The sequence below is a fragment of the Coregonus clupeaformis genome, chromosome 33 (genome assembly GCF_020615455.1).
Source record: "Coregonus clupeaformis isolate EN_2021a chromosome 33, ASM2061545v1, whole genome shotgun sequence".
In the NCBI taxonomy this organism is placed as follows: Eukaryota; Metazoa; Chordata; class Actinopteri; order Salmoniformes; family Salmonidae; genus Coregonus; species Coregonus clupeaformis.
In genome coordinates, this window is record NC_059224.1 from 35,885,657 (window position 1) to 36,029,835 (window position 144,179).

Here is a 144,179-nt window from a genome sequence, read left to right on the forward strand (position 1 = left end):
AAGGACAGACAGGGAACTGGACAGTCAGACTGGCGCCTGAGAGGAAGCCACAGTTCTTTTTCTACTTTAACCAAACACTGAAATACTGGTGGAAGTGTGTCCCAAATGGCACCCCTTTCCCTATGTAGCACACTACTCTTAAACAGGGCCCATAGGGCACTACTTAAGGAAATAGGGTGCCATTTGGGACACAAGCACTGAAATACTGGGCAATCCATGAGCACCAGATGGAGGCGTCCTGTGTCGGAGTAATAAGTAACATCCTGACAACCTCTAAGTACAACGTGGGAATAGATCTACACTTGCTATAATGATGCTAGCTGGCGCCTGCTTTTCCTTAAAGACAATTATCTACAGACCAGTAGTATTCAGAACCTACACAACCACTGACTGGAGTAGCCATCCAGTCTATTATGTAGCCAGAGCCTATGATATCATGATACAGGTAGGTTATTCAGTGGTGTCATATTATGTCAGTCAAGTCAACAATATAACAGTCCATGGACTACCCTTTTTAAAGCGTAACTGATACCAAGTCTCTATGTCCTTATAGTTTTGACCCATTTGAGCGCACCTTCTCTTTTACCTCTCAACAAAATGACTTTTCCAAATGGAAATGATGGATGCAATAATGGCAGTATGAAAGGAAACACTTACCCAGTCAGTGAAGGAGAGTTTAGCTGTCATCAGTCTCTTTGGGGAGCTGGTCACTTGACTGTAAAAACACACAAGACAACCACTGTTCAATATCACTATTTACAGATCGAGGCTACTGGCATTGCTGAGTTAGTACAGTGGCAATGGTCTGGTCTCTATTAGGCTGCTATTCATTCACCACCAAGCTGTAACTTGTACAATAACCAACAGTGGCACAATCAATTGCGAAATATATATGTTTTACATTTTTACAGATTTATGCGAAGCAGAATATAAGGCTGCTTTGGAAAGAATGTAATAAACATTTGAATATAAGCCTGTAAGCCTTTAACCAAAGTAAGCATATATAACATATATTACATAGGCTACATGAATACTGTACATGTCATAGGAGTTAGGCTACATTAAAATATAGGAACTCCAATTGAACAAGCTAGTTTCTGTGTAGCCTACTATGTTTATGTTAGGCTATTTCTTTTTCTGAACCACTCCAAAACAGTAGTTCCTTCGTGGGAAAAAAATGAAGTTATTCTATTCTATTCGTAATCTTACCTGAAAGGTGAGGAGGCTGATGTCGGAGTTGATGGTTGCTAGGGGGTTCCTGGCTGATGCTGCCTGTCCCGGTCGCTGCTGCTGATGTTGGCAGCTGGAGATGATTGAGCTAGAGTCCAGTGCAATCTGAAGGTCTAAGATATAGTCTATAACATGCTGCAATATCTCAATTTTACTAACGTTCTTGTTCTGCGGGAGGCTGGGCACGAGTTCTTTCAGCTTGGTGTAGCAGTCGTTCATATTGTACAGCAGACTCAGAGGATCATCCATCGGGCTTTTGCTCCGGGAGATGCCGAGGGTATGTTCCGACGAGTTGGAGATGTTGTTTCTCATAGACCGTACTGGACTTATTGCTTTCATGATGACAGTTGAGTGCGACAAGATATTACGCGTGAAAGAAGCAGGTATCCTAGACCAGTCTTCGCAACATAGAGTCATAGAGTCAGTGCAGTGCGCACGCTGTCAATTCGTTTTATAAGCCTCGTGGACCCGGCTGATCGCGCCTCGGGTCGAACTGCTCGTAGATTGGCTACCTGGAAGTGTCAATCACTATCCCAAGCAACGGCATTGGTTCAAATGGGCCACATCTTTTTTTACCCCTCCTATGTTTCCCGCATTCTTGAGCAAGTTATGTGAAGACGCGCACTGAAGTGATGTTCTTCTCTGTTCATGTGAGATGAGGTTGAGGAGCCCATGTGAAAGTCTATTTTGAAGTCATCGGAGTCTGTAGGCTACTTCTGACTGTAGGCCTACAGGTGATCTAAAGGCACATCAGTGTGCCAAATGTAGACTAGCCTACCTCCTATTACAATTAGGCTAAGTGAGATGTTTTACTCACCAGAGATTTTCACCCCAAGAACCATGTATTAGCCTACAGTTCCACGTTCCAGCTATTGATAGCCTACATTGGCCTATTGTCCATAGAGGGAAATTGCACAGTGTTTCGTTTCGTGGCCCTAGCTCATCTGGAGTGAGTTTATTTTACCATGCGTTAAAGCTGTGCGCAGTTTTCCCTATTTCTTACCCACTGGACCAAGTTGGACCCAATCGAATGATTGCTTGTCACCATAGAGCTCAACGCACTCACTGCAGTAGCTGTAGCGAGTTGCCTGGCTTCGCCGCAAGCTCCCACTTCTACCGACTGCCTGGCGCCAGCTCTGTGACGACATCCCATTCACAGCAGCACTCGAAGCCAGGCGGGCGCCGCTATGGCGGCTGCTATGACGACGGGAGCTGTCAGTCAGCGCGCGGGCTCTCAGCTGACTTGAGATGGAGCGTCTCACAGTGCCTGGAGTGCCCGGAGCCACACACCTGCACTGGTGGTTTGCGTTTCTCAACACAACTGATCTACTGTTTTCTATCTGTTTACTGTCTGAATTCACTAGCTGTACTAGGGCTTGTTGTGAGAAAATAGTATTAGCATCCCAACTGGCACCCTATAAGTACTTCAATGACTTTGACACATAGGCCTATACAGTAGCACATAAATATGTAGCTGAAAACTACTGGATGCATGAGATATAAGATCTGTCCCAAAAGGCACCCTATACCCTACATAGTGCACTTCTTTTGACCAGATCCCTAAGGGCACTGGTCAGAAGGGGTGCGCTATAGGGAATAGGTTGCCTTTTGGGACAGATCTTATATCTCATGCATCCAGTAGTTTTCAGCTACATATTTATGTGCTACTGTATAGGGCTTTGTGTCAAAGTCATTGAAGTACTTTTCAGGGACATTTAAGACAATGGAAAATGGTCATTCGAAACCTAGAGATAAACAGTGTAAAACACAGTCATTGATCAGAAATAGTTAAGATCAATATGAAAATGGGTTACTGACTCCAAGCATACTGTACTTCTGGCCAGAAGTAGTGCATTATACAGGCATAGAGTGCCATTTGAGACATACAGAATCCTCATTATGCATTTTCCATGGTCACTTTTCTCTTCCCAAGCTGCTGGATGCAGCAGCATGTACGCACATTCCCCTCTGTTTCATATGGATGATGCAAACAAACTGCACAAATAAACCGTAGACTCTTAATAAGGTAAGGGGGAAAAGAGCACACTGATGTTTTCATGATATTCAACTGGGGAGGAAGAAGAGACCTGGAGCAGTTGTGAAAATATTACATCTTTCCAGCATTCATAAGAGAGTGAATGTGTTCATTTTGACACTCTCAGTCAACGTTTGGGTACCGGCACATTTGACAGAAAGACAGAAAAGTATGTATTTAAACAGCTGTGTCATATTTACTGAAAGTCTCACTTTGTGGTAGTTTCCTCCCGCTCATCAATGTTGCACATTATCCAACAAGGGTAGCATTACAGGGCTTATGTTCTATCATAGACTATTTTCTCTGGACAACGTGCTTGTTGAAGCTGGGACAGCATTTACCTCGCATCTCAGAGCAACTGTTACTCCTCCATCAGAAATAACTCAGCGCCCTGTAGCGCCTTAAAGGAAATAGGGTGCCATTTGTGATGCACACTGTCACAATGGTAAGGGCTGTTGAGTCCTTATTCTCAGCACTTCCTTCTCTGGGCCCCTTTTCAAACGTACATAGTAATGTAGCAGCTCTTTTGAGGACATGTTTTATAAGAAGGGTTAAGTGGCCAAAGTGAAATTTGGTTGTTTAGAAAAGTTTTTTTCCTCATAGGCGTCATTGGATATCCCTATAATTTGGTGAGCCATTCTTCACAATGGCACTGGCTGTCTGCGTCTCTGCTTACACACAGCCTTGACCAGGGTGGAGCCCTTTACATTCGCATTGTTCCTCTGTCCCTGGAAGTCAATCATTATCCTATACCCATTATGTTGACGTTCCTGATGAGAGGTCAGGTGATGGATACCCTTACCTGAGACTTGAAGCTCCCCGAGCTTATATCTAGGCTTTAGCTCAGTGAGTTAAAGCAGTCTTGTGGTGCACAGGGCTCCGTTTTTCAAAAGTTCTCTATCTGGATTTCGCCTATCGGATAGGATTAAATGCATAGAAATAGATGGTATAGAACGGACAAATCATTGACTTGAATGGGGACTCCCGTTCTATTCATTCCATTTCTATGCATTTAATCGGATCCGATAGGTGAAATCCGGATAGATAACTTTTCAAAAACTGGGCCCAGGAGACCCGGATTCGATCCCAGTTGGTCTCACAAGAACAGCTCAGTACAGACTCAAAACAGACTGTAGTCCTCATCGGTACAATCTGATCAGGGTAGACAATGTCTGCTTCCCAAGTAGCAACCTATTCCCTATGTAGTGCACTACATAGGGAATAGGGTGACATTTTGGATGCACAGAATCTGACTTATTTTGTTATCTGGGTTGCAGTAATTTAGTCTTGAATAATGTATCTGTAATCTGTGCTTTTGTTCGCAGATATCAGTTCACTCCTGTTGGTTCAATGCGTTCACGCAATCATGTCAGGATTTTTCCTGGGGAGAACTTTCAGGACTTGCACTTTCTAGGGATCCACTTTTATATGACTATTAAGTCTTCTTATTGCTCACAGTGCTGCCTCAGGGGCTTTTTCTCTCTGTCTCTCTGTCTCTCTTTCTATCTCTCTCTGTCTCTGTCTCTCACTCTCTCTGTGTGTCTCTCTGTCTCTCTGTCTCTCTGTCTCTCTCTCTCTCTCTCTCTCTCTCTCTCTCTCTCTCTCGCTCTCTCGCTCTCTCTCTCTCTCTCTCTCTCTCTCTCTCTCTCTCTCTCTCTCTCTCTCTCTCTCTCTCTCTCTGTCTCTCTTTCTCTCTCTCTCTCTCTGTCTCTCTCTCTCTCGCTCTCTCTCTCTCTGTCTGTCTGTCTCTATCTCTCAATTCAATTCAAATCAATTCAAAGGGGCTTTATTGGTATGGTAAACATATGTTTACATTGCCAAAGCAAGTGAAATGAACAATAAACAAAAGTGAGAAGAAACAAATGTAACAACATCAACAAAAAGAAATGAACGGTAAACATTGCACTCAAAAAGGTTCCAAAAAGATAAAGACATTTCTAGTGTTATATTATCAGCTGTTTTAGCAATGCGCAAATAGTTGTAGTATGAATAGTGCTGGAAGATAAACAGATAGGTATTGGTGGTATTTACAATGTTGTTTGTGCTCCACTGGTTGCCCTTTTCTCATGGCAACAGGCCACAAATATTGCTGGTGTGATTACACATTGTGGTATTTCGCCTACCAGATATGGGAGTTTATCAACATTTGTGGGTCTGTGTGATCTGTGTGAAATATGTGTATCTAATGTGGTTATACATTTGTCAGGAGGTTAGGAAGTGCAGCTCAGTTTCACCTCATTTTGTGGACGGTGGGCACATATCCTGTCTTCTCTTGAGAGCCAGGACTGCCTATGGCGACCTCTCTCAATAGCTCTCTCTTTGTCTCTGACTCTGAGTTGAGGATAGGAGATGCCTCGGGCATGACTTCATAGGACAGGTGTTATTTGCTCTGCTGTCTCAAGGTTGTGCTGTTGAAACTTCAAAGGGGGAGATGGGAAAGATTACCGACATAAAAGGTTAGACTTGGCGTCTCTTTCTGTTTGGTCTGGACCTCCTCTCGCCTGGCTGCTGAGCTCTGGTGAGCAAATGACTACTTCTGACCAGAGGCCTATGGGCCCTGGTCAAAAGTAGTGCACTATAAAGGGAATAGGGTGCCATTTGTGACGTATGTGATGTCTGTGTGATGAGCTAGAGGCCCCGTTTGCTCACATGGTCCTGGTGGAAATACACACCCTCGTGTAAGAGATTGGTCACACACCTCGCTGTGTACAGTGAAGATTATTATTAGGAAGGAAGGCGGTTGGGGTGGAGCATCTGGGAAGGAAGGTGTCCAGGTTATAGTGGTTTAGGATTTTGTTGGTTGATTGAACTGTCCCCTAAATATTTTCAATAATAACTCAAATCTATCAAATTACCATTGAATGTTTCTTAAGGTGGTAGAACTTTGTTCCCTTCTAACTCAACCCCTAATCAGACCTAATTTTGATAGAGCGTAAACTCATACATGCATGCACATATGCAGACATACACACGTTCACACACATTTGCATTTAAGGAAGTACAAGTCCGGAGGACACGGCAGGTAAATGCTAGACTTTTTTCGCTGCCCGTTTTACCTTTGGCTAAGTAGAGTGAATTCTCTGCCTATCTCAAATAACTACAGTGAACAGAGCCATAGATTGCATCCCAAATGGCACCCTATTCCCTATTTAGTACACTAATTTTGACCAGGGCCATGGGGGGCTCTGGTAAAAGGTAATGCACTCTACAGGGAATAAGTTGCCATTTAGGACACATCATTACAGTCAGCAGAGAGAGAGAGAGAAAATCCTCTACCAGAAAACTGATATCGTAGAGAATCCTGTCAGACTACTCTTCCTTTCTGTCATTGTTCCCTTTCCACTTCATCATTCATTCCCCTCTTTCACTTTTCCTGTCCTTTGCAATAGATTGTGATTTCTTCTTTCTCTACCTCCATGTTGTTGCGTTCCTTTCCTCAACAATGACAGTGATGTGTAGCTGTACCTCTGTGCGCTGGTCCCTATCTGTTGTGTGTGTATACAAGTCAGTGGAGCGTGGCTGCATGGTGGGGGCCAGGCTATGGGACCAGACTACAGGGGCCAGGCCAGGTGAGGAGTGTCTTTGCCCAGGTCAATGAGCACCGTGCTGGGGGAGAGACCCAGAGAGAAAACAGCTGCCTGGTGGTTCCGCTCCTCTCTCTCTCTCTCTCTCTCTCTCTCTCTCTCTCTCTCTCTCTCTCTCTCTCTCTCTCTCTCTCTCTCTCTCTCTCTCTCTCTCTCTCTCTCTCTCTCTCTCTCTCTCTCTCTCTCTCTCTCTCTCTCTCTCTCTCTCTCTCTCTCTCTCTCTACCCCCACTCTCCCTTTCACCCCTCTCCTCTTCTCCCCTCTCCTCTTCTCCCCTCTTCCTTTCCTTTCCTCTCCTCCTCTCCTCTCCTCCTCACCTCGGCCCCCTCTACGCTCCCCTCACCTCCCCTTCTCCTCCCCTCCCCTCCCCTCCCTCCTCTCCCGTCCTCCCCTCCCGCTCCACCAGCCTCAGCTGCTAACACCGTCAGGCGCCAGGAGGACATCTGCCCACCTCTGGGTAATGGAGCTGTCACTAATGTAGTCCGTTTACGCTTAGCCCAGCTTTGCCATTTATGTCTCTCTCTCTCTCTCTCTCCCTCCTTCTCTCTTCCCCTCATACTTCACTCCTTCCCTCTGAGCGCTGCCTGCTGCTCAAGAACTGTAGAGCTGCTGTAACTATGTCAAGCTTTTCTCACCCTCCTCTCACTGCTCATGCCACTGTGCAGTGCAGTATGTGTCGCTTAGGTTAGGTCTAATTTAGGCACTGTGAACTCCTTGAGATATTATCTTCAGTTTTATGTTATATTTTATGTTATGCTATCGTTTTTTGATTCAATACTGATGATAAACAAAGACTTTCAATTAATGTGACAGCCAAGGGAAATCCAAGTGCACAAAAGGGGAATAGGGTGCCATTTGGGACGTGGCCTGGGTCAGCAGCAGGCCAGAGACTGGGTGTATTCATCCTCTCCTCTGGTTCTCCTGTGTTAAAGTAGCTGCCCTGTCCTCTTGTGAACCTGAGTGTTCCTCCCTATAAATTAAAAAATGACATCTACTCAGCCTTTATATACAGTGAGGGAAAAAAGTATTTGATCCCCTGATGATTTTGTACGTTTGCCCACTGACAAAGAAATGATCAGTCTATAATTTTAATGGTAGGTTTATTTGAACAGTGAGAGACAGAATAACAACAAAAAAATCCAGAAAAACGCATGTCAAAAATGTTATAAATTGATTTGCATTTTATTGAGGGAAATAAGTATTTGAACCCCTCTCAATCAGAAAGATTTCTGGCTCCCAGGTGTCTTTTATACAGGTAACGAGCTGAGATTAGGAGCACACTCTAAAAGGGAGCTCTGGTAAAGCAATCAATCAATCAGATTCCAAACTCTCCACCATGGCCAAGACCAAAGAGCTCTCCAAGGATGTCAGGGACAAGATTGTAGACCTACACAAGGCTGAAATGGGCTACAAGACCATCGCCAAGCAGTTTAGTGAGATGGTGACAACAGTTGGTGCGATTATTCGCAAATGGAAGAAACACAAAAGAACTGTCAATCTCCCTCGGCCTGGGGCTCCATGCAAGATCTCACCTCGTGGAGTTGCAATGATCATGAGAAAGGTGAGGAATCAGCCCAGAACTACACGGGAGGATCTTGTCAATGATCTCAAGGCAGCTGGGACCATAGTCACCAAGAAAACAATTGGTAACACACTACGCCGTGAAGGACTGAAATCCTGCAGCGCCCGCAAGGTCCCCCTGCTCAAGAAAGCACATATACAGGCCCGTCTGAAGTTTGCCAATGAACATCTGAATGATTCAGAGGAGAACTGGGTGAAAGTGTTGTGGTCAGATGAGACCAAAATCGAGCTCTTTGGCATCAACTCAACTCGCCGTGTTTGGAGGAGGAGGAATGCTGCCTATGACCCCAAGAACACCATCCCCACCGTCAAACATGGAGGTGGAAACATTATGCTTTGGGGTGTTTTTCTGCTAAGGGGACAGGACAACTTCACCGCATCAAAGGGACGATGGACGGGGCCATGTACCATCAAATCTTGGGTGAGAACCTCCTTCCCTCAGCCAGGGCATTGAAAATGGGTCGTGGATGGGTATTCCAGCATGACAATGACCCAAAACACACGGCCAAGGCAACAAAGGAGTGGCTCAAGAAGAAGCACACTAAGGTCCTGGAGTGGCCTAGCCAGTCTCCAGACCTTAATCCCATAGAAAATCTGTGGAGAGAGCTGAAGGTTCGAGTTGCCAAACGTCAGCCTCGAAACCTTAATGACTTGGAGATCTGCAAAGAGGAGTGAGACAAAATCCCTCCTGAGATGTGTGCAAACCTGGTGGCCAACTACAAGAAACGTCTGACCTCTGTGATTGCCAAGGGTTTTGCCACCAAGTACTAAGTCATGTTTTGCAGAGGGGTCAAATACTTATTTCCCTCATTAAAATGCAAATCAATTCATAACATTTTTTACATGATTTTTTCTGGATTTTTATTTTTTTGTCAGTGGGCAAACGTACAAAATCAGCAGGGGATCAAATACTTTTTTCCATCACTTTATTTCTTATTTAAACTACACTGAACAAAAATATAAATATGCTGAGGAGTATTTCTGTCTGTAATAAAGCCTTTTGTAGGGAAAAACTCATTCTGATTGGTTGGGCCTGGCTCCCCAGTAATCCAGAGAAAGGCTTTCATTAGACTGGATGGCTCTTCAGAGTACCTAGCAGCCTCTCCTTCACACCAAGGCCATGTCAGCCATTGTCTGTATTCTCACATTTAGGCCTGGGAGACATTGAACCATTGTATCTCCTCTGCCATGGTTGTTTTTCTCAGTAAAGTGTCATATTATTATGAAAATTAAAGGGGAGAGCTTGTGGAATTAATTAAGTGTTGTGTTGTGATAAATATTGTGGTGATGCTGAGTGTTTCTGGCATGTCGTTGTGTGGTTTATAATTCAATAATAACCTTTATGCTATTCTGTCAGACAGCTCAGTACTGGACTTATCTGGAAAGTGGAGACACTTTAAAGTCAGTGTTGATGAAGGGAAATAACATCTACAATGCATGTGGAAGACTGTGTCTGATAAGATAAAGTAACACACGAGAAAAGGAATGCATTTCTGCAGAATGACAAGTCTCTAGCTGCCATCATTCGTTAACCTTCATATTTGTGGAAATGTCTGATTATAATGATGAGATACAGGAGGAGGAATGTTGCATGCATAAGGTTCTTTTTTAAAATGTTTTATGACATGTTTTATATAAGCAGCTAGAGACTGGGAGAGGAGCGGAGAGAGGAGCTCGTTGCTGGTAGAAAGATGCTCTGGTAATAAAAACGGGACTGCAAAGTTAATGAGTAAATTGCATGTTTCATGGGGGGCTGTATAATATGGTAATTGCTGCAGCAGATCGGGAGGGAAAAAACAGTAATCAAGCCAAGATGGTATGGAGGATGGAATGGGATGGGACCAGGCAAAGCTAGGAGGAAAGCCACAAGGCACCATCAAACTGTCTCTCACTGTGCTTTACAAGCTCACTCCGACTAACAAACAACACTTTTGTCATGCCTCCTCTATCCTCTGCTGTTTTGTTTTGTTTTGTTTTTCATTACTCCAACAGTGGCTGCCCAGCTAGCACATTTGGTTCCTTGGAAGTTTTGGGAATGTACACTACCGTTCAAAAGTTTGGGGTCACTTAGAAATGTCATTTTTTTCGAAAGAAAAGCAATTTTTTTGTCCATTAAAATAACATCACATTGATCAGAAATACAGTGTCGACATTGATAATGTTGTAAATGGCTATTGTAGCTGTAAACGGCAGATTTTTTAAGGAATATCTACATAGGCGTACAGAGGCCCATTATCAGCAATCATCAGTCCTGTGTTCCAATGGCACGTTGTGTTTGCTAATCCTAGTTTATCATTTAAAAAGGCTAATTGATCATTAGAAAACCCTTTTGCAATTAAGTTAGCACAGCTGCAAACTGTTGTGCTGATTAAAGAAGCAATCAAACTGGACTTCTTGAGACTAGTTGAGTATCTGGAGCATCAGCAATTGTGGGTTCGATTACAGGCTCAAAATGGCCAGAAACAAATAACTTTCTTCTGAAACTCGTCAGTCTATTCTTGTTTTGAGAAATGAAGGCCAGTTTTGACTCCAATGCTTCCCACAGTTGTGTCAAATTGGCTGGTAGTGGATCTCTACTCCGAATAGCTTGTTCCATCTCATCCCACAGATGCCCAATTGGATTGAGATCTGGTGACTGGGCCGGCCACTGCAGTACGCTGAATTCACTGTCATGTTCATACAAGGCACTACAGAGGGTAGTGCGTACGGCCCAGTACATCACTGGGGCCGAGCTTCCTGCCATCCAGGATCTCTATACCAGGCAGTGTCAAAGGAAGGCCCTAAAAATTGCCAAAGACTCCAGCCACCCTAATTATAGACTGTTCTCTCTGCTACCGCACGGCAAGCAGTAACGGAGCGCCAAGTCTAGGTCCAAAAAGGCTTCTTAACAGCTTCTACCCCCAAGCCATAAGACTCCTGAACAGCTAATCAAATGGCTACCCGGGCTATTTGCATTGTCCCCCCCTTTTTTTTACACTGCCGCTACTCTCTGTTTATTATCTATGCATAGTCACTTTAACTCTACCTACATGTACATATTACCTCAATTACCTCGACTATCCTGTGCCCCCACACATTTTACTTATCTATTTTTTACTTAACACTTATTTTTCTTAAAACTGCATTGTTGGTTAAGGGCTTGTAAGTATTTCACTGTAAGGTCTACACCTGTAAAATTTGATTGGATTTGAACCGTTCCTGGACAATCCTAGCCTTATCCTGCTGAAAAAATCAATTCACAGATGGATAGACTGCTGCCATGAAGAGATGCACCTGATTGGCAATGATTTTCAGGTATCCTGTGGCATTCAAACGTTGCTCCACTTTTATCAAGGGGCCCAATGTGTGCCATGAAAACACACCCCACACCATCACACCACCACCACCAGCCTGCAATGTTGACACGTGGCATGATGGATGCATCAACTCATGTGGGTTTCTCCATACCCTAGTCCTCCCATCAGTGTGAAACAGCAGGAACAGGGATTCATCAGACCAGGCAATGTTTTTCCAATTCTCCAGTGTTTTCGTTGCTTAGCTCACTGCAACGGCTTCTTGTTTTTTGCTGAAAGAAGTGGAACTCTGTAAGGTAGTTGGCTGCCTAACCCCATTCGTGTCAAGGTACGACGAGTTGTGCATTCTTTTATGGGTCTTTGGGCACCAATGTTGTACTGGACTGTCAGTTGACTAACTGTAGCCTGTCTGTTGCTCTGCACTATTCATGTCAGCCTCCTTTGTCCTCTTTCATTAATGACCTGTTTTCGACCCCTGGCCGTAGGGCTGGATGTCCTTTGGGTGGTGGATCATTCTTGATACACATAGGTAACTGTTGAGCGTGAAAAACCCAGCAGCATAGCAGTTCTTGACACACTCAAACCGGTGCGCCTGGCACCTACTACTATACCCTCTGAATGGCACACATACACAATCCATGTCTCAGTTGTCTCAAGGCTTAAAAATCCTTCTTTAACCTGTCTCCTCCCCTTCATCTACACTGATTGAAGTAGGTTTAACAGGTGACATCAATAAGGGATCATAGCTTTCACCTGGATTCACCTGGTCAGCCTGTCATGGAAAGAGCATGTTCCTAATGTTTTGTAAACTCACTCAAAAAGACAGCCAATGAATTTCCAATGTGTTATCACTATGCTTTCAACGACCCAAATGTCACCCAAATGTCTATCACTGCGCTTTCAACCATTTAAAAGCACAGCATCTGTAGATGCTCTATAGACTATCTACAGACTATCAGTAACATTTCAACTAACTATCTCCTAACCTTAACCCTTATCCTAACCCTAAACTTAACCCTAACCCTAGCCCTAACCCTAACCCTTAACCCTTAACCCTTAACCCTTAACCCTTAACCCTTAACCCTTACCCTTATTCCCAATAAGGAATCCCCTATTCCCTTCCCCAATACAAGTGTAAATAAATATTGGACTATAAATTGTGCCTTCCTGTATTATACTGATGCTAAAATGTTCATTCTATTCTACTGAGACATTTACTTTATGTTCTTATTCTTATCTTTCATTATTTCTTATTGTTGTTGCATTGTCGAGAAGGGACCTGCAAGTCAGCATTTCGTTGGATGACGTATACCATGCGTATCCCGTACAACAACAAAAAACTTGAAACTTGAACTTGAAACCTATTCTAAACCTAACCCTAACCGTAACCTTAGCAAGCAGTTGCTTATCAACAGATAGTTTGTTGATAGTATGACCATCTGTAGAGCATCTACAGATGGACTATCCAAACTATCCAAATAAAGTGTGAGTTATAAAAGTTATATTGAATTGTGTTTGGGTGGCAACTCAACCAAATATCAACATTCAAAGGAGATGTATCTACTGCTTGGATAGTTCCTTCTGAGCCACTGGCTTAATCCCATTCTTTAACTTTTTTTTTGGTTGAGTTGGAGACATGAATCCAACATGTCATTTGTTAACTTGTCGACAAGTTAATAGGCTATTTATGCTTTTTTTATGTATACTGCTTGGATAGTTCCATCTCTGCCACTGACTTAGTCTGTCTTTTATTCCAGTTTGTCTACAAATTAAGAATTTATATGTTGGATTCACGTCTACATCTCAACCAAAAATCTAAGTTAAAGAATAGGACTAAATCAAATCAAATCAAACTTTAAATGCACTTTAAATATAGTTTGATTTGATTTAGTATTACTCTTTATTGTGGTCCTCTGTAGCTCAATTGGTAGAGCATGGCGCTTGTAACACCAGGGTAGTGGGTTCGATCCCCGGGACCACCCATACGTAAAAATGTATGCACACATGACTGTAAGTCGCTTTGGATAAAAGCGTCTGCTAAATGGCATATTATTAATTTAGATTTTTGGTTGAGATGGAAACATGAATCCTACATATCAATTAGCCAGACTAAGTTCGTGGTACAGATGGAAATATCCAAGCAGAATAACTACTCCCTTCAAATGTTGATCTTTAGTTGCGTTAACAACCAAACACAAATTAATATCACTAAATATCATTACCTTTGAAATCAACTAGAGCTTGAAACCCTAGGCCTATTGTATTGTCTATTATAATTTTAATTCTGGATTGAATTTAAACAATAGTTGTTGATGACTTTGCAAATGCTATACAGGCCTAAATAGCATAATTGAAGATACAGTTGAAGTCGGAAGTTTACATACACTTAGGTTGGAGTCATTAAAACTTGTTTTTCAACCATTCCACAAATTTCTTGTTAACAAACTATAGTTTTGGCAAGACGGTTAGGACATCTACTTTGTGCATGACACAAGTAATTTTTCCAACAATTGTTTACAGACAGATTATTTAACTTATAATTCACTGTATCACAATTTCAGTGGGTTTACATACACTAAGTTGACTGTGCCTTTAAACAGCTTGGAAAATTCCAGAAAATGATGTCATGGCTTTAGAAGCTTCTGATAGGCTAATTGACATAATTTGAGTCAATTGGAGGTGTACCTGTGGATGTATTTCAAGGTCTACCTTCAAACTCAGTGCCTCTTTGCTTGACATCATGGGAAAATCAAAAGAAATCAGCCAAGACCTCAGAAAAAAATGTGTAGACCTCCACAAGTCTGGTTCATCCTTGGGAGCAATTTCCAAATGCCTGAAGGTACCACGTTCATCTGTACAAACAATAGTACGCAAGTATAAACACCATGGGACCACGCAGCCGTCATACCGCTCAGGAAGGAGATGCGTTCTGTCTTCTAGAGATGAACGTACTACGTACAAATCAATCCCAGAACAGCAGCAAAGGACCTTGTGAAGATGCTGGAGGAAACAGGTACAAAAGTATCTATATCCACAGTAAAACGAGTCCTATATTGACATAACCTGAAAGGCTGCTCAGCGAGGAAGAAGCCACTGCTCCAAATCCGCCATAAAAAAGCCAGACAACGTTTTGCAACTGCACATGGGGACAAAGATCGTACTTCTTGGAGAAATGTCCTCTGGTCTGATGAAACAAAAATAGAACTGTTTGGCCATAATGACCATCGTTATGTTTGGAGAACAAAGGGGGACGCTTGTAAGCCGAAGAACACCATCCCAACCGTGAAGCTAGGGGGTGGCAGCATCATGCTGTGGGGGTGCTTTGCTGCAGGAGGGACTGGTGCACTTCACAAAATAGATGGCATCATGAGGAAGGAAAATTATGTGGATATATTGAAGCAACATCTCAAGACATCAGTCAGGAAGTTAAAGCTTGGTCGCAAATGGGTCTTCCAAATGGAAAATGACCCCAAGCATACTAGTTGTGGCAAAATGGCTTAAGGACAACAAAGTCAAGGTATTGAAGTGGCCATCACAAAGCCCTGACCTCAATCCTATAGAACATTTGTGGGCATAACTGAAAAAGCGTGTGCGAGCAAGGAGGCCTACAAACATGACTCACAGCTCTGTCAGGAGGAATGGGCCAAAATTCACCCAACTTATTGTGGGAAGCTTGTGGAAGGCTACCTGAAACATTGACCCAAGTTAAACAATTTAAAGGCCATGCTAACAAATACTAATTGAGTGTATGTAAACTTCTGACCCACTGGGAATGTGATGAAAGAAATAAAAGCTGAAATAAATCATTCTCTCTACTATTATTCTGACATTTCACATTCTTAAAATAAAGTGGTGATCCTAACTGACCTAAGACAGGGAATTCTTACTAGGATTAAATGTCAGGAATTGTGAAAAACTGAGTTTAAATGTATTTGGCTAAGGTGTATGTAAACTTCCGACTTCAACTTTGTATGAGTTTAAAGGTTTTTGATTTGATTTATTAGGATCCCCATTAGCCGAAGCCAATGGCGATAGCTAGTCTTACTGGGGTCCGACACAACAAAAAAGACATTTCAGACATTACAGACAAAATACTTTACAATTTACATACATTTAAAAACATTAACATGTTGTGTGTGTGCATCTATCTATAAACTATGGTCGCATTTCATTTGCTCTGTTAAACCTTTGGAAGGACTTCGATAGCAACAGTGAATCTATTTCGTTTTTTAAGTGGAGAGCTCTCAAAAATCATTCTCACGATAGCACATTGGTAATAGTCATTGACAAATAGCATAGCTAAGCAGGTCTGGGCTTGGTTAAAAGTCTGGATGAGAGACCAAAAGGTAGCTGTAGATAAGATCAATGCTCCTGTAGGGGATGCTGTCCAGCTTATACAGTGGGGAGAACAAGTATTTGATACACTGCCGATTTTGCAGGCTTTCCTACTTACAAAGCATGTAGAGGTCTGTAATTTTTATCATAGGTACACTTCAACTGTGAGAGACAGAATCTAAAATCCAGAAAATCACATTGTATGATTTTTAAGTAATTAATTTGCATTTTATTGCATGACATAAGTATTTGATCACCTACCAACCAGTAAGAATTCCGGCTCTCACAGACCTGTTAGTTTTTCTTTAAGAAGCCCTCCTGTTCTCCACTCATTACCTGTATTAACTGCACCTGTTTGAACTCGTTACCTGTATAAAAGACACCTGTCCACACACTCAATCAAACAGACTCCAACCTCTCCACAATGGCCAAGACCAGAGAGCTGTGTAAGGACATCAGGGATAAAATTGTAGACCTGAACAAGGCTGGGATGGGCTACAGGACAATAGGCAAGCAGCTTGGTGAGAAGGCAACAACTGTTGGCGCAATTATTAGAAAATGGAAGAAGTTCAAGATGACGGTCAATCACCCTCGGTCTGGGGCTCCATGCAAGATCTCACCTCGTGGGGCATCAATAATCATGAGGAAGGTGAGGGATCAGCCCAGAACTACACGACAGGACCTGGTCAATGACCTGAAGAGAGCTGGGACCACAGTCTCAAAGAAAACCATTAGTAACACACTACGCCGTCATGGATTAAAATTCTGCAGCGCACGCAAGGTCCCCCTGCTCAAGCCAGCGCATGTCCAGGCCCGTCTGAAGTTTGCCAATGACCATCTGGATGATCCAGAGGAGGAATGGGAGAAGGTCATGTGGTCTGATAAGACAAAAATAGAGCTTTTTGGTCTAAACTCCACTCGTCGTGTTTGGAGGAAGAAGAAGGATGAGTACAACCCCAAGAACACCATTCCAAACGTGAAGCATGGAGGTGGAAACATCATTCTTTGGGGATGCTTTTCTGCAAAGGGGACAGGACGACTGCACCGTATTGAGGGGAGGATGGATGGGGCCATGTATTGCGAGATCTTGGCCAACAACCTCCTTCCCTCAGTAAGAGCATTGAAGATGGGTCGTGGCTGGGTCTTCCAGCATGACAACGACCGAAACACACAGCCAGGGCAACTAAGGAGTGGCTCCGTAAGAAGCATCTCAAGGTCCTGGAGTGGCCTAGCCAGTCTCCAAACCTGAACCCAATAGAAAATCTTTGGAGGGAGCTGAAAGTCCGTATTGCCCAGCGACAGCCCCCGAAACCTGAAGGATCTGGAGAAGGTCTGTATGGAGGAGTGGGCCAAAATCCCTGCTGCAGTGTGTGCAAACCTGGTCAAGACCTACAGGAAACGTATGATCTCTGTAATTGCAAACAAAGGTTTCTGTACCAAATATTAAGTTATGCTTTTCTGATGTATCAAATACTTATGTCATGCAATAAAATGCAAATTAATTACTTAAAAATCATACAATGTGATTTTCTAGATTTTTGTTTTAGATTCTGTCTCTCACAGTTGAAGTGTACCTATGATAAAAATTACAGACCTCTACATGCTTTGTAAGTAGGAAAACCTACAAAATCAGCAGTGTATCAAATACTTGTTCTCCCCACTGTATATATATTTTCTGATAGTGTATATAACGTTGTTTTAAAGGTACAAATTCAACATATTTTATACAAGGTTTGTCTATGTTGAAATTTGGTTAACATTATGACATAATCCTGAGGTTAAAAAAGTTAGGAACCAAGGTCTTCTAAAAATCCACCTTTCCAGAAATAAATCTCTCACTGTTGCCGCTTGCTACAGACCCCCCTCAGCCCCCAGCTGTGCCCTGGACACCATATGTGAATTGATTGCCCCCCATCTATCCTCAGAGTTCGTACTGCTTGGTGACCTAAATTGGGATATGCTTAACACCCCGGCCATCCTACAATCTAAACTAGATGCCCTCAATCTCACACAAATTATCAACGAACCTACCAGGTACAACCCTAAATCCGTAAACATGGGTACCCTCATAGATATCATCCTGACTAACTTACCCTCTAAATACACCTCTGCTGTCTTCAACCAGGATCTCAGCGATCACTGCCTTATTGCCTGCGTCCGTAACGGGTCCGCGGTCAAACGACCACCCCTCATCACTGTCAAACGCTCCCTAAAACACTTTAGCGAGCAGGCCTTCCTAATTGACCTGGCCCAGGTATCCTGGATGGATATAGATCTCATTCCGTCAGTAGAGGATGCCTGGTTGTTCTTTAAAAGTAATTTCCTCTCAATCTTAAATAGACATGCCCCATTCAAAAAATACAGAACTAAGAACAGATATAGCCCCTGGTTCTCCTCAGACTTGACTGCCCTTGACCAGCACAAAAACATCCTGTGGCGTACTGCATTAGCATCAAATAGCCCCGCGATATGCAACTTTTCAGGGAAGTTAGGAACCAATATACACAAGCAGTTAGGATAGCAAAGGCTAACTTTTTCAAACAGAAATTTGCATCCTGTAGCACTAACTCCAAAAAGTTTTGGGACACTGTAAAGTCCATGGAAAATAAGAGCACTTCCTCCCAGCTGCCCACTGCACTGAGGCTAGGAAACACTATCACCACCGATAAATCTACAATAATCGAGAATTTCAACAAGCATTTTGCTACGGCTGGCCATGCTTTCCACCTGGCTACCACTACCCCGGCCACCAGCTCTGCACCCTCCGCTGCAACTTGCCCATGCCCCCCGCTTCTCCTTCACACAAATCCAGACAGCTGATGTTCTAAAAGAGCTGCAAAATCTGGACCCCTACAAATCATCTGGGCTAGACAATCTGGACCCTTTCTTTCTAAAACTAGCCGACGAAATTGTCGCAACCCCTATTACTAGCCTGTTCAACCTCTCTTTCGTAACGTCTGAGATCCCCAGAGATTGGAAAGCTGCCGCGGTCATCCCCCTCTTCAAAGGGGGTGACACTCTAGATCCAAACTGTTACAGACCCATATCCATCCTGCCCTGCCTTTCAAAAGTTTTTGAAAGCCAAGTCAACAAACAGATCACCGACCATTTCGAATCCCACCGTACCTTCTCCGCTATGCAATCCGGTTTCGAGCTGGTCATGGGTGCACTTCAGCCACGCTCAAGGTCCTAAACGATATTATAACCGCGATCGATAATAGACAGTACTGTGCAGCCGTTTTCATTGACCTGGCCAAGGCTTTCGACTCTGTCAACCACCGCATTCTTATTGGCAGACTAAATAGCCTTGGTTTCTCAAATGACTGCCTCGCCTGGTTCACCAACTACTTCTCAGATAGAGTTCAATGTGTCAAATCGGAGGGCCTGTTGTCTGGACCTATGGCAGTCTCTATGGGGGTGCCACAGGGTTCAATTCTTGGGCCGACTCTTTTCTCTGTGTATATCAATGACGTCGCTCTTGCTGCTGGTGACTCTCAGATCCACCTCTACGCAGACGACACCATTTTGTATACATCTGGCCCTTCATTGGAAACTGTGTTAACAAACCTCCAAACGAGCTTCAATTCCATACAACACTCCTTCAGTAGCCTCCAACTGCTCTTAAACACTAGTAAAACTAAATGCATGCTCTTCAACCGAACGCTGCTTGCACCCGCCCACCCGACTAGAATCACTACTCTCGACGGGTCTGACCTAGAGTATGTGGACAACTACAAATATCTAGGTGTCTGGTTAGACTGTAAACTCTCCTTCCAGACTCACATTAAGAATCTCCAATCCAAAGTTAAATCTAGAATCGGTTTCCTATTTCGCAACAAAGCCTCCTTCACTCATGCTGCCAAACATGCCCTCGTAAACGGACTATCCTACCGATCCTTGACTTCGGCGATGTCATTTACAAAATAGCCTCCAACACTCTACTCAGCAAATTGGATGTAGTCTATCACAGTGCCATCCGTTTTGTCTCCAAAGCCCCATATAATACCCACCACTGTGACCTGTACGCTCTTGTTGGCTGGTCCTCACTACATATTCGTCGCCAAACCCACTGGCTCCAGGCCATCTATAAATCACTGCTAGGCAAATCCCGCCTTATCTTAGCTCATTGGTCACCATAGCAACACCCACCCGTAGTCTGCGCTCCAGCGGGTATATCTCACTGGTCATCCCCAAAGCCAACACCTCCTTTGGCCGCAATTCCTTCCAGTTCTCTGCTGCCAATGACTGGAACAAATTGCAAAAATCTCTGAAGCTGGAGACACTTATCTCCCTCACTAACTTTAAGCATCAGTTGTCAGAGCACCTTACTGATCACTGCACCTGTACACAGCCCATCTGAAATTAGCCCGCCCAACTACCTCATCCCTATATTGTTATTTATTTTGCTCATTTGTACCACAGTATCTCTATTTGCACATCATCTCTTGCACATCTATCATTCCAGTGTTAATACTAATTGTAATTATTTTGCACTCTAGCCTATTTTATTGCCTTACCTCCATAACTTGCTAAATTTGCACACTGTATATTATATGTATTTCTGTTGTATTTTTGACTTTGTTTTGTTTTACCCCATATGTAACTCTGTGTTGTTGTTTTTATCGCACTGCTTTGCTTTATCTTGGCCAGGTCGCAGTTGTAAATGAGAACTTGTTCTCAACTGGCTTACCTGGTTAAATAAAGGTGAAATAAAACATAAAATAAAAAGGTTGAAATGTCACCCTCAAAAAAGTTTACGTTGATTACTTTTTTCAAATCCAATGTATTTTCCATGTAGATTCTATTACAAATTACGTTGCAACAACGTTGATTCAAAGTTGTATGCAAGAGAACCATAGGACAACCACGCTCTCACCAAGCTTTAAGAAACATATGGTTCTCAGAACGTTATGTGCTATAGCTGGGTTAAAACAAGCTAGGGGATTATAGATTATTGCCTACTGTGAGCCAAAGCAGTTGCTACTGAGCGTCTCAATATTAGCTTTTATTGTTTCCAGCTGCTGGGATGATGAGTGAGTGTCAGAGGAGAGATGCTACATATCCTATGGAGTTTGACACTAATTGCATCTTCCACCCATAATCATTCCAGAGAACCCCCAACTGCTCCCATAGAGAGTCTATGGCTATGTCCCAAATTACATCCTGTTCCCTGCACTACTTTTGACCAGAGGCCTGGGGAATAGGGTGCCATTTGGAAGCAGTCTAATCTTTTACCACCTTTATTGGATTCCATTCCCCCCACAACATATTACAGTGGAAACAATGTTCTGTCTGTTGTAGTCTGAGCCACTGGGTGTCTTTATATCTCCACATCAATACTGCACAACTAGGCTTACATCTCAACTACTTCCATTGTGTTCACATTGTATTCAGCTCCGATCTACAATACTGTATGTTATTCAAAGGTATACATGACACTGGTGTGTGAAATCATCTTCCTCCCTTTACCAGTTTACAGACAGACAGACAGGCAGACAGACAGACAGACAGACAGGCAGGCAGGCAGGCAGGCAGGCAGGCAGGCAGGCAGACAGGCAGGCAGGCAGGCAGGCAGGCAGGCAGGCAGGCAGGCAGGCAGGTGATTATTCTCCTCCTCCTTCTCTTCCGCCAAGAGAAGGAACCATAATATAATGTATATTTAATGTCAGCTATCTACCAATACCACTATGTATGTATATACTGTATGTACTGTATGTACACTACATGACCAAAAGTATGTGGACACCTGCTCGTCGAACATGTCATTCCAAAATCATGAGCATTAATATGGAGTTGGTGCCCCCTTTGCTGCTATAACAACCTCCTCTCATCTGGGAAGGCTTTCCACTAGATGTTGGAACATTGCTGCGGGGACTTGCTTCCATTCAGCCACAAGAGCATTAGTGAGGTCGGGCACTGATGTTGGGAAATTAGGCCTGGCTCGCAGTCGGCGTTCCAATTCATCCCAAAGGTGTTCGATGGGGTTGAGGTCAGGACTCTGTGCAGGCCAGTCAAATTCTTCCACACCGATCTCAACAAACCATTTCGGTATGGACTTCGCATTGAGCACTGTGGCAATGTAATGCTGAAACAGGAAAAGGCCTTCCCCAAACTGTTGCCACAAAGTTGGAAGCACAGAACCGTCTAGAATGTCATTGTATGCTGTAGCGTTAAGATTTCACTTCACTGGAACTAAGGGGCTTAACCAGAACCACTCAGCTTGGAAAATTCCAGAAAATGATGTCATGGCTTTAGAAGCTTCTGATAGGCTAATTGACATCATTTGAGTCAATTGGAGGTGTACCTGTGGATGTATTTCAAGGCCTACCTTCAAACTCAGTGCCTCTTTGCTTGACATCATGGGAAAATCAAAAGAAATCAGCCAAGACCTCAGAAAAAGAATTGTAGACCTCCACAAGTCTGGTTCATCCTTGGGAGCAATTTCCAAATGCCTGAATGTACCACGTTCATCTGTACAAACAATAGTACGCAAGTATAAACACCATGGGACCATGCAGCCGTCATACCGCTCAGGAAGGAGACGCGTTCTGTCTCCTAGAGATGAACGTACTTTGGTGCGAAAAGTGCAAATCAATCCCAGAACAACAGCAAAGGACCTTCTGAAGATGCTGGAGGAAACAGGTACAAAAGTATCTATATCCACAGTAAAACGAGTCCTATATCAACATAACCTGAAAGGCCGCTCAGCAAGGAAGAAGCCACTGCACATGGGGACAAATATTGTACTTTTTGGAGAAATGTCCTCTGGTCTGATGAAACAAAAATAGAACTGTTTGGCCATAATGACCATCGTTATGTTTGGAGGAAAAAGGGGGCAGCTTGGCAAGCTGAAGAACACCATCCCAACCGTGAAGCACGGGGGTGGCAGCATCATGCTGTGGGGGTGCTTTGCTGCAGGAGGGACTGGTGCACTTCACAAAATAGATGGCATCATGAGGAAGGAAAATTATGTGGATGTATTGAAGCAACATCTCAAGACATCAGTCAGGAAGTTAAAGCTTGGTCGCAAATGGTTCTTCCAAATGGACAATGAACCCAAGCATACTTCCAAAGTTGTGGCAAAATGGCTTAAGGACAACAAAGTCAAGGTATTGGAGTGGCCATCACAAAGCCCTGACCTCAATCCTACAGAATTTGTGGACAGAACTTACAAAGCGTGTGCGAGCAAGGAGGCCTACAAACCTGACTCAGTTATACCAAAATGTATACAACTTATTGTGGGAAGCTTGTGGAAGGCTACCCAACACGTTTGACCCAAGTTAAACAATTTAAAGGCAATGCTACCAAATACTAATTGAGTGTATGTAAACTTCTGACCCACTGGGAATGTGATGAAAGAAATAAAAGCTGAAATAAATCATTCTCTCTACTATTATTCTGACATTTCACATTCTTAAAATAAAGTGGTGATCCTAACTGACCTAAGACAGGGAATTATTACTAGGATTAAATGTCAGGAATTGTGAAAAACTGAGTTTAAATGTATTTGGCTAAGGTGTATGTAAACTTCCGACTTCAACTGTATCACAGTCAAATATACAGGATACGAGCGTTCCATTCCAGCTAAACAATGGTTATATAGTGTTTTGCAACAAAACCCATTTTAATACACATCTAAAATCTATCTATAAAAAATCTAAGAAAGCAATATTTTACACACATGAAGCGATAAATTCTGAGAAAAAACATAAATATGAAACATTTGTGGATATAGTGTTTTGTAATGAAACTCTTCACTTCATTTCAATGGTAGGCTGCAGCAGTTCAGTGAGTGACTGTGGAATTTCTTCTTTGTTTTTATTTCCAAGATGGTCTCCTCCCAGCGGGACAGGCAGGCGAGGTCGGACCGGTGTCTATCCACTCCCATGGGTGAGGACATTCGTGTCCGTGCCACCACCTTAACTCGTCCCAAATGGCACCCTTTTCCCTACTTTTAAACAGGGCCCATAGGGAATAGGGTACCATTTGGGATTCAGCCTGGGGCATAAACTAATCTCTCTCTGTCTCAGTGAGGAGGATATCCCTACAGGATAAACTGAACACCATCACAAGGCCTTTTATCAGCACTCACTCTGTTCCACAGCAAGTAAATACTGCACCATATTCCCAATATAGTGCACTACTTTTGACAAGAGCCATTATCAAAAGTAGTACACTATATAGGGAATAGGGTGCCATTTGGGACATAGTCTGTTTTACGTTTTCCGTCGGAGCACAGAGCACAAAGGCTACTGTGCAGGACGGACTTCGATTACAACCCAGGAATAGTATGTTGACTACGTCACAAATGGCATCCTATTGCCTCTTTTGTGTGCTACTTTTGACTTGGGGCAATAGGGCTCTGGTCAAAAAGTAGTCAAATAAAATACAAATATAAAAAATTATTAACATGCATTCGTCACATGCTTCGTAAACAACAGTGAAATGCTTACTTACGGGCCCTTCCCAACAATGCAGAGAGAAAGAAAATAGAGAAATAATAGAAAAGTAATAACATGTAGTAAAGTAATAATAAATACACAATGAGTAACGATAACTTGGCTATATACACTGGGTACCAGTACCGACTCGATGTGCAGGGGTACGAGGTAATTGAGGTAATTGTACATATCACTAGGAATAAAGTGACTAGGCAACAGCATAGATAATAAACAGCAGCAAAAAAGTCAAACAGTTTGTGCAAAAAGGGTCAATGCAGATAGTTAAATAGTTAACCAAATAGCTATCCGGACTAACTATTTAGCAGTCTTATGGCTTGGGGGTGGAAGCTGTTCAGGGTCCTGTTGGTTCCAGACTTGGTGTATTGGTACAGTTTGCCGTACGATAGCAGAGAGAGCAGTGTATGACCTGGGTGGCTGGAGTGCACAATATAGTATAGGGAATAGGGTGCCATTTGGGACACTTCTCCCTGGCCCTTCCTCTATAGGCTGTTACACCACCAGATTATCTATGACAATGTTCAGACAGTTCCCTTTCCGCTGCAAAGCCTTATCGACCCAAACTCTCTGTCTCCAGTATCTTAGGCTGATAGTTGAGGTAGTTTCTTGCACTCTCCTGTGGCTCTAAAAAACTATGACTGAGAGGAGTTGTTAGCATGGAACTGATTTTACATGATGCTCAGTGGTTAAATTGAGCTAGCGCTGTGGACATGAAGTTAGGGTTAGAGTAATTTTTAGGGTTAGGGTTGAGCCGGGGTGTGGACATGAATCTAGGGTTAGGGTCGAGACTAGGGTTTGGGTTGAACCGATGTGTGGACATAGATTTAGGGTCAGGGTTAGTGTTGTGGCTAGGGTTAAGGTAGTCCTCTGTAGCTCAATTGGTAGAGCATGGCGCTTGTAACACCAGGGTAGTGGGTTTGATCCCCGGGACCACCCATATGTAAAAATGTATGCACACATGACTGTATGTCGCTTTGGATAAAGGAGTCTGCTAAATGGCATATTATATTTACATTTACATTTTACATTTTAGTCATTTAGCAGACGCTCTTATCCAGAGCGACTTACAGTTAGTGAATACATATATATATATATTTTTTTCATACTGGTCCCCCGTGGGAATTGAACCCACAACCCTGGCGTTGCAAACGCCATGCTCTATCAACTGAGCTACATCCCTGCCGGCCATTCCCTCCCCTACCCTGGACAACGCTAGGCCAATTGTGCGCTGCCCATGATGATTTATGTGGAAATGAAGCTAGGGTTAGGGTTCTCATCACTGAGCGTGCCACCTATCAGCTGTGTGTCACAGGGCGTTACAGAGTGAGGAAAAGGAAATGGAAGTGGATAGGATAAGACATGTCCTGTTGTGTTGAGATTTTACAGTAGGAGCCTGTCTCTTTAAGACTCTGGTGTCCTTTCTCCTCTCTGTGTGTGTCTCTGTGTGTGTCTCTGTGTGTCTCGCTCTCTCTTTTGCTCTCTCGCCTCTCTCTCTCTCTCTCTCTCTCTCTCTCTCTCTCTCTCTCTCTCTGGTAAGTGGCAGCTCAAAGATTGGCCTTGCTGCTGCATAAACATGGGGGAGTCCCAAATTTCACCTTATTCCCTATGTAGTGCACTACTTTTGACCCTTTTGACCAGGACCCATTGGGCATTATATAGGGAATAAGGTGCCATTTGGGACGCACTCCGGGCACCACTGTTGGTAATAGGCACCTGTATTAACTCCCTGAATGGTGTCTAGACACATAAAGGACTGATCTATAGGTCTGATCTTAAATCGCTGTCATTAAGGCTCTCTTGGGAGGACACAGTCGATGTATTGTAAGGTTATCTTGTCTCAGCTCTATTAGTTAGTAATAATAATAATAATAATAATAATAATAATAATAATAACAAAGGGTTAGTTAGCCTTTTGACTGTCAGACACAGCAAGTAAAAATGCTCTGTTTATCTGTTACTTCGCTGGCTTATTTTCTACCATTTTGGCAGAGAGGACACTGAGATTTCCCCACTCTTAATCAATCCTTTAATATTTTAGCGTATACTATATACAGTACATCAACAATATTGTGTTGGTGCCAACAATTGTTATATCTTGCCAACGTGTACCTTCTTGTGCCTCAATGTCACGATCGTCTGAGGAAACGGACCAATGCGCAGCGCGTGGAGTGAACATGATGACTTTATTTATAAAAGCAACCACGAAAACAACAAACAAATGACGATAGTGAAGTCCTACAGTGACTATGACTGAACCTGGAACAAAAACCCACAACTCCCACAAGAAAACATACAGATTAAATATGGCTCCCAATCAGAGATAACGAGCCGACAGCTGACACTCGTTACCTCCGATTGGGAGTCATAGACCAAACCTAGAAATGAAGCCAACAGAAAAGCAAACATAGAAATACACCCAAACCCAACATAACAAAATACACCCTGGCTCAAATACTAAAGTCCCGGAGCCAGAGTGTCACAGTACCCCCCCCTAAAGGTGCGAACTCCGGGCGCACCAGCATCCAGTCTAGGGGAGGGTCTGGGTGGGCGTCTGTCCACGGTGGCGGCTCTGGCCCCGGTCGTGATCCCCACCCCACCACAGTCACAACCTGCTTCAGTAGCCTCCTCCCAATGACCACCCTCCAACTAACCCCACCTGGACTAAGGGGCAACACCGGACTAAGGGGCAGCACCGGACTAAGGGGCAGCACCGGGATAAGGGGCAGCACCGGGATAAGGGGCAGCACCGGGCTAAGGGGCAGCACCGGACTAAGGGGCAGCACCGGACTAAGGGGCAGCACCGGGCTAAGGGACAGTACCTGACTAAGGGGCAGCACCGGACTGAGGGGCAGCTCCGGACTGAATGGCGGATCCTGGCTGGCTGGCTCTGGCGGATCCTGGCTGGCTGGCGGATCCGGGCTGGACGGCTCTGGCAGGTCCTGGCTGGACGGCTCTGGCGGATCCTGGCTGGACGGCTCTGGCGGATCCTGGCTGGACGGCTCATGGCTGGCTGACGGATCTGGCTGCTCATGGCTGGCTGACGGATCTGGCTGCTCATGGCTGGCTGACGGATCTGGCTGCTCATGGCTGGCTGACGGATCTGGCTGCTCATGGCTGGCGGAAGGCTCAGGCTGATCCTGTCTGGCGGAAGGCTCTGGCTGATCCTGTCTGGGAAGGCTCTGGCTGATCCTGTCTGGCGGAAGGCTCTGGCTGATCCTGTCTGGCGGAAGGCTCTGGCTGATCCTGTCTGGCGGAAGGCTCTAGCGGCTCCTGTCTGGCGGGGAAGGCTCCTAGCGGCTCCGGTCTGGCGGACGGCTCTGAAGGCTCATGGCAGACGGGCGGCTTTGCAGGTTCAGTACAGACGGGCGGCTTTAGCGCCGTTGGGCAGACGGGCAGTTCAAGCGCCGTAGGGCAGACGGGCAGTTCAGGCGCCGTTGGGCAGACGGGAAGTTCAGGCGCCGTTGGGCAGACGGGCAGTTCAGGCGCCGTTGGGCAGACGGCAGACTCTGGCCGTCTGAGGCGCACCTTAGGCCTGGCGCGTAGTGCCGGAACTGGAGGTACCGGGCTAAGGACACGCATCTCAGGGCTAGTGCGGGGAGAAGGAACAGGCCGGACCGGGCTGGCGACGCGCACCGTATCCCTGGTGCGAGTGGCCGGAACAGGCCGGGTCGGGCTGGCGACGCGCACCGTATCCCTGGTGCGAGTGGCCGGAACAGGCCGGGCCGGGCTGTCGACGCACACCGTATCCTTGGTGCGTGGAGCAGGAACAGGCCGGGCAGGGCTGTCGACGCACACCGTATCCTTGGTGCGTGGAGCAGGAACAGGCCGGGCTGGGCTGGCGACGCACACCGTAGGTTCTGTGCGTGGAGCAGGAACAGGCCGGGCTGGGCTGGCGACGCACACCGTAGGTTCTGTGCGTGGAGCAGGAACAGGCCGGGCTGGGCTGGCGACGCACACCGTGGGCTTGGTGCGTGGAGCAGGAACAGGCCGGGCAGGGCTGTCGACGCACACCGTATCCTTGGTGCGTGGAGCAGGAACAGGCCGGGCTGGGCTGGCGACGCACACCGTAGGTTCTGTGCGTGGAGCAGGAACAGGCCGGGCTGGGCTGGCGACGCACACCGTAGGTTCTGTGCGTGGAGCAGGAACAGGCCGGGCTGGGCTGGCGACGCACACCGTGGGCTTGGTGCGTGGAGCAGGAACAGGCCGGGCAGGGCTGTCGACGCACACCGTATCCTTGGTGCGTGGAGCAGGAACAGGCCGGGCAGGGCTGTCGACGCACACCGTATCCCTGGTGCGTGGAGCAGGAACAGGCCGGGCTGGGCTGGCGACGCACACCGTAGGTTCTGTGCGTGGAGCAGGAACAGGCCGGGCTGGGCTGGCGACGCACACCGTGGGCTTGATGCGTGGAGTAGGAACAGGCCGGTCCGTACTGGGAACACACACCACTGGCTTTAACTGGGGATCAGAACGGGCCGGACCGGACTGGTAACACACATCAGTCTCTCACGCCGTGCCGCAACAACTTCCCTTCCTCTACTCGCCAATGGCTCCCGTAATCCGATAGCCTTCTCTCCACGTCTCCCTGTAGCAGCCTCCTGCTGCCCAGCCGTAAGCCATGTGCCCCCCAAAAAACTTTTTTGGGGTTGCCTCTCGTCCTTCCAACGATGATGGCCCTGCTGACGCCCGTTGCTCCTCTCTCGCCAGGGCCTTGATCTTCCCCCAAGGTCCCTTGCCCCCGAGCATGTCCTCCCAGGACCACGATTTGCCCACCTGGGCCATCGCCAGCCTCTCGATCTCCTTACCAGGCGCTTCCTCCCATGTCCAGCTGTCTTGCTCCTGGACACGCTGCTTGGTCCTTCTATGGTGGGTTTTTCTGTCACGATCGTCTGAGGAAACGGACCAATACGCAGCGCGTGGAGTGAACATGATGACTTTATTTATAAAAGCAACCACGAAAACAACAAACAAATGACGATAGTGAAGTCCTACAGTGACTATGACTGAACCTGGAACAAAAACCCACAACTCCCACAAGAAAACATACAGATTAAATATGGCTCCCAATCAGAGATAACGAGCCGACAGCTGACACTCGTTACCTCCGATTGGGAGTCATAGACCAAACCTAGAAATGAAGCCAACAGAAAAGCAAACATAGAAATACACCCAAACCCAACATAACAAAATACACCCTGGCTCAAATACTAAAGTCCCGGAGCCAGAGTGTCACACTCAAGGGCATAGACATAAAGCTCAGGACAATTACAAACCAAATGACTCTCCAATGGAGAATCCCTACTTTATGTTTACAATCTGACTGAGAGAATAGGCCTATGTCATTTCCCTCTGACATCTACCCTGTACTGTATGTGCTGTGCTGACTTGAATATCCTCAGGCTTGGAAAAGCTGTAAAATATGTACATTTTGATCCCCTTGAGTAATGGCCACTTTCCACTGTCACTCATGTCAGCCTTTTCTATTACAGTGGACAGAATAGGTGAGGATTTGCAGAGGGTGCAATTCTATTCTGCAATTTCACTGTGGAAGTATATATTTTGTCAGTCCCCCTAGGGAGAGGTTGAGAAGCCACCTCAGTAATAACACCCCTGTACCTATGGCACTATAGCTTGAGCAGCTATGGTTGTGAGAGAGAGAGAGAGAGAGAGAGAGAGAGAGAGAGAGAGAGAGAGAGAGAGAGAGAGAGAGAGAGAGAGAGAGAGAGAGAGAGAGAGAGAGAGAGAGAGAGAGAGAGAGAGAGAGATGAGTGGTATGTAGTTGATGGCTGATGGGTTAGATGGGGTGATGGAGGGAATGGATGGAGGAGAGGGGGATGGGTCTGATGGGGTGATGCTCAGCTGGGGGATGTGATGAGGTGAAATGGGTGAGTCTCTCTTTCAGGCATCATGGGTCATACAGCCTCCAGTGAAATAGAGAGAGAGAGAGAGAGAGAGAGAGAGAGAGAGAGAGAGAGAGAGATGAGGAATTGTAATCTGATAGGAGGAAAGAAAGGTGGAGCGAAGGACGGAGATGCCTGGAGGGAACACACTCCAAAACAGGTATGTCACACTGTACGCATGTGTACGATGTGTACAGTTGTGTTGGGCTGTGTTTTTCTGTCTTCTCACCTTTCCTTTGGGTGTGGTCTGAAGAATGTTTTGAAGCCTGGTTGGCTTTTCCAAGTACCAGTAGGGGAGAGGGGGGTATGTTAAGCCATTTTTTACATTCAGCATCACTACGTCAAGTGAAATACAGTATTCCTTCTAACAAAGATATCTACATATATTTCAGGATGTTGTGTATCCTTGGAAATAATCAGAATTCATGTAACATAACAGTTTTGAAAAGATACTGTAGCTTGTCCAAAAAAAGTGGGTATGGGGTAGGTTAAGCATAGGGACAGGGTAAATTGAGCCGCCTTGGGGTAAGTGGGTGATGGTGTCCTGTGACAGTGGGTGATGGTGCTGGTAGGTCAAAGTTTAATTCATGGAATGGTGAGGTGGTATATTGTATATCTTAAATGTATGCCTACATTCAGATATAGATCTCTCTGTTCAATATCACTTACTCTTCCATTTCTTCACCAGTTGCCTGGACAGGGATGTTATTTCGATGTGCCAATTCGTAGGCAAGTTCTCTGCATTAGAGGCTACTAAGCCTCCGTGAGATTCTTGATCTGTTTAGCAAGCTCAGACTTCATGCCATCAGATAAGACCTTGTGTGCCTCTGCTACTCTATCAGAGCCTCTTTTTCACACAGGTACATGTTCATTAAATGTTTTGTCAATGTACCACTTCAGTGTCATTCAGTCAATTTTTTCATCCCTTGCTGCTGCTCCAATGGACTTATTCCCTTTGCTCACTGCCTTGGCCGCTCTCTCAAGTTCCTCAAGGGGGACTAGACCCCTGATTGTTTTGCGTTTGTATACAAGGGGCATGATGTTGTCTACTCTGTAACAATACAAATCTTGAGTTCACATGCATGACACATAGAAAAAAATACTATGCATATTGGGCCCGATTCAGACATTGGAAATGTATGCCTTTCCTGTGCACGCCTTTCCTACTCACTTCTCTGTAGCTGCTGTTCAGACTTACCTTATGCCGGTGTGACGGGCTTTCCAGGCGTGGTTCCCTTGCGCATGCTGAATACATTTAATTCAACTGCTGAAAACCCTCTCACTTGCTTGCCAACAGATTTTCTCCTGGAGTTTTCATTCAATAGGGTTTTCAGCACATTTATCTAAAGCCATCCCTTTAAATTTGGTGTACATTTAGTTAGAATTTTCTCGACTCACTAGAATATATGGAGAGAACGGTTCAGAATATTAGGTATCAATGAAAAAAGCCATGTAAATACATGTATATTCGTCTCCTTTTCAGCACCAATTGATCTTGTACATTATTTAGGGTTAGGAAAGTATTTATGAATAATAATAAAAAGTGTTTGGAGAGCCTTTACGGCCAAAATATCCCACTGGGCAAAAATTGGTTGAATCAATGTGGTTTCCACGTCATTTCAACCCCCAAAATAAATGTGATGATGTTCAATCAACGTGGAAAATTGATTGGATTTGCAAAAAGTAATTAACTGAAGGGTATTTTCGTATTTTTTTCACCAACTTTTAACCCAAATCCAATGACATGGTGACATTTGTTGTTGATTTCACGTTGAATTCATGTTAGTTAACAACTCAACCAAATGTAAATCAAAGCTGGATGTTGAACTGACGTCTGTGCCCTATGGGATATTGGTAAATAAAAAATGATGTGGTTTGATTCATCCTGAAAGTTGCCATTTTAAATTGTTCAATCCATTAAATATTGGAAAGCGAGAAAAGTGTACAATAGGGGTTGAACAGTAGTCCTATAAATATACCCTAATAATCCTCACTAATCATGGAACTGTGATGGCAACCGTCCAATCATCATGAACCATGCGCCAGGCTCCAGGTTTAAACTGCTACTATGGTATGCGTTCCATAACGTTTCAAATTATTACACAGCTTGTAATATGTTAGCCAAATATGATCCACTTTTGCTAGCAATCCTCAGGAACAACTTCACGATCGTGACAGAGGAAAGAAAGCATGGCTACAGAAGCCTATAGCTTGGGTCTCCAAATTTCATCCCTGCAAGTTATAAGGCCAGCATTTCATAAACTTCACAGTGGAAAAGGTGATATGGTGATATGTTTCATTATGCTGCCATATGACTGGTTTCACATTTGTCTCCAGCGATCATAAACAATTGTCATTTATATTTACAATCCCCTTATCCAAATGGCTTACTCATTTACCTAGCTCTTATCAATAGCTCTTATCAATATGTAAATTACAGTGCATGTAGAATGGTGTTATTTCTATTGGAAAAACAAAGTAAATGTTATTCCACTTGGAACCGACAGGTTGCTCGACATTATTCATCATTTCATTGCACATGAAGGTGGTGGAATTATGAGGGAATTAAGTCAAGGTCAGAATACGGCATATCTGTAGACACACCTCTGCCACACCTTAATTTCTTTGATCTCCACCCCAAACAAATAGCGGGTGAATAGCATGCTTTTCTCATGCTTAAGTTCAAGGTCAGAATACGCATAGAGAGAAAAGTGTATACAAAGGGAATTACGTTCAATTTACACTTGCTTAACTCGGGTCTGAATTACCCCCTTAATGCATAAAACTGACAAAATGTCATCATCATTTGTATGGTGTATGGTGGCCATTAGCTCAACTTACCTCAAGGCAAACAGTTTGACTATATTAGCCCACACAGCTACAGTTGAAGTCGGAAGTTTACATACACCTTAGCCAAATACATTTAAACTCAGTTTTTCACAATTCCTGACATTTAATCCTAGTCAAAATTCCCTGTCTTAGGTCAGTTAGGATCACCACTTTATTTTAAGAATGTGAAATGTCAGAATAATAGTAGAGAGAATGATTTCTTTCAGCTTTTGTTTCTTTCATCACATTCCCAGTGGGTCAGAAGTTTACATACACTCAATTAGTATTTGGTAGCATTGCCTTTAAATTGTTTAACTTGGGTCAAACGTTTCGGGTAGCCTTCCACAAGCTTCCCACTATAAATTGGGTGAATATTTGCCCATTCCTCCTGACAGAGCTGGTGTATCTAAGTTAGGTTAGTAGGCCCTGCACTGCGCTTCTATATTTATTTAAAAAAAATAGATTTTAAAGGCTGTGGATTTCAAAGTGTTTTTTCAACCACAATGAGAGAAGATATTGAGGGAGCGGGAAGACATGGCCTAGAAGTACTGGGGCTGGAGAGTGGTAGTGGATAGGTAGCTAAGGTAATTACCCAGCTATTGTTATTAAACCATTATTAGCAGCTATTGTTCTCTGAAATAATCAAATAGATATGTACAGTGTATATGACTTATGAGTTACAAACCTGGGTTTGTCACTTGCTGTTTGTTGTTCTCGTGTGTTTTGCAATGTTGCTATGTGTTATCATCCTCCACTGCAGCATGGGGAGTATAGGTTTTCCAGGGAGGTGTCTTCACTGACATTTTGGGGTGGCAGGTAGTTTAGTGGTTAAGAGCGTTGTGCCAGTAACCGAAAGGTCGCTGGTTCTAATCCCCGAGCCGACTTGGTAAAAAATCTGTCGATGTATTTAACAGTCTGATGGCCTTGAGATAGAAACTGTTTTTCAGTCTCTCGGTCCCAGCTTTGATGCATCTGTACTGACCTCGCCTTCTGGATGATAGCGTGGTGAACAGGCTGTGGCTCGGGTGGTTGATGTCCTTGATGATCTTTTTGGCCTTCCTGTGACATTGGGTGCTGTAGGTGTCCTGGAGGGCAGGCAGTGTGCGCCCGGTGATGTGTTGGGCAGACCGCACCACCCTCTGGAGAGCCCTGTGGTTGAGGGCGGTGCAGTTGCCGTACCAGGTGGTGATACAGCCCGACAGGATGCTCTCAATTGTGCATCTGTAAAAGTTTATGAGGCTCTTAGGGGCCAAGACAAATTTATTCAGCCTCCTGAGGTTGAAGAGGCGCTGTTGCGCCTTCTTCACCACACTGTCTGTGTTGGTGGACCATTTTCAGTTTTAATAGTCACAGTGGGAACAACATCCCCTATAAACTTCCTGATGAACTCAGTCACCGTGTCCGTGTATACGTCCATGTTATTCTCAGAGGCTACCCGGAACATATCCCAGTCCGCGTGATCCAAACAATCTTGAAGCATGGATTCCGATTGGTCAGACCAGCGTTGAATAGACCTTGGCACGGGTACTTCCTGTTTGAGTTTCTGCCTATAGGAAGGGAGAAGCAAAATGTAGTCGTGATCTGATTTGCCGAAGGGAGGACGGGGGAGGGCCTTGTAGGCATCCCGGAAGGGGGAGTAGCAGTGGTCGAGTAAATGATGTAAATGAGTACTACAGTCAATTTGTTGATAGAACTTCGTTAGCGTTTTCCTCACATTTGCTTTGTTAAAATCCACAGCTACAATAAATGCGGCCTCAGGATATGTGGTTTCCAGTTTGCATAAAGTCCAGTGTAGTTCCTTGCGGGCCGTCGTGGTATCGGCTTGAGGGGGAATATACACGGCTGTGACTATAACCGAAGAGAATTATCTTGGGAGGTAATACGGTCGGTATTTGATTGTGAGGTATTCTAGGTCGGGTGAAAAAAGGACTTGAGTTTCTGTATGTTATCACAATCACACCATGAGTAGTTAATCATGAAACATACACCACCGCCTTTCTTCTTCCCTGAGAGTTCTTTATTCCTGTCTGTGCGATGTACTGAGAACCCAGCTAGCTGTATGGACGGGGACATTATATCCCAAGAGAACCATGATTCCGTGAAACAGAGAATGTTACAGTCCCTGACGTCTCTCTGGAAGGAGATCATCGCCCTGACCTCATCTACTTTATTGTCCAGAGAGGTGGATGGTGTGCACGCCCCCTGAGTTGTTCTAGAAGTCCACTGAATACCGCTTCTTGGAGCAGCCTCTGGGATAAGTTCAATTGCCCTGGGGAGTACGAACAAAGGATCCAATTCGGGAAAGTCGTATTCCTGGTCGTAATGCTGGTGAGTTACCACTGCTCTGATATCGAAAAGTTATTTCCGGCTGTATGTAATAACACAATTTTTTTTATTGGCTAATAATGTAAAAAATAACACAAAAAAACAAAATACTGCAAAGTTGCTTAGGAGCTAGAAGCAGAGCTGCAATGTCTGTCGGCGCCATCTTGCAAGGTGCTACAGAAGGTAAGGCGTGCGGCGCCATCTTGCAAGGCGCTACAGAAGCTAATGCGTACTGCCCAATACATCACTGGGGCCGAGCTCCCTGCCATTCAGGACTTCTATACCAGGCAGTGTCAGAGGAAGTCCCTAAAAACTGTCATAGACTCCAGCCACCCAAGACATAGACTGTGTTCTCTGCTACTGCATGGCAAGCGTACCAATGCACAAAATCTGGAACCAACAGGACACTGCACAGCTTCTACCCCCAAGCCATAAGACTGCTAAATAGTTAACTAAATAGCTACCCGGATTATTCTACACCTATTGTTTACGAAGCATGTGACAAATAACATTAGATTTGATTTGACACACTATATGTACCAGCCATTAGTCCGGCTCCTAATATTATCTGTATATTCTCAATGGAGTAAATAATCTTATTCTATTGATTGTTTTATTTTGGGGTAAAACAATGCATACAGTTCATAAGAACCCCAGAAGATGGCACATAAAAGCATTAACAACACTTATGTGGTCCTCTGTGTGCAAACATTACATTCAGAATCCTATTTGTATCCTTGTTGAGGTTTCTTGGACCCATCTGTTCAAATATTGTCCTTTTTTATTTTGTCATGTAACGACAATATAAAATCCAATCACAAAGGAATGTTATGGTCTACAATCATTTCACAAAATATAAAATCTTGAAACTGATGAATAATTCCGTAACTGCAAGGTTGGAATTTTGATAGTGACGAGCATTCACCGGAAAACACAATTTATATTGATTTTAAAAAGCTGAGGGAAATAGCAGAAATAGCTGGAGGCAAATGAAGGACAAATGGATAATGAATAAGAAAAAATCCAATTCCATTCAAATCCCATTGCAGGGATGTAATTACGCTAAGACAGTGAGTGTTGAATGAGGTCAATCAGTGCGTTGGTTGGTATCTGACGTGGGTTGCTGCTCTGCTCTATGGTTACATTGATCAACAGAGGTAAATGGCAGTGGTAATATACTGTTCTGAGGAGAATGGGTTGTGTGAAAAGAAACAATGCTAAACATTTAAACATTGATTTGAAAAGAACATCATGTTTTAACCTTTAATATACAATAGTTTGTTTCACCATATGTAGACAGTAAAGATATTAAATAATTATATTTTGTTCATACACCGGTTTAAAAAATTTAAATTGGCAGAAAGAACAGTATTACATTCCAGAAAGCTTTTCTCTATTCATTCAACATGGAATTGTTTAATGGCATTACCATACACTAATATGGTGTTTTTTGAGTGACTAGTTAAATGCTTGATTCCTATTCATCTCCTGTGTAGCATGGGATCCATTTGCTCACTGTTGGGGAAAATGTTATGCATGTAAAAAGCATCTCTGCCAGAGCAAAGTACAATGTCATTATGATAACTGATGTTTTTTGAACACTCAATGACACATAAGTTCAGGCTTTTATCCATTGTTTTGGCACTGCTTGTTGTCAAGGCCTCTGGGAGATAATGCATTATGTTCTGATACGCAATTATGTTTCATTATAAAAACTCACTCTATAACCAAACCAATGACCAAAACAATTAACAAGAAAACAACAAAAACATAGAGTCTCAACAACATGATGGATAGCTAAGAAAGTGTCTGTATGAAAATGTCTAAATTGCCCCTGGGAAAGTGCCATCAGTCTTACAGTTGAGGCGTGACTGCTGAGAGGCCCTGAGGAGCTGTATTTTTCTTGCCATCAGCTTCAAAATATGACAAGACAAGTGGGGCCCATCATCGGGGTGGGTGTCTGTCTGTCTAAACACAGAAAGAGAGAGAGAGAGAGAGAGAGAGAGAGAGAGAGAGAGAGAGAGAGAGAGAGAGAGAGAGAGAGAGAGAGAGAGAGAGAGAGAGAGAGAGAGAGAGAGAGAGAGAGAGAGAGAGAGAGAGAGAGAGAGAGAGAGAGAGAGAGAGAGAGAGAGAAACAGAGATAGAGAGTGGAACAATATGTCTTTGTTTGTCTGTGTTGCTTACGATAAGTGGCACCAAATAGCATTTTGTTTTTTCATGGCTACATGCATGAACTAGAGCAACAAGACTTGTTTTCAGAGCATCTTTTTAACACAGCCCATGGTAGTATAAGTGGTGCATCTTCTCAAAGAATGTTGTGTTTCCCCTTTGAATCTGTCGCTCGGCATGGCGTTACTGTAAATTCCCTTTGTCACCCATAACAGTAAAATACCCCAGTTCACATTACAAACATTTTAATACACTCCGAACTGTGTGAGAATCCATAGAGCAGCTGAAGAACAGTGAGCTAGCTGTAGGCTAGTGATTTGTGTTTTGCATGCGTTGATATTGGATATCCATAGCAGTGCTGGCTAGCTGAAAGAACAGATAGATCGAGAGCCGGATAAGATGCAAAGTGTCTGAGTTGATCCCGCTGTGGCTATTGTTGTGCAGGTGCGGTAGATCGATGTAGGTAAATGTCACGCTCCTTTGTCATGGGAGCAGGGACACCTGTGAGTTAGGAAAAACCTGAGGTGACACACTCCCTGGACCCGGGGGACAAGACATTTAGAGGCAGTATCGTTAGTTAACATATAGTCACTTGAGAGCATGGCGGAAAGATGTTGTCATGAGCGTGGAAAATCTAAGAGAATAGTTAATTGTCTTCCGAGGACAAAATGTAATTATACAGTACAAAAGGTTAATGAAGCTCTATGTCTGTGTTGGTCATGTTATTCACTGTATCTCATTATAGGCATGATTTAGCTCTACTTAAGTCATAGTTCACCTTGCACTAAAACATTAACTAATGCTCCATTGTAGATAATAGCTAATTGATTAAAGAAAAAATGAAAGAGTCTGACTTTGAGGGTCTGAAAGGTTGTCTTGATTGTTTTTTGATTTATATGGATATCAATTAAACCCCATCTGTTGTGATAGTCTATTTTTTGTCCTCTACGGTAATAGCAGATCTCTCTTTTTAAAATGAATTTTTGTTAAGACAGATAGACTTGCATATTTAAAGTTTTTTAAGAAGAAAAATAAACTTCTAAGCAGCAGCAGTGTCTTGGAGTCTGAGAGCTGTAGAAAGGGCTGGTCCATTGATAGAGGCTGAGCTAGAAAAGTGAAGGTGTCTTATCATGCAGATGTAACAGAAGGGGTTCAGTGAACCATGCTCACATGACCTTGCCTTAGCTTTAGCTCAGAGAGCTAACACAGTTCTATGGCGCGTAGGAGTCCCGAGTTTGAACCCAGTTGATCACACATACAGGCTGTGGCAGCAGTCTCTCTATGTCCTCTATGTAGATCTCTTCCCCACCTGCCTGGCTAGTGGCAGGTCCTTTCTCAGAGCTAGGTCATATTAATTAGTGCGCACCATTTCAAAATGTTGCAAAACATTTTGCAATGGAAAAGGAAAACAATTATTTTTTACTGGACAAGTTCAGGTAGATGTTCAGTGTTTTCTTCCGTTTGGTGATTAATGAATACGACCCTGTTCAGGCTTGTGTCTAATGTCTATCTCCTGCCATTAACTGTCTGTGTTAAGGCTGTCTACTGGGACTCTGCTGTTTTTATCAGTCTAATTATGCCACATGTTAATAGGCAGGGACCCGTGAAGAGAATCTCTCTCTCTGCTGCAGACACAATTAAAAAATAATAATCAGATAGCAACCAATTGGGCTGAAGAATGGGGTCACTTGAGTTTTGCATCAGAGTGACTTTTATGAATCGGGAGGGCTCAAGTAGAATAAAGAGCACAGTGTTGAATTGAATCATGATCTTAGGGGTCAGTAAAGGAGCATGAACATGACAAATGTAACATTTCTGATGAACAATCATTGCTTAGGACGGAGGAGGGGTGGAAGGGAGGAGAGAGAGGGGAGTACGATGGCACCAGTGTGGCCTCGTCTCCTCTCCAGATTCTGGCTAGACTGAGTGGAGCCACTGCCTCTCCTCTGGCTCCGCTGGCACGGGGAGCTCCAGGTGTGAAGCCTCACATTGATCCCCAGTTGTTATTCATGTGATCTCTGGCAGCACGGTCGTAAAGCATTTCACACTTGTCATGTTTCGACTCCTGGGTTGGCTTTGGGTCAGTGCAGAGTGTTGCTAGATGAGAGTAGAGAGAGAAGGGTGCTGCGCGAGAAGGAACGGGAGCATAATTTGCTAAAGTGCCATTTCCTGCTGCTTTGCGTTGTCTGTTTCCATTAGCGTAATGAGAACATAAATATGTCTCTTCTTTTTCTCATAAAGAAAACAGTTGGCTGGCACAATGAGGCCCTGTTTTCAAAGTCAGCAGGATCTGCATATGACTGCGTTGTTCCATGGCACAACCAGAGGACTTTTTCGTTGAGGTGACAGTGGCTGTTTTGTGAGATGTTTTTCTGTCAGTTGTACAAGCAGTGCAGTAAATATCCAATGCTAAATGGGAGGAACACTTTTGGTTTATGTTATCAAGTCCATTGATACCAACATGTTAAACAAAGGAAACGATTTTAGATGGGCTTAACCCCATATCTCATTATAAAAACATATGCTGATGATGGTTGGCGTATCTTCATTAATCAAATGAAAATTAATACATTCTTGAATCTGAATCCTAAATCTGGATTTAATTTGGAATAAAGTTATGACATTCCTCTCTTGCTGGAATGACTCAGTTGTGGGTCAATAGAGTTGTGGTGCTGCAGCAACAGTGTTTGGTGCTGAGAAAACAAACTGTTAACATATTGTCACGCCCTGGCTCTGGGGACGCTTGTATGTTGAGCCAGGGTGTGAGTGTTCTTTGTGTTGTTCTAGTTTTGTGTTTCTAGGGTGTTCTAGTTATTGTGTTTCTATGTTGGCCAGAGTGGTTCTCAATCAGAGGCAACGAGTGTCAGCTGTTGCTGGTTGTCTCTGATTGGGAACCATATTTAAACAGTCTGTTTTTCCAAAGTATTTGTGGGATCTTGTTCCTGTGTAGGTTTGTGTTTTGCACCTTTGGGCGTCACGTATCGATTTTGTTATTTTGTTCGTGTAATCATAAATAAAAGCATGTTCGCAAATAACGCTGCGCATTGGTCCTCTGTTCCCGACGATCGTGACACATATCTAACAGAGAGAGACCATATCCCAGTAGGACTGATGACTCTGTTTGCTGGTACAATCTTGGCAATACACTGGATGTCACTACAATGTGGATTCTTATATGATGCATCCCAAATGGCACCCTATTCCCATAGGGCACTGGTCAAAAGTAGTGCACTACAAATAGGGCATAGGATGCCACTTCAGACACACATTGGTAATAAACTGGAATAAAACTATATATATATCACTGAAATGTGGATTCTTATGGACGTTCACCGCAGTTCTATGTGTTTATACAGCACTTATATAGAGAGAGGGAGTATAATGATGCTGATATATCACAATTTCCTGGAGTCAGGACTAAATTATTTCCAGCCGTAACCGCAACAAGATCGTCCATACAGTCAGTGGGAGCCAGCGTATTGCTACAATGAGTGGCCTGTGGCTTTAGGACTGCAGAGTTTGTAACCATTTCGCAGGAATGACATTGATTTAGTAGGAATTACACTGCAGAAAGTGAAATCTAAGCAAGCCTAAATATCTTATATTGAGTGATAATTCACTTTTAAAAAACACAAATGTTGTCTTTTTGTACCAAGCTAAATTATCTAATGTCATTAGCAGGATTTTTTCTTTTATTTTATCCTAAAAAAAGCTTAATACAAGTAATTTATCTTATTTCAAGATATTTTTCAAGATAGAGCCTTTTTTTTTGGTTCAAATAAGAAAAATGATCTGCCAATGACATGAGACAATTTAGCTTGGTACAAAAAAACAAGAAAAGGACTAATTTAAATTGAATTATCACTTAATATAAGATATTTAGGCTTGCTTAGATTTCACTTTTTGCAGTGAATACCATAGAGATACAGCACTGCACAAATCCTCCACCAACTATCAATTGAATAAAGTATCACAATCAAACCTTTCTTTGAAAATTTCAACCAGAATAGATATGCAATTATCAATATAATATTAGATGTTCTTGTCATCCAACAATGGACCTCGTAAAAGTTAAATAGCATGTGACTAATCCTGTCATTTATGTGACTTTATGAAACATCTGATGAATCTTCTGTTATTTTTTCTAACTGGAATTGATCTAATTACATTTTAAATAAATAATTGGCTACATTCTCCAGGTAACTAGTCTGTGACAATGCAATTGTACATCATGGACAGGGAAAATAAAATATAACCACATTTAGAGCAATATAAATCAGTTAGGCCTAATCCTCACAATAATACAGACCTAAACTGAAAATGGAGGCAGGCCGACAGGCAGGCAGGCTTATAGACAGACAGGCAGGGCAGACAGGTAGACAGACAGACAGGCAGACATGCAGTAGGCAGACTAGGCAGGCAGTCAGGGCCATGGGCTGCAGATCAAATGGGCCTGGGAGAGAGGGCAGATGTTGCATCTGGATGGCTGTGTGGCGGGCTGGGCAGGCCCCGGGCAAGAAGCAGCACCAGCTGGGGAGAGCAGAGCTGAGCAGAGCCGAGCAGAGCCCAGGACCTAGCTGGCTGGCTGCAGTAGTTAGTTCTCCTCTGACTGGGTTGTCTCCAGGGCCCCTGCCCTCACCTCACCCAGCCCAGGTACCCAGCCATCTCGCCTGGGGATGGATGGAAGGGGGGATGGAGGGTGGGATGAAAGGCAGCTCCACAGATGTCACCCCTGCTGGGGTTCACTGGCCCAGCCAGGAAATGTCATGTTCGGCATCTGGTGTGAAGAACCGACTGCATTGCACCTCCTCCTCCCTCCCCCCTCTACCCCCTCTCTGTGTCCTCTCCCAAAACACAGTCCAACAACTTATAAAGACACACATAGACACTGACTGACATACACTACCGGTTCAATGTTTTAGAGCACATACTCATTCAAGGGTTTTTCTTTATTTTGACTATTTTCTACATTGTAGAATAATAGTGAAGACATCAAAACTATGAAATAACACATATGGAATCATGTAGTAACCAAAAAAGTGTTAAACAAATCAAAATATATTTTATATTTGAGATTCTTCAAATAGCCACCCTTTGCCTTGAGCACAGCTTTGCACACTCTTGGCATTCTCTCAACCAGCTTCATGAGGTAGTCACCTGGAATGCATTTCAAGTAACAGGTGTGCATTCTTAAAAGTTAATTTGAGCCAATCAGTTGGTAGGGGGATATACAGAAGATAGCCCTATTTGGTAAAAGACCAAGTCCATATCATGGCAAGAACAGCTCAAGTAAGCAAAGAGAAACGAAAGTCCATCATTACTTTAAGAAATGAAGGTCAGTCAATTCGGAAAATGTAATGAACTTTGATCGTTTCTTCAAGTGCAGTCGCAAAAACCACCAAGCGCTATGATGAAACTGGCTCTCATGAGGACCGCCACAGGAATGGAAGACCCAGAGTTACCTCTGCTGCAGAGTTACCTCTGCTACCTCTGCTGCAAAGTTCATTAGAGTTACCAGCCTCAGAAATTGCAGCCCAAATAAATGCTTCACAGAGTTCAAGTAACAGACACATCTCAACATCAACTGTTCAGAGGAGACTGTGTGAATCAGGCCTTCGAATTGCTGCAAAGAAACCACTACTAAAGGACACCAATAATAATAAGAGAATTGTTTGGGCCAAGAAACACGAGCAATAGACATTAGACCAGTGGAAATGTGTCCTTTGGTCTGGAGTCTAAATTTGAGATTTTTGTAAAGTATGGAGGAGGAGGTGTTATGGTGTGGGGGTGTTTTGCTGGTGACACTGTCTGTGATTTATTTAGAATTCAAGGCACACTTAACCAGCATGGCTACCACAGCATTCTGCAGCGATGCGCCATCCCATCTGCTTTGGCTTAGTGGGACTATCATTTGATTTTCAACAGGACAATGACCCAACACACCTACAGGCTGGGTAAGGGCTATTTTACCAAGAAGGAGAGTGATGGAGTGCTGCATCAGATGACCTGGCCTCCACAATCCCCCGACCTCAACCAAATTGAGATGGTTTGGGATGAGTCGGACTGCAGAGTGAAGGAAAAGCAGCCAACAAGTGCTCAGCATATGTGGGATCTCCTTCATGACTGTTGGAAAAGCATTCCAGGTGAAGCTGGTTGAGAGAATTCCAAGAGTGTGCAAAGCTGTCATAAAGGCAAAGGGTGGCTATTTGAAGAATCTCAAATATAAAATATATTTTGATTTGTTTAACACTTTTTTGGTTACTACATGATTCTATATGTGTTATTTCATAGTTTTGATATCTTCACTATTATTCTACAATGTAGAAAACAGTAAAAATAAGAAAAGCCCTTGAATGAATAGGTGTTCTAAAACTTTTGACCGGTATTGTACATAACGAGCACATGGACCAACATACACAAATGGTTTGTTTTTCATTCACTTGAGTAAAAAAAACTACTTTACCCATGAACCCCGATGGCTGATCATGGCTTGCGTCGCTATCACGGGAGTCCCCCAGTGAGTGCATTGGATCGCCATATAGCACGGAGTGAAACTAAATCCTACTCCTGCATATGACCAAGATTTAGGACATAGAACCAGGACATGTCTAACACCTGAAATGGTATGACTTGTCACTGTACAACCAAAAACACTGCTTCGACATGGCATAGGGGGCTGTTGATGCGTGTGGCGTGTGTCTCAGGGAAGTTAGAGAGGAGTTTGCTGTGTAGTTTAGTGTAGAGTAGTATACTGAAGCGTAATATAGACAGTGTAGAGTAGTGTCATAGAGAGAAATCATGATTTATCTTTATCAGTAGCATAGCAAAGTGTAGCCAAAGTGTAGTGTAGTGTAGCATAGCATTGAGTAGTGTAGTGTAGTGTAGTGTAGTGTAGCATAGCATTGAGTAGTGTAGTGTAGTGTAGCATAGCATTGAGTAGTGTAGTGTAGTGTAGCATAGCATTGAGTAGTGTAGTGTAGGTCACAGAGGAGTAGCAGGGCTCATCATTAGGGTGCCAGCTGCTCAGGCCAGATTCTCCACCGTGTGTCTCACCCACAGGGAGAGAGAGAGAGACAGCATCTGTCTGCCTTTCCCCACAGACACAAACCTCCTGCTGCTGTACCAGCCATACCAGCAGGGCCAATTCAGCCTGAAATGGTAACAAGGTCACCTCTACAATCAATACCCCCCCCCTCCCCCCACCCACCTCCTCACCCTGTTCAGTCTATTGCTATTATCTGAATCTGAAATCGGTTGCTTTGTAGAGCAGCAAGGGTTATGGAGTAAATAGGTAATCTCAGTTAACCCAGTACTAAAATAGTTTTAAAAAAATACAAGTGCAAATCCAATAATCGTATCCTTTAAGAAAAACGTTACTTTTCATACAGTACTTTTATTGTACGCACATCACATTCTGTCGCTTCTCTCTCTGACAGACTGATGGGGTATGAGAGGATCTTTTGTCTTTGATACTCAGCTCTTAACTATGTGTCTGTGTTCTGTGCAGTTCTGCTACTCTAAAGCAGACAGCATCAGAGATGAGACGAGAAGTGCATCTCTCTCTCTCTGCTGAGTCTCCCCCGAGTCCCCATCTGTTAGTGCCACAGCGGCACCAGCCTGCATAGCATTCAGACAGAGGAGAAAGAGAGACAGCTGGACTCAGGAACTAAACTCTTTCATGTTAGCTTCTGTTTATGTAGAGGTAGAGTCATACAGATCTAAAACATTTCACATTTCCAACAGTGAACAATTGCTTCACAGAAAACTAAAAGAGACATCAGATGTTTTTTGAAGGAAAATCCAAGAGAATTATGCGGTGGATGTGAAATATTTAACCGACAACCTCAGAATGAGTATTAGTTGAGAGCCATATACTGTAGCCAGTGTGCTCAGAATCACACGGTGTGGGGGTTGGCAGCTCGTAGGCACAGTGAATCACAGAGGGGCCCGCCGTGGGCAGAGGGGATGAGGTGGGGAGGATGGAGAATGAAGGGACCAGTGAGGCTGCATGGCTCCATCTGGAGCCGGGGCTGGTAATTATGGGTAAGAGAAGCAGCCTCAGCCTGGTACCATCTGCCAGGGGGCCAACTGAGTCTGGGGGAGACTGGGGAAGGCTAGGTGGAGGCTGGGGGAGAATGGGGGAGACAGGATGGGGGAGGCTGGGGGAGGCAGAGGGCAGCTGGGGGAGGCACTGGAAGGCTGGGGGGAGGCAGGGGGAGACTGGGCTGCATCACTGGGGCTCAGAGGAGGCTGAGATCGGGGCTCTGACAGGAGGACCAGCACCTGCCTTAGGGCCACTGGGCCCTCTCTACACTGCCTCAGACCAGCCAGCGGGAAACACGGGCCACCACACCAGGCCACCACCAGCAGCTGGACTAGGGGCTGCCACACAGTGTGAAGGTAGGAGTGGGATTGACTGTGTAACACTATAGAGTCGTGGTCAAATGTTTTGAGAATGACACAAGTATTGGTCTTCACAAAGTTTGCTGCTTCAGTGTTTTTAGATATTTTTGTCAGATGTTACTATGGTATACTGAAGTATAATTACAAGCATTCCATAAGTATCAAAGGCTTTTATTGACAATTACATGAAGTTTATGCAAATAATCAATATTTACAGTGTTGACCCTTCTTTTTCAAGACCTCTACAATCTGCCCTGGCATGCTGTCAATTAACTTCTGGGCCACATCCTGACTGATGGCAGCCCATTCTTGCATAATCAATGCTTGGAGTTTGTCAGAATTTTTGGGTTTTTGTTTGTCCACCCACCTCTTGAGGATTGACCACAAGTTCTCAATGGGATTAAGGTCTGGGGAGTTTCCTGGCCATGGACCCAAAATGTCAATGTTTTGTTCCCCGAGCCACTTAGTTATCACTTTTGCCTTATGGCAAGGTGCTCCATCATGCTGGAAAAGGCATTGTTCGTCACCAAACTGTTCTTGGATGGTTGGGATAAATTGCTCTCAGAGGATGTGTTGGTACCATTCTTTATTCATGGCTGTGTTCTTAGGCAAAATTGTGAGTGAGCCCACTCCCTTGGCTGAGAAGCAACCCCACAAATGAATGTTCTCAGGATGCTTTACTGTTGGCATGACACAGGACTGATGATAGCGCTCACCTTGTCTTCTCTGGACAAGCTTTTTTCCGGATGCCCCAAACAATCGGAAAGGGGATTCATCAGAGAAAATTACTTTACCCCAGTCCTCAGCAGTCCAATCCCTGTACCTTTTCCAGAATATCAGTCTGTCCCTGATGTTTTTCCTGGAGAGAAGTGGCTTCCTCGCTGCCCTTCTTGACACCAGGCCATCCTCCAAAAGTCTTCGCCTCACTGTGCGTGCAGATGCACTCACACCTGCCTGCTGCCATTCCTGAGCAACCTCTGCACTGGTGGTGCCCCGATGCCGTAGCTGAATCAACTTTAGGAGACGGTCCTGGCGCTTGCTGGACTTTCTTGGGCGCCCTGAAGCCTTCTTCACAACAATTGAACATCTCTCCTTGAAGTTCTTGATGATCTGATAAATGGTTGATTTAGGTGCAATCTTACTAGCAGCAATATCCTTGCCTGTGAAGCACTTTTTGTGCAAAACAACGATGACGGCACATGTTTCCTTGCAGGTAACCATGGTTAACAGAGGAAGAACAATGATTTCAAGCACCACCCTCCTTTTAAAGCTTCCAGTCTGTTATTCTAACTCAATCAGCATGACAGAGTGATCTCCAGCCTTGTCCTCATCAACACTCTCACCTGTGTTAACGAGAGAATCACTGACATGATGTCAGCTGGTCCTTTTGTGGCAGGGCTGAAATGCAGTGGAAATGTTTTTTGGGGATTAAGTTCATTTTCATGGCAAATAGGGACTTTGCAATGAATTGCAATTCATCTGATCACCCTTCATAACATTCTGGAGTATATGCAAATTGCCATCATCAAAACTGAGGCAGCAGACTTTGTGAAAATTAATATTTGTGTCATTCTCAAAACTTTTGACCACAACTGTACCCTTTGACCTATTCACAATATTATTTTAGAAAATTGATGAATAGACATGAAAGACCTGCTTCCCAGAGAGCGCTTCACAGTCTGTTTGACCTGTCTGTTCAGGTCAAGGCGTACTTTGTTTGGTTACACATGATTGACAACAATGATACAGGCTATACATGTACTGTATGTGTTAAGCCTAATTTATACCTCACATGACTGATGCAAAATAGTGATCCTACACATATATATATTTTTTCCCATCGCTTTTCCCATCGCTGCAACTCCCGTACGGACTCGAGAGAGGCGAAGGTCGAGAGCCACGCATCCTCCGAAACACGACCCTCCCAAGCCGCACTGCTTCTTAACACACTGTTCGCTTAACCCGAAAGCCAGCCGGAGGAAATGCTGTATAACTGACGACCGAAGTCAGCGTGCATGGCCCACCACAAGGAGTCGCTAGAGCGCGATGGGACAAGGACACCAGGCCGGCCAAACCCTCCCCTAACCCGGACGACGCTGGGCCAATTGTGCGCTGCCTCATTGTTCTCCTGGTTGCGGCTGTCTGCGACACAGCCTGGGATCGAACCCGGGTCTGTAGTGACGCCTCTAGCACTGTGGTGCAGTGGTCCAAGCCACTTGGGAGGCCGATCCTACGAACTTACATCAAATTATAATTGAGCTATACATGTCGCAGGATAGCCATTTTGCGTAACTAATTGTAGTTCTTGCATTGCGTACTGCGTAGGGTATAACTCACGCTTTAAATAAACCAACAGTATGAATAAGGTAATTTAATTGACAACCTATATTCTCATCAGTACACGCTTAGAAAAAAGTGTTCCAAAAGAGTTCTTGGCTGTCCCCATAGGAGAACCCTTTTTGGTTCCAGATTGAACCTTTTTGGGTTCCATGTAGAACCCTCTATGGAAAGGGTTCTACCTGGAACTAAAAAAGGTTCTACCTGTAACCAAAAGGGCTCTACCTGGAACAGCCGAAGAACCATTTTAGGTTCTCGATAGCACCTTTTTTCTAAGAGTGTACTACATAACTACATTTTAAGGCCTAAATGAGGTTAGAGAACCACTTCCACATCAGTTGTCCAAGTCTTTACTTTTGTTAAAGTGTTGTTTAGTATGTGTTATTTGATTGCAGCTATTTGTTCTCTAAAACCAAATCCTGCCTCCATCTCTACCCACGCGGGTTTTCTAATCCGGCTGGTTCAACAGATTGGCAGAATACAAAATGCAGCGAGGGGCTCTGTAGTGGAGATAAAGTGCTCTGCTTTGATCCCTGCTCACTTTGTTACCCCCCATGTGCTTGTCAGAGTCTATGACAGTCAATGGCCCAGTTGTACCTCTGGCTGCTTGAACTCAGGCCAAGCCAGGGTTGTACTGGCAGGCTGTCCAGTAGCTCCCTCCAGCAGCTCACCTGGGGATATGAATGAAGTCCCTCAGGTCCAGCTCTCTGCTCTCTCCTGCTGTTCTGCTGTGAATGTTGTGATGGTTAAGTTGGAGGAGATTCTGCACATGAATGAAAGGATGAAAGCGAGAGATATTCTGAGAGTAGATTTTTAGTGAAAAATTAAAAGTAAACGGGCAAAACAGGCAAAACTGATACTCTTTATACTAAAGTTAGCGTCCATGTGAGCAATTGGTATTATATGCGGTGGTTTTACGAATCCTAGATTTAGAATGCCCCCTTGTGGCTGTAAAATAGTATTTCAGCTCCCTACTCCCAACTTCAATTCTCAAAATTCCAGTCAGTAGCCTACATTGAAATCAAGATGCAATAATCGCATCACTCCTTTGTACCTGCATTGTCTGCAACATCTCTAGTAAGATAACAACATGTGATCTAGCCTCTGATGGTGTGTTCTGTCGTTCTGTGTGCAACGGAGTGAACATGGCAGTGCTGCTGTGTTCCTGTGTGGTGTGTGGCCCAGGCCCGGACAGATGGCCGAGGTGGTCGGTGGAGAGGCACATGAATTGATTAAGCTTGGTGGTGAACTGTTGCCATGTGAGGCAGCTGCCCACCTGCCCCTGCGGGTTCCTGTGCCAGGCCATGCGTGGTCCAGGGCGGCAGCACCAGATGCTGCACCCTGTGCCCCCTGTGCCCATGCCCGGTTTGGACCACACGCACCAGATGTTGCCACTTCCTGACTTGGGCTGGGGGAGCCTGTTTGTATTAAGAGGTCCAGAGAGGGTTTGGTGTCCTCTCCAAATGACTGACTGTAGAGGGGCAGAGGATGGTGGCCTGTATGCATCATAATATCTATAGGGTACCAAAAGCAACGTTTGTGTAATATAGTCTTAATGTAAATTATTTGTAGTCCTCCTGTATATTGTGCTCCCCCACTCAATGAATAATAGCAGAGATAACTGCACTGAAAAATCATCTTATCTTACTTTCCCTCTGCATCTGTTATAATCTGAAGCCTGTACAGTGCAGATAGCTGATCTCACATTTCATTTTCTACCATGCCCTGTGGTCTCTCTATGTGAGACATGTATGGGAATGACTACATCGTGTCAAACGTTTAACTAAATGGTCTGTAAATAGAGTATATATCGCTACAAAAATACTCTACAACTAAAGCAATTGTTGAAGGTCAACAGGTGTCCATCATTATTGCAGGCCTACCGTTCGAAGAGGGAGAGGATGCGATGGAGAGAGCCAGGGTACTTCTGACGGTGGGGATCCAGGGTGACCCGATGCCTGTGCTAGTAGCAGCCGAGCAGATGCGGTCGAGGGGCCGGTGCCCAGGTGTGATCAAGCTGGAACTGCGCTCTGTCCAGGAGAAAGTGGCTGTCCTTCGGCAGAAACAAAAGCTAAAGAGTGACGAAAGGTTCAGCAGGGTCTATCTACAATCGGCAAAGTCACACACGGAGCGACTCATATCTGAACTTCCGACCTTGAATAACTTCTACATCACTGGGAGTGGGCGAGTGATGCAACGGCCTCATGATGGTAGCAGGAGTCGGGAAGGAGGGATAGCTAGTAAGTGCCGACCAGTTTACTCTTGTTCAGTGGAACGTTAATGGTTGGACGGCTTTGAACTGTGAGCTAAGACAATTGATGTTACTTTCACTGAATCCTGACATTATATCCCTGAATGAGACACATCTAACAGGCCCGCATTCAATTGAAATGGACGGGGACACTTGGTTTGGACATAACAGGAAAACGCACGTAAGAGCGTCTAAAGGATCTGGTGGAGTTGGACTTTTGGTTAGAAACAAGATACTTGAATCTTATAAAGTAAATGTGACTGACAAATCAATGGATTGCATAATGGGACTGAGATTTGATTATCGGAAAATATTGGTTTGTTATTTTATCCTCTTATCAGCCTCCTGAGGGCTCTACATGGGGACGGGATTTTCATTCTTTCTTTAGCCACCTGCTGGCTCAAATGCATACTTTTTCTGAGGTTGACGCTATTTACTGCTGTGGAGTTTTAAATAATCGTATTGCTGGTTTGGAAAACTGTATTAATGATGTTGATAATTACATTTACATTTTAGTCATTTAGCAGACGCTCTTATCCAGAGCGACTTACAGTTAGTGAATATACAGTGGGGAGAACAAGTATTTGATACACTGCCGATTTTGCAGGTTTTCCTACTTACAAAGCATGTAGAGGTCTGTAATTGTTATCATAGGTACACTTACATTTACATTTTAGTCATTTAGCAGACGCTCTTATCCAGAGCGACTTACAGTTAGTGAATACATATATATATATATATTTTTTTTATACTTGCCCCCCCGTGGGAAACGAACCCACAACCCTGGCGTTGCAAACGCCATGCTCTATCAACTGAGCTACATCCCTGCAGGCCATTCCCTCCCCTACCCTGGACGACGCTGGGCCAATTGTGCGCCGCCCCATGGGTCTCCCGGTCGCGGCCGGCTGCGACAGAGCCTGGATTCGAACCAGGATCTCTAGTGGCACAGTTTGCACTGCGATGCAGTGCCTTAGACCACTGCGCCACTCAGTCTTCAACTGTGAGAGACGAAATGTAAAACAAAAATCCAGAAAATCACATTGTATGATTTTAAAGTAATTATTTTGCATTTTATTGCATGACATAAGTATTTGATCACCTACCAACCAGTAAGAATTCCGGCTGTCACAGAACTGTTAGTTTTTCTTTAAGAAGCCCTCCTGTTCTCCACTCATTAACTGTATTAACTGCACCTGTTTGAACTCGTTACCTGTATAAAAGACACCTGTCCACACACTCAATCAAACAGACTCCAACCTCTCCACAATGGCCAAGACCAGAGAGCTGTGTAAGGACATCAGGGATAAAATTGTAGACATGCACAAGGCTGGGATGGGCTACAGGACAATGGGCAAGCAGCTTGGTGAGAAGGCAACAACTGTTGCCGCAATTATTAGAAAATGGAAGAAGTTCAAGATGACGGTCAATCACCCTCGGTCTGGGGCTCCATGCAAGATCTCACCTCGTGGGGCATCAATGATCATGAGGAATGTGAGGGATCAGCCCAGAACTACACGGCAGGACCTGGTCAATGACCTGAAGAGAGCTGGGACCACAGTCTCAAAGAAAACCATTAGTAACACACTACGCCGTCATGGATTAAAATCCTGCAGCGCACGCAAGGTCCCCCTGCTCAAGCCAGCGCATGTCCAGGCCCGTCTGAAGTTTGCCAATGACCATCTGGATGATCCAGAGGAGGATTTGGAGAAGGTCATGTGGTCTGATGAGACAAAAATATAGCTTTTTGGTCTAAACTCCACTCGCCGTGTTTGGAGGAAGAAGAAGGATGAGTACAACCCCAAGAACACCATCCCAACCGTGAAACATGGAGGTGGAAAAATCATTCTTTGGGGATGCTTTTCTGCAAAGTGGACAGGATGACTGCACCGTATTGAGGGGAGGATGGAAGGGGCCATGTATCGCGAGATCTTGGCCAACAACCTCCTTCCCTCAGTAAGAGCATTGAAGATTGGTCGTGGCTGGGTCTTCCAGCATGACAACGACCCGATACACACAGCCAGGGCAACTAAGGAGTGGCTCCGTAAGAAGCATCTCAAGGTCCTGGAGTGGCCTAGCCAGTCTCCAGACCTGAACCCAATAGAAAATCTTTGGAAGGAGCTGAAAGTCCGTATTGCCCAGCGACAGCCCCGAAACCTGAAGGATCTGGAGAAGGTCTGTATGGAGGAGTGGGCCAAAATCCCTGCTGCAGTGTGTGCAAACCTGGTCAAGACCTACAGGAAACGTATGATCTCTGTAATTGCAAACAAAGGTTTCTGTACCAAATATTAAGTTCTGCTTTTCTGATGTATCAAATACTTATGTCATGCAATAAAATGCAAATTAATTACTTAAAAATCATACAATGTGATTTTCTGGATTTCTGTTTTAGATTCCATCTCTCACAGTTGAAGTGTACCTATGATAAAAATTACAGATCTCTACATGCTTTGTAAGTAGGAAAACCTGCAAAATCGGCAGTGTATCAAATACTTGTTCTCCCCACTGTATATATATATTTTTTTATACTGGCCCCCCGTGGGAAACGAACCCACAAACATGCTCTATCAACTGAGCTACATCCCTGCCGGCCATTCCCTCCCCTACCCTGGACGACGCTGGGCCAATTGTGCGCCGCCCATGAGTCTCCCGGTCGCAGCCGGCTGCGACAGAGCCTGGATTCGAACCAGGATCTCTAGTGGCACAGTTAGCACTGCGATGCAGTGCCTTAGACCACTGCGCCACTCAGGAGTATAATGTTACACCCAGGTCCAATTTAGACACTGTGTTACATAAGCATGATGAAACCTTACTGGAATTCCTAAAGGATTCAAATGCTCTATTCTAAATGGAAGATTATCCCCTGAGAAAGATAATTTCATATCAATCTCTACAAAAGGGAAAGCAGTTGTTGATTACATCATTACCCCCCATGACTGTTTAAATACATGTTTTGAGTTTAATGTCTTTACTCCTAATGAGTTGGCGGAAAGTGTGGGAGTTGACTGTATCTCTTTAATTGGGGATCGCTGTAGAATACCTGACCATATTGTGTTGAGTCTGACACTTCAGGCTGGGGTTCAATCTCGTCTGTAATGATATATCTGAAGGCCAGACTAGTGTATGTATCAAGCGAAGACCCAGAAACCTACCCAATAATTTCCTTTCATCCAATATGTGTTGTAATGCTCTGCGGGAGCTTATTGATCAATTTGAAATACACCAGAAAACTCAAGATGGCATTGACTCGTGGTGTGACAGATTCTGTGATGTGCTATATAGTGAATTGGATGACTATCTCATAGTAACAAAGTGAAAAAAGGTTTTTAGAAATTTTTGCTTTACTATGAGACTCGAAATTGAGCTCAGGTGCATCCTGTTTCCATTGATCATCGTTGAGATGTTTCGACAACTTGATTGGAGTCCACTTGTGGTAAATTCAGTTGATTGGACATGATTTGGAAAGGCACACACCTGTCTATATAACGTCCCACAGTTGACAGTGCATGTCAGAGCAAAAACCAAGCCATGAGGTTGAAGGAATAGTCCATAGAGCTCCGAGACAGAATTGTGTTGAGTCACAGATCTGGGGAAGGGTACCAAAAAAATTCTGCAGCATTGAAGGTCCCCAAGAACACAGTGGCCTCCATCATTCTTAAATGGAAGAAGTTTGGAACCACCAAGACTCTTCCTAGAGCTGGCCGCCCGGCCAAACTGAGCAATCGGGGGAGAAGGGTCTTGGTCAGGGAGGTGACCAAGAACCCGATGGGTACTCTGACAGAGCTCCAGAGTTCATCTGTGGAGATGGGAGAACCTTCCAGAAGGACAACCATCTCTGCAGCACTCCACCAATCAGGCCTTTATGGTAGAGTGGCCAGACGGAAGCCACTCCTGAGTAAAAGGCACATGACAGCCCGCTTGGAGTTTGCCAAAAGGCACCTAAAGGACTCTCAGACCATGAGAAACAAGATTATCTGGTCTGATGAAACCAAGATTGAACGCTTTGGCCTGAATGCCAAGCGTCACATCTGGAGGAAACCTGGCACCATCCCTACGGTGAAGCATGGTGGTGGCAGCATCATGTTGTGAACCGTTACCTGCCTCTGATTTTCCTTTCATTTATTTCCACTCAAGCCATTCTCAAAGAACCTGTGTTGCCTATGGTAGATCTGTTATTCAGAACACCCTATCCTCTTGTTGTAAACCTAGGGTGGTTTAGTCAGATCTATGGTACTGAACTGAGTTTAGTCACAGCCCCTCTCGGCCAGGGTGTGTGACACGTGCGCCACTTTTGACCAGAGCCCTATTTTACATTTTTCACATTTTAGTCATTTAGCAGACGCTCTTATCCAGAGCGACTTACATGAGCAATTAGGGTTAAGTGCCTTGCTCAAGGGCACATCGACAGATATTTCACCTAGTCGGCTCGGGGATTAGAACCAGCGACCTTTCGGTTACTGGCATAACGCTCTTAACCACTAAGCTACCTGCCGCCCCTATGGGGTGCCATCTGGGAGAACTAACTTCATCAATCCCATCCTAACAGACTTTATAAACTACAAATTAGCTAGAAATGTGACTCCGGCATTGGATCGGAGACACATCCACAGTTTTCATTTTATTCACTCAAAGCACAACCAAGGATCCGATCCCTGCTACCAGAACAAGCAAAATGTGCTTTTTTATTCACAATATAAGTGGCATTACAAACAAATGTACAGTATGTAAACATCTGAACAGAAATCAAACTCATGTATTTGTATTTATTATGGATCCCTGTTAGCTGCTTCCTGGAGTCCAGCAAAATTAAGGCAGTTATACAATTTTAAATACATTACAATACATTCACAACAGATTTGGCTCTTTGTAGTACTGTGCGCCTCCCATAATCTGTTCTGGACTTGGGGACTGTGAAGAGACCTCTGGTGGCATGTCTTGTGGAGTATGGATGGGTATCCGAGCTGTGTGCCAGTAGTTCAAACAGACAGCTCGGTGCATTCAACATGTCAATACCTCTCACAAATACAAGTAGTGATGAAGTCAATGTCTCCTCCACTTTGAGCCAGGAGAGATTGACATGCACATTATTAATGTTAGCTCTCTGTGTACATTTAAGGGCCAGCCGTGCTGCCCTGTTCTGAACCAATTGCAATTTTCCTAAGTCCCTCTTTGTGGCACCTGACCACATGACTGGACAGTAGTCCAGGTGTGACAAAACTAGGGCCTGTAGGACCTGCCTTGTTGATAGTGCTGTTAAAAAGGCAGAGTATCACTTTATTATGGACAGACTTCTCCCCATCTTAGCTACTGTTGTATCAATATGTTTTGACCATGACAGTTTACAATCCAGGGTTACTCCAAGCAGTTTAGTCACCTCAACTTGCTCAATTTCCACATTATTCATTACAAGATTTAGTTGAGGTTTAGTGAATTTGTCCCAAATAAAATGCTTTTTGTTTTTGAAATATTTAGGACTAACTTATTCCTTGCCACCCATTCTGAAACTAACTGCAGCTCTTTGTTAAGTGTTGCAGTCATTTCAGTCACTGTAGTAGCTGACGTGTAAAGTGTTGAGTCATCTGCATACATAGACACACTGGCTTTACTCAAAGCCAGTGGCATGTCGTTAGTAAAGATTGAAAAAAGTAAGGGGCCTAGACAGCTGCCCTGGGGAATTCCTGATTCTACCTGGATTATGTTGGAGAGGCTTCCATTAAAGAACCCCCTCTGTGTTCTGTTAGACAGGTAACTCTTTAGCCACAATAGAGCAGGGGGAGTAAAGCCATAACACATATGTTTTTCCAGCAGCAGACTATGATCAATAATGTCACACTGAAGTCTAACAAAACAGCCCCACAATCTTTTTATCATCAATTCCTCTCAGCCAATCATCAATCATTTGTGTAAGTGCTGTGCTTGATGAATGCCCTTCCCTATAAGCGTGCTGAAAGTCTGTTGTCAATTTGTTTACTGTAAAATAGCATTTTATCTGGTCAAACACAATTCTTACCAAATGTTTACTAAGGGTTGGTAACTGGCTGATTGGTCGGCTATTTGAGCCAGTAAAGGGGGCTTTACTATTCTTAGGTAGCGGAATGACTTTTGCTTCCCTCCAGGCCTGAGGGCACACACTTTCTAGTAGGCTTAAATTGAAGATATGGCAAATAGGAGTGGAAATCTCGTCCGCTATTATACTCAGTAATTTTCCAAATACAAAAAAAATACAAAATACAAATACAAAAATATAAAGAAATGACATCAGTGAACACACTACAGGTGGTTCTGACCTAGACATCTTAAGGGATCATTTGGCTCAAATATTTGACCCACAATTATAAATAAGCCTATTAGCCCATTCTCCCCCAACACACACCTCCTTGCTGCTCAGATAAGTCTGCTAAGCTTTACTGAACCAATTGCTGCTTTAAAACTGGACCAGGATGTGTTGGGCCCATATTTGGAGTCTGACTCAATTGGTCAGGTTTTGTGAAGGAATACCATGAAATTACTGGAAAGAGTAGTACATTTCAAAATGAAACAAATCATGGCATGGAAGTACATCCATATTAATCTCGTCCACCTCTCTATGGTAGCAATTGAGCCTGTGGAAGAGGTTACCTCGGTATACACAAAACAGTATGATAGAATACCTTTAAACTTTTAAAACCCAATGTACACCATTGTCATGTCACATAATTATTTAAAGTAAAGCTACTATTCTATCCACAAAAATTCAACATGAAAGCAATTAAGTCTTTCTAATCATAATTGGTGTCAAGGGTAACAGAACAATGCTAGCACATACAGTGCATTCGGAAAGTATTCAGACCCCTTGACTTTTTCCACGTTTTGTTATGTTACAGCCTTATTCTAAAATTGATTAAATAGTTTTCCCCCCTCCAATCTACACACACTACTCCATTATGACAAAGCAAAAACATGTTTTTAGAAATGTTTGCAAATGTATAAAAAAATCACCTGAAATATCACATTTACATAACTATTCAGACCCTTTACTCAGTCCTTTGTTGAAGCACCTTTGGCAGTGACTACAGCCTCAAGTCTTCTTGGTTATGATGGTACAAGGAAGGCACACCTGTATTTGGGGAGTTTCTCCCATTCTTCTCTGTAGATCCGCTCAAGCTCTGTCAGGTTGGATGGGGAGCGTCGCTGCACAGCTATTTTCAGGTCTCTCCAGAGATGTTCGATCAGGTTCAAGTCCGGGCTCTGGCTGGGCCAATCAAAGACATTCAGAGACTTGTCCCTAAGCCACTCCTGCGTTGTCTTGGCTGTGTGCTTAGGGTCGTTGTCCTGTTGGAAGGTGAATTTTCACCCCAGTCGGAGATCCTGAGTGCTCTGGAGCAGGTTTTCATCAAGGATCTCTCTGTACTTTGCTCCGTTCATCTTTCCCTCGATCCTGACTAGTCTCCCAGTCCCTGCCGCTGAAAAACATCCCCACAGCATGATGCTGCCAACACCATGCTTCACCGTAGGGATGGTGCCAGGTTTCCTTTCAGATGTGACGCTTGGCATTCAGGCCAAAGTGTTCAATCTTGGTCCTTTAGGTGCCTTTTGACAAACTCCAAGCAGGTTGTCATGTGCCTTTTACTCAGGAGTGGCTTCCGTCTGGCCACTCTACCATAAAGGCCTGATTGGTGGAGTGCTGCAGAGATGGTTGTCCTTCTGGAAGGTTCTCCCATCTCCACAGAGGAACTCTGGAGCTCTGTCAGAGTGACCATCGGGTTCTTGGGGACTTCCTGACCAAGGCCCTTCTCTCCCGATTGCTCAGTTTGGCCGGGCGGCCAGATCTAGGAAGAGTGTTGGTGGTTCCAAACTTCTTCCATTTAAGAATGATGGAGGCCACTGTCTTCTTTGGGACCTTCAATGCTGCAAAAAAAATTTGGTACCCTTCCCCAGATCTGTGCTTCGACACAATCCTGTCTCGGAGCTCTGCAGACAATTCCTTCGACCTCATGGCTTGGTTTTTGCACTGACATGCACTGTCAACGGTGGGACCTTATATAGACAGGTGTGTGCCTTTCCAAATAATGTCCAATCAATTGGATTTACCACAGGTGGACTCCAATCAAGTTGTCGAAACATCTCAAGGATGATCAATGGAAAGAATGCACCTGAGCTCAATTTCTAGTCTCATAGGAAAGGGTCTGAATACTTATGTAAATAAGGTATTTCAGGTTTTTTATAAATTTGCAAAAAAAATTAAAACCCCTTTTTTAAAAATTCAATCCATTTTAGAATAAGGCTGTAACGTAACAGAATGTGGAAATAGTCAAGGGGTCTGAATACTTTCCGAATCCACTGTCTGTGACAAATTGTAGGTTATATAACAGAACATATTTGGAATGTACTATATCAAATAAGAGCATTTTGGTAAAAAAAAAAAGGGATTGTGAATCGATCACATCATATCAAAATAGATTTTAAAGGCATTTTATGGCACCTTGGCTACATCAACTCATGTACATTGTCTAATATAAGAAGGTAAGTTGAACTCATAAAGGGGTAAAGGGTTTCACTGCTAGTATAGATAATGGACGGAGGTTGAACTGCTACAGAATGGGTTATTTGGTGGACATTAGAGCTTGCTACCAGGGTTGGAGTCAATTCGTTTTCCATCTCAGTTCAATCCAGGAAGTAAACTGAAATTCCAGTTTCAAATGTTTCTCATAAAGAAGCATTGAGCAAAGTTGAAATTGGACATTTTTACTCCCTGAATTGATTGAAATGAAATGACCCCAACCCTGCTTGCTACATCTCGGCTGCCTGTATGCTGTTTTTTCTACTGTGTTTAATAGAAATACTGAAAGATCAATGTTGCACCACCCCCCCTGGATTTTAGCAAAGGATTCAATGGTAAATACTTTCAATGGAGGTTTACAAATAGTCTTCTTCTGGAGAACGAGAGTCAATTCTAAGTGGTGGCATGGTTGACAGAGTAGATTATACAACATCCTCAACCATACAGTAGACATTCAACTTGTAGGTTATGCTGAACAACATTCACATCTTTTATTTGACAATTACTTCCCAGCGAGTCTATAATACAAAACAAAACGCTCATAATATATTCTAGGGATGGTGTGAGTCCTCAGAGGTTTAGCTTACATGATACAAACTGAAAATCTAAAATCATTGTTTATGTTCTTATAGAAATAGAAACACTTAAAATCTATTAAAATACTTTATCTGTGCCTGTTTGAGCTTGCCTGGCTTAATGAACCAATAGAAAAGTCCCAAAACTGCAAACCAGGTAGACTCAAGCAAACGCTCAAAGTATTTGAATCGATTTTTCAAGTATTTGAAAACCAGGTCTGTATAGAAAACTGAAGAGCAAGGGGAGTGAGAAGGGGTTGGTAAATAAATAACCCCCAACCAAATCCTTATAAACCTGGAGGAGACTCTTCCACATACCATGACTGATAGCCAAGGCTGATCCCTCCAAATATACCAAACTTATATTTGCAGTCCCCCAAAACAAGCACCAAGATAGCTGTATAAGACAACAACAAAAAAATACTTCACCTTGAACCCGACACACACATAAATGATCCCATATTGAGAATATCTTCCAAGCCCTCTGAACCAACAACCAACATTGACTGGTGCTGTGTTCTGTTCTCTCCTCTGCAGGCCCTTCTTAACACATGGAACATCACAACAGAACCACAAAGTGAGTGCCCTCTCAACCAAACTTGCTGGCTGTGTTCCTCATCCACCTGCACTGCTCTGCCCCAGCGACCAATCCACCAATCCCTAAGAGCCCTCTTGGCAGGTGGGAGGGACTAAAACACCATAAGGAGTGGATAACTAACCAACCACCAAGTTCACCAACAGGCCTGGTGCCCCTGTCTGTCAGGTGAGCTGGCATGACTGTGCCCAGGGTGGAGTTGGTTAGGTTGGCAGAGGGTCGTCATCCCCTTTACTGCATTTACACTTGCAGCACAAAACGAAGGGTGAGGCTATGAGGAGAAAGGGAGACGCCAACAGCAGGAGCAGCCCGAAGCCAGCGAATATCCCCACCACCTGCAGAGAGAGGGAGGGGGAGAGAGGTGGAAGTGTGCTTTTACTATATACCCTCTTCAACCCCAACAAGCAAGCACATATATCTAAGCCCTTTTTACGTCACTAGTTGTAACATGGGATTCATGAGGTGCTTGTTTTAACCCAGACATCACAAGATACCAGAGATAAGTGATGTACAGTACAATGATGCACCAACACAAAATGTATTCAATCTCTAATTTGCCTGAGCAGTAGTACAGTAACAATCCACAAGGAGGCAGTAGTTCCCCAAACATATAATCTACATTGAGACAGGGCTGGCGTCCACTTAGTGTTTATGACACTGAGTCATCCTTTTTCATTTTCCTATTTGACCTTCACAAATACAGTGCCTTACAAAAGTATTCATCCCCCTTGGCATTTTTCTTATTTTGTTGCATTACAACCTGTAATTTAAATGGATTTTTATTTGGATTTCATGTAATGGACATACACAAAATAGTCCAAATTGGTGAAGTGAAATGAAAAAAATAACTTGTTACAAAAAATTCTAAAAAATAAATAACAGAAAGGGGGTGCGTGCATATGTATTCACCCCCTTTGCTATGAAGCCCCTAAATAAGATCTGGGGCAACCAATTACCTTCAGAAGTCATGTAATTAGTTAAATAAAGTCCACCTGTGTGCAATCTAAGTGTCACATGATCTGGCACATGATCTCAGTATATATACACCTGTTCTGAAAGGCCCCAGAGTCTTCAACACCACAAAGCAAGGGGTACCACCACACAAACGGCACCAAGAAGACCAAGGAGCTCTCCAAACAGGTCAAGGACAAAGTTGTGGAGAAGTACAGATCAGGGTTGGGTTATAAAAAAATATCCCACGGTGCACCATTAAATCCATTATTATAAAATGGAAAGAATATGGCACCACAACAAACCTGACAAGAGAGGGCTGCCCACCAAAACTCACGGACCAGGCAAGGAGGGCATTAATCAGAGAGGCAACAAAGAGACCAAAGATAACCCTGAAGGAGCTTCAACGCTCCACAGCGGAGATTGGAGTGTCTGCCCATAGGACCACTTTAAGCCGTACACGCCACAGAGCTGGCCAGAAAAAAGCCATTGCTTAAAGAAAAAATTAAGCAAACACGTTTGGTGTTCGCCAAAGGCCATGTGGGAGACTCTCCAAACATATGGAAGAAGGTACTCTGTTCAGATGAGACAAAAATTGAGCTTTTTGGCCATCAAGGAAAACGCTGTGTCTGGGGCAAACCCAACACCTCTCATCACCCCGAGAACACCATCCCCACAGTGAAGCATGGTGGTGGCAGCATCATGCTGTGGGGATGTTTTTCATCGGCAGGGACTGGGAATCTTGTCAGAATTTTATGAATGATGGATGGCGCTAAATACAGGGAAATTATTGAGGGAAACCTGTTTCAGTCTTCCAGAGATTTGAGACTGGGACGGAGGTTCACCTTCCAGCAGGACAATGACCCTAAGCATTCTGCTAAAGCAACACTCGAGTGGTATAAGGGGAAATATTTAAATGCCTTGGAATGGCCTAGTCAAATCCCAGACCTCAATCCAATTGAGAATCTGTGGTATGACTTAAAGAATGCTGAACACCAGCGAAACCCATCCAACTTGAAGGAGCTGGAGCAGTTTTGCCTTGAAGAATGGGCAAAAATCCCAGTGGCTAGATGTGCCAAGATTATAGAGACATACCCCAAGAGAAGAGGGGTGAATAGTTATGCACGCTCAAGTTTTCAGTTTTTTTGTCTTATTTCTTGTTTGTTTCACAAATGCCAAGGGGGGTGAATACTTTTGCAAGCCACTGTTTATACATCACTTAGTGTCCATGACAATAAACAACCATCAGGCAACATCATTGTGTTGAGTCTAATGGGAGCAGAGCTTTCAAGAACCCCTTTAAAATATTGATGAAGCAGTTAGGGCATCCTTATAGTGGTGTTAAACTTACATAAGACCTACAGAGGAACAAGTGTGTCCAGATATACACTACCGGTCAAAAGTTTTAGAACACCTACTCATTCAAGGGTTTTTCTTTATTTGTACTATTTTCTACATTGTAGAATAATAGTGAAGATATCAAAAATATGTTAATAACACATATGGAATCACGTAGTAACCAAAAAAGTGTTAAACAAGTCAAGTTTTATTTTATATTTGAGATTCTTCAAATAGCCACCCTTTGCCTTGATGACAGCTTTGCATACTCTTGGCATTCTCTCAACTAGCTTCATGAGGTAGTCACCTGGAATGCATTTCAATTAACAGGTGTGCCTTCTTAAAAGTTAATTTGTGAAATGTATTTCCTTCTTAATGCGTTTGAGCCAATCAGTTGTGTTGTGACAAGGTAGGGTGGCTATACAGAAGATAGCCCTATTTGGTAAAAGACCAAGTCCATATTATGGCAAGAACAGCTCAAATAAGCAAAGAGAAACAACAGTCCATCATTACTTTAAAACATGAAGGTCAGTCAATACGGAACATTTCAAGAACTTTGAAAGTCGCAAAAACCATCAAGTGCTATGAAACTGGCTCTCATGAGGCCCACCACAGGAATGGAAGACCCAGAGTTACCTCTGCTGCAGAGGATAAGTTCATTAGAGTTACCAGCCTCAGAAATTGCAGTCCAAATAAATGCTTCAGAGTTCAAGTAACAGACACATCTCAACATCAACTGTTCAGAGGAGACTGTGTGAATCAGGCCTTCATGGTCGAATTGCTGCAAAGAAACCACTACTAAAGGACACCAATAAGAAGAAGAGTCTTGCTTGGGCAAAAAAACACGAGCAATGGACATTAGACCGGTGGAAATGTGTCCTATGGTCTGGAGTTCAAAATTCAGATATTTGGTTCCAACCGCTGTGTCTTTGTGAGACGTGGTATGGGTGAACGGATGATCTCTGCATGTGTATTTCCCACCGTAAAGCATGGAGGAGGAGGTGTTATGGTGTGGGGGTTCTTTGCTGGTGACACTGTCTGTGATTTATTTAGAATTCAAGGCACACTTAACCAGTATGGCTACCACAGCATTTTGCAGCGATACGCCATCCCATCTGGTTTGGGCTTAGTGGGACTATCATTTGTTTTTTAACAGGACAATGATCCAACACACCTCCAGGCTGTGTAAGGGCTATTTTACCAATAAGGAGAGTGATGGAGTGCTGCATCAGATGACCTGGCCTCCACAATCCCCCGACCTCAACCAAATTGAGATGGTTTGGGATGAGTCGGACCACAGAGTGAAGGAAAAGCAGCCAACAAGTGCTCAGCATATATGGGAACTCCTTCAAGACAGTTGGAAAAGCATTCCAGGTGAAGCTGGTTGAGAGAATGCCAAGAGTGTGCAAAGCTGTCATCAAGGCAAAGGTTGGCTATTTGAAGAATCTCAAATATAAAATATATTTTGATTTATTTAACACTTTTTTGGTTACTACATGATTCCATATGTGTTATTTCATAGTTTTGACGTCTTCACTATTATTCTACAATGTAGAAAATAGTACAAATAAAGAAAAACCCTTGAATGAGTAGGTGTTCTAAAACTATTGACCGGTAGTGTATATCTGGACACACTTGTTCCTCTGTAGGTCTTATGTAAGTTTAACGCCACTATAAGGATGCCCTAACTGCTTCATCAATATTTTAAAGGGGTTCTTGAAAGCTCTGCTCCCATTAGACTCAACACAATGATGTTGCCTGATGGTTGTTTATTGTCATGGACACTAAGTGATGTATAAACAGTGGCTTGCGAAAGTATTCACCCCCCTTTATTTTCTTTAAAAATAAAGAAAAATCCTTGAATGAGTAGGTGTTCTAAAACTTTTCACCGGTAGTGTATTCACACACTTATCAATCCTATTTTTTTTAAAATGTTTGTTCTCATGCTGTCTGAGACCTTCTCCTATACCTGCTTCTAAAGTGACATACATAACTTTAAACTTCAAACCTACACAAGTGGCAGAATTTTTCTATGCCACTTAGTACCCATTTGTGGTAATAATTTTTCCTTTTTCTTTTCAATGACATACAGATACTTTGAAAATGAGGACTTGTAACTGTAATATAGGACATATACACTGCTCAAAAAAATAAAGGGAACACTTAAACAACACAATGTAACTCCAAGTCAATCACACTTCTGTGAAATCAAACTGTCCACTTAGGAAGCAACACTGATTGACAATAAATTTCACATGCTGTTGTGCAAATGGAATAGACAACAGGTGAAAATTATAGGCAATTAGCAAGACACCCCCAATAAAGGACTGGTTTCGCAGGTGGTGACCACAGACCACTTCTCAGTTCCTATGCTTCCTGGCTGATGTTTTGGTCACTTTTGAATGCTGGCGGTGCTTTCACTCTAGTGGTAGCATGAGACGGAGTCTACAACCCACACAAGTGGCTCAGGTAGTGCAGCTCATCCAGGATGGCACATCAATGCGAGCTGTGGCAAGAAGGTTTGCTGTGTCTGTCAGCGTAGTGTCCAGAGCATGGAGGCGCTACCAGGAGACAGGCCAGTACTTCAGGAGATGTGGAGGAGGCCGTAGGAGGGCAACAACCCAGCAGCAGGACTGCTACCTCCGCCTTTGTGCAAGGAGGAGCAGGAGGAGCACTGCCAGAGCCCTGCAAAATGACCTCCAGCAGGCCACAAATGTGCATGTGTCTGCTCAAACGGTCAGAAACAGACTCCATGAGGGTGGTATGAGGGGCCCGACGTCCACAGGTGGGGGTTGTGCTTACAGCCCAACACCGTGCAGGACGTTTGGCATTTGCCAGAGAACACCAAGATTGGCAAATTCGCCACTGGCGCACTGTGCTCTTCACAGATGAAAGCAGGTTCACACTGAGCAAATGTGACAGACGTGACAGAGTCTGGAGACGCTGTGGAGAACGTTCTGCTGCCTGCAACATCCTTCAGCATGACCGGTTTGGCGGTGGGTCAGTCATGGTGTGGGGTGGCATTTCTTTGGGGGGCTGCACAGCCCTCAATGTGCTCGCCAGAGGTAGCCTGACTGCCATTAGGTACCGAGATGAGATCCTCAGACCCCTTGTGAGACCATATGCTGGTGCGGTTGGCCCTGGGTTCCTCCTAATGCAAGACAATGCTAGACCTCATGTGGCTGGAGTGTGTCAGCAGTTCCTGCAAGAGGAAGGCATTGATGCTATGGACTGGCCCGCCCGTTCCCCAGACCTGAATCCAATTGAGCACATCTGGGACATCATGTCTCGCTCCATCCACCAACGCCACGTTGCACCACAGACTGTCCAGGAGTTGGCGGATGCTTTAGTCCAGGTCTGGGAGGAGATCCCTCAGGAGACCATCCGCCACCTCATCAGGAGCATGCCCAGGCGATGTAGGAAGGTCATACAGGCACGTGGAGGCCACACACACTACTGAGCCTCATTTTGACTTGTTTTAAGGACATTACATCAAAGTTGGATCAGCCTGTAGTGTGGTTTTCCACTTTAATTTTGAGGGTGACTCCAAATCCAGACCTCCATGGGTTGATACATTTGATTTCCATTGTTCATTTTTGTGTGATTTTGTTGTCAGCACATTCAACTATGTAAAGAAAAACGTATTTAATAAGATTATTTCATTCATTCAGTTCTAGGATGTGTTATTTTAGTGTTCCCTTAATTTTTTTGAGCAGTGTAGTAGATACTGCTGCCACAGCTAGCCCGTGTGACTGACTGGGTTTGAATCTGGGACTCCAGCATGCCAAAAAGCCTGTGTTAGCCCGCTGAGCTAAAGCCAACTAATGACTCGTTTTTACAATACAGTACCTGTGTCCGGTGCCAGATAACGGAAGCTCTGGAGAGGCCCAGTTTGTTTCTGCACGGCCCTTCGTCATAGTGGATCAGGAGGAAGTCATCCTGGAGAGAGAGAAGGAATCACTATCAGGGTTAAATCCTGAATTAAATATGTTAAGTCAGGGTTAAATGTGGGGGCAGATCCACTAGAAAAATGTAAGTAAGTTTATATAACTCTGTTGCTTGGTCACTTTGTGCAGGTTCCAAACAATTAAATAGATCACTAGAGTATTAGTGTTCCCTATGGCAGGCTCAGGCAGTACCAGCAGAAGGGTGTGTTTGTGTGTGTGTGTGTGTGTGTGTGTATGCGTGTTTGTGATTGTGTGTGTATGTTCAGTGTTGGTTGGTTAACTCACTTCCAGAGACTCCAGGCACTACCAACAGAAGGGTGTGTTTGTGTGTGTGTGTGTGTGTGTGTGTGTATGCGTGTTTGTGATTGTGTGTGTATGTTCAGTGTTGGTTGGTTAACTCACTTCCAGAGACTCCAGGCAGTACCAACAGAAGGGTGTGTTTGTGTGTGTGTGTGTATGTTCAGTGTTGGTTGGTTAACTCACTTCCAGAGACTCCAGGCAGTACCAGCAGAAGGGTGTGTTTGTGTGTGTATGCGTGTTTGTGATTGTGTGTGTATGTTCAGTGTTGGTTGGTTAACTCACTTCCAGAGACTCCAGGCAGTACCAACAGAAGGGTGTGTTTGTGTGTGTATGCGTGTTTGTGATTGTGTGTGTATGTTCAGTGTTGGTTGGTTAACTCACTTCCAGAGACTCCAGGCAGTACCAACAGAAGGTGCGCTTACAGTTCTTGCACATCATCTGAGCACAGCCCTTGTCCCTCTCAATGTACACCTTACACTTGGGACAGCGCTTGATGGGCGTGTCGTCATCGCTATTGTAGAAGGAACTGAAAGACAAGAGACAATGAACGTCAAGGTGGGACATAGATAGACCAGTACATACTGAACTGTCAAGAATAACAAGAGTAATACGAACAGCTAAAAATCACTGCGTTATTGAGTCTTTATTGGGCTGTGTTATTGAGCACATTAGATAGAACCTTCCCATTTCACTCAGTTTCAAAACGTTTTCTTCCTACTGAACCTACGCTGTGTGGTCCTCCTGAGTGTTGTTGTGACAGTTTGTGTATCAGTATGATAGTGTAGTCTACAGTAGGAGTGTTGTGTTATCAAGTGTTGGAACCTACCTGTAAAAGCCTACCTGGTCTCCCCAGGTAGGAAGGTGTGATGGTGTATTTGGCCAGGGGTTGGAACCAAAATTATTTTCCAATTGTACCTTTCCAAGCAGAACCCCTATTTATTTTGTTCTGTTCCGGTGTTCCAACCAGTAAATAACGTTCTGAAACGGTTCAACATTGTTTTTACATTTAGCTCATTAATTTACTCCACCAATCAGCGCAGAAGTGACTGGGTGGGGAGGGAGCAAGAGAGAGGGGTGGACATAGAGGGGGCTTGGTTTGAAGCGCTGAACATCATGACGTGCATTGGAATGTGTTTAGGTTATTACTAGCTTTATAACTGTACAGAATAACAATTGTTTTGGGGAATGAAAAATAATTGTATTAACCGGTTCTCAAGATTTGAAAATAACGGTTCTGTTCCAGAACACTAGAGATCACTTTCGGTTTTCGGTTCTGTTCCCTGAACCGGTTCCAACCTCTGGTATTGGTGTGATAGTGTACAGTGTTAGTGTATAGGGATGTATAGTTTACAGGTGTGTTGCAGTAATGTCCTACCTGGTCACCCTGGGTAGGAAGATGTTGTCCTGGCAGGCATGTCCTTTATGCCAGTCGTCCCGGCAGGCCGAGCAGAACTCCAGCCTGCACACAGAGCACTGGACCAGCTGTGGCAACTCCATCTCCCCCTCCTTCAGCTGGCACACTGCCTGGCACGACGAGGACGGGCACCAGGTCCGGCACGGGTCCAACAGCACCTCTGTGGAACTCACACAGTGACAGGGTCGTATTCATTAGGGTACATCGTAGCAAAGCGTTTTGCAATGGAAACATTTTCTTGTTGGATAAGTTCAGGTAGTCCCTCCCTCTTCAGTCCATTTCCTTACTTTTCCTCCCATCACACAGGGACAAAGCTGCCTGGCATCATAGAAATAGAATTACTGGTACACTCAATATGGCCGCCGGTCCACTCATCACAGAACATACTAGTCATTCTATATCTATGGCTGGGACCTCATACCTCAACGGGGGAACATGTGAGAACGGAACACCCAATAGAAGAAGAACAAGACTACAAGCACAGCTTTTAAAGCCTTTTTCACTTAATCTTTGGCATCTTAATAAAAGCTATTTTGAGATAAAGAATGATTCTTTGTCCTGGTTTGAGCTCTCTTTGATCACGATTATGCTAATCTTCTTGGAACTTTTCTGTGGACAGGAGTCAAAATAAAAGCCCCACTCATCCAGTACAAGATACATAACAACTGCTGTGTGTGTGTGTGTGTGTGGGTGTGGCTCCACTGGAATTAGAAAGTGCTCATCCACCATTATTCATGAGCCAGATGCCTTGGGATTATTTTTCTGAGGATGTTGCCAATTAAATCCTACACAAATCCAATTAAACATAATTTAATTAGTTAAGATGGAGAGAAAATGCTCCCAGCCCACTGCTCTCTTCTTCTCTCTGAGAGCCTTAAACCTTTTAAAAGAGGTTAAGAAAGGCCTAAAAGTGGAAGGAGAAAGCTGAATAAACAGTCAAGTGTCTCCATTCTCTCTACTTCTACAGTCTGTGTATGGTAAGGGTTAAGGTTCAAGGGTCACTGGGTCAGCCATCAGCCACTCTTCTCTCTGAGAGTCTTATATAATGTTTTAACAGTGGTTAAAGATAGGTATACAGTGGATGAAAATGAAGGAGGGAGTCACATTGATGAATAACCAGTGACTCCTCTCATCTCTCTCTCACCACTCCCACAGCTTGTGAATCAATCAAATGTATTCATAAAGCCCTTTTCACATCAGCAGATGTCACAAAGTGCTTATATAGAAACCCAGCCTAAAACCACAAAGAGCAAGCAATGCAGATGTAGAAGCACGGTGGTCAGGAAACACTCTCTAGAAAGGAAGAAACCTAGGATGTTGCCCATCCACTCACCTCTCTCAAACTGCAGCCTCCTGTACCTCTGCATGCTCTCTTCTGCCACCATGCCTTCCATCTGTAAGAGAGAGAAATACAGAGACAAACACATATGGATTAAGTCTCTCAGCACCCTGCTTTATGGATTTAAGCCTCTGCACTCCTGACCTGTTGATGACTCATCCAGGCTTAATGGGAAGAGAGTCAAATAGCTACAGTACATGGGGATCTCAGTGGCAGTGTCCCTAATGGCACCCTATTCACTATTTAGTGTACTACTTTTGACCAGGGCCCATAGGTCTCTGGTCAAAAGTAGTGCACTATAAAGGGAATAGGGTGTCATCAGTGAGTTCAATGGGAAACCTGGAAGGACTACTGTACTGTACCTCGTTCTCCAGCAGGTGTCCATGTTTTGGGCAGGCAGAGTCTGGACAGCTAATAGCAGTTTCGAGGCCCTCTTTGATCAGAAATTCCACATACTGCTTCAAGCACTGTAAGGGAGAAAGAGAGAAGTTAAACTTGACTATAAAATACAATGAATAGTGGCCGTGTCCCAAATGGCATCCTATTCAATATATAGTGCACTACATTTGACCAGAGCCCTAAGGGCCCTGGTCCAAAAGTAGTTTACTACATAGGGAATAGGGTGCCATTTGGGACACAGCCTAGTAGGCGTGGGAACCATGAACGTTTGTCTTGACAGTTTGACAGTTACCATAAGGAGTGGAAACCATGGACAGTTTGCCTTGTGTTATGTTCAGCACTGCTGAGTGCTGTTTTGTTCGCAATCACACTCTTCACTAAGTACAGCCCTACTTAAAAGGGGTGTTGTTAAGCTAACAGTCAGAGAATATGGCTATATCAGGATCCATTAGGCCTGGGTGGAGTTCATTAAGCACCAAACTGACGAAAACTGACTGAAACAGGGAGGGACTACCTAGACGTGTCCAATAGGAAACATTCATTTTCACCTTCTGTTGCAAAACGTTTTCCGTTACTTGCCCTTATGAATGTGACCCAGAGTCGTATTCATTAGGCCACACCGTAGCAAAATGTTTTGCAAGTTCGTTTGGTACTTTGTTCTTTGGTAACACAACCCAGTCTTAATGGCGCCTAATACACTGAGTGTACAAACCATTAGGAACACCTGCTCTTTCCATGACAGACTCACCAGGTAAAAGCTATGATCCCTTATTGATATCACCTGTTAAATCCACTTCAATCATTGTAGATAAAGGGGAAGAGACAGGTTAAAGAAGGATTTTAAAGCCTTGAGACAATTGAGGATTGTGTATGTGTGCCATTCATTGGGTGAATGGGCAAGACAAAATATATAAGTGCTTTTGAACGGGGTATGGTAGTAGGTGCCAGGCGCACCGGTTTGAGTGTGTCAAGAACTGCAACGCTGCTGGGCTTTTCACGCTCAACAGTTTCCCATGTGTATCAAGAATGGTCCACCATCCAACGGACAAACAGCCAACTTGACACAACTGTGGGAAGCATTGGAGTCAACATGGGCCAGCCTCCCTGTCGAATGCTTTCGACACCTTGTACAGTCCATGCCCCGACAAATTGAGGCTGTTCTGAGGGCAAAAGAGGGTGCAACTCGATATGAGGTATTCCTAATGTTTTGTACACTCAGTGTATAGCCATGTACTCTGTCTGTTAGCTTAACAATTCCCTTTCCCCTACACCTGAAAAGCAGTGTGCTGACTGGTCTGCCCTGTCCCTGCTCCTGTTTTTCCCACTGTTGCAAACTGTTTTAAAACCTTTTCAATTGCATGCCCTAATGAACAGGACCCAGTCAAATGTGTTGGTTGTATCTACTGACCAGGCTGCAGAAGACACATTGGCACTGGCTGATGGTGGTCATATGCTCCTGGGGGAACTCTCCAAGGCACAGCTTGCAGGACATCAGGGGGTCCAGGGCCAGGTCCCGGGTGGGACAGTACCGTGCCGATGGGGCCGTCGACATGGCATCTGACACAGGTGACCTGGAACATAAAAAGGTGATGGGGTCAGACATAATAATACGATTGTAGAACATCAGCGAGCATGTCTGAGAATAATCTACGCTCTTTCTGTTTTTCTGCTTTAGAAATTAATATAACATCAAATGATGGTTTGATGATTTTCAATTGGACCGTCCAGTGACTATTCTTTAAATGAACAGTGTTTCTTCTAAGGTTCTACATAATAAGGTCTTCATAACAACAGGCAGTCTAAAAATGAATACAAAAAAGCTTCATTTTGGTTCTTTTGTAATGAATATTCAGTCGGTCTTGCACCTTTGAAGACGTTATGGAGTCATGAAAGCAACCCCTAGTCATCCTCAGCTACTGCTTTTTAATGCAGAGCCCACATCGCTAAGAGCCGCTCTCTTTCTTCCTCAACCCCCTCGGTGGTGTCTACAGTAGCTAGCTTGTCAAAAGCACTCCTCAGGCTGCTAGGCAACCAGCAGACAGACAAGAGGGCCAGTGGCTAACAACTCCACATAAGAACAGTACAGCATAGACCAGCCTCTCTCTCCTCCACACAGTTCCAGAGCGAGAGAGAGATTCTTCATTTCAGAGACATAATTTCAAACAAGAGTGAGTGCATGGGAGAAGCTTTATTCAAACAACAAGTTCCTCTCACCACACAGAGTAGAGGTAACTTGTGAATTGACTGGCCAGGCACCATGGCTGGGTTAAGCCCTGAAATAGCCCCACTCTGCACTGTGTGAAAGGGATGCATCATGGAGAGGAACATGCTACTGTGGAACTGGAACCAGGGCCAAGTTCAAGCCTCAATGGTCCAAGCTCCTACTAAGTTCCTATTGACGAACAAAGACAGGAATGAGTGTTGCTTGCCTTTCACTCACCACAGAGCCATGCATCACTAGTACTGTAACCAGCCTACACAACTTCTCTTTTCAGCTGTAAAATGACTCATGTGGCTTGGTACTGGTAGTGTGTGTCACCCATAGATGGAGACAGACTTGGAAACAGATGGAACTGAAGGATGTGCTACAGTCTGTTCAGTGCTGGCCACACACACACTAGAGCAGGGAGGGGTCTCAACTTACTGTTGAGAGTTAGAATACAAGCGGGGAAATTTTGAGATGTCAGCAAAACATAGCCCATGTCAGCAAAACATTTTTAGGTTGGTAAATTCGTCTAGCAGCCAGGTATCATGGTTGAATTACCGACCGGGGTGCTCCCATTGATTTTGTTAGTCACTCTCACTCAAACTTCTCTCCACCCTATTGCAAACTTTCTCAACCCTATGGCAAAATCTTTTCTCTGCCCTATGGCAGAATGTGTATAATTGCAGGAAATGTACTCAAAAATTGTTTCTCTCCGTTGTCAAGAGGCCCCCACCCCCATCAAAGTTCCCCATCCCTGCACTAAAAGTACTGTAGGAGGACCTCCTGGTGTAGTGTGTGTGGATGACCAAAATAACATGGTTTTACAATAGCCAGAGCCCCCTCCCACCCACACCACTCTAATATTAGGAACATGAGTAAGAGTATGTGACCGTGTCTGAATCTCTGAAACTATAAAAAGGAACATGTTGATCATACATGAACACATGGTGCATCACATCCTCCACAAAGTGTCACAACAACAACCTTTAACTCCAGTCCAAACATAGCACAGATGAGAAAATAAGTATAAGATGGGTATCACGCCAGACAACAAGTCTCATAGTGTCAGCATCCCAAATGGTACCCGATTCCCTATATAGTACACTACTTTTGACCAGGGCCCATAGGACTCTGGACAAAAATAGTGCACTACTTAGGGAAAAGGGTGCTGTTTGGAATGCAACCATAGTTTGGGCTCTGGCCAAAAGTAGTGTACTATAAAAATAAAAAAAAGAAGTGAAATAGACAACGCTGGAACGTGATTTTAACCAATCAGCATCTAGGATTAGGCCTACTGTTGTATAAACAGGGAATAGGGCATATAATTAGGAATTAGAATACTAGAATGGACCTGAACCTTCTTATGACAGTATAAAAGGTCTACATTCTAGCAGTATATAACTAGCTAAATTGACATTTATCTGTTAGCTTACTAGCTAGTTCCAACTGTTTTACTGGTGGTAACCATAGCAACATGGCCACTAAGGCAGGCTAGAGACTCGGGGGACTCGGCATCGACTCGGACTCAAATGTGAGTCAATCTCAAATGTGAAAACTTCAAGGGTGTGTAGAGTACTTTAATTGAAAAGCAAATCTATAAAAAAAAGAAAATAAACTATAAGTATAATGTAAAACATTCTATAGGTTGAATGATTCGTTTTCAGCTGATGCCATTCCTCACTTGAACCCCATGTAAAGTGATGTGCTCGACAATACATGTCTTCTTGTTTGTCTTACTGCCAGCAGACTCTGTCTCTCCACCCTCAACCTCCCGGACTGTCTCCACCTTCCACCACCATGCACCAAATACTAATTGTTCACAGCCAGAAACGTATGTGTGACTACAATACATGTCTTATTTTTTGTCTCTCCACCCTCAGCCTCTCTGATGGACTGTCTCCACCTTCCACCACCGTGTGCCAAATACTCAAAATGCGAATCTGAAGGCTGGCACCCTGAGCCTGAGCTGGTGTGGCTGGACAGTAAAGGAGACCATCTCAAATCTGAAAACTTCAAGGGTGTGCAGACTTTCACTAGGCACTGTATCCCCATTGATTCTTTAAGAAAATAAGTTAATAATGCTTGTTGAGCTTAGTTGAACTGTTATTCCCCATCAGAACCAAACATAGGCCGGTTTAACTGAAAATAAACACTGTATAGCCTCAAAACATGGTTAAAACTATAATTTGTATATAATGGCTAGCCAGCCTTGCATCCATAGCTCTGATAAGTTTATGGTCAGTGCTATCCGGTATCCTTGGGACGTCCCTAACCTAAACAATAACCCTTACCCTAAACGTACACATAACCAAATCCCTTACCTAACCTAGACCATTTTAAAATGTCAACTTCAATGTCAACTGACCAATATACATTCATGTGGGTGTGGTCTGGCACATAAATGCATATAAATCAGACACAGATATTTGTATTGTAACCAAACTTGGGACACATGTTCCAAACCCTGTCAAGACTCAACATAAGCAAGCACATTCAGATTGACCACATGGTGGCGCTACAACAGGCACATATTTATACAGTGAGGGAAAAAAGTATTTGGTCCCCTGCTGATTTTGTACGTTTGCCCACTTCAAAGACATGATCAGTCTATAATTTACATTTACATTTTAGTCATTTAGCAGACACTCTTATCCAGAGCGACTTACAGGAGCAATTAGGGTTAAGTGCCTTGCTCAAGGGCACATTTACGTCATTTAGCAGACGCTCTTATCCAGAGCGACTCACAAATTGGTGCATTCACCCTATAGCCAGTGGGATAACCACTTTACAATTTTTGGGGGGGTAGAAGGATTACTTTATCCTATCCCAGGTATTCCTTAAAGAGGTGGGGGTTTCAAATGTCTCCGGAAGGTGGTGAGTGACTCCGCTGTCCTGGCGTCGTGAGGGAGCTTGTTCCACCATTGGGGTGCCAGAGCAGCGAACAGTTTTGACTGGGCTGAGCGGGAACTATGCTTCCGCAGAGGAAGGGAGCCAGCAGGCCAGAGGTGGATGAACGCAATGCCCTCGTTTGGGTGTAGGGACTGATCAGAGCCCGAAGGTACAGAGGTGCCGTTCCCCTCACTGCTCCATAGGCAAGCACCATGGTCTTGTAACGGATGCGAGCTTCAACTGGAAGCCAGTGGAGTGTGCGGAGGAGGGGGTGACGTGAGAGAACTTGGGAAGGTTGAACACCAGACGGGCTGCGGCATTCTGGATGAGTTGTAGGGGTTTAATGCCACAGGCAGGGAGGCCAGCCAACAGCGAGTTGCAGTAATCCAGACGGGAGATGACAAGTGCCTGGATTAGGACCTGTGCCGCTTCCTGTGTAAGGCAGGGTCGTACTCTCCGAATGTTGTAGAGCATGAACCTGCAGGAGCGGGTCACCGCCTTGATGTTAGCGGAGAATGACAGGGTGTTGTCCAGGGTCACGCCAAGGCTCTTCGCACTCTGGGAGGAGGACACAACGGAGTTGTCAACCGTGATGGCGAGATCATGGAACGGGCAGTCCTTCCCGGGAGGAAGAGCAGCTCCGTCTTGCCAGGGTTCAGCTTGAGGTGGTGATCCGTCATCCATACTGATATGTCTGCCAGACATGCAGAGATGCGATTCGCCACCTGGTTATCAGAAGGGGGAAAGGAGAAGATTAGTTGTGTATCGTCAGCGTAGCAATGATAGGAGAGGCCATGTGAGGATATGACAGAGCCAAGTGACTTGGTGTATAGGGAGAAAAGGAGAGGGCCTAGAACTGAGCCCTGGGGGACACCAGTGGTGAGAGCACGTGGTGCGGAGACAGCTTCTCGCCACGCCACTTGGTAGGAGCGACCGGTCAGGTAGGACGCAATCCAGGAGTGAGCCGCGCCGGAGATGCCCAGCTCGGAGAGGGTGGAGAGGAGGATCTGATGGTTCACAGTATCAAAGGCAGCAGACAGGTCTAGAAGGACAAGAGCAGAGGAGAGATAGTTAGCTTTAGCAGTGCGGAGAGCCTCCGTGACACAGAGAAGAGCAGTCTCAGTTGAATGACCAGTCCTGAAACCTGACTGGTTTGGATCAAGAAGGTCATTCTGAGAGAGATAGCAAGAGAGTTGGCTAAAGACGGCACGCTCAATAGTTTTGGAAAGAAAAGAAAGAAGGGATACTGGTCTGTAGTTGTTGACATCAGTGGGATCGAGTGTTGGTTTTTTGAGAAGGGGAGCAACTCTCGCTCTCTTGAAGACGGAAGGGACATGGCCAGCGGTCAAGGATGAGTTGATCAGCGAGGTGAGGTAGGGGAGAAGGTCACCGGAGATGGTCTGGAGAAGAGAGGAGGGGATGGGGTCAAGCGGGCAGGTTGTTGGGCGGCCTGCAGTCACAAGTCGCAGGATTTTATCTGGAGAGAGAGGGGAGAAAGAAGTCAAAGCATAGGGTAGGGCAGTGTGAGTAGGACCAGCAGTGTCATTAGACTTAACAAACGAGGATCGGATGTCGTCAACCTTCTTTTCAAAGTGGTTGACGAAGTCATCCACAGAGAGAGGAGGAGGGGGAGGGGGGATTCAGGAGGGAGGAAAATGTGGCAAAGAGCTTCCTAGGGTTAGAGGCAGATGCTTGGAATTTAGAGTGGTAGAAAGTGGCCTTAGCAGCAGAAACAGATGAAGAAAATGTAGAGAGGAGGGAGTGAAAAGATGCCAGGTCGGCAGGGAGTTTAGTTTTCTTCCATTTCCGCTCCGCTGCCCGGAGCTCTGTTCTGTGAGCTCGCAATGAGTCATCAAGCCACGGAGCTGGAGGGGAGGACCGAGCCGGCCGGGAGGATAGGGGACACAGAGAGTCAAAGGATGCAGAAAGGGAGGAGAGGAGGGTTGAGGAGGCAGAATCAGGAGATTGGAGGGAGAAGGATTGAGCAGAGGGAAGAGATGATAGGATGGAAGAGGAGAGAGTAGTGGGAGAGAGAGAGCGAAGGTTGCGGCGGCGCATTACCATCTGTGTAGGGGCAGAGTGAGTAGTGTTGGAGGAGAGCGAGAGAGAAAAGGAAACAAAGTAGTGGTCGGAGACATGGAGGGGAGTTGCAGTGAGATTAGTAGAAGAGCAGCATCTAGTAAAGATGAGGTCAAGCGTATTGCCTGCCTTGTGAGTAGGGGGGATGGTGAGAGGGTGAGGTCAAAAGAGGAGAGGAGTGGAAAGAAGGAGGCAGAGAGAAATGAGTCAAATGTGGACATAGGGAGGTTGAAATCCCCCAAAACTGTGAGGGGTGAGCCATCCTCAGGAAAGGAACTTATCAAGGCGTCAAGCTCATTGATGAACTCTCCAAGGGAACCTGGAGGGCGATAGATGACAAGGATATTAAGCTTAAATGGGCTAGTGACTGTGACAGCATGGAATTCAAATGAGGAGATAGACAGGTGGGTTAGGGGAAAAATTGAGAATGTCCACTTGGGAGAGATGAGGATTCCTGTGCCAGCACCCCTCTGACCAGATGCTCTCGGGGTATGCGAGAACACATGGTCAGACGAGGAGAGAGCAGTAGGAGTAGCAGTGTTTTCAGTGGTAATCCATGTTTCCGTCAGCGCCAGGAAGTCGAGGGACTGGAGGTTAGCATAGGCGGGGATGAAGTCAGCTTTGTTGGCAGCAGAATGGCAGTTCCAGAGGCTGCCTGAGACCTTGAACTCCAGGTGTGGGGTGCGTGCAGGGACCACCAGGTTAGAGAGGCAGCAGCCACGCGGTGTGAGGCGTTTGTGTAGCCTGTGCAGAGAGGAGAGAACAGGGATAGGCAGAGGCATAGTTGACAGGCTGTAGCAAATGGCTACAATAATGCAGAGGAGATCGGAATGAAATGAACTAAACATCTGGGAGAGGAGAGAGCAGGGCCTCCCTCACCAAAACTTCCACCTCAAAAACTATAATTGTTTCACTGAACCACCCGAACAAAAACTCTCCCAACTTCCACCTTTAGAAATCAGAATTGTTGTGAACCACAGCGGTCCAATGTTTAAAGGAATAGACTCAACCCACTTTATTCAGCTAGCTAACTATGACACCATAGCTAACTAGCATGCTAGCATCCAATAACACACAGTTTAGCACCAATACTTGGTTACAACAAACTACCAATAGTGTGTTAACACACTAAACAGATCATTCGTGTCTGTGTCTAGTTCCTTTCATAACGCAGCAATAATTAGACGTTGGCTAGCTAGCACAAGTATATTGTATTTAGCTACTACAGTACAGTTAGCTGGTCGTTTGTAATGGTAGGTTTATTTGAACAGTGAGAGACAGAATAACAACAACAAAATCCAGAAAAACGCATGTCAAAAATGTTATGAATTGATTTGCATTTTAATGAGGGAAATAAGTATTTGATCCCTCTGCAAAACATGACTTAGTACTTGGTGGCAAAACCCTTGTTGGCAATCACAGAGGTCAGACGTTTCTTGTAGTTGGCCAACAGGTTTGCACACATCTCAGGAGGGATTTTGTCCCACTCATCTTTGCAGATCTTCTCCAAGTCATTAAGGTTTCGAGGCTGACGTTTGGCAACTCAAACCTTCAGCTCCCTCCACAGATTTTCTATGGGATTAAGGTCTGGAGACTGGCTAGGCCACTCCAGGACCTTAATGTGCTTCCTCTTGAGCCACTCCTTTGTTGCCTTGGCCGTGTGTTTTGGGCCATTGTCATGCTGGAATACCAACCCATTTTCAATGCCCTGGATGAGGGAAGGAGGTTCTCACCCAAGATTTGACAGTACATGGCCCCGTCCATCGTCCCTTTGATGCGGCGAAGTTGTCCTGTCCCCTTAGAAGAAAAACACCCCCTAAGCATAATGTTTCCACCTCCATGTTTGACAGTGGGTATGGGGTTCTTGGGGTCATAGGCAGCATTCCTCCTCCTCCAAACACGGCGAGTTGAGTTGATGCCAAAGAGCTCCATTTTGGTCTCATCTGACCACAACACTTTCACCCAGTTCTCCTCTGAATCATTCAGCTGTTCATTGGCAAATTTCAGACGGGCCTGTATATGTGCTTTCTTGAGCAGGGGGACATTGCGGGCGCTGCAGGATTTCAGTCCTTCACGGCGTAGTGTGTTACCAATTAATTTCTTGGTGACTATGGTCCCAGCTGCCTTGAGATCATTGACAAGATCCTCCTGTGTAGTTCTGGGCTGATTCCTCACCGTTCTCATGATCATTGCAACTCCACGAGGTGAGATCTTGCATGGAGCCCCAGGCCGAGGTAGATTGACAGTTCTTTTGTGTTTCTTCCATTTGCGAATAATCGCACGGACTGTTGTCACCTTCTAACCAAGCTGCTTGGCGATGGTCTTGTAGCCCATTCCAGCCTTGTGTAGGTCTACAATCGTGTCCCTGACATCCTTGGAGAGCTCTTTGGTCTTGGCCATGTTGGAGAGTTTGGAATCTGATTGATTGATTGCTTCTGTGGACAGGTGTCTTTTATACAGGTAACAAGCTGAGATTAGGAGCACTCCCTTTAAGAGTCTGCTCCTAATCACAGCTCGTTACCTGTATAAAAGACACCTGGGAGCCAGAAATCTTTCTGATTGAGAGGGGGTCAAATACTTATTTCCCTCATTAAAATGCAAATCAATTTATAACATTTTTGACATGCATTTTTCTGGATTTTTTTGTTGTTATTCTGTCTCTCACTGTTCAAATAAATCTACCATTAAAATTATAGACTGATCATTTCTTTGTCAGTGGGCAAACGTACAAAATCAGCAGGGGATCAAATACTTTTTTCCCTCACTGTATCTTGATCTGTGACTCTGTTGTTGTTGAGTTGATGTGCTTCCCATTTGAAGTCTGGATTGTGAAATTAAGAGATCACCCTGATGTGTTATCACATTAATACACAGATAAGCGATGAACGGGTGGGATGGAGGGAGTCTTACATTTGGAAGCAGCAGGCCCATTATGACTGTAGACTACCAGGCTGTCACCAGCAGTAATAGAACAGGATATTACACAGCACCGAGAGGGCAATGCACATTATGTTCAGCCCTTCGCTCTCATTTTTAAATCAATTTATCAACGTCTCCATAATCAAATGAATGAACGCTCTGTGTGTACAGATGAAGGCTGCCTGCTTATGGACATTTGGAATACATTATTATGTGACTCGTCTTCCAGTAAAGTAATTATTCACTTTGCAAAGGAAACAGATTCACCAACAGAACGAATGGGAACACAGAACAGTGAGAACGAAAATAGCAACACATAACGGTGTAAATGCAACATATTCTAATGGCTTGAGGGAAACACGGGCTAAACACTGGCTTCTTGGAGGACAAAGTGTTACTTGGGATAATTTGACTGTTTATATCACCTTTTTAACATGTATCAGGCCTGCCTTTATATTGCTAGATACATTGAGTGTTATGACTAAGACATTTCCTAAAGTGGCTGTTGCTATTTTATAGAATTTGACTTCAGGTTTATCACTATTGTAACAAGGGGAAACAGTGAGCATTGTAAACTGATTGTAAATTGCAACCCATCCACACCTGTCAGCAAAGTATTTCCAAAACCAACTAACATTGAATACCATCTGAGTCAGCAGTGTTAACTTAATCTCTGTTAACCCAGAACAAAAATCTTGCGTCATTTGTGAGAGAGCGCAAGAGTTCTTTGATTTCCTTAGTAGAAGTCCAGAGAGATAACAGAACACCACTGGCTTCTGAATCTACAGTTGAAGTCGGAAGTTTACATACACCTTAGCCAAATACATTTAAACTCAGTTTTTCACAATTCCTGACATTTAATCCTAGTAAAAATGCCATGTTTTACGTCAGTTAGGATCACCACTTTATTTTAAGAATGTGAAATGTCCGAATAATAGTAGAGAGAATGATTTATTTAAGCTTTTATTTCTTTCATCACATTCCCAGTGGGTCAGAAGTTTACATACACTCAATTAGTATTTGGTAGCATTGCCTTTAAATTGTTTAACTTGGGTCAAACGTTTTGGGTAGCCTTCCACAAGCTTCCCACAATAAGTTGGGTGAATTTTGGCCCATTCATCCTGACAGAGCTGGTGTAACTGAGTCAGGGTTGTAGGCCTTTCTCGCACACACTTTTTCAGTTCTGCCCACAGATTTTCTATAGGATTGAAGTCAGGGCTTTGTGATGGCTACTCCAATACCTTGACTTTGTTGTCTTTAAGCCATTTTGCCACAACTTTGGAAGTATGCTTGGGGTCATTGTCCATTTGGAAGACCCATTTGCGAACAAGCTTTAACTTCCTGACTGATGTCTTGAGATGTTGCTTCAATATATCCACATAATTTTCCTTCCTCACCTATTTTGTGAGGTGCACCAGTCCCTCCTGCAGCAAAGCACCCCCACAGCATGATGCTGCCACCCCCGTGCTTCACGGTTGGGATGGTGTTCTTCGGCTTGCAAGCAACCCCCTTTTTCCTCCAAACATAACAATGGTCATTATGGCCACAGTTCTATTTTTGTTTCATCAGACCAGAGGACATTTCTCCAAAAAGTACGATCATTGTCACCATGTGCAGTTGCAAACCGTAGTCTGGCTTTTTTATGGCGGTTTTGGAGCAGTGGCTTCTTCCTTGTTGAGCGGCCTTTCAGGTTATGTTGATATAGGACTCGTTTTACTGTGGAAATAGATAATTTTGTACCTGTTTCCTCCAGCATCTTCACAAGGTCCTTTGCTGTTGTTCTGGGATTGATTTGCACTTTTCGCACCAAAGTACGTTCATCTCTAGGAGACAGAACGTGTCTCCTTCCTGAGCGGTATGACGGCTGTGTGGTCCCATGGTGTTTATACTTGCATACTATTGTTTGTACAGATGATCGTGGTACCTTCAGGCATTTGGAAATTGCTCCCAAGGATGAACCAGACTTGTGGAGGTCTCCAAACTTTTTTCTGAGGTCTTGGCTGATTTCTTTAGATTTTCCCATGATGTCAAGCAAAGAGGCACTGAGTTTGAAGGTAGGCCTTGAAATACATCCACAGGTACACCTCCAATTTACTCAAATGAGGTCAATTAGCCTATCAGAAGCTTCTAAAGCCATGACATAATTTTCTGGAATTTTCCGAGCTGTTTAAAGGCACAGTCAACTTAGTGTATGTAAACTTCTGACCCACTGGAATTGTGATACAGTGAATTATAAGTAAAATAATCTGTCTGTAAAAAATTGTTGGAAAGATTACTTGTATCATGCATAAAGTAGATGTCCTAACCAACTTTCCAAAACTATAGTTTGTTAACAAGAAATGTGTGGAGTGGTTGTAAAACGAGTTTTAATGACTCCAACCTAAGTGTATGTAAACTTCCGACTTCAACTGTAGATATATCTGGCCTGTCAGAAAAGTGAAATGTACTGTAGGTATCTTCAATTAGTGTCTATAATTGGATTACAACAGGAAGCAGCACACAGCATTCAAAGAGGAAGAGAGGAACAGAGAAAGAGAGTAATCCACTTTGCTTGACCAGCAGAGATCAACAAAGGAAGCAGCACTGAGACAATTACACAGAACAAGATGATCTCTCAGATCCAGCCTGGCTTGGATACTGGCAGGAGGGAAATAATACTAGGAACAACTTTGACACGTAGGGAGACATATTTTACATGACATTTTAGTCATTTAGCAGACAGACTTACAGGAGCAATTTGGGTTAAGTGCCTTGCTAAAGGGCACAGACACATTTTTCACCTAGTTGGCTCAGGGATTCCAAGCAGCGTCCTTTCGGTTACTGGCCCAACGCTCTTAACCGCTAGATTACCTGCCGCCCCGCTAGAGAGAGAGGTGGGGAGAAGGAGTGAGAGAGAAAGAGCGAGCGAGAGAGAAACCAACTAGCAAAAACCTAAAACTGACCCTTACCTTAACCAAACCCTTAACCCTGACCCTAAACTTAACCAAATTGTATTTTATTATAAATTCTGAAATAAAATATCAGTTTGGGTGTCAGGTGTGTCCTTATAGCCTTTTCCGATAGAGAGACAGAGAGTGTCAGTCAGACATGCAGAAGAACAGCTCCTGACTTTTTATAACTTTTTTGGTTGTTAAGAGTGAGATGACCACAATGAAATTAGGCCAAAATATAAGTAATCAAATTGTACAACTGAAGATAAACACAAGAGGAAAAGATGAGAGTGCGAGTTAAAAGAGCAATCTTAATCGTGCTAGCTAGCTAAATTCAAACGTCAGTTAGCTTACTAGCTAGTTCCAAATGTTTACTGGTAGTAACCATAGCAACATGGCTACTAAGGCAGGTTAGCAGCACCAGCAGAGACAACCCCCCCACCCTTTTTAATTCCAGCCAAAATAAAATCAGAGAACGGAAGAACCCATTTTAAAACACAGAATTCAGAGGGAGAATGCGGAAACTTTGTTTGCCGACTGCTCGCACAACAGGACTGTTACAAACCTGTTATTTTACACAGAACACAATACAGCCTGACATACAGCTGTAACCAGGCATTTCAGCTATATAACAAAGAAAGGCATCTGCAAGGGAAGGCAAATGTACATTCGAGGACAGTTTAAAAGGACCAGGAAAACAGGTTTCTGATAGTAAACGTGTACCAGAACGGCACTGTCATGGTCCAGGGCAGTGAGGCTGCACTCAGCTCTTTTGTGCAGGACTTCCCCACCCTGGGGACAATAGCGGAAACCAAAAAGGACAAGGACAGCACCCCAACCTCTCCCCTCACCTCAGGCACCCCAACAGCAGGAGCCCAGGCCCAGATCCACGCAACAGGTCTATCCTCCCCCCTGCCTGCCTATGACCATCAGAGCCATGACCACACCACCATCAGCCTGCTGAGAGACAGACTCGCTCTGTTAGAGGTATGGTTTACTGAGCTAAAGGACTCCCTTTTACCCACACTGTAGAGACACCCTTTACCCACACCCCCAGTCAACAACGAGGCTCACATGGGGACACCTACTACAGAGAGAAGCTGCTCACGTTGCTCACCACCCAACAAATCACAGAGGACAGGAGAACTCTGTAGGATTAAGTAAGATTAAACAGCTCCTCCAGTACATATGCACTAAACTGCATACACTAAAAGTTTACTTGTTCAATTAATAGAAATTAATAAAAAATAACGAATGCTTTCCATTGTTATCCAATGTAATCCATTGTTTATCTCATTCAACAATTTAGTAGTTACTGTATTTTTGACTGTGCTATTCTTTCTTTTTGCAACATGAAATCGCTATCATTTAACAAGTGGAACATTTAGGGCCTATACTCATACACCTTTGGACTAAAGACTTTAGCATTGGAGTTGAAAAATAATCGGAAAGATGTTGATGTCATCATTCTGCAGGAGACATGATGTAAAGGCGTCCGCATGCTGCCCAGCCAAAACATTTCGGAAGAGTTTGTGCATATATTATGAGGACATTTTGTGACAGGTTTTTTCAGTTGTTCGGCCAAATTCATGAGAAGTTGAATGGATTGGAAAAAGCTAAGGACAATCAAAATCTGAGCAGGAGCTCTATAAGAAACTTCAGGTCCTCAAATGTAAAAAGCATGCAGAGCTGGTGGCATCCTAAATGAGCTGCTCAAATTCACTAGTGCAAACTTTCAATTGGCTATAACTGTTTAATTTGATCCTGAGTGTAGGTTATTTCCCTGACATCTGGAACCAAGTACTCATAACCCACATTTTTAAGAACGGAAACAAATTTGACTCAAACAATTAGAGGCATTTGTGTATACAGTAACCTGGGGAAGTTTTTCTGTAATATTATCAAATGTAAGAGTTCTAAACTTCCTTAATAAGGTAAATGTCTTGAGTAAAAACCAAATTGGATTTATACCAAAACATCGCACGAATATTTACATCCTGATAGATAAACATGTCCACCAAAATAAGACCAAATTGTATGCTTGCTTCATTGACTTCAAAATAATTTGATTCTATTTGGCATACAGGACTGTTCTACAAAGTTATTTAAAGTGGTGTAGGGGGTAAAACATATCACATAATTAAATCAATACGTGCAGCATAAAAATTGGCAAGAAAATAATATAATTCTTTAACCAAGGGTGGGGCCTTCGCCAGTGTTGCAATCTCAGCCCGCGCTCTTCAATATTTACATCAATGAATTGGCCACTATTCTAGAAAAATCCCAAGTCCCTGGTGCTAGTCTCCACAATTCAGAGGTTAAATGCCTGCCCTTCGCAGATGACCTGTGCCTGCAGTCACCCACAGCACATGACCTACAGCAGAGCCTGGACCTGCTAGAGCAGTACTGCCAGGCCTAAAATAATGCTTTTCCAGAGAAGATCCAGATCTCAGGAAATTAGACCAAAGTTCTCAATTGGTAAAAAATATATAGAGTAATGCACACACTGCAATTACTTAGGATTAAAAATAAGCTAAACTGGACGCCTAAATGAGGCAGTGAATGAATAGAGAGAAAGCACGCAGGGCATTCTACGTCATTAAAAAACAAATTCAAATGTAACCAAATGTAACCAATTGTACTTTATGGCAGCAAGTTGTGGGGTCCACTTGCGAAAAACAAGATTGCACCCCATGGGACAAACACCTAATTGAAACCCTGCATGCAGAGTTGTGTAAGATTTTCTATACATGTCCAGAGGAAAACTACAAACAATGCATGCAGGGCAGAATTAGGCAAAAAATAAAACAAAATACAAAATGAGCAGCGCACTACATTGCTTCCTGCCATAAGGTGAGGGACAGTGTCTGACAGACCAACCAACCTGCACGTGTCCTCTATGCCATTGTCATTGTCCATTTTATGGTTATTTTTACTATCGATTGTCGTTACTGATTGTCCAGTTGACAATCTTGATTATATTATTTTAATTATGTTAATATTGTAAATGAATCACTTAATTTCCAAAGTACGCTTTGGCAATATGTACATTGTTACGTCATGCAAAAAAAGCAATTTAGAGAGAGTCATGATCCAAATTATTGGCACCCTTGATAAAGATTGTATAAAATAAATAATATAAATACTGAGCTATATTGTATGCTCCAAAAAAGTGGAATATTATATTATTTTATACAAATACAATTGCTCAGAGAAATAGATTTTGTTTAACAAGTAATACTTTTTTTTCCTCATCAAAAATATCTGCACCCTTTTTCAATGCGAGGATAACGTCACCGAGGCTTTTTCTAAAATGTTTTATGAGATTGGAGAACACATTGGGAGGGATCTTAGACCATTCCTCCATACATAATCTTTCCAGGTCTTTGATATCCTTCGTCAGTATTTATGGACTGCCCTCTTCAATTCAAACCACAGGTTTTCAATGGTGTTCAAGTCCGAAGACTGAGGCGGCCATTGCAAAATGTTAATTTTGTGGTCAATTAACCATTTCTTTGTGGATTTTGATGTGTGCTTGGGTTATTGTCTTGCTGGAAGATCCACTTGAGGCCAAGTTTCATCCTGCTGGCAGAGGCAACCAGGTTTTGGGCTAAAATGTCCTGGTAGAAAAAAGTATGTATTTCTTGTTAAACAAAATATTTTTCTCTGAGCAATTGTATTAGTATAAAATAATATAATTTCCCCATTTTCTGGAGCATACAGTGCATTCGGAAAGTATTCAGACCCCTTCACTTTTTCCACTTTGTTACGTTACAGCCTTATTCTAAAATGGATTAAATTCCCCCCAATCAATGTACACACAATACCACATAATAACTTTGTTGAAGCACCTTTGGCAGCGATTACAGCCTTGAGTCTTCTTGGGTATTACGCTACAAGCTTGGCACACATGTGTTTGGGAAGTTTCTCTCATTCTTCTCTAAAGATCCTCTCAAGCTCTGTCAGGTTGGATGGGGAGCATCGCTGCACAGCTATTTTCAGGTTTAGATGTTCGATCAGGTTCAAATCCGGGCTCTGGCTCGGCCACTCAAGGACATTCAGAGACTTGTCCCGAAGCCACTCCTCCGTTGTCTTGGCTGTGTGCCCAGGGTCGTTGTCCTGTTAGAAGGTGAACCTTCTCTAAAACGACTTGATTGCGGCTTATGGTAGAGAAATGAACATTCAATTATCTGGCAACAGCTCTGTTGGATGTTCCTGCAGTCAGCATGCGATTGTACGCTCCTTCAAAACTTGAGATATCAGTGGCATTGTGTTGTGTAACAAAACTGCATATTTTTGAGGGAAATAAGCTTTTTGTGCATATGGAAATATTTTATTTCAGCTCATGAAACATGGGACCAACACTTTACATGTTGAATTTATATTTTTGTTCAGTATAGCTCACTATTTTTATTATTTATTTTATACAATCTTTATCAAGGGTGCAAATAATTTTGATCGTGACTCTAGATAGATAGCTAGAGAGAGCCCAAAGGAAGCTCAGCTAGAAAGAGAGAAGAAGTGCAAAGCGGGAGAGAGAGATATGTTACAAATGAGTGTAAAGCATCTCCTAATTAGCCAATCAGTAGAGGGACCATGATCAGATTAGGGAGGAGAAAGGAACTGTGTCTCTGATAGCTGGAGTCTAACCTACACCAGTCAGAATTAAGAAATCTGACCTACACCAGTCAGAATTAAGAAATCTGACCTACACTAGTCACAGTGGCGGTCGTTGCTGTTTTTTTTAATGATCATGGCCTTATTTCTATTACTGCATATTGGATGACTGTCATTCATATTCCATTCACCCAGCTCAATGTATAAATCGATAGGTTAAGGCTACTACATGATACTAGAATTTTCTCTGTACCCATTATGAGGTTGCTACAATCTAGCCTATGAATGAAAGTTTACAATGTACATGTACGTGTACAGGTCGATAGAATTTAGAGTAATCAAGGTGACAGACAGTGACACATTAAATACCGCCTTGCACATTCTTGCCTGCATCTAGCTGATCTAGGGTGTAATCATTAGTCCATCAGTTGCAAACAAGAGTTTCTATTGGACAAATTCAGGTATGTTTATCCCCGTTTCGTTCCGTTTGCTTCCGTTTAAGAAAGTTTTTCAACAGAATCAGCACAATGAAAACACCCCTGATCACACGCAAACACAGTTAACTTTCATAGCAGCCACATACAAACAGCTTGTTGTATATACAGTGGGGAGAACAAGTATTTGATACACTGCCGATTTTGCAGGTTTTCCTACTTACAAAGCATGTAGAGGTCTGTAATTTTTATCATAGGCACACTTCAACTGTGAGAGACTGAATCTAAAACAAAAATCCAGAAAATCACATTGTATGATTTTTAAGTAATTCATTTGCATTTTATTGCATGACATAAGTATTTGATCACCTACCAACCAGTAAGAATTCCGGCTCTCACAGACCTGTTAGTTTTTCTTTAAGAAGCCCTCCTGTTCTCCACTCATTACCTGTATTAACTGCACCTGTTTGAACTTGTTACCTGTATAAAAGACACCTATCCACACACTCAATCAAACAGACTCCAACCTCTCCACAATGGCCAAGACCGGAGAGCTGTGTAAGGACATCAGGGATAAAATTGTAGACCTGCACAAGGCTGGGATGGGCTACAGGACAATAGGCAAGCAGCTTGGTGAGAAGGCAACAACGGTTGACGCAATTATTAGAAAATGGAAGAAGTTCAAGATGACGGTCAATCACCCTCGGTCTGGGGCTCCATGCAAGATCTCACCTCGTGGGGCATCAATTATCATGAGGAAGGTGAGGGATCAGCCCAGAACTACACGGCAGGACCTGGTGAATGACCTGAAGAGAGCTGGGACCACAGTCTCAAAGAAAACCATTAGTAACACACTACGCCGTCATGGATTAAAATCCTGCAGTGCACGCAAGGTCCCCCTGCTCAAGCCAGCGCATGTCCAGGACCGTCTGAAGTTTGCCAATGACCATCTGGATGATCCAGAGGACGAATGGGAGAAGGTCATGTGGTCTGATGAGACATAGAGCTTGTTGGTGTAAACTCCACTCGCCGTGTTTGGAGGAAGAAGAAGGATGAGTAAAACCCCAGGAACACCATCCCAACCGTGAAGCATGGAGGTGGAAAAATCATTATTTGGGGATGCTTTTCTGCAAAGGGTACAGGACGACTGCACCGTATTGAGGGGAGGATGGAAGGGGCCATGTATCGCGAGATCTTGGCCAACAACCTCCTTCCCTCAGTAAGAGCATTGAAGATGGGTCGTGGCTGGGTCTTCCAGCATGACAACGACCCGAAACACACAGCCAGGGCAACTAAGGAGTGGCTCCGTAAGAAGCATCTCAAGGTCCTGGAGTGGCCTAGCCAGTCTCCAGACCTGAACCCAATAGAAAATCTTTGGAGGGAGCCGAAAGTCCATATTGCCCAGCGACAGTCCCGAAACCTGAAGGATCTGGAGAAGGTCTGTATGGAGGAGTGGGCCAAACTCCCTGCTGCAGTGTGTGCAAACCTGGTCAAGACCTACAGGAAACGTATGTCTCTGTAATTGCAAACAAAGATTTCTGTACCAAAGATTAAGTTCTGCTTTTCTGATGTATCAAATACTTATGTCATGCAATAAAATGCAAATGAATTACTTAAAAATCATACAATGTGATTTTCTGGATTTTTGTTTTAGATTCCGTCTCTCACAGTTGAAGTGTACCTATGATAAAACATTACAGACCTCTACATGCTTTGTAAGTAGGAAAACCTGCAAAATCGGCAGTGTATCAAATACTTGTTTTCCCCACTGTATATAATTCCTTCTCGTATCTATCTACGCGCTCTCCTCCTCTCACCTTTTCCCTTCGCTTGTGGACTTCTGTGCACAACACATCAGCTGACCAGGCAGGAAAAAAAATCCAAGCCAAACCTTCATATCATGACCGCTAACCGCTACACACAGCCTACATCGTTGTCACATCATAGTCAAAATAGCTACTAGAACTAACGCGTTGGTAAACCCGCAACAATCATGCAGTACAGTGTACAGTCAGCAGCAAGCAGTTTAGCAGTTACACCGGTGGGCCCCGGTGGCAATAAAATAATAATATAGAGTTCCAGTGTTGGATAGCCATAGCCAACATACAGTAGCATCCCTCTCTTTGAGTAGGCTAAACTCGCTAGCTGCATTCGATGCTAGCTAAGTAAGTCAACAAAAATATATAGTATGAAATATAGCACTCTCTCTTGCTTCTCCTTAATTTTGGAATAAATTCATTTGGTCTTTCTCTGTCTTTGAGTTAACTACTCATCACATTTTATGCACTGCACTGCAGTGCTAGCTAGCTGTAGCTTATGCTTTCAGTACTAGATTAATTCTCTGATCCTTGGATTGGGTGGACAACATGTCAGTTCATGCTGCAAGAGCTCTGACAGGACGTCCTCCAACCTCCGGAAGTTGTCATGAATACTGTGTAAGTCTATGGAAGGGGGTGAGAACCATGAGCCTCCTAGTTTTTGTATTGAAGTCAATGTACCCAGAGGAGGACAGAAGCTAGCTGTCCTCCGGCTACACCATGGTGCTACCCTGCTGAGGCTACTGTAGACCGTCATTGCAAAACAGTTTGTTTTAATCAATTATTTGGTGACGTGAATATATTTATTATAGTTTTATCTAAAAAGGATAACTAATGTTTCACTATTTTTATTCAATTCACTGGAGGAGGATGGTCCTCCTCTTCCTCCTCTGAGGAGCCTCCACTGACCAGTCAGAATTAACAAGCTGCCAGGCTAGCCAGCGCTTTCTAACCATTCCCAGCAGTATCCCTTGAGAAATGTCAGGGCTAGCTGAATTATATTGATATCAATAACTGCAAAGACTAAGCAAGAACCAAATGTATTATTAGGGTCATTCCATTTTATTTCAATCACTTTTTGACCACACCCCTTTAATTTGAACAAAACTTTCCATAGATATTTGCCCATGGTAGAAGTGGTTAGATAGTGACTTTCTGGACCTGAATGCCAAAACATTCAGGAGATAAGAGGTGCCCAATTTTTTCCCATTTGGCATACCCCACCATACCATGAGACATACCCACTCCACCACTGTTTTGAAAGACTCCCATCTGGCCGCAGGTACCGGTGCCTTCGCTGTCAGAAGGTTCGGTTCAGCAGGAGTTTCATCCCCAAAGACATAAACACACTCAACAGCTAATGGACTATATTCTACGGTTTATGTGCGGTCTTAGTCTTCGGTCTGTTTTATTTGCGGTCTTGGGCATAGGGAAGTTTGGTGTAGTATTGTAAATATTATGACTGGGTGTATAGGTTTGTTGGTGGTCTCTATGTACGAGCATGTGGAAATGTATTTTCTCCTAAGAGGACAATAAAAAACTAGTCTTACAGAATCTAAACAACACCCTAGGGAGCTTCTCTATGTCTCTAGGAGATCTGGACTATTTACCAGGTGGAGCCTTACTAGCCTAGATCAAGACTCCATTGACTTATTGCTGAGTACAGATTAAGTGCAAAATATAACCTGGGGAGAACAAGTATTTGATACACTGCCTATTTTGCAGGTTTTCCTGCTTACAAAGCATGTAGAGGTCTGTACATTTTATCATAGGTACACTTCAACTGTGAGAGACGGAATCTAAAACAAAAATCCAGAAAATCACATTGTATGATTTTTAAGTAATTAATTTGCATTTTATTGCATGACATAAGAATTTGATCACCTACCAACCAGTAAGAATTCCAGCTCTCACAGACCTGTTAGTTTTTTAAAAAGAAGCCCTCCTGCTCTCCACTCATTACCTGTATTAACTGCACCTGTTTGAACTCGTTACCTGTATAAAAGACACCTGTCCACACACTCAATCAAACAGACTCCAACCTCTCCACAATGGCCAAGACCAGAGAGCTGTGTAAGGACATCAGGGATAAAATTATAGCCTGCACAAGGCTGGGATGGGCTACAGGACAATAGGCAAGCAGCTTGGTGAGAAGGCAACAACTATTGGCGCAATTATTAGAAAATGGAAGAAGTTCAAGATGACGGTCAATCACCCTCGGTCTGGGGCTCCATGCAAGATCTCACCTCGTGGGGCATCAATGATCATGAGGAAGGTGAGGGATCAGCCCAGAACTACATGGCAGGACCTGGTCAATGACCTGAAGAGAGCTGGGACCACAGTCTCAAAGAAAACCATTAGTAACACACTACGCCGTCATGGATTAAAATCCTGCAGCGCACGCAAGGTCCCCCTGCTCAAGCCAGCGCATGTCCAGGCCCGTCTGAAGTTTGCCAATGACCATCTGGATGATCCAGAGGAGGAATGGGAGAAGGTCATGTGGTCTGATGAGACATAGAGCTTGTTGGTGTAAACTCCACTCGCCGTGTTTGGAGGAAGAAGAAGGATGAGTAAAACCCCAGGAACACCATCCCAACCGTGAAGCATGGAGGTGGAAAAATCATTATTTGGGGATGCTTTTCTGCAAAGGGTACAGGACGACTGCACCGTATTGAGGGGAGGATGGAAGGGGCCATGTATCGCGAGATCTTGGCCAACAACCTCCTTCCCTCAGTAAGAGCATTGAAGATGGGTCGTGGCTGGGTCTTCCAGGAAACGTATGATCTCTGTAATTGCAAACAAAGGTTTCTGTACCAAATATTAAGTTCTGCTTTTCTGATGTATCAAATACTTATGTCATGCAATAAAATGCAAATTAATTACTTAAAAATCATATAATGTGATTTTCAGGATGTTTGTTTTAGATTCCGTCTCTCACAGTTGAAGTGTACCTATGATAAAAATTACAGACCTCTACATGCTTTGTAAGTAGGAAAACCTGCAAAATCGGCAGTGTATCAAATACTTGTTCTCCCCACTGTAGATACAAATACCAGAGGCAATTACAGAGAGACCATTTGAATTATACAAGGTGTTCTTATCTCTTCTCTCGAGTCTGCGGGCGAATTGACTTTGCGATTGCTCTTCTGCCTTTTCAGAGACCAACCGAAGTACAGTCAAGTGAGATCTCTCCCCTTGTGAATCACTAAAACACTGCAGGGAGTCAGTCCTTTCTCCTCAATCAAGTGAAAAGTTCAGCTAAAGTTCAAGCCTTTTGTACAGTAATACAACACACCCCCTTCAGTGGCTCTTACATAAAGGTAACAGAAACCTCAGACAGTGGTATTTCACCTGATAAGGCCACTGTTGAGACATTCAGCACCAAGACAATGTACACAATGAAAGTAAGGAAACTGTAGTTTAGGTTAATGACCGAAAACAGTAAATTGGAATAGAGTACTGTGAGAGAACGTAGTCCATATGTAGCTCCTCTCTAGTTTGGGCCTGGCTTCGGGGAGAGAGAGAATCAGAGACAGAAGGCGAGATAGGGAGAGCGAGAGATAGAGAATATGACTTTTATGGTCACATACACCAGGTAGGTGCAGTGAAATGTGTTGTTTTACAGGGTCAACCATAGTAGTACGGCACCCCTGGAGCAAATTAGGGTTAAGTGCCTTGCTCAAGGGCACAGAGATTTTTCACCTTGTCGGCTCGGGTATTCGAACCAGCGACCTTTCGATTACTGGCCTAATGCTCTAACCATTAGGCTACCTGCAGCCCATTGATAGAGGGAGGGAGGGAGGGAGAGAGTGGAAGAGTGCATTGATTACATCACCTGCCCACCCTCCACCAGGTGCCTGGAAGAGTGCTACTCCATCTGCTCTGTCTGGGTATATTACACACTACTACTGTACTGCATGCCAGGGAGAGAGTGGGATATAAGGAGAGATGGGCAAGGAGAGAGGAAGGGAGAGGGGGAGAGAAAAGAGAGAAGAGAGGTGTGAGCAAAAGAGAGCAAGCCAAAACATGAAACGAGAAAGGGACAGGTAGAGGGAGAAGGGATGGAATGTGAAAGGAAGAGATACAGTAAACAATAGTGTATGGTAGTACACTATACGCTGAGTATACCAAAGATTAGGAACACCTTTTTCATATTGAGTTGCGCGCACACCGCCTCCTTTTGCCCTCAGAACAGCCTCAACTAAAATAATTTTTAAAGGATTTTTAAGCCTTGAGATAATTGAGACATGGATTGTGTATGTGTGCCATTCAGAGGGTGAATGGGCAAGACAAAATATTTAAGTGCCTTTGAACAGGGTATCGTAGTAGGTGCCAGGCACACCGGTTTGAGTGGGTCAACAGTTTCCTGTGTGTATCAAGAATGGTCCACCACCCAAAGGACATCCAGCCAACTTGACACAACTGTGGGAAGCATTGGAGTCAACATGGGCCAGCATCCCTGTGGAACGCTTGACACCTTGTAGAGTCCACACCCCGACAAATTGAGGCAACTCAATATTAGGTAGGTGTTCCTAATAATTTTTACACTCATCAAATCACAATATCGAATCACAATACATAGAGAATCGCAATACATATCGTATCGGCATCTATACATTGTGATAATATTGTATCGTGAGGCTCCTGGCAATTCCCAGCCCTAATGTATATAGCTTAGCAGCGGTGGGCTAAATTAATTTAGGGGAAACACTGTACTGTAGTGGTGTTTGTTATGGTGAAGAAAATAGGTGAATTAAGGTCTTCCTGTCTGTATGCTAGGATGCGTCGTAAATGGCACCCTATTTATTCCCTATGGGCCCTGCTCAAAAGTAGTGCACTATAAGCACCATGTAGGGAATAGGGTGCTGTTTTGGACGCATCCAAAGACAGTAGAGGCCACCCATTCCCCCCTCAGTAGAAGGAAGAGCACTGATATGATCTCAGCGTTTGTTGACAACCAGAGAGTCCCAAGAGAATCCTGGTTAATTAAAGTATGCACTTAGTGAAATCAACTGCATACCACAATTGAAGTATCTTTACAGAATGGTATGAAATTACTTCAGGAATGTAATGTCATTCATATTTGTCTAATGTTTACTAAAACACTCTTTACATCACTTTTGTGCCCACTGGATAATGTACTGTAGACACATAATCGCTTTATGGTCAAACAAAGGTTATTAAACTATAGGACCATAAAGGGATGCAATGTTTTCACTACCTTTACATTTTCAATATAGAAATTATGAAAGAGACTAGTTCAATGTATTTCATCACTGAATGAAGATTGAACAGTGAGCTAAGCCTTTGCTGTCAGTGCATTTAAATGTAGCCTTCTGTCCGACAAAATTTTGCAAGGCGCAAATGAGCGAAAGCTGAACTTGACATGAATCATTAATTAAACAGTTAATCTGTGGATTTCTCACTTTTCGCTGCCATTTCAGGCTTAATAGTCAGTCACACAAACATATTTAAGCTGCTTAGAAGACTGACTTTGCTAACATTTACCATGTTTACTAGTACAGTATGACACCAGGGTTGCATCCTAAAAGGCACCCTATTCCCTAGATAGTGCACTACTTTTGACCAGAAAAGTATAGGGAAAAGGGTTCCATTTGTGACGCAGCCCATCGTATTCCACCTTGCAGGTATGATGTGACTGAAATGACTTCCAGTCTACCAGAGCACAAGGTTCACTAACAGTAACGTACTTAAGAAATACCAGAGCCCAAGCAGAACAGAACACAAGTTCAATATCGCTCAACCTTTCCTGAAGATACCGGAAAAATCACCACTCAATCAATGCTTATGAAGACTTACCCTTGAAGTGCCATCACAGCTCTTGAAGTCGGAAAAATCCTAGTAAGAACCGACGCAATACAGAACCTAACAATACAATTGTACCACTTGAAGGGAACAGTCAGTGTCTAACCACACCAACCAAAACTTGTCCTAAACTAACATACACTGCATGACCAAAAGTATGTGGACACCTGCTTGTCGAACACCTCGTTCCAAAATCATGGTCATTAATATGGAGTTGGTCCCCCCTTTGCTGGTATAACAGTCCACTCTTCAGGGAAGGCTTTCCACTAGATGTTGGAACATTGGTGCGGGGACTTGCTTCCATTCAGCCACAAGAGCATTAGTGAGGTCGGGCACTGATGTTGGGCGATTAGGCCTGGCTCGCAGTTGGCGTTCCAATTCATCCCAAAGGTGTTCGATGGGTTTGAGGTCAGGGCTCTGTGCAGGCCAGTCAAGTTCTTCCACACCGATCTCGACAAACCATTTCTGTATGGACCTCGCTTTGTGCATGGGGGCATTGTCATGCTAAAACAGGAAAGGGCCTTCCCCAAACTGTTGCCACAAAGTTGGAAGCACAGAATCGTCTGGAATATCATTCTATGCTGCAGCGTTAACATTTCCCTTCACTGGAACTAAGGGGCCTAGCCCAAACCATGAAAAACTACCCAGACCATTATTCCTCCTCCACCAAACTTTACAGTTGTCACTATGCATTGGGGCAGGTAGCGTTTTCCTGGCATCCGCCAAACCCGGATTCGTCCGTCGGACTGCCAGATGGTGAAGTGGTGAGTCATCACTCCAGAGAACGCGTTTCCACTGCTCCAGAGTCCAATGGTGGCAAGCTTTACACCACTCCAGCCGACACTTGGTATTGCACATGGTGATCTTAAGCTTGTGTGCGGCTGCTCGGCCATTAAAACCCATTTCATTAAGCTCCCGATGAACAGTTATTGTGCTGACGTTGCTTCCAGAGGCAGTTTGGAACTCGTAGTGAGTGTTGCAACCGAGGACAGATTATTTTTACGCGCTGTGCGCTTCAGCGGTCCCGTTCTGTGAGCTTGTGTGGCCTTCCACTTTGCAGCTGAGCCGTTGTTGCTCCTAGAGTGTTCCGGATTCAGCACTGGAACCCTGGCCTGTCTCACTACTCATGAAAGAACCATTCTACAGCCCATTTACACTAATCCAGCTGCACTGCCTTCCTTCACTAAAGATACTCCACTCCCTGCATGGTTGGTTGGTGGTTGTTGGAGATATACAGCTGTAATTCAGAAAGAGGGGACTCACAGAGGAATAAGAGTCCCAAATGGCACCCATATTTGCTATGGTGCACTACTTTTGACCAGAGGTCCCCATTTTCCACTTCCAATTTGCTTCTAAGGAAACAGTAACAATCCCATATAAAATACTTGGCTGTCTGTACCTTCAGTCAGACTAGACCGGTGGTCCAAGAGGCTTTTCTGTGTCTGCAGGCTTCTCTCCAGCTAGAGCTACTAGGCATGTCTGAGCATTGGAGGGCACTAGATTATTGTTGAGGAAGGCCTATCAAGTAGGCTACGAGGTAAGGGGGTGATACCTCACTGGCTGGTGAGACATGACGTAACCATGGAATGACGAGTCACGTTGTATGTCCCAAATGGCACCCTATTCCCAATATATTGCACAATTTGAACTAAAACTTCAAGTGTTCAATTTACTGTTGCTGACACTGTTGTCCATGATGAGGTTTATTTGGAGATTCTGATCAGCTGGTGTTGTAAGTGACTGCCTGGACTGATAGGGAAGACAAATAGCTACAGGGAGGGAGAACACCATCCCATCCTCAATGGTTTATTTTCTTTCACACTGGCTCTCACCATATGAAGCCAGAAGAACAATGATGCATACACCAGGGTTCCCCAACTGCCGGCCCGCGTCAACAGTGAAGCGGCGACTCCGGGATGCTGACCTTCTAGGCAGAGTGGCAAAGAAAAAGCCATATCTCAGACTGGCCAATAAAAAGAAAAGATTAAGATGGGCAGTCTGAGATATGGCTTTTTCTTTGTCACTCTGCCTAGAAGGTCAGCATCCCGGAGTCGCCACTTCACTGTTGACGTTGAGACTGGTGTTTTGCGGGTACTATTTAATGAAGCTGCCAGTTGAGGACCTTTGAGGCGTCTGTTTCTCAAACTAGACACTCTAATGTATTTGTCCTCTTGCTCAGTTGTGCACCGGGGCCTCCCACTCCTCTTTCTATTCTGGTTAGAGCCAGTTTGCGCTGTTCTGTGAAGGGAGTAGTACACAGCGTTGTACGAGAGCTTCAGTTTCTTGGCAATTTCTCGCATGGAATAGCCTTCATTTTTCAGAACAATAGACTGACGAGTTTCAGAAGACAAGGACATTTCTAAGTGACCCCAAACTTTTGAACGGTAGTGTGTATATACAGCTGTGGAAAACATTAAGAGACCACTGCAAAATTATCAGTTTCTCTGGTTTTACTATTTTATAGGTATGTGTTTGGGTAAAAATAATTTTTTTGTTTTATTCTATAAACTACTGACAACATTTCTCCCAAATTCCAAATAAAAATATTGTCATTTAGAGCATTTATTTGCAGAAAATGACAACTGGTCAAAATAACAAAAAAGATGCAGTGTTGTCAGACCTCGAATAATGCAAAGAAAATAAGTTCATGTTCATTTTTAAACAACACAATACTAATGTTTTAACTTAGGAAGAGTTCAGAAATTAATATTTGGTGGAATAACCCTGATTTTCAATCACAGCTTTCATGCGTCTTGGCATGCTCTCCACCAGTCTTTCACATTGATGTTGGTTGACTTTATGCCACTCCTGGCGCAAAAATTCAAGCAGCTCGGCTTTGTTTGATGGCTTGTGACCATCCATCTTCCTCTTGATCACATTCCAGAAGTTTTCAATGGGGTTCAGGTCTGGAAATTGGGCTGGCCATGACAGGGTCTTGATCTGGTGGTCCTCCATCCACACCTTGATTGACCTGGCTGTGTGGCATGGCGCATTGTCCTGCTGGAAAAAACAATACTCAGAGCTGGGGAACAATGTCAGAGCAAAAGGAAGCAAGTTTTCTTCCAGGACAACCTTATACATGGCTTGATTCATGCGTCCTTCACAAAGACAAATCTGCCCGATTCCAGCCTCGCTGAAGCACCCCCAGATCATCACCGATCCTCCACCAAATTTCACAGTGGGTGCGAGACACTGTGGCTTGTAGGCCTCTCCAGGTCTCCGTCTAACCATTAGACGACCAGGTGTTGGGCAAAGCTGAAAATTGGACCCATCAGAGAAGATTACCTTACTCCAGTCTTTTGCAAACCTCAGCCTGGCTCTTCTTTGCTTCTCATTGATGAAGGGCTTTTTTCTAGCTTTGCACGACTTCAGCCCTGCCCCTAGGAGCCTGTTTCGAACCGTCCTCGCCGTGCACTTCACCCCAGCTGCCGTTTGCCATTCTTTTTGTAGGTCACTTGATGTCATCCTATGGTTGTTGAGTGACATTCGAATGAGGAGTTGGTGGTCATCCCGGTAAGTAGAGAGTCGTTTTCGCCCTCTGCCGGTCTGTAGCTTTGTTGTCCCCAATGTCTGCTGCTTGACCTTGTTCTTATGAACCGCCGTCTCTGAAATTTTAAGGATGGAAGCAACCTGACGCTCACGCTCTGCCAATAAAGCCAGAATTGAACCCTTCTTTTCCTCACTCAAAACTTTCCTTTTCAACTCTTTTGGCATGGTCAATAGTTATATTTTTATTAATATTACTTTTGAGGTACTATTAGCACTGTTTTTGCCATCCAGCTGGTACTATTGCAAGAGGATAGTAATGACCACAGCAGTGGTTTTTATACTTTTCCTCATTAAATAAGATTTGGTTCAGGTGATCACCTAATCAGTACCTAATTCAGTAGAATGAGGTGTGCCTGTGTTGGAATTCAACAGACACTGGAATGGAATGGCTGTCATACATTTAAGAAAAATGTGCAGTGGTCTCTTAATTTTTTTACACAGCTGTGTTTATATATATATATATATATATATATATATATATATATATATAAAATATTCAAATGCTTACATGATAAACAACCATTATTTAAAGATGCACTATACAGAAATACCTCCGCCATTTCCTGGTTGCTACAATTCTAATAGTTTGCCTAATTTCAGTTTATGTGACAAAACAAGCAAGTATAGTGTAGAGAATCATTGTACCATTTAAACTGCTGTGAAATATATTCCCCACAACCCCAAATATTGTATTTTCAGCTATTTGAAGCTGGTGTACAAAACTGAAGGAGAAAGATGCAAAAACGAAACTTAAGCACTGGACGCATAGAAATCAGATCTACCACTTCTTAGACTTGCTTTCAATGAGAATGACAGATCTATAAGTTACATTTCTATGTGAATTTGGTCGGGTCCGCCAAAAAGTTACATAATGCATCTTTAACAAAACAGAGCAGCTAGAACATTTATCTCAAGCACATTTGCAGCACATTATTCACCTATTTTGGTAAGAATTGCAGCTCTATATTTTATATGTTGAGATAAATTATTGAAGAAAACAAGGGTGTTTTGCTCAAGAACAGCATGACATGCTAAATAGGTGTGAGGAGGTGGTGTCCCACGACTTCCTCCAGATTTTTTCCCGAATCGGATTAAATGTGCAGCCTACCTCCATAGAAATCACTGTCGTTGAAATAGCCTACTGCACAAACCCTGATTCAGAGGGGTTGGGTTAAATGCGGAAGAAACATTTCAGTTGAATGCATTCAGTTGTACGACTTGGTATCCCCTTTCCCTTCATGCCAACAGCTATAGGCTTACGTTACATCCTTTATGGAATAAGAAAAATAACATTAGGCTACATTCCGTTAATGCAAACCCGTTGAGGGCAGAGCCTGTCTCAAACATACAAACCTATTCTGTAACATTTACATTGTAACAAGACGTTATGTATCCAGGTTTACCTATCGTTTGTCAATTTTCTTGAGGAATAACATGAGCCTTGTTTTCCATCCAGACTATCCCTTTCAAACGTCCTTTAATCGTTGCAGTTTGGCTCAATTATTATTTACATTAGCATTTAAATACTATCTCGTATTCAAAATAATAATAGAAAGCTCCAGCGGTTCGTGCGTTTATCAAAATCAGATGTTCTCCAGTGGTTGGTGCGCTTATCAGAATCAGCTGTTCGGTGTGAGTCTGGAAAACCGCCATTTGTATGCGTTTAGAGAGCTAAGAACTAGTGTTCTGGCAGCAGCTCAAACAATAACGTCAATTTCGTATGGTAATGTTAATCCTTCAAAATAAAGGTCCGCATTTCAAAACAATGCAACGTGGATAACTAGTTCAAAAGAAATTACATTTTAAATCAATGTCCTTTTTATTGTGCTTACAAGCAAATGCAAGACGGACTTTATGGAAAAAATTACAAATATTATTCTAAAAACATTTATGACCACTATTGAAAAATACAATGTTCAGACTGGTATGTTCAGAACATTGGGCTTTAGAGAAAAAACGATTCTATGTGCCGAAGTAAAAGTGGGGTTGGGATTACTCAGTAGGGTCTGTAGAAACGATATATGGTGTTATTTCTTTGGGAGAACTAGTTCTAAATACCCAGCAGCACTTTATACTCCACCCACTACAATGGTCCCAATGCAATACACATTTGAGATTCTTCAAATAGCCACCCTTTGCCTTGATGACAGCTTTGCACACTTGGCATTCTCTCAACCAGCTTCATGAGGTAGTCACCTGGAATGCATTTCAATTAACAGGTGTGCCTTCTTAAAAGTTAATTTGTGGAATTTCTTTCCTTCTTAATGCGTTTGAGTCAATCAGTTGTGTTGTGACAAGGTACACAGAAGGTAGCCTTATTTGGTAAAGATATGGCAAGAACAGCTCAAATAAGCAAAGAGAAATGGCAGTCCATCATTACTTTAAGACATGAAGGTCAGTCAATACAGAACATTTCAAGAACTTTGAAGGTTTCTTCAAGTGCAGTTGCAAAAAAACATCAAGCGCTATGATGAAACTGGCTCTCATGAGGACCGCCACAGGAATGGAAGACCCAGAGTTACCTCTGCTGCAGAGGATAGGTTCATTAGAGTTACCAGAAATTGCAGCCCAAATAAATGCTTCACAGAGTTCAAGTAACAGACACATCTCAACATCAACTGTTCAGAGGAGACTGTGTGAATCAGGCCTTCATGGTTGAATTGCTGCAAAGAAACCACTAACTAAAGGACACCAACAATAATAAGAGACTTGCTTGGGCCAAGAAACACTTAACCAGCATGGCTACCACAGCATTCTGCAGTGATACGCCATCCCATCTGGTTTGGGCTTAGTGGGACTATCATTTGTTTTTCAACAGGACAATGACCCAACACACCTCCAAGCTGTGTAAGGGCTATTTTACCAAGAAGGAGAGTGATGGAGTGCTGCATCAGATGACCTGGCCTCCAAAATCCCCCAACCTCAACGCAATTGAGATGGTTTGGGATGAGTTGGACCGCAGAGTGAAGGAAAAGCAGCCAACAAGTGCTCAGCATATGTGGGAACTCCTTCAAGACTGTTGGAAAAGCATTCCAGGTGAAGCTGGTTGAGAGAATGCCAAGAGTGTGTAAAGCTTTCATAAAGGCAAATGGTGGCTATTTGAAGAATCTCAAATATAAAAACTTTTTTGATTACTACAGTTGAAGTCGGAAGTTTACATACACCTTAGCCAAATAAATTTAAACTCAGTTTTTCAGAATTCCTGACATTTAATCCTAGTAAACATTCCCTGTCTTAGGTCAGTTAGGATCACCACTTTATTTTAAGAATGTGAAATATCCGAATAATAGTAGAGAGAATGATTTATTTCAGCTTTTATTTCTTTCATCACATTCCCAGTGGGTCAGAAGTTTACATACACTCAATTAGTATTTGTTAGCATTGCCTTTAAATTGTTTAACTTGGGTCAAACGTTTCGGGTAGCCTTCCACAAGCTTCCCACAATAAATTGAATTTTGGCCCATTCCTCCTGACAGAACTGGTGTAACTGAGTCAGTTTGTAGGCCTCCTTGCTCGCACAAGCTTTTTCAGTTCTACCCACACATTTTCTATATGATTGAGGTCAGGGCTTTGTGATGGCCACTCCAATACCTTGACTTTGTTGTCCTTAAGCCATTTTGCCACAACTTTGGAAGTATGCCTGGGGTCATTGTCCATTTGGAAGACCCATTTACGACCAAGCTTTAACTCCCTGACTGATGTCTTGAGATGTTGCTTCAATATATCCACATCATTTTCCTTCCACATGATGCCATCTATTTTGTGAAGTGCACCAGTACCTCCTGCAGCAAAGCACCCCCACAGCATGATGCTCCCACCCCCATGCTACACGGTTGGGATGGTGTTCTTCGGCTTGCAAGCATCCCCTTTTTTCCTCCAAACATAACGATGGTCATTATGGCCAAACAGTTCTATTTTTGTTTCATCAGGCCAGAGGACATTTCTCCAAAAGGTACGATCTTTGTCCCCATGTGCAGTTGCAAACCATAGTCTGGCTTTTTTATGGCGGTTTTGAAGCAGTGGCTTCTTCCTTGCTGAGCGGCCTTTCAGGTTATGTCGATATAGGACTCGTTTTACTGTGGATATAGATACCTTTGTACCTGTTTCCTCCAGCATCTTCACAAGGTCCTTTGCTGTTGTTCTGGGATCGATTTGCACTTTTCGCACCAAAGTACGTTCATCTCTAGGAGACAGAACGTGTCGCCTTCCTGAGCGGCATGACGGCTGCATGGTCCCATGGTGTTTATACTTGCGTACTATTGTTTGTACAGATGAACGTGGTACCTTCAGGCGTTTGGAAATTGCTCCCAAGGATGAACCAGACTTGTGGAGGTCTACAATTTTTTTCTGAGGTCTTGGCTGATTTCTTTTGGTTTTCCCATGATGTCAAGCAAAGAGGCACTGAGTTTGAAGGTAGGCCTTGAAATACATCCACAGGTACACCTCCAATTGACTCAAATGATGGTAATTAGCCTATCAGAAGCTTCTAAAACCATGAAATCATTTTCTGGAATTTTCTAAGCTGTTTAAAGGCACAGTCAACTTAGTGTATGTAAACTTCTGACCCACTGGAATTGTGATACAGTGGATTATAAGTGAAATAATCTGTCTGTAAACAATTGTTGGAAACATTAATTGTGTCTTGCACAAAGTAGCTGTCCTAACCGACTTGCCAAAACTATAGTTTGTTAACAAGAAATGTGTGGAGTGGTTGAAAAACAAGTTTTAATGACTCCAACCTAAGTGTATGTAAACTTCCGACTTCAACTGTACATGATTCCATATGTGTTATTTCATCATTTTGATGTCTTCACTATTATTCTACAATGTAGAAAATAGTACAAATAAAGAAAAACCCTTGAATGAGTAGGTGTTCTTAAAACTTTTGACCGGTAGTGTATATTTGTATTTTATTAAAAGTGTATTTCTTTAAACATAGCCTACACAGTAGCTTTCAACACACCAGTATGTGTGTAAACTAAAAAAAAAAAATGGTGGTATAAATAATACAATATTAAAAATAGAAGTGTTTCAAGTTATCCATTTCTTATTTCAAAGGCGGTTGCAATGCTTTGAAAAACAGTTGTACTGCACCATAGTGCCATTAAAAAAAATAATTCACAAAGTTTAGCATCTGCAATCATTTTGCCAGCATAATATCCTGCTGCTAGCATAATGAATAGGGTTTTCCCTAATGATAAAAATATGTAATTCTTTCCAGTGGTTGGATGGAACAACCCCTAAAACAATTCACGTAATAGTACTGCCACCTGCTGTTTGGATTGGGTCATATTATGAAATAATTACCATGTATAGGGGGGAATTCAGACCTGAGTTACACACTCACAAATTGAACTGTATTCCCCTTTTATACACTTTTCTCTCTACAGTATTCTGACCTTGAACTTAAAGGTCCAATGCAGCCATTTTAATCTCAATTTCAAATCATTTCTGGGTAACAATTAAGTACCTTACTGTGATTGTTTTCAATTAAAATAGTAAAAACAAAAACAAAATAGCTTCTTAGCAAAGATACATTCTTCAAGCAAGAATTTTGCTAGGACTGTCTGAGTGGGGAGGGGGAAACTGAAAACTAGCTGTTTTTGGCAGAGAGGTGTGGAACTCTCTTTCATGTCACCAGGCAGGCCAAAAATCTAGTTTTTGACTGCACTGGGCCTGTAACCATGAGGAAACACATGTGTCAGCCAGCTCTTCATTTGGGGCAGAGATAATAGAAATGAAAGTGTGGGAGAAGTGTGTCTACAGATACGCCATATTTTGACCTTGACTTAATTGCCCTCATAATTCCACCACCTTATGGGCGAGGAAACCATGAATAAGCTTGAGTACCTGTCGTTACAAGTCGAAAAACATATACTATTTAGAATTCAAGGCACACTTAACCAGCATGGCTACCACAGCATTCTGCAGCGATACGCCATCCCATCTGGTTTGGGCTTAGTGGGACTATCATGTGTTTTTCAACAGGACAATGACCCAACACACATAAAAAAATAAGACAAAAAGTGGTTGTCCCACTTGCTATCATAAGTTGAATGCACCAATTTGTAAGTCGCTCTGGATAAGAGCGTCTGCTAAATTATGTAAATGTAAATAGTGTGGTCTACAGCTTATCATGAGTTACTCTACCTCAGGCAGGGATGTAGCTCAGTTGGTAGAGCATGGTGTTTGCAATGCCAGGGTTGTGGGTTCGATTCCCACGGGGGGCCAGTATTAAAAAAAATAAAAAAATAAAAAAGTATGCACTCACTAACTGTAAGTCGCTCTGGATAAGAGCGACTGCTAAATGACTAAAATGTAGAATGTTCTGTACTGCTGCTGCTCATTTAATGGCTCATTTAAGTTTCCAAATAACAGATACAAATCATATACTTACTCAAGATATACTTCTGCCAGGTAAGTCTACTTTACAGTTAACATTTAATTCAGAAGGTTTTGGGGAAAGTATTTCTGTCAACCCACAAGTCGGTTATCACATCAACTGGCTACACATGGAGTGATAGACAAATGCACACACCACACAGACAGGGACAATATTGCTGGAAATTAATTGTCAGATATTGTGTTAGGTTTGGCTTTTTAAGCCAGTAGTGGCTAACCAGGGGTGGGATGTCAATGTTGCGTTGATAGGGTAGTAGCTGGGAGCTTGTGGTGTCTGATACTTGTGAGATTTGTTTATGACAGTTTGCGGTGGAACAGGTGAAAATTGCATGTACTTTCAGAATTGTTTGGCAAGCTACTCATAGGTGTGCTGCGAGCTACTGGTAGCTTGCGATTGACCTGTTGGAGACCCCTGACCTGATATACACTAGCTAGCGACTTCCCTCTCCTTATGGTCTGTAACAATATTTGAGAGGACTGGACCTCGCCAAGGTCCAGCGACAGTCAAGCCAACACATTAACCGTTACGCAAGAGATCCAAACCCCTTGGCGAGGTCACTAGGTGTTGGGTTAAGGTCGCTTATCTATCTGTTAAACCTGCGAAAAGCATTGGTTTGACTTACAGTGGGGAAAAAAAGGATTTAGTCAGCCACCAATTGTGCAAGTTCTCCCACTTAAAAAGATGAGAGAGGCCTGTAATTTTCATCATAGGTACACGTCAACTATGACAGACAAATTGAGAAAAAAATATCCAGAAAATCACATTGTTTGATTTTTTATGAATTTATTTGCAAATTATGGTGGAAAATAAGTATTTGGTCACCACAAGCAAGATTTATGGCTCTCACAGACCTGTAACTTCTTCTTTAAGAGGCTCCTCTGTCCTCCACTCGTTACCTGTATTAATGGCACCTGTTTTAACTTGTTATCAGTATAAAAGACACCTGTCCACAACCTCAAACAGTCACACTCCAAACTCCACTATGGCCAAGACCAAAGAGCTGTCAAAGGACACCAGAAACAAAATTGTAGACCTGCACCAGGCTGGGAAGACTGAATCTGCAATAGGTAAGCAGCTTGGTTTGAAGAAAGCAACTGTGGGAGCAATTATTAGGAAATGGAAGACATACAAGACCACTGATAATCTCCCTCGATCTGGGGCTCCACGCAAGAGCTGACCCCGTGGGGTCAAAATGATCACAAGAACGGTGAGCAAAAATCCCAGAACCACACGGGGGGACCTAGTGAATGACCTGCAGAGAGCTGGGACCAAAGTAACAAAGCCTACCATCAGTAACACACTACGCCGCCAGGGACTCAAATCCTGCAGTGCCAGACGTGTCCCCCTGCTTAAGCCAGTACATGTCCAGGCCCGTCTGAAGTTTGCTAGAGTGCATTTGGATGATCCAGAAGAGGATTGGGAGAATGTCATATGGTCAGATGAAACCAAAATATAACTTTTTGGTAAAAACTCAACTCGTCGTGTTTGGAGGACAAAGAATGCTGAGTTGCATCCAAAGAACACCATACCTACTGTGAAGCATGGGGGTGGAAACACCATGCTTTGGGGCTGTTTTTCTGCAAAGGGACCAGGACGACTGATCCGTGTAAAGGAAAGAATGAATGGGGCCATGTATCGTGAGATTTTGAGTGAAAACCTCCTTCCATCAGCAAGGGCATTGAAGATGAAATGTGGCTGGGTCTTTCAGCATGACAATGATCCCAAACACACCGCCCGGGCAACGAAGGAGTGTTTTTCGTAAGAAGCATTTCAAGGTCCTAGAGTGGCCTAGCCAGTCTCCAGATTTCAACCCCATAGAAAATCTTTGGAGGGAGTTGAAAGTCTGTGTTGCTCAGCGTCAGCCCCAAAACATCACTGCTCTAGAGGATATCTGTATGGAGGAATGGGCCAAAATACCAGCAACAGTGTGTGAAAACCTTGTGAAGACTTACAGAAAACGTTTGACCTGTGTCATTGCCAACAAAGGGTATATAACAAAGTATTGAGAAACTTTTGTTATTGACCAAATACTTATTTTCCACCATAATTTGCAAATAAATTCATTAAAAATCCTACAATGTGATTTTCTGGATATTTTTTTCTCATTTTGTCTGTCATTGTTTGACGTGTACCTATGATGAAAATTACATGCCTCTCTCATCTTTTTAAGTGGGAGAACTTGCACAATTGGTGGCTGACTAAATACTTTTTTCCCCCACTGTATGTGTAGATTATAGCACAGTTTCGGGAGGTGAGCTTTAAGCTTCAGAGGAATTCTTAAGGTTAGGCATTAACTCCGCATGGTTAAGGTAAGAACTAAGGTTTTGGATAGGCTTAAAACAAAAATATCAAAAACAACTTTCTATCACTGGATTCGAAATCAGATGCTCACACCTATCCGCCATCCATGTCCACACTGCCCTAGCAAAACCTAAACCTACTTGAAGCTAACAGTGCCCACCGTAGCCCCTAGTGGCCAGTTTCCACGTCATCTCCCGATGTCCTCAGACATGGATGGACATCGAATACTGACTTGTATCACGGGTGACCTGCCTGGCACATAGAGCCGTGACCATGCCAATCTGCTCACCTGCATCCAATCTTTATTGGCCAAAAGCCTGCCTCACTCACCGGAATACCCTTGCTTAATCAACCACCCTCATAGTATTTAAACAGCATCCATCTTCACTTCTTTGTACATCTGCCTAACAAGCAGTTCATATTGCAAGTTCATGCTGATCCATTGACCCACCACCCCATCGAGTCACACGCCAGGCTTCCGGCACAATGGCGGGCCAGTTTAACCCCGGTCCATGACTGGGGGCTGTCCCCGCCAGCAGGAGGGCCAGCACAACCTTAGCCTACGGCCGGGGGTTGGCCCTGCCAGCAGGCTCAGCACAACCAGGGTTTGCAACAGGGGGCTGACCCTGCTGGGAGGCCAGCTACCAACCCCGATCCATGACCTGGGGCTGGCCTCCCTGACCACCATCCACGCCAAAACTCTCATACCAAAATCTACCAACTACTACCCCTTCCAACGTGTTCATCAGATGACGAGAAGCCGAACTCAATGAAAACAATAAAGAAGCAGTTTTTTCAACTTCTGACTGTCCTCCAAGACTTGCTGATTTTGTCTTCACAACAACTGAAGTGAGGACTTAGGCTACAGCTCATTCTTAAAACTCTCCATGTTGACTTTTGGAATAGAAAGGAATGCTAGGGCTATTTGAGAACTAAGAGAGATCAACGAGAATGCAAAAACATTAACCTCAAACACATAAACCTTGCAACCTTTTCTCCTGATACATGTTTTCATAGTCATAGTGCCTCTGTCAAAGTGCAAAGGACATCAAACTAGCTACTTTGTCTTTCATCAGCCAACATTTTTACAGTGACTTACCATCTGGCTCCATAGAGGTCACAACTTTCACAGACATGTCCAGTGTCTTTTGTACCCTGTGATATATTACTCTCCTTCTCTGTCCTGACTTCCTAAAGAACATTGCATTGATTCCCTCTCCTCCCATCACCAGAGGCTAACACTGTGCAGATCCGTCAGGAGCATCAAATAAATCAGACCAAAGCTGGAGAGTACTGTTCAGGGTGTGTGTGTGTGTGTGCTTGTCTCACAGTGCTGCCATACAGGTAATGATTGGTTGGTTGCATTTGGCTTTGGATTCTGCTTGCATCCAAAATGGCACCCTATTCCCAATATAGTGCACTACTTTTGACCAGGGCCCAGACCTGCCTGAAACTGTGGTGGAATTCCCAGAGAAAGAAGTTCTTAGATAGAACAGTCCCTAGGGCATGAGTGTCAGAGATTTTTCAGAAACTGAATCCAAGAGCAACAGCTGCCTCTGAAATAATTCACTTGATTATATAAGGATTTATTGTCAACTGATATCCTATTTATTGATGAGCTGATGACAGCTTTATTGAGTGTACAGTATGTTTGTTACATTACTATCACTCTATGTGGAATGAATGTCATGTTCATGTGATTCACTATTTTAGACCAAGGCAGAACTTCAAGGATAGCCTACATTCTAGTACGGTCTGTCCTCAGACATAAAATGAAGACATGAAGGCTTTGCTCCACTAGATGGTGCTAAACGGCTTATTATGAGGACATGGGTTCACTCATTGCCCTACAGAGCAACACTGTATGAAAACTAACTCTCTGTTGACTATAAGCAGAGATTGGCATTTTGCACATACCCAAGCAGTAGGTCTGGTCAAAGGCATGTTGGGACATGTTGTAGCAGGGTGAGATAGTATTCTGCACAGTACCAGCATCTCTACTGTTGTGTAACAATGACATAGTTCCTGAACTGCAGCTACTGAAAGATAATGTATGCTCCGACTACACCCCTAGCCTGGTCGCAGATCTGTTCGTGCTGTATAGCCAACTCGCTAGCCTGGTCCCTGATCGGTTTGTGCTGTGTGTATATAGCCAACGGTCGTAGGAGTTATAGGGCTATGTACAGATCTGGGTCCAGGCTAGTGGTGCAGTAGGAACATTATGATCTAGCTGACGGCCCCTGAAATCTTAACCCCCCCCCCAAAAAAACCTCTAACTAGTGTAACACAACACAATCCATTTTCAGACAAATCTGCTCTTGTGTGTTAATTAGCCCTCATGCCAAGACAGAGGGAAAATCTAGGTCTGAGTCCCAAATTGCATCCTAATCTCTATTTAGTTCACTGCTTTCGACCAGGGCCCATGGGCTCTGGTAAAAAATAGTGCACTATATAGGAATATGGTGCCATTTGGGACTTAGCTTAGGTCTAGTTGTAGGAGAGCTGATGTCTGGCTCAGGACCAGGGAGAATCAGTGTCCCTGACCAAAATTAAACAACAACAATTTCAATATTTATTTAAACCAACAACACCCAGACAGACAGGAGCAAAAACACTGCATTGGACATCCACCAAATGACTCCCATTTAGGTAGTGTAACTTATACTTTTTTATTTAACCAAATTTTAACATTGTCATAATGAGCACATGTTCAACTTAACAAAAGTCACTTTTTCCATTTCAAGAGGTACAATTTTATTTTTTACTATAGTAAGTGCCAAATAAAGTAACTGGGTTGACCATAACAGGGTTGACAATTTCATCTTAAATCAGCCATAAATCCCCTTGTGACAGGGGGAATGGAAGCTTGTTGTCTGCAACAGGGAGGGGCAATTGAATACAAGCTTCATAACATTTTTGAATTGTTAAACCCGCTGATTTGGCCTCGTTTTTTGGCTTGCACCTCAAGAAATGCTGGTGGCCATGACAGAAGCCAAACATGAATTGGCTTGGGGGTGTGGTTTGATGTGGGTGTTTCTTGGGTGTGTCCTTGCCACCACCAAGACACACCCATCTGTCAGTACCTTGCCTTCAGCTGTTTCCCCCAACTCAATCACAACAAACAATCCAAAAAGCTTTGAATAGGTCAGTAGCCTGCAGAGTAATATGAGAAGAACGCAATTGCTGAATTTATGAAGATATTCTAAACTAAGTGTTTTGATAACTTTCAAATGACTAAAAATTTGACAGAGAGGGCTGCCTTGCTTCTAGCTCTTAGGAAACTTTGCAGTATTTTGTTTTATTATGTATTATTTCTTACGTTATTAGCCCAGAAAATTGTTTGTGTTATTACGTACAGCCGGGAAGAACTATTGGATATCAGAGTGGCGGTAACTCACCAGCACTACCAGCATTACGACCAGGAATACGACTTTCCCGAAGCGGATCCTTTGTTCGCACCCCCCAGGGGAATTTAACTGATACCAGAGGCCGACCCAAAATAACGCCGGAGGAGAGGCACTCGGAGCGGTCTTCTAGTCTGACTTAGGAGGCGTGCACACCACCCACCACTTCCGAGTATATTACTCACTAATGTTCAGTCTCTGGATAATAAAGATGACGAGCTCCGGGCGAGGGTTCCAGAGAGACATCAGGGATTGTAACATACTCTGTTTCATGGAAACATGGCTCTCTCGGAATATACTGTCCGAGTCAGTCCAGCCAGTTGGGTTCTCAGTTCATCGTGCAGACAGGAATAAATATCTCTCCGGGAAGCAGAAGGGCAGAGGTGTATGTTTTATGATTAACGACTCATGGTGTAATTGTGATACCATACAGGAACTCAAGTCCTTTTGTTCACCCGACCTAGAATACCTCACAATCAAATGCCGACAGTATTACCTCCCAAGATAATTTTATTCGGTTATAGTCACAGCCGTGTATATCCCCCCTCAAGCCGATACCACGACGGCCCTCAAAGAACTTCACTGGACTTTATACAAACTGGAAACCACATATCCTGAGGCCGCATTTATTGTAGCTGGGGATTTTAACAAAGCAAATTTGAGGAAAAGGCTGCCGAAGTTCTATCAACACATCGACTGTAGTTCTCACGCTGCTAAAACATTCGACCACTGCTACTCCAACTTCGGTGATGCATACAAGGCCCTCCCCCGTCCTCCTTTCGGCAAATCTGACCACGACTCCATTTTGCTCCTCCCTTCCTATAGGCAGAAACTCAAACAGGAAGTACCCGTGCTAAGGACTATTCAACACTAACCTACAATGTGATTTTCTGGATTTTCTTTTCTCATTTTGTCTGTCATAGTTGACGTGTACCTATGATGAAAATTACATGCCTCTCTCATCTTTTTAAGTGGGAGAACTTGCACAATTGGTGGCTGACTAAATACTTTTATTCCCCACTGTACATATTACCTCAATTACCTCGACTAACCGGTGCCCCCGCACATTGACTCGGTACCGGTACCCCCTGTATATAGCCTCGCTATTGTTATTTTACTGCTGCTCTTTAATTATTTGTTACTTTTATTTATTATAATTTTTTTATTTAATGTTTTTTTGGTGTATCTTTTTTTGGTATTCTTTATTAAAATTGCATTGTTGGTTAAGGACTTGTAAGTAAGCATTTCACTGTAAGGTCTACTCCTGTTGTATTCGGCGCATGTGACAAATACAATTTTATTTTATTTTATTTGAAACAGTCAAAACGTCAGTATAGGGACAAAGTGGAGTCGCAATTCAACAGCTCAGACACAAGACGTATGTGGCAGGGTCTACAGACAATCACGGACTACAAAAGGAAAACCAGCCATGTCAGACCCTGCCACATACGTCTTGTGTCTGAGCTGTTGAATTGCGACTCCACTTTGTCCCTATACTGACGTTTTGACTGTTTCAAATAAAATAAAATAAAATTGTATTTGTCACATGCGCCGAATACACCGGACACTCAACGTCTTGCTTCCGGATAAGCTAAACACCTTCTTCACCCGCTTTGAGGATAATACAGTGCCACCGACGCGGCCCGCTACCAAGGACTGCGGGCTCTCCTTCTCCGTGGCTGACATGAGTAAGACATTTAAACGTGTTAACCCTCGCGAGGCTGCCGGCCCAGATGGCATCCCTAGCAACATCCTCAGAGCATGCGCAGACCAGCTGGCTGGTGTGTTTACAGACATATTCAATCTCTCCCTATCCCAGTCTGCTGTCCCCACATGCTTCAAGATGGCCACCATTGTCCCTGTACCCAAGAAAGTAAAGGTAACTGAACTAAATGACTATCGCCCCGTAGCACTCACTTCTGTCATCATGAAGTGCTTTGAGAGACTAGTCAAGGATCATATCACCTCTACCTTACCTGCCACCCTAGACCCACTTCAATTTGCTTACTGCCCCAATAGATCCACAGACGATGCAATCGCCATCACACTGCACACTGCCCTATCCCATCTGGACAAGAGGAATACCTATGTAGAAATGCTGTTCATTGACTATAGCTCAGCATTCAACCCCATAGTGCCCTCCAAGCTCATCATTAAGCTCGAGGCCCTGGGTCTGAACCCCTCCCTGTGCAACTCCCTGTTCACCCATGACTGCATGGCCAAGCATGCCTCCAACTCAATCATCAAGTTTGCAGATGACACAACAGTAGTAGGCTTGATTACCAACAATGATGAGACAGCCTACAGGGAGGAGGTGAGGGCTCTGGGAGTGTGGTGCCAGGAAAATAACCTCTCACTCAACGTCAACAAAACAAAGGAGAATGTCGTGGACTTCAGGAAACATCGACCGCAGTGGAGCAGGTGGAAAGATTCAATTTCCTCTGTGTACACATCACTGACAAACTGAAATGGTCCACCCACGCAGACAGTGTGGTGAAGAAGGCGCAGCATATTGTAAAGTGGTTATCCCACTGGCTATAAGGTGAATGCACCAATTTGTAAGTCGCTCTGGATAAGAGCGTCTGCTAAATGACGTAAATATAAATGTAAAAGTCTTTGCCAGAGCCCCATTGATGGGCATAGCAGCGTAGATCAGCTCCTGGCCCCCTCATCAAAGATACTGGTCGGTGACATTATATGCATGTAAGAAGTAGAAAATAAGCAACAAATAATGTCAGTTTACATAGATTATCTTTCACAATTGGGTTATCAAAGTAATGAAGTGGGTTACATTCTGTATTTGTATAAATAATGAGCCTGTGAAAGCTGACTGTTCCATTCATAGGAATGCTCACAGCGAGGGCATGTCTGCATGATGCTGATGAGTGTCCCCTTGCTGGTCTTCTCTATGCTGCATGTTCGGCTGCAAACTGGACATCTCTCGAACAACTGCAGCAGGCAATCTTGTTGACTGAGAGGGCCTGTGACAGGGTGATATGATAGACAGCCAAGTGATTAATTGCATTTTGTTCTAAAGAAAGGACAACTTTTTGCTATTGCACTCTACTAGTTGTATCTGCTTGGCTGGGGAATTAGCCTACTAGTTTATGAAGCCGGGTATTTTTGAATAAAACTTTTCACATAACACACATTACCTGTCGATGTTGATGAAGCTGTCTGTGTCATCAGGGCAGTAATCAGGTCACTATCAGACGCCTCATGATGGCGTGTCCTTTTCATAGGAGTCGAGGGAGACTCTGGCAACAATGGAGGAGGTGTCTCAAGGGTCCTTGTGTCACGACACACTGTTATTCTGTGGTCTTGCCTGACAAGCTGTGAAAATATCAAGTGAACAGTGAATTACATTATTTTTGATGTTGCTAAACCATTGCAATCACATTGCTGTGATACCCACCTTTGCTCCTTCTGGTAGATCCCGGCATCCATTAATAAACAAGGGATCAGTCTGGCACCCAACTGTGCACTTCGTCTAACAGAAAAACAGGGTCAACGATTGTCATCATCCCTCAATTATAAACATAGCTCAAGAAATAACGTAATCTCATTTGGAAGATAATTCTATGCTTTAAAGATGTAGACTGACTGGCTCCAGATTGGATTTGATTCAGGCCGGTGATGCTATGTTACACTATGCAACCAACTGACATGTTTTGCTATGGCCCTGGGTTGGTTTGAGTTTGTTGCTGTTAGTTAGTACACTGTTGTAGTTAGACATGAGTTAGCTAGTACCACCAGAGCTGCATCCAATATTTATTTGTGCCCTAGACATGGGTTGCACCTCGGAGGCTAATATGACTGTTTAGACTAAATTACACTAATTTAGAGTGGCATGGAAAAACAACCTTTCATTCAGTAGAATAAAATAAGAAGAGTACAAAAATAAAGGGTATCAGAATAAAAATGTTAATAATAACAATAACGTCAACGACATCAACAATAACAATACGATGACATTGCTACAGTAGGCAAATAATTAGTAGGAAACAACTTTCCCATATTATGACATTGTCAAATTTACTTTAGAGAGATGGCAATGTTGCCATTACTGTTAATAGCAAATTCATCAAAATAAAATAAAATCAAATTTTATTGGCCACATGCGCCGAATACAACAGGTGCAGACATTACAGTGAAATGCTTACTTACAGCCCTTAACCAACAGTGCATTTATTTTTAACAAAAAAGTAAAAATAAAACATCAACAAAAAAGTGTTGAAAAAAAAAAGAGCAGAAGTAAAATAAAATAACAGTAGGGAGGCTATATATACAGGGGGGTACCGGTGCAGAGTCAATGTGCGGGGGGCACCGGCTAGTTGAGGTAGTTGAAGTAATATGTACATGTGGGCAGAGTTAAAGTGACTATGCATAAATCATTAACAGAGTAGCAGCAGCGTAAAAGGATGGGGTGGAGGGGCAGTGCAAATAGTCCGGGTAGCCATGATTAGCTGTTCAGGAGTCTTATGGCTTGGGGGTAGAAGCTGTTGAGAAGTCTTTTGGACCTAGACTTGGCACTCCGGTACCGCTTGCCGTGCGGTAGCAGAGAGAACAGTCTATGACTAGGGTGGCTGGAGTCTTTGACAATTTTGAGGGCTTTCCTCTGACACCGCCTGGTATAGAGGTACTGGATGGCAGGAAGCTTGGCCCCAGTGATGTACTGGGCCGTACACACTACCCTCTGTAGTGCCTTGCGGTCGGAGGCCAAGCAGTTGCCATCCCAGGCGGTGATGCAACCAGTCAGGATGCTCTCGATGGTGCAGCTGTGTAATTTTTTGAGGATCTGAGGACCCACGCCAAATCTTTTCAGTCTCCTGAGGGGGAATAGGCTTTGTCGTGCCCTCTTCACGACTGTCTTGGTGTGTTTGGACCATGATAGTTCGTTGGTGATGTGGACACCAAGGAACTTGAAGCTCTCAACCTGTTCCACTACAGCCCCGTCGATGAGAATGGGGGCGTGCTCAGTCCTCTTTTTTTTCCTGTAGTCCACAATCATCTCCTTTGTCTTGGTCACGTTGAGGGAGAGGTTGTTGTCCTGGCACCACACGGCCAGGTCTCTGACCTCCCTATAGGCTGTCTCATTGTTGTCTGTGATCAGGCCTACCACTGTTGTGTCGTCGGCAAACTTAATGATGGTGTTGGAGTCGTGCCTGGCCATGCAGTCATGGGTGAACAGGGAGTACAGGAGGGGACTGAGCACGCACCCCTGAGGGGCCCCCGTGTTGAGGATCAGTGTGGCAGATGTGTTGTTACCTACCCTTACCACTTGGGGGCGGCCCGTCAGGAAGTCCAGGATCCAGTTGCAGAGGGAGGTGTTTAGTCCCAGGATCCTTAGCTTAGTGATGAGCTTTGAGGGCACTATGGTGTTGAATGCTGAGCTGTAGTCAATGAATAGCATTCTCACGTAGGTGTTCCTCTTGTCCAGGTGGGAAAGGGCAGTGTGGAGTGCAATAGAGATTGCATCATCTGTGGATCTGTTGGGGCGGTATGCAAATTGGAGTGGGTCTAGGGTTTCTGGGATAATGCTGTTGATGTGAGCCATGACCAGCCTTTCGAAGCACTTCATGGCTACAGACGTCAGTGCTACGGGTTGGTAGTCATTTAGGCAGGTTATCTTAGAGTCCTTGGGCACGGGGACTATGGTGGTCTGCTTGAAACATGTTGGTATTACAGACTCAGTCAGGGGACATGTTGAAAATGTCAGTGAAGACACTTGCCAGTTGGTCAGCACATGCTCGGAGTACACGTCCTGGTAATCCGTCTGGCCCTGCGGCCTTGTGAATGTTGACCTGCTTAAAAGTCTTACTCACATCGGCTACGGAGAGCGTGATCACATAGTCATCCGGAACAGCTGGTGCTCTCATGCATGCTTCAGTGTTGCTTGCCTCGAAGCGAGCATAGAAGTGGTTTAGCTCGTTTGGAAGTCTTGTGTCACTGGGCAGCTCGCGGCTGTGCTTCCCTTTGTAGTCTGTAATAGTTTTCAAGCCCTGCCACATCTGACGATCGTCAGAGCCAGTGTAGTACGATTCAATCTTAGTCCTATATTGACTCTTTGCCTGTTTGATGGTTCGTCGGAGGGCATAGCGGGATTTCTTATAAGCGTCCGGGTTAGAGTCCCGCTCCTTGAAAGCGGCAGCTCTACCCTTTAGCTCAGTGCGGATGTTTCCTGTAATCCATGGCTTCTGGTTGGGGTATGTACGTACGGTCACTGTGGGGACGACATCATCGATGCACTTATTGATGAAGCCAGTGACTGATGTGGTGTACTCCTCAATGCTATCTGAAGAATCCCGGAACATGTTCCAGTCTGTGCTAGCAAAACAGTCATGTAGCTTAGCATCTGTGTCATCTGATCACTTTTTTATTAACCGAGTCACTGGTGCTTCCTGCTTTAGTTTTTCCTTATAAGCAGGAATCAGGAGGATAGAGTTATGGTCAGATTTGCCAAATGGAGGGTGAGGGAGAGCTTTGTATGCGTCTCTGTGTGTGGAGTAAAGGTGGTCTAGAGTTTTTTTTCCTCTGGTTGCACATTTAACATGCTGGTAGAAATTAGGTAGAACGGATTTAAGTTTCCCTGCATTAAAGCTAGCAATACTAATGTGAAATAGCTACAATACAGTGATCCTCTCAATTTTAGATAGCTGGTTAAAGTCATACTGCATCTAAAATCAATCTGGCGGCATCATAATCATGACAAATGCTTTTCCTACTAATTATTTGTATTGAAAATAAAATTGTATCGTGTTTCCAAGCCAAATCCGAGTTGTTTTGAGGTAGGCTAACGTTAGCCAACTAGTTAGGTAGGTAGCTAACTTCAGCAATTCTAACGATGATAGTGATAATGATTATAAAAATATACGCAACCAGATACATAACCAGCAGTCTATGGTCTAGCTACCGTTATACTCACCACCACTGGGGACCAACAAACTCCAACCACCTATTCCGCATTATAGGGTCCTTCGGCAGGGAATGCAAACCATAGTTGTTGGCTGTGCATCCTGCTGGAAACATGGATTTCATGATCAATCCGTATAGGGCTTTTCAGTCTCAAACATCCGTGATCCTTTGGGGGCGATGAAGCAACAGAATCCCATTCAATGAAGGGAAGCGAAGTGGGCAGAGGGACGATGTGCACGTGGAGCTTGGCAAAAGGGAGCATGATTTGTTGACATAATTATAATCCAAACCCAACCTTCATTTACTCGTTGTGACGCACTGAGTTTCCAAACTCCATTTTAAACGAGACTGACTTTATGACAAATGATCCTATTTACACTTTGTAGTCAATTATTTACACACTAGAATAAATGTTTCTGACTCATATCGATGCCACATAGGCCGTTTTCAAAGGAATTAGGTGGTTTTTATGGGCAGTCGCTCTTCAAAACATTTCTAGCCTGTCTATCTATTGGTAACAGGGTTGACGTGTTACGCTCGACCGTTCAGTTTTTCACCACAAAACACTAGACAATTGCCAAAAAGAGTACAACCAGCTCGTTAACAGTTTACTTGAGAAAGATAGGACATCCAGCCAACTTGACACAACTGGTAATGGGAGAGAGATGGCGGACTGAAGATGGCAGTGCAGAATGCCTCATAAGAAATCGCAATATTCAATATCTCTAAAATGTACAAAATAATAGCACTACACTGATCTATTTACTCATGGGCAATAACATTCAAGCTGTATAATAACCCCAAAAAAGGACAAATGCAGTCAAGGCCAAAACATGTCGGAGAGGAACCAGGGGAAAAAATGGAGAACAAAACTCCAAGAGAAAACTACGAGATTCCTCGACAGACTGATGATTTATGCTTTTCACAACCTGGTACGGTAAGAGTGGAAACCGACCTGCTAAAGTCAATAAATGATAAATTGGGCATACTTGAACTTGTCAGTAAAGAGATGAAGGAGAGCCTCGAAATGAGTGACGGAAAAGCTGCGACAATTAAGAAAGAAACAAACAAGCTAAAAGGCACAGTCAACACTATTGAAACGGATGTTAAAGAACTTAAAAATGAGAACATGTTTCTGAGAGAAGCCTTACGTGGAATACAGACTAGATCCATGCGAGAAAATCTGAAACTTACTGGTATTAAAGAAAATGAGGGTGAAGACACGAGCGCCCAATCGTTGCCAAATGTGTATTCTTTACAGATAACCATTATTTTATCACTAGAACCGCCTGGCCTTTCAGCATATAAGTACCCACTAGAGAACGTTGCCAGGCGTCCCTTTAGCATATGCATCAGATGCATATCAACCTGCAAGGTGCACAAACATGCTTGATAAATAGTGCATAAACTATTGTAAAGGATGAATTGCATGAAGACATATTCATGGTAATATATCAATAATAAATAAATAAATAACAATAGTAATAACAAATAACAATAGTCAAGGATATGTTCTGTATAATTTTACAAAGTCCTAGAAAAAATGTAGGCCTATATCCTATTTTCATTTCCCTTACAAAAGAAACATTACAGTGTAATCCATTTGATCAACTTTATTTGTAGATTTGATTAGTAATACAGTTATAGTAATTAATAAAGTCCAGTTACAGCTTCTTTTGACAAAGTAGAAACAAAAAAGATGATAATAATAATATAACCAGCCAGGTGCGCAGTTGAAATTATTTGCTGTATTCCTGAACAAAAGCACCAGTGCATGAACAATTGTAAAGGATTAATTACATAAATACATATTTGTGGAAACATATTCATGACAAGATATAAAAAGTAATTTGTTGATTGTATCAGACACTGTATTGTGCCCTTATACCCATGCCTTTACACATGAATCAATCGCGTCTTCTCTTTATGCTTTGGGTCCACAGTCAGTAAACAGCTTCAGGGTTTTGTGTGAGCAAGTCCCACAAACAAATCGGTTGCACTGCACACAGTTTTCATGGGCCTTGTTTCGTGTGCACCTGCCGACTTGACATTGTGTCTTATTTTTCCCAAGTGGGAGCTGTGGTGCTTAGGGAACAAGGAGAGCAGCACTTGCTGCCTTGGCGGCCTGCTTGGCGGCTGTAGCTTCTTTCTTGGCGTTCATGTGGCTTACATGCCAGATCCAGTGGGATGCATGGTGCTGAGGATGCAAACGCTCTTATTTTACATCTGTACACTATGAGTGTTTCTTTACCACTCTCCATCACTGATGTGGAGTACAGCTCCGCTGGTATGTTGTTTTGCGCAGAGGGGGGCAGTTCCCGCCTTTGTTTATTCCCTGTTCCGAGCAGGCTAGTCATTGCAATCAACTTGTCTGCCAGGAAAATTGATGTGAAGAAGTTGTCCATGGTCACATTTCTGTCTTTGGCTGTGTAAGGCCCCACGGGTCTCAGAACCACAGTCTCAAACAGTCGCTCTCCCGCTGGCCTGGTTTAATCTTTCCCCTGATATGGAAAGACATTGAGCAAGTACTTGGTTTCGACATCGGCGGCTAACCAAAACATAAATAAAGTCACATGTACTGTTATCAGTTTCTATCTGGTTTCTATCGTCCATTAATCCATTGATAACATATTGTAATTCTATGTTTATTATGTTACTCGTTTTTGCTTAGTAGCCAGAGCAATGCTCCCGCATGAGTGGTCATGTGCTGAATGCATGGACAGCACGGATATTCTTGGAAAAAATGACATTTGGAAAAAAGAGCTGCGCCTCTTGAAGTTTGAGAGTTATTTGACAAAGGTAAGTGTCATAGAAATTGCAGAATATGCTCTTTCAGATACTATATAGAAATCACAATGTTTTACCTGCATGTGACTCTGAAGGAGGATTTGATTAAGCAATGCTCATTTCCCTGCATCTGTCAATTACAAGATGTGTCCATCTCTTCATGTACGATTTGAAAAGTAATATTGTCACTCATCAGATTATTGTCAATGTAATCTTGTCTATAGGCTAACTCTTATTATGTGTGAAATTAGTTTCGGTATAGTTTAGGTGTAGTTTCGATAGGCCGGCTGTCCAGGCTGACTGGCATCGTTTGTTTCCCGCTCATCAACTTGGATAGAGTGTAAGGACTGACACTGGGAGACGAGAAGCATAACATGGACAGTATCTAGACAGGGGAAATATAATGACATTAATGCTGACAAGGGGATCACAACTGAGGAACAGACAGACATAGGGGCGGTAATTAAACAGTGATGAAGTCCAGGTGAGTCCAATGAAGCGCAGATGTGCGTAACGATGGTGACAGGTGTGCGTAATGATGGGCAGCCAGGGGCCCTCGAGCGCCAGGGAGGGGGAGCGGGAGCAGACGTGACAGTACCCCCCCCCCCTCTAGGGACACCTTTTGGCGTACCACCTGGGCGGGCCTGACAGGCTGGCCGAGGCATGGGAGCCGGATGAGCCGGCCGAGGCGCGGGAACCTGTCGAGCCTGACGGCCGGCCGAGGCATGGGAGCCTCACGAGCAAGCTGAGGTGCGGGAACCTGTCAAGCCTGATGGACCGGCCGAGGTGTGGGAGTCTGAAGAGCCGGACGAGGCGTGGGAGCCTGACGAGCCAGCTGAGGCGTGGAAGCCTGACGAGCTGGCTGAGGCGTGGAAAGTCTGACGAGCCAGCTGAGGCATGGGGTGGGAGCCTGCCGAGCCAACGGAGGCAAGAAACCTCTTGAGCCAGCGAAGGCATGGAAGCCTGACGAGCCAGCTGAGGCATCCCCGGTTCCCTCGGCCACAGCACCTGGACCTGACGTCACCAACCAACACACACAAAAAAAAAACTCCCTGATGCCTCCAATATTGGTGGCAGCATTCTGTAAGGACAGACACTGGGAGACGAGAAGCAAGTACAGGGAGTGAACATTTAATATATACAGACAAGAAACAAAACACAGACAATGTCTGAACAGGGGAAACATAACGACATTAATGCTGACATGGGGATCACAACTGAGGAACAGACAGATATAGGGGCGGTAATTAAACAGTGATGAAGGCTAGCTAGATCAATTAACATAGTTTTTTCTCATTGTAATATTAAATGGTGGTCACAAACGCTCACTTAACTAATGTTGTTTATAGCTTTAAAATTAGGATCCTATACCTTAAGGATTCAGTGATGGTAGTTATGTAGCTAAGTAACTGTCTTTCTCTTTTCCTTTTCTTCTTATTTCAGAGAAAGCATGTACACCATCTTAAGAAGTATGGAGAACTGATGGCAAACACACTGAAGAGAAAACATGCCCCTAAGACTCCCTCCACCATCAAGCAGAGCACATTACTGAAGACAGTGTCTCAAAAATCCATCAACAAAGCTGTGTTGAAGTATGTGGTCCAAGGCCTCCAACCATTCACTGTTGTACATTTACATTTACATTTTAGTCATTTAGCAGACGCTCTTATCCAGAGCGACTTACAGTTAGTGAGTACATACATTTTACATTTTTTTTCATACTGGAATCGAACCCACAACCCTGGTGTTGCAAATGCCATGCTCTACCAACTGAGCTACATCCCTGCCGGCCATTCCCTCCCCTACCCTGGACGACGCTGGGCCAATTGTGCGCCGCCCCATGGGTCTCCCGGTCGCGGCCGGCTACGACAGAGCCTGGATTCTAACCAGGATCTCTAGTGGCACAGCTAGAACAGGAACCGTTCAGAGAGTTTGTCCAGGATCTGCAGCCTAACTCAAAGGTCTTATCAAGGCCCACACTGCGCTCCAGGATTGATGAAGCCTCCACGGAAATGAAGAAGAAGGTGACTGAGGCCATGAGAGGACTTGACCACATCGCCACCACCACCGACTGCTGGTCTGCAAGAAGACGGAGCTTCATTGGTGTTACAGCCCACTGGATAGACCCTTACAGTCTCATCAGATGCTCTGCAGCCCTGGCCTGTAAACGGTTGAGAGGATCGCACACCTTTGATGTGTTGGCAGGCGCCCTAAATGACATCCATTCTGAGTTTGAAATCCAGGGTAAGATTGTGAGAACAACAACAGACAACGGCTCTAACTTCTTGAGAAGATTAAAACAACGAGGCAGTGGAAGCAGTGGGTGGTGAAGCAGCTCAGCCAGGACAGGAAGATGGTGAAGAGGAACAAGAGGAGAGTGAAGAAGTGGAGTTTGTTGATGTGGCAACGATCCTGAATGAAGATTATGGTTTTGAGTACCAGCTCCCGAAACACCAGCGCTGTGCTTGCCACCTACTCAACTTAGTACCTACAGTCAATGCCCTGAAAGCAACATCCAGTGAGGCTTACAAAAAAGGGTCCCACTCAAAATTTGCAAGTGCCAAGCACTTTGGAACAAATGCGGAAGATCCACACTTGCAGCCAATACGGTTGAAGATGCTTGCGAACTCCAGCTGCTGCGCCCGAATGCTACAAGGTGGAACTCCTGGTTCATGGCTGTAGAAAGACTCCTGAGGATCGTCAAAGACAAAGGAGAGGCGGCCGTCAGAGTTCTCTGCACAGACTTCGGGGTTCCAATGTAAGTAAGGATTATGTATTATTTTGTCATAATTTAAGGTCTTGAATGTTGTCTAAATCTGTTGCAGTGTTTCCTGACCCTTTGCTTGGGGACTAATAACTGTTTCACATGTTGTAGCCATACACTATCATTGATCCATTTAGTCAACTACTCATCCAGCCATTGATTACTGCAGTTAAATCAGGTGAAATGGTTAGTGGTCCCCTTTGTATAGGGTTAGGAAACAGTTTTATTATACAGTATATATATATATTTTTTCATAGGTTCAATCCAGCTGAACTCGCCTTCCTCACAGAGTATGCTGCCACCATGAGCCCAGTCGCAAAGGCCATCAACATCCTGCAGGCTGAAACCAATGTCCAGATGGGGTGGCTACTTCCAACTATCAACCTGCTGATCACAAAACTTGACCGAATCAAGTTGTCCCTGAAGTACTGTAAGCCTCTGGTGGATGTGCTACATCTGGGACTGAAGAAGCGCTTCAGCCACATATTTCACGACCCTGAGCTGATCGCAGCTGCAATCCTTCTCCCCAAATTCAAAACAACGCGGACAAAGGATGACGCCACCATCAGAATGGGTAAGACAACGTGGTTAATTAACAGTATTTTATTATTCATAAACAACTGTGTATAGTGTACATTTTGACCCTTCATATATTTGAGAACCACCCATTTAAATTATAATCCTGACTTTGAACTGTAAATTCTTCAACTTAACGCTTGCAAGCCCAAGGACACGGATGCCTTATGCGTTTTGTTAATTTATGTTTAAAATTCACAAGTTAACACACAAGTGTCCTTGTTACAAAGGCATGACCTGACACACTGATTTCTAATACAGTTTTATCAGTGGTGATGTCCTCATATTCCTACAGTGAGGTTGTGTGCAGTTCTGTACATGTACTTTTGATAAACTCATCCCACAAATTTTTTTATGTATAAGGTTCTATTATAAGATGTTTTTTCTAAAGCAAAGTGACTGTGATTGTAAGTGCTTACGTTTACTGGCTATATTCCTTCATTATTAAGGCATAATTCTATTTTGTTTGTAAGAGAGTATTTTGAAGTGTTGCCTATTTGAGAATCCATGATCTTTTTTTTTATCTGAGCTCTTCTTGTATCCGTAAGACTGTTACCTTTCAGAAAAGCTCAAATCAAATCAAATCAAATCAAATTTTATTGGTCACATGCGCCGAATACAACAGGTGCAGACATTACAGTGAAATGCTTACTTACAGCCCTTAACCAACAGTGCATTTATTTTAAACAAAAAAAGTAAGAATAAAACAACAACAAAAAAGTGTTGAGAAAAAAAGAGCAGAAGTAAAATAAAGTGACAGTAGGGAGGCTATATATACAGTAAAATAAAGTGACAGTAGGGAGGCTATATATACAGGGGGGTACCGTTGCATAGTCAATGTGCGGGGGCACCCGGCTAGTTGAGGTAGTTGAGGTAATATGTACATGTGGGTAGAGTTAAAGTGACTATGCATAAATACTTAACAGAGTAGCAGCAGCGTAAAAAGGATGGGGTGGGGGGGCAGTGCAAATATTCCGGGTAGCCATGATTAGCTGTTCAGGAGTCTTATGGCTTGGGGGTAGAAGCTGTTGAGAAGTCTTTTGGACCTAGACTTGGCACTCCGGTACCGCTTGCCGTGCGGTAGCAGAGAGAACAGTCTATGACTAGGGTGGCTGGAGTCTTTGACAATTTTGAGGGCCTTCCTCTGACACCGCCTGGTATAGAGGTCCTGGATGGCAGGGAGCTTTGCCCCAGTGATGTACTGGGCCGTACGCACTACCCTCTGTAGTGCCTTGCGGTCAGAGGCCAAGCAGTTGCCATACCAGGCGGTGATGCAACCAGTCAGGATGCTCTCGATGGTGCAGCTGTAGAAATTTTTGAGGATCTGAGGACACATGCCAAATCTTTTTAGTCTCCTGAGGGGGAATAGGCTTTGTCGTGCCCTCTTCACGACTGTCTTGGTGTGTTTGGACCATGATAGTTCGTTGGTGATGTGGACACCAAGGAACTTGAAGCTCTCAACCTGTTCCACTACAGCCCCGTCGATGAGAATGGGGGCGTGCTCAGTCCTCTTTTTTTTCCTGTAGTCCACAATCATCTCCTTTGTCTTGGTCACGTTGAGGGAGAGGTTGTTGTCCTGGCACCACACGGCCAGATCTCTGACCTCCTCCCTATAGGCTGTCTCATCGTTGTCGGTGATCAGGCCTACCACTGTTGTGTCGTCGGCAAACTTAATGATGGTGTTGGAGTCGTGCCTGGCCATGCAGTCATGGGTGAACAGAGAATACAGGAGGGGACTGAGCACGCACCCTGAGGGGGCCCCCGTGTTGAGGATCAGTGTGGCAGATGTGTTGTTACCTACCCTTACCACCTGGGGGCGGCCGTCAGGAAGTCCAGGATCCAGTTGCAGAGGGAGGTGTTTAGTCCCAGGATCCTTAGCTTAATGATGAGCTTAGAGGGCACTATGGTGTTGAATGCTGAGCTGTAGTCAATGAATAGCATTCTCACGTAGGTGTTCCTCTTGTCCAGGTGGGAAAGGGCAGTGTGGAGCGCGATAGAGATTGCATCATCTGTGGATCTGTTGGGGCGGTATGCAAATTGGAGTGGGTCTAGGGTTTCTGGGATTATGCTGTTGATGTGAGCCATGACCAGTCTTTCAAAGCACTTCATGGCTACAGACGTCAGTGCTACGGGTCGGTAGTCATTTAGGCAGGTTATCTTAGAGTTCTTGGGCACGGGGACTATGGTGGTCTGCTTGAAACATGTTGGTATTACAGACTCAGTCAGGGACATGTTGAAAATGTCAGTGAAGACACTTGCCAGTTGGTCAGCACATGCTCGGAGTACACGTCCTGGTAATCCGTCTGGCCCCTGCGGCCTTGTGAATGTTGACCTGCTTAAAAGTCTTACTCACATCGGCTACGGAGAGCGTGATCACATAGTCGTCCGGAGCAGCTGGTGCTCTCATGCATGCTTCAGTGTTGCTTGCCTCGGCGAGCATAGAAGTGGTTTAGCTCGTCTGGTAGGCTTGTGTCACTGGGCAGCTCGCGGCTGTGCTTCCCTTTGTAGTCTGTAATAGTTTTCAAGCCCTGCCACATCCGACGAGCGTCAGAGCCAGTGTAGTATGATTCAATCTTAGACCTGTATTGACTCTTTGCCTGTTTGATGGTTCGTCGGAGGTCATAGCGGGATTTCTTATAAGCGTCCGGGTTATAGTCCCGTTCCTTGAAAGCGGCAGCTCTACCCTTTAGCTCAGTGCGGATGTTTCCTGTAATCCATGGCTTCTGGTTGGGGTATGTACGTACGGTCACTGTGGGGACGACATCATCGATGCACTTATTGATGAAGCCAGTGACTGATGTGGCGTACTCCTCAATGCTGTCTGAAGAATCCCGGAACATGTTCCAGTCTGGCTGTTTTGCTTTTTGGATTTACGGCTCTTACGTTTCATACTTTTACTTTTGATACTTAAGTAAATTTTCCTTATGCTATTTAATATCAGGACTTTAAGACTTTTACTCAAGTAGTATTCTAATGGGTGACTTTCACTTTTAGTTGAGTCATTTTCCAGTAAGGTATCTTTACTTTTACTCAAGTATGGCTTTTGGGTACTTTTTCCACCACTGTACTTAAGTACACTTAAAAACAGATACTTTTAGACTTTTACTCAAGTAGTATTTTACTTGCTGACTTTCACTTTCAGTGAGGAGAGAGAGACGCATTAGAGCCTAGCTGGGTTCCAACGTCCTACAGCACATTGTCTTGGCGGATTAAGTTAGGAGTAGGTGTGAAAAAGACATGTAAAAAGGCTCTAAATACTTTTCTGTTTGTGATTTCAAAATTCTGACAAATGAGCAGTGTAAAATACTTTAGGAAAAGTCATGGAAGGAGCAGGACATAGCTTTTTTGGGGGGGCAATTTTTATTTATTTACAATATCAAACATCAGTGGCCGTTGGCCTATGGCGGTTCTAGTGTTAAAAGCCTGGGCAAAAGTCTCGCTGGCATGAAAACAGGAATGAATGATCAGTACCCAAAGTTCTGTACCCACTCTTCAAGGTGAATAGACTTAAAGGGAAATGTGTAGCTCTCGTAGTCGAAAAACTGTACATTGATAATCAACTGTTCCGAGACACCAAGATTACTCCATGGCTATTCTAAATAATACAAAGTTCACATAGAGGAGTCGAATAATGGAACACCAAATACTATCCATGGTAGGGATTGTAATAAAAAAAACAGGAAAACAATCAAATACAATAATTGATAAAGAAATAAACTACAAATACAGTCGTGGTCAAAAGTTTTGAGAATGACTCAAATATTAAATTTCATAAAGTCTGCTGCCTCAGTTTTTATGATTGGAATTTGCATATACTCCAGAATGTTATGAAGAGTGATCAGATGGATTGCAATTAATTGCAAAGTCCCTCTTTGCCATGAAAATGAACTTAATCCACAAAAAACATTTCCACTGCATTTCAGCCCTGCCAAAAAAAGGACCAGCTGAAATAATGTCAGTGATTCTCTCGTTAACACAGGTGAGAGTGTTGACGAGGACAAGGCTGGAGATCACTCTGTCATGCTGATTGAGTTAGAATAACAGACTGGAAGCTTCAAAAGGAGGGTGGCGCTTGAAATCATTGTTCTTCCTCTGTTAACCATGGTTACCTGCAAGGAGACACGTGCCGTCATCATTGCTTTGCACAAAAAGGACTTCAGGCAAGGATATTGCTGCTAGTAAGATTACACCTAAATCAACCATTTATCGGATCATCAAGAACTTCAAGGAGAGAGGTTCAATTGTTGTGAAGAAGGCTTCAGGGCACCCAAGAAAGTCCAGCAAGTGCCAGGACCGTCTCCTAAAGATGATTCAGCTGCAGGATCGGGGCACCACCAGTGCAGAGCTTGCTCAGGAATGGCAGCAGGCAGGTGTGAGTGCATCTGCACGCACAGTGAGGCAAAGACTTTTGGAGGATGGCCTTGTGTCAAGAAGGGCAGTGAGGAAGCCACTTGTCAACAGGAAAAACATCAGGGACAGACTGATATTCTGGAAAAGGTACAGGGATTGGACTGCTGAGGACTGGGGTAAAGTAATTTTCTCTGATGAATCCCCTTTCCGATTGTTTGGGGCATATGGAAAAAAGCTTGTCCGGAGAAGACAAGGTGAGCGCTACCATTAGTCCTGTGTCATGCCAACAGTAAAGCATCATGAGACCATTCATGTGTGGGGTTGCTTCTCAGCCAAGGGAGTGGGCTCACTCACAATTTTGCCTAAGAACACAGAATGGTACCAACACATCCTCCGAGAGCAACTTCTCCCAACCATCCAAGAAAAGTTTGGTGACGAACAATGCCTTTTCCAGCATGATGGCGCACCTTCCCATAAGGCAAAAGTGATAACTAAGTGGCTCGGGGAACAAAACATCGAAATCTTGGGTCCATGGCCAGGAAACTCCCCAGACCTTAATCCCATTGAGAACTTGTGGTCAATCCTCAAGAGGCGGGTGGACAAACAAAAACCCACAAATTCTGACAAACTCCAAGCATTGATTATGCAAGAATGGGCTGCCATCAGTCAGGATGTGGACCAGAAGTTAATTGACAGCATGCCAGGGCGGTTTGCAGTGGTCTTGAAAAAGAAGGGTCAACACTGCAAATATTGACTCTTTGCATAAACGTAATGTAATTGTCAATAAAAGCCTTTGACACTTATGGAATGCTTGTAATTATACTTCAGTATACCATAATAACATCTGTCAAAAATATCTAAAAACACTGAAGCAGCAAACTTTGTCAAGAACAATACTTGTGTAATTCTCAAAACTTTTGACCACGACTATATCATTCAAGATAGGGAATGTTGTAAAATAATTAGAAATCGACTTTCTATTCATTGTATTTATAAATAGATAAAAGACAGCATTAGAAGAAAGGATAATTATTGAAATAATACATCTTCAAATATAAGGAACTGGAACACAAAAGCACTTAAATGCCCAGAACTAGGTAGGAATCAACATGGTAGGGATAAAAACACAGCAAACAGAGGACCTAGAAGGCACAGGATGTGGTTGTGTGTGGGTGTATTTTTTTGTGTTTGGAAAAGTGTGGAGTTGAGTGAGTGAAAAAGGAAAATGGTTGCAAACGCCAGAGCCCATCAGTGGAGGCTCCTCAGAGGAGGAAGGGGAGGACCATCCTCCTCAGTGAATTTCATTAAAATATGTATTTTTTAAACATTTAAAATGTTATCATTTTTAGATAAAAACTACACTAACTGTATTCACGTCACCAAATAATTGATTAAAACACTGTTTTGCAATGAATGTCTACTGTGATGAGTGTGATAGAAGGAGTCAGGCGCAGGAGGGTATTCACTGAATGCAGTGTTTATTCCGTCGTACACAAATAGCGCTGGATAGCGACAAACGAAACAGGCACAGGGGAAAATCTACCCTGGCAATACAAGGTACAAGTAGCTCCACCGAGCTACACTACTCTCACAATTAACAATCACCCACAAGGATAAGGGTGGCAGAGGGAACACTTATACACAGAATAATGAGGGGATAAGAACCAGGTGTGTGTGATTGACAAGACAAGGAGGGGGGCAGCCTCGGAGGAAGTCGTGACAGTACCACCCCCCCTTGACACGCAGCTCCAGCAGCGCGCCGACCCCGGCCTCGGGGATGGCCAGGAGGACACAGAGCAGGGCGAGCCGGATGGCAACGGTGGAAATCCCGCAACAGGGAGGGATCGAGGATATCCCTCACCGGGACCCAGCACCGTTCCTCCGGACCGTACCCCTCCCACTCCACGAGGTACTGAAGGCCCCCCATCCGACGCCTCGAATCCAGGATGGAATGGACAGAGTACACCGGGGCCCCCTCGATGTCCAGAGGAGGTGGAGGAACCTCCTGCACCTCAGACTCCTGGAGTCTATTGTGGCCTGAGGAGAGACACATGAAACGAGGGGTTAATACAGTAATCAGGGGGAAGTAATAACCAATAAGTGACCTCGTTGATTCTCCTCAGGACTTTGAACAGCCCCACAAACCGCGGGATCAGCTTCCGGAAGGGCAGGTGGAGGGGCAGATTCCGGGTCGAGAGCCAGACCCGATCCCCCGGTACGAAGACCGGGGCCTCACTGTGGTGACGGTCAGCGTTGGCCTTCTGAAGACGCACAGCGCGCTGGAAGTGAACGTGGGCAGCGTCCCATGTCTCCTCTGTGCGCCGAAACCAGTCATCCACCGCAGGAGCCTCAGTCTGGCTCTGGTGCCACGGTGCCAGAACCGGTTGGTAACTTAAAACACATTGGAATGGCGTTAGATTAGTAGAGGAGTGGCGGAGAGAGTTCTGGGCATATTCTGCCCATTTCAAGAACACCGACCACTCCCCCTGCCGTCCTGGTAGTAGGACCGCAGGAACCTACCCACATCCTGATTTACCCGTTCCACCTGCCCATTTGACTCGGGGTGGAACCCAGAGGTCAGGCTAACCGAGAACCCCAGACGTTCCATGAACGCCTTCCAAACCTTGGACGTGAACTGGGGACCTCGGTTGTACATTATATCCTCTGGCACCCCGTAGTGCCGGAAGACGTGAGTAAACAGGGCCTCCGCAGTCTGCAGGGCCGTGGGGAGACCGGGCAGAGGAAGGAGGCGGCAGGACTTCGAAAAGCGGTCCACAACGACCAGGATGGTGGTGTTACCTTAGGAGAGGGGAAAATCAGTCAATAAATCAACACTAAGGTGAGACCATAGTCGTTGAGGAACTGGTAAAGGTTGGAACTTACCCGTTGGAGGTGCCTAGGTGCCTTACTCTGGGCGCACACCGAGCAGGAGGAGACGTACATCCTCACGTCCTTAGCCAAGGTAGGCCACCAGTACTTTCCGATCAGGCAGCGCACTGTACGACCGATACCTGGGTGACCAGAGGAGGGTGACGTGTGTGCCCAGAACATCAGCCGATCACGGATAAGAGCAGGCACGTACCGCAGCCCAGCTGGACACTGAGGTGGAGATGGATCTGTGCGTAATGCCTGCTCTATATCCGCGTCCATCGCCCATACTACCGCCGCCACAATGCAGGAGGCCGGGAGTGTTGTCTCTGGGCCTCTCCTCTGTGTCATACAGCCGGGACAGTGCGTCTACCTTCACGTTCTTCGTACCCGGAATGTATGACAGTGTAAAATCAAACCAGGTAAAGAATAGGGCCCACCTGGCCTGGCGAGGATTCAGCCTCCTCGCTGCCCCGATGTACTCCAGGTTATGGTGGTCCGTCCAGACGAGGGAAGGGTGTTTCGCCCCTTCGAGCCAATGCCTCCACACAGTCAAAGCTCGGACAACAGCCAACAGCTCCCGATCACCAACGTCGTAGTTCTGCTCCGCCGGGCTGAGCTTCTTAGAGAAGAAGGCACAGGGGCGGAGCTTGGGTGGCGTGCCCGAGCGTTGGGATAGGACAGCGCCTATCCCTACCTCGGACGCATCCACCTCCACTACGAACGGTAGTGATGGATCGGGGTGGGCCAGTACCGGGGCTGAGGTGAACAGACCCCGCAGTCTCCTGAAGGCCACGTCAGCCTCATTAGACCAGCGGAGCCGGGAAGGCCCACCCTTCAACAGGGATGTAATGGGAGCTGCGACCTTGCCAAAGCCCCGGATAAACCTCCAATAGTAGTTGGCAAAGCCAAGGAAGCGCTGCACCTCCTTAACCATGGTTGGAGTCTGTCAATTACGCACGGCTGAAATGCCATCTCTACACCTGACGTGGTAATTTAGTCGCCTGTGTCTTAGAAAACGCGTGCACCAGATCATGGTATTCGGGGGGAATGCGCACGGTGGAGGTACCGTCTGAACTTTCCACTGTGGTTGCACCAACGGAAACACCTAGACACCTACCCTGACACTCTCGCGACCACCCCTTGAGAACCCTCTGCGGCCATGAGAAGGTGGGGTTGTGAAGTGCTAGCCAAGGGATACCTAATACCACTGGGAAAGCAGGAGACTCAATAATCGAAAAAGTAACCTGCTCACAATGAGTCTCCTGGGTGATCATGGTGACTGGTACCGTGACTTCCTTTACAAACCTGGACCCTAATGGTCGACTATCAAGTGCTCTGATGGGGAGTGGAATGGATAGGGGAACCAATAAAATGCCTTAACGGCATGAGAATGCCCTGTCCATAAAGTTCCCAGCTGCGCCTGAATCGACTAGCGCCTTACACTGGGGAACTACCATGTGATCGGGAAAGTGGATAGGTAGGGTACAGTGCGCAGTAGAGGGCTCTGAACGAGTGTGGGTGTTCGATACCTGGGGTGATGCGAGAGTGCCCTGCCTGCCACCTCCAGGCCCAAAAGAGCGTTGACTACGACGTGTGGTGTACTGTCCCGTCATGCCACCAGAGTGGCACTGTCGCTGTCGTCCTCCGCTCTCTCGGACGGTGGCTCCACCCAGCTCCATCAGCTTGGGATCCGAGTTGTCCGGGGTGGAAACGGGCAGACCCCTACCAGGACGTCCTCTGGCTGCCAGCAGGTTGTCCAAATGGATGGCCATGTCCACCAATTTTGTGAAAGACAACATGGTGTCCCGGCAGGCTAGCTCCCGTCTGACGTCCTCCCGCAGATGGCACCGGAAATGGTCGATCAGGGCCCACTCGTTCCAGCCAGAGTCGGAAACTGTGTGTGATAGAAGGAGTCAGAAGAGAGAGAAAGACAATAGTTGAACAGTTTTGAACAAATTAATTTCTTAAAAAATGAAGGAGAAGCAAGAGAGAGAGAGAGTTATTTTTTTCACTTTCAGTTTCACTTAACTAGCTAGCAAATGCAGCTAGCTAGTTTAGCCTACTCAACCAACCTGCTCAAACAGAGGGATTCTATGTTAAATAGCTGGCTATGACTATCCAACACAACACTGGAACTCTTCCAAGTCAAGGTAAGCTTTTGGTTTTACAAATGTATTGCCACAGGGGCCCGCCGGTGTAACTGCTAAACTGCTTACTGACTATACACTGTATCGTTACTGCATGATTTTAGTGGGTTTACTAACGCGTTAGTTCTATTAGCTATGTTGACTATGACTTTACTTTAGCTAATATGGTGACAATGATGTAGGCTGTGTGTAGCGGTCATGATATGGTTTGGCTTGGATTTTTTTTTTTGCTTGGTCACATACAGTTGATGTGTTGTGCATTGAAGTCCACAAACGACGAGAAAAGGTGAGAGGGGGACAGCGCATAGATACGAGAAGGAATACAATGTGGCTGCTATGAAAGTGAACTGTGTTTATGCGTGATCAGGGGTTTATTCATTCCGCTGATTCTGTTGAAAAACATTTCTTAAACGGAAGCAAACAGAACGAAACGGGGATAAACATACCTGAATTTGGCCAATAGAAACTCTCGCTTGCAACTGTTGGACTAATGTTTACCCCCTAGATCAGCTACATTTTTCTCTCGACCTGTGTGCACCTACGTTGTAAACTTTCATTCATAGGCTAGGTTGTAGCAACCTCATGATGGGTATAAGGGAAATTAGAGTATCATGTAGTAGCCTAAACATATCGGTGTTACATTGAACTGGGTGAATGGAACAAAAAAATATATAATCTTAAACGGCAAGCAGGAGTGAGAGAGAGCGCTTTCAATTTTGTGCAGATACAGTATGGGATATACATTTTAAAATAATTTATAAATATAGTTGTATTTATTTAATGTCCTATCATGATGGAACGGTCCCCAACCCTATACCCTAGACACCCACCTGAGCGACCCACACACTGAGAAGTCCTTATCTGTTTTATAGGCCTACTGCAAGTAGCCTATACGCAGCCAAGACAGAACGATAAACACGGTCAGAGACCCACTAAAGCAGCACTGCCCCCTCAAGAGTCTGAGCCTGCCTGGCAGGGTTGGTCCAACAAAGCCAAAGCCCCCGGATGGAAATTTCTCAAATAATTTCTCAAAGCTGCTAATGAGAACCTTTATGACCTTGTACCTTGCCGCTGGGAATTTGGGTGCGGTGCCCCCACCCAGGTAGTAGCAGTGCTGACAACACTAGCTGCAGTAACCCATGGGGAGGGGATCACACTCATACAATCAGAGAGAGGGGGAAATTATTGTGGCCCTGGTGGCACAAAATAATCAAAAGGTCTGACTGCACAGAGATGCTTGGGGAAATGGTCACAACGGGGGACCAGTGTATGTGTTTCAGGGTAGGGGGGTGTATCTGAGCTCCATCAGCTAGGACTTGACATTGGTTAATCAAATCTCCTCATTCTTGCTCAATTTTGCATGCCTTCTCAAACAGCTACAGCTGTATATACATTCACATATCAAGTCTTCTCTTGATTTGGGCTCGGAGATGGAACAACTGTTGAACATCTGAGCTTGTGGTTGTTTGTGGGGGAAGGGTGGGGAGTGTGTGGGTGTGTATGTGTGTGTGTGTATCCCACATCTGTTGCTATGGGGTAATGATGTTAGGGACAGTACAGGATGAATCTAAGTAATTGTTTGCCAAAATAATAATTGCTTGCCAAAAATGTAATTTTTTTAATGCCAATCCTGGTTATAGGTAACAATCCTTTGTATGAACTGCCTACATTATTACGCATATTATTCATTAATTGTGGAAATAAATAAATAAAATAATTATATATATATATACAGTATATATATCATTTTTGTAGCTGTATACAATCGAGGTGAGGGCGTTGGAAATACCTTTTGGCAGTTAATCTGCTTCTGTTCTGTGGGTGGCACTGTGTGCTCTTTTTAAAGGATGGGTCCCAATCTCTCAAAGGCCCTAGGATACAGGGTGGACAGGGGTGGTCTGCTAGTCACTGGGACGACAATCCAATTTGGGATAGGGGGAGGTTTTAGCGGGTAGAATAGTGGAGAACAATTGGAGGTTTACTCAGTAGCAGTGCAAATACCATGGTACAGCTATATGGACACTCAATCATTATGGTTATTTTTAATGGTAAGTTTACAAACATATATTATGATAAATAGAATTGAAACTTGTATCTCATTATGGTAAATGGTGAAGTAAATATAGCAAGTTATAAATGTAATGGCTTAGCAGATAATAAGAAAAGATGATCAGTATTTACCTGGATAAAAGAAAGGGGAAATAATATTTATCGTTTACAGGAAAAAGGACTGGGGGGGTATACTTCTCCCATGGTCAAAGAAACTCAAAAGAGGTGATGATAGTAATTAACAATTGTGATCCGAATGTACAAATTGTTCAAACAGATCCGCAAGGTAGATGGATTATTTTTAAATAGGTTGTTCGACCATAAACAGATTTGGCTCATTAATGTATATAGTCAAATAATGATTATCCACGCTTCTTTTAAAATATATACAGTATCTCACAAAAGTGAGTACACCCCTCACATTTTTGTAAATATTTGAGTATATCTTTTCATGTGACAACACTGAAGAAATGACACTTTGCTACAATGTAAAGTAGTGAGTGTACAGCTTGTATAACAGTGTAGTTTACTGTCCCCTCAAAATAACTCAACACACAGCCATTAATGTCTAAACTGCTGGCAACAAAAGTGAATACACCCCTAAGTGAAAATGTCCAAATTGGGCCCAATTAGCAATTTTCCCTCCATGGTGTCATGTGACTCGTTAGTGTTACAAGGTCTCAGGTGTGAATGGGGAGCAGGTGTGTTACATGTATACTGGTCACTGGAAGTTCAACATGGCACCTCATGGCAAAGAACTATCTGAGGATCTGAAAAAAAGAATTGTTGCTCTACATAAAGATGGCCTGGGCTATAAGAAGATTGCCAAGACCCTGAAACTGAGCTGCAGCACGGTGGCCAAGACCATACAGTGGTTTAACAGGACAGGTTCCACTCAGAACAGCCCTCGCCATGGTCGACCAAAGAAGTTGAGTGCACGTGTTCAGCGTCATATCCAGAGGTTGTCTTTGGGAAATAGACGTATGTGTGCTGCCAGCATTGCTGCAGAGGTTGAAGAGGTGGGGGGTCAGCCTGTCAGTGCTCAGACCATATGCCGCACACTGCATCAAATTGGTCTGCATGGCTGTCGTCCCAGAAGTAAGCCTCTTCTAAAGATGATGCACAAGAAAGCCCGCAAACAGTTTGCTGAAGACAAGCAGACTAAGGACATGGATTACTGGAACCATGTCCTGTAGTCTGATGAGACCAAGATAAACTTATTTGGTTCAGATGGTGTCAAGCATGTGTGGCGGCAACCAGGTGAGGAGTACAAAGACAAGTTTGACTTGCCTACAGTCAAGCATGGTGGTGGGAGTGTCATGGTCTGGGGCTGCATGAGTGCTGCCGGCACTGGGTAGCTACAGTTCATTGAGGGAACCATGAATGCCAACATATACTGTGACATACTGAAGCAGAGCATGATCCCCTCCCTTCGGAGACTGGGCCGCAGGGCAGTATTCCAACATGATAACGACCCCAAACACACCTCCAAGATGACCACTGCCTTGCTAAAGAAGCTGAGGGTAAAGGTGATGGACTGGCCAAGCATGTCTCCAGACCTAAACCCTATTGAGCATCTGTGGGGCATCCTCAAACGGAAGGCGGAGGAGTGAAAGGTCTCTAACATCCACCAGCTCCGTGATGTCGTCATGGAGGAGTGGAAGAGGACTCCAGTGGCAACCTGTGAAGCGCTGGTGAACTCCATGCCCAAGAGGGTTAAGGCAGTGCTGGAAAATGATGGTGGCCACACAAAATATTGACACTTTGGGCCCAATTTGGACATTTTCACATAGGGGTGTACTCACTTTTGTTGCCAGCGGTATAGACATTAATGGCTGTGTGTTGAGTTATTTTGAGGGGACAGCAAATTTACACTGTTATACAAGCTGTGCACTCACTACTTTACATTATAGCAAAGTGTCATTTCTACACATGAAAAGATATACTCAAATATTTACAGAAATGTGAGTGGTGTACTCACTTCTGTGAGATACTGTTTATAATAATGTATCAAGCCTACAAGCAACAAAATACTCTATTATTATGGTGGGAGATTATAATACGGTTTTAAATACCTCAATGGACCGTAAAGGAAATCACACTACAAACTATCACCCATATGCACTTAAGGAAATCATGAATATCATGGATATATTGGAACTAGTGGATTAAATGGATTAAATGGTTTTTCCCCCTCATCAATCGACACACAATACCCCATAATGACAAAGCAAAAACAGGTTTATAGAAAATGTTTGGTCTCGGAGCTCTACGGACAATTTCTTCAACCTCATGGCTTGGTTTTTGCATGGACATGCACTGTCAACTGTGGGACCTTATATAGACAGGTGTGTGCCTTTCCAAATCATGTCCAATCAATTTAATTTACCACAGGTGGACTCCAATCAAGTTGTAGAAACATCTCAAGGATGATCAATGGAAACAGGATGCACCTGAGCTCAATTTCCAGTCTCATAGCAAAGGGTCTGAATACTTATACACTGCTCAAAAAAATAAAGGGAACACTTAAACAACACATCCTAGATCTGAATGAATGAAATAATCTTATTAAATACTTTTTTCTTTACATAGTTGAATGTGCTGACAACAAAATCACACAAAAATTATCAATGGAAATCAAATTTATCAACCCATGGAGGTCTGGATTTGGAGTCACCCTCAAAATTAAAGTGGAAAACCACACTACAGGCTGATCCAACTTTGATGTAATGTCCTTAAAAGAAGTCAAAATGAGGCTCAGTAGTGTGTGTGGCCTCAACGTGCCTGTATGACCTCACTACATCGCCAGGGCATGCTCCTGATGAGGTGGCGGATGGTCTCCTGAGGGATCTCCTCCCAGACCTGGACTAAAGCATCCGCCAACTCCTGGACAGTCTGTGGTGCAACGTGGCGTTGGTGGATGTGCTCAATTGGATTCAGGTCTGGGGAACGGGCGGGCCAGTCCATAGTATCAATGCCTTCCCCTTGCAGGAACTTCTGACACACTCCAGCCACATGTGGTCTAGCATTGTCTTGCATTAGGAGGAACGCAGGGCCAACCGCACCAGCATATGGTCTCACAAGGGGTCTGAGGATCTCATCTCGGTACCTAATGGCAGTCAGGCTACCTCTGGAGAGCACATGGAGGCCCCCCAAAGAAATGCCAGTGGGCACAGGGCGCCAGTGGCAAATTTGCCAATCTTGGTGTTCTCTGGCAAATGCCAAACGTCGTGCACGGTGTTGGGCTGTAAGCACAACCCCCACCTGTGGATGTCGGGCCCTCATACCACCCTCATAGAGTCTGTTTCTGACCATTTGAGCAGACACATGCACATTTGTGGCCTGCTGGAGGTCATTTTGCAGGGCTCTGGCAGTGCTCCTCCTGCTCCTCCTTGCACAAAGGCGGAGGTAGCGGTCCTGCTGCTGGGTTGTTGCCCTCCTACGGCCTCCTCCACGTCTCCTGATGTACTGGCCTGTCTCCTGGTAGCGCCTCCATGCTCTGGACACTACGCTGACAGACACAGCAAACCTTCTTGCCACAGCTCGCATTGATGTGCCATCCTGGATGAGCTGCACTACCTGAGCCACTTGTGTGGGTTGTAGACTCCGTCTCATGCTACCACTAGAGTGAAAGCACCGCCAGCATTCAAAAGTGACCAAAACATCAGCCAGGAAGCATAGGAACTGAGAAGTGGTATGTGGTCACCACCTGCAGAACCACTTCTTTATTGGGGGTCTTGCTAATTGCCTATAATTTCCACCTGTTGTCTATTCCATTTGCACAACAGCATGTGAAATGTATTGTCAATCAGTGTTGCTTCCTAAGTGGACAGTTTGATTTCACAGAAGTGTGATTGACTTGGAGTTACATTGTGTTGTTTAAGTGTTCCCTTTATTTTTTTGAGCAGTGTATAAACAAGGTATTTTATTTTTTATTTTTTATACATTTGCAAAAATTTCTAAAAACCAGTTTTTGCTTTGTCATTATAGGGTATACATGGTGGAGGCTCAATCAAGCTAGTTGTCTTGACTACTTTCTTATGTCATTCTCGCTGGCACCAAAAGCTTAAAAAGTGTTGATACGGGACAGAATGGTCCAACCGTCAAATAATTGGCATGTACATTACTCTTACAGAATTTCAACGTGGGTGAGGATATTGGAAATGTAATCAAAGCCTATTGGATGACAATTTGTTTTTAACCAGGACAGAATAATTTATAACTGACATTCTCCGACATAATATAGGTAATGTAAAATTAAAAGCTGTACAGAAAGACTCATGTGAAGGCCAAATTAGGAGGAACTTCTTGATGCAATTAAAGACTTTATGTCCAGGAAAACTCCAGGGCTGGATGCCATACCAGTTGAGATATACCAAACCTTTTTAGATGTACTCAGAGGACCGTTATTAGCATGTTTTAACCACTCCTATAAAAATGGTAGATTATCACATATTCAACAAGATGGTCTGATTTTATTATTACTGAAACAGGACCCAAGTGGTAAATATAAAGATCCAGTTCATTTAAAAAATTTGAGTCCCCTTACACTTCAGTGTTGTGATGCAAAAATTCTAGCAAAATGCATAGGGAATAGAATTAAAAAGGTATTGTCGGATATTCTTCATCCTAATCAGACAGGATTTTTACATGGTCGATACATTGGAGATAATATAAGACAAGTACTGGAAACACTATGAAAAATCTGGGAAACCAGGTCTGGTATTCATAGCTGACTTTGAAAAGGCTTTTGATAAAGTACGACTGGAATTTATATATAAACACCTGGAATATTTCAATTTTGGAGAATCTCTTATACAATGGGTTAAAGTTATGTATAATAACCCTAGGTGTAAAATAGTAAATAATAGCTACTTCTCAGAAAGTATTAAACTGGTAAGAGGTTGTCAAAATTTAACTGGCCTATTTATATAATTAATATGAATTCGGAGGGCAGAAATGATTAAATATAAACCCTCCCGTTGTCCTGGTGTTCTGTACACACGCCGTGCCCTCCGGGTCGAACTGTCCCCCTCTCACTAAAGGCCCAATTGGAACATGTGGGACAGTATGCGTGCGAACAGCCTTTGCAGATGTATTTGTTACACCTGGTGCACACAGTGTGTGTTTTACAGTCCTTCTTTGTGGGGCAGACCTGACACCTCTTCCTCTTACTGGGTTGTGCGGGGTCGGGTGCTTGGGCTGGTGCGTGGGCCGGTGCGTGGGCCGGTGCGGCGGGGGCGTGATCCCGGGGCTGATCACGATACGTAGCCCTCTGAACAGCTTTGACGAGCGCCGCAGAGGCTTCGGTGCGAGGGAGACGGGCCCTTCTTTGTATGAAAGGAGTCACTAGTGCCTTTCCCAGCTGCTCGAGGAACACCCTCCTCTTGTTTCGCTTACCAGGCATCCAGGTAGGGTTGAGCTCTCGCCATATGACAAAAGCGTTGTAGGAGGACACGTCAAGGATGTTGTGGAAGATGACCAGGGGCCAGCGGGCGGTCATCCTCCTGCAGCTGTAGGTTCCAATCACCTTGTCTAGGTTGTCCACACCTCCCTTGTTGCTGTTGTAGTCTAGGACGATGGCTTCTTGTCCTGGCGACGGCTAACGTGAGCCTCGGTGTGCAGCGTGCTCAGGAGTAAGACGTTCTTGTTTTTTTTTGGCAGGTAGGACACTAGAGCGGTGGTGGGCGTGAAGGCGAACTTGGAGGAGAAGAGGAGCCTGTCCTTTGAGACGAGCAGCACTGGCGGGAGCTCTGGCTTGTTCTTTCTGACTGTGCCGACCACGGTGACGTTCCTCCTCAGGAGCTGGCGCGCGAGCTCGTATGAGGTGAAGAAATTGTCGCAGGTGACGTTGTGACCCCTGAGTCCCTGCGTCAAATCGAGCACGACCCTCATCCCCTGGATCTTCTTGGGGCCTCCGCAGGTGGCCTTCCCAGTGTAGACCTGCATCTTCCAGGCGTAGCTGGATTTGGAGTCGCAGGCCACCCAGGTCTTGATGCCGTATTTGGCCGGCTTGCTTGGAATATACTGGCAGAAAGGATATCGGCCTGGAGGAGAGCGAGAGAGAGAGAGAGAGAGAGAGAGAGAGAGAGGAAGGAAAGAGAAGAGATTAGCTTTAGCGTGTTGTGTTGTGTACGGTGTTGTTGTGCTCTTGTACGGTGTTGTTGGCCCGGCCCACCTCTGAAAGGGACCAGTTGCTCGTCCACCGTCACGTCGGGCCCGGGGTTGTAGAGGAGCAGCAGCCTCTCGACCCACTTGTCCCAGACCTCTCTCACGGCCGCAAGTTTGTCACCGCCGCCTGCTGCGCGTCTCTCGGCTCTGGTCTGGCGGTCGTCGAAGCGAAGGAGTCTCGAGTAAGCGTGAAAGACTTTGAGCGGCATGGTTGCGCGGAAAATGGTCCTCCCGCTCTCAGCGTCCCAGAGACTAGAGGCTGCTTCGCCTCGGGACCTGTACACGCCGGCTAGGATGAGCAGCCCTACGTAGGCTCGCAGTTCGGTGGAGTCCATCGCTTTCCAGCGGCCGCGGCGGTTGCGGTCGTGGTCTTCGTGGTCGTCGGCGTAGTGGCGGTGGTCGTATTCGCCGCAGCCGTCGCCGTCGCCTCGGGCTCCGTATTTTCGAACGCCCCTCCAGATTGGTCATCTCCAGGATGATGTCTTCTATCTCCGGTGTGAAAAACAGGCGGAACGTGGAGAGGATGTCGCGGGCTTGGCCTACGGCCTGCCTAGTAGGCCCGGGCCTCATGTCCTCCGGCACCTCAGCAACCGGCCTGTTACTTTTTGCCGCTGCGGCGGCCCCTCTGACGCCCCGATTGTTGTCACAGGGCACCGAGCACCATTGGATTTGTCCATTTCTCGACACGAATGTCTCTCTTTCCACTCGAGGGATATCGTGTTGTGGTCGGGGGCTGAGGCGGCGGCGGCGGCGGCGGTCTCCTCGCTCTCCTTCAACTTCACCTTCCCCTTGTTCTTCTTCTCCTTCTACTTCTTCTTCTTGGTCATCGTCGTCGTCGTTGTCGTCGTCGTCATCGTCTCGTTCGTCTTCTACGCCTTGGCCTTCTTCTACTTGGGCGTCGTCGTCGGCGGCGGCGGCGGTGGCGTCGTAGTCGTCGTCGTCGTCGTCCTCTGCGGTCTCCTCGTCCTCTGGGTTGTATTCCTCCCCGTCTTCTTCTTCGGACGCTTCCTCCTCCGCTTCCTCGTCGCAGTCAGAGTCATTGGAAAATATATGTTCTAGGACCTGTTTGGCCGTGAAACGCACAGCACTCATAATAGCTTCGGCACCCAGGCTGGGGAAGTCCCTAAGACCTCTCTTCGGGACGTGTCCGGACATGCCACCGAGGCAATATTATTATTATTATTATTATTATTATTATTAGTAGTAGTAGTAGTAGTAGTAGTAGTAGTTGTAGTTGTAGTTGTAGTTGTAGTTGTTCTTGGTGTTGGTGTTTGTTTACGGCTTACCTACTACCTCTGGCTCAGAGCTTATGCCTCTAACGCGTAGCCTGGGTTGTTTTGACCCCGGTGGCAGGACAGGACAGGACAACGCTAGGGGTTATACAGCCACTCGCTCTAACACTCTAACACGTAGCCTGGGTCTTTTTGACCACGACAGGACAGCGGGAGGGGATATACAGCCACTAGCTCTAACACGTAGGCTCTGACACGTAGCCTGGGTCGTTTTGACCCCGGCCAGGACAGGACAACGTTAGGGGTTATACAGCCACTCGCTCTAACACTCTGACACGTAGCCTGGGTCATTTTGACCCCGGACAGGACAGGACAATGCTAGGGGTTATACAGCTACTCGCTCTAACACTCTAACACGTAGCCTGGGTCTTTTTGACCCGGACAGGACAGCGGGAGGGGATATACAGCCACTCGCTCTAACACGTAGGCTCTGACATGTAGCCTGGGCCGTTTTGACCCCAGCCAGGACAGGACAGGACAACGCTAGGGGTTATACAGCCACTCGCTCTAACACTCTGACACATAGCCTGGGTCTTTTTGACCCGGACAGGACAGGACAACGCTAGGGGTTATACAGCCACTCGCTCTAACACGTAGGCTCTGACACGTAGCCTGGGTCTTTTTGACCCGGACAGGACAGCGGGAGGGGATATACAGCCACTCGCTCTAACACGTAGGCGGTCTCCTCGTCCTCTGGGTTGTATTCCTCCCCGTCTTCTTCTTCGGACGCTTCCTCCTCCGCTTCCTCGTAGGCTCTGACA

The 144,179-nt window shown here is 44.2% G+C and overlaps 1 protein-coding gene, 2 long non-coding RNA genes and 1 pseudogene across 4 annotated transcripts in view; all 4 read right to left on the reverse strand.

Annotated features, from left to right (window-relative positions):
- Nucleotides 1–2,280, reverse strand: part of LOC121566831 — a 2,797-nt gene extending 517 nt beyond the window's left edge. Inside the window, exons 1-2 of one of the 2 annotated variants that reach the window (XR_006001009.2) lie at nucleotides 1,210–2,280; nucleotides 658–715 (exon numbers count right to left, since the gene is read on the reverse strand). This is a non-coding gene — a long non-coding RNA (uncharacterized LOC121566831). The remainder of the gene's footprint in view (nucleotides 1–657; nucleotides 716–1,209) is intronic. The other variant, XR_006001010.2, reaches the window with a different exon arrangement.
- Nucleotides 2,281–59,056: 56,776 nt separating this feature from the next.
- On the reverse strand, nucleotides 59,057–101,032 carry LOC121549317 (probable E3 ubiquitin-protein ligase RNF144A-A). Its single transcript, XM_041861181.2, has 8 exons — nucleotides 100,792–101,032; nucleotides 71,531–71,693; nucleotides 70,086–70,190; nucleotides 69,718–69,778; nucleotides 68,346–68,544; nucleotides 67,352–67,496; nucleotides 66,573–66,662; nucleotides 59,057–60,769 (listed from the first exon to the last, which is right to left on the reverse strand). The coding sequence occupies exons 2-8, from the start codon at nucleotides 71,672–71,674 to the stop codon at nucleotides 60,638–60,640; spliced, it is 876 nt and encodes a 291-aa protein (XP_041717115.1). The 5' UTR covers nucleotides 71,675–71,693; nucleotides 100,792–101,032; the 3' UTR covers nucleotides 59,057–60,637.
- Nucleotides 101,033–114,659: 13,627 nt separating this feature from the next.
- On the reverse strand, nucleotides 114,660–118,465 carry LOC121549360. The gene is made up of 3 exons (XR_005996802.2): nucleotides 118,422–118,465; nucleotides 114,912–114,986; nucleotides 114,660–114,829 (listed from the first exon to the last, which is right to left on the reverse strand). It is a non-coding gene; the product is annotated as an uncharacterized LOC121549360 (long non-coding RNA).
- A 20,614-nt stretch (nucleotides 118,466–139,079) lies between these two features.
- On the reverse strand, nucleotides 139,080–143,281 carry LOC123482451 (annotated as a pseudogene).
- Nucleotides 143,282–144,179: the final 898 nt, after the last annotated feature.

Bases quoted from the DNA above. Each gene is read 5' to 3' on its own strand.
- LOC121549317 (XM_041861181.2), bottom strand. From the start codon at position 71,674: ATGTCGACGGCCCCATCGGCACGGTACTGTCCCACCCGGGACCTGGCC. The intron at 70,191-71,530 runs GTCAGTAGATAC...TCTCCCTTACAG, and splicing joins AATGTGTCTTCTGCAGCCTG to TGCTTGAAGCAGTATGTGGA. The intron at 66,663-67,351 runs GTGAGTTAACCA...CTCTCTCTCCAG, and splicing joins ACTGCCTGGAGTCTCTGGAA to GATGACTTCCTCCTGATCCA.